Source organism: Populus trichocarpa, chromosome 19 (assembly GCF_000002775.5).
Source record: "Populus trichocarpa isolate Nisqually-1 chromosome 19, P.trichocarpa_v4.1, whole genome shotgun sequence".
Classification (NCBI taxonomy): Eukaryota; Viridiplantae; Streptophyta; class Magnoliopsida; order Malpighiales; family Salicaceae; genus Populus; species Populus trichocarpa.
In genome coordinates this window covers 12786650-12926772 of record NC_037303.2, presented here as the reverse complement: position 1 = coordinate 12926772, position 140123 = coordinate 12786650, and the positions used below count along the sequence as shown (strand labels likewise).

General features: G+C 33.7%; 9 protein-coding genes, 1 long non-coding RNA gene and 3 pseudogenes across 23 annotated transcripts; 6 read left to right on the top strand and 7 right to left on the bottom strand.

Moving 5' to 3' along the window:
* The first annotated feature begins 18581 nt into the window (after window positions 1-18581).
* LOC7467460 (pentatricopeptide repeat-containing protein At3g58590) lies at window positions 18582-26239 on the top strand. 2 transcript variants are annotated; one of them, XM_024590989.2, is made up of 4 exons: window positions 18582-21821; window positions 22967-23140; window positions 23765-23999; window positions 25807-26239. In XM_024590989.2, exon 1 carries the CDS (start codon window positions 18678-18680, stop codon window positions 20889-20891), a length of 2214 nt encoding a protein of 737 aa, XP_024446757.2. In that variant the 5' UTR covers window positions 18582-18677; the 3' UTR covers window positions 20892-21821; window positions 22967-23140; window positions 23765-23999; window positions 25807-26239. The 2 variants fall into 2 exon arrangements, with proteins under 2 accessions (XP_024446757.2, XP_052305275.1); XM_052449315.1 differs by lacking the exon at window positions 23765-23999.
* Window positions 26240-48606: 22367 nt separating this feature from the next.
* Window positions 48607-54009, top strand: LOC7467458 (transcription factor GTE4). 3 transcript variants are annotated; one of them, XM_002325988.4, is made up of 5 exons: window positions 48607-51074; window positions 51165-51210; window positions 51305-51418; window positions 51530-51600; window positions 53595-54009. In XM_002325988.4, exons 1-4 carry the CDS (start codon window positions 49125-49127, stop codon window positions 51577-51579), a joined length of 2160 nt encoding a protein of 719 aa, XP_002326024.3. In that variant the 5' UTR covers window positions 48607-49124; the 3' UTR covers window positions 51580-51600; window positions 53595-54009. The 3 variants fall into 3 exon arrangements, with proteins under 3 accessions (XP_002326024.3, XP_024446917.2, XP_024446918.2); XM_024591149.2 differs by having other exon boundaries at window positions 51530-51603; XM_024591150.2 differs by lacking the exon at window positions 51530-51600.
* A 1021-nt stretch (window positions 54010-55030) lies between these two features.
* Window positions 55031-58397, top strand: LOC7467457 (uncharacterized). Of its 2 annotated transcripts, none has more exons than XM_024591056.2 (7): window positions 55031-55456; window positions 56128-56369; window positions 56446-56542; window positions 57131-57314; window positions 57427-57508; window positions 57694-57763; window positions 57858-58397. In XM_024591056.2, the coding sequence occupies exons 1-7, from the start codon at window positions 55100-55102 to the stop codon at window positions 57927-57929; spliced, it is 1104 nt and encodes a 367-aa protein (XP_024446824.2). In that variant the 5' UTR covers window positions 55031-55099; the 3' UTR covers window positions 57930-58397. The 2 variants fall into 2 exon arrangements, with proteins under 2 accessions (XP_024446824.2, XP_024446823.2); XM_024591055.2 differs by having other exon boundaries at window positions 55033-55504.
* Window positions 58398-60410: 2013 nt separating this feature from the next.
* On the top strand, window positions 60411-61602 carry LOC7494601 (signaling peptide TAXIMIN 1). The gene is made up of 2 exons (XM_002325986.4): window positions 60411-60727; window positions 61286-61602. Exons 1-2 carry the CDS (start codon window positions 60618-60620, stop codon window positions 61407-61409), a joined length of 234 nt encoding a protein of 77 aa, XP_002326022.1. The 5' UTR covers window positions 60411-60617; the 3' UTR covers window positions 61410-61602.
* Window positions 61603-62177: 575 nt separating this feature from the next.
* Window positions 62178-63305, bottom strand: LOC127904759 (anthocyanidin 3-O-glucosyltransferase 7-like; annotated as a pseudogene).
* A 1109-nt stretch (window positions 63306-64414) lies between these two features.
* LOC7494600 (seed biotin-containing protein SBP65) lies at window positions 64415-66679 on the bottom strand. Of its 3 annotated transcripts, none has more exons than XM_024591278.2 (2): window positions 65397-66679; window positions 64415-65057 (listed from the first exon to the last, which is right to left on the bottom strand). In XM_024591278.2, exons 1-2 carry the CDS (start codon window positions 66501-66503, stop codon window positions 64923-64925), a joined length of 1242 nt encoding a protein of 413 aa, XP_024447046.1. In that variant the 5' UTR covers window positions 66504-66679; the 3' UTR covers window positions 64415-64922. The 3 variants fall into 3 exon arrangements, with proteins under 3 accessions (XP_024447046.1, XP_002325582.3, XP_024447045.2); XM_002325546.4 differs by having other exon boundaries at window positions 64415-65109; window positions 65397-66675; XM_024591277.2 differs by having other exon boundaries at window positions 64415-65097; window positions 65397-66675.
* A 1096-nt stretch (window positions 66680-67775) lies between these two features.
* Window positions 67776-71441, bottom strand: LOC7494599 (protein trichome birefringence-like 39). Its single transcript, XM_002325545.4, has 5 exons — window positions 70997-71441; window positions 70735-70906; window positions 68948-69123; window positions 68721-68879; window positions 67776-68386 (listed from the first exon to the last, which is right to left on the bottom strand). Exons 1-5 carry the CDS (start codon window positions 71311-71313, stop codon window positions 68095-68097), a joined length of 1116 nt encoding a protein of 371 aa, XP_002325581.3. The 5' UTR covers window positions 71314-71441; the 3' UTR covers window positions 67776-68094.
* A 13040-nt stretch (window positions 71442-84481) lies between these two features.
* On the bottom strand, window positions 84482-86458 carry LOC18108490 (senescence-specific cysteine protease SAG39-like; annotated as a pseudogene).
* LOC7494598 (protein trichome birefringence-like 42) lies at window positions 86452-88361 on the top strand. The gene is made up of 4 exons (XM_024590832.2): window positions 86452-87032; window positions 87250-87424; window positions 87546-87724; window positions 87813-88361. Exons 1-4 carry the CDS (start codon window positions 86554-86556, stop codon window positions 88312-88314), a joined length of 1335 nt encoding a protein of 444 aa, XP_024446600.1. The 5' UTR covers window positions 86452-86553; the 3' UTR covers window positions 88315-88361.
* Window positions 88362-88940: 579 nt separating this feature from the next.
* Window positions 88941-93474, bottom strand: LOC7494597 (uncharacterized). Of its 8 annotated transcripts, none has more exons than XM_024590935.2 (6): window positions 93307-93474; window positions 92358-92541; window positions 91247-92262; window positions 91057-91161; window positions 89410-89567; window positions 88941-89316 (listed from the first exon to the last, which is right to left on the bottom strand). In XM_024590935.2, exons 3-6 carry the CDS (start codon window positions 91905-91907, stop codon window positions 89122-89124), a joined length of 1119 nt encoding a protein of 372 aa, XP_024446703.1. In that variant the 5' UTR covers window positions 91908-92262; window positions 92358-92541; window positions 93307-93474; the 3' UTR covers window positions 88941-89121. The 8 variants fall into 8 exon arrangements, with proteins under 8 accessions (XP_024446703.1, XP_024446704.1, XP_024446702.1 ...); XM_024590936.2 differs by having other exon boundaries at window positions 91247-91965; XM_024590934.2 differs by having other exon boundaries at window positions 91057-91125; window positions 91247-91934.
* Window positions 93475-95202: 1728 nt separating this feature from the next.
* LOC7494596 (uncharacterized) lies at window positions 95203-107244 on the bottom strand. The gene is made up of 15 exons (XM_002325543.4): window positions 106915-107244; window positions 106600-106712; window positions 106171-106220; window positions 105559-105792; window positions 105267-105419; window positions 104815-104910; window positions 104700-104720; window positions 99244-99345; window positions 97634-97665; window positions 96912-97012; window positions 96750-96822; window positions 96525-96556; window positions 96065-96155; window positions 95783-95894; window positions 95203-95688 (listed from the first exon to the last, which is right to left on the bottom strand). Exons 1-15 carry the CDS (start codon window positions 107175-107177, stop codon window positions 95377-95379), a joined length of 1785 nt encoding a protein of 594 aa, XP_002325579.2. The 5' UTR covers window positions 107178-107244; the 3' UTR covers window positions 95203-95376.
* A 1385-nt stretch (window positions 107245-108629) lies between these two features.
* On the top strand, window positions 108630-110196 carry LOC18108489 (ABC transporter G family member 10-like; annotated as a pseudogene).
* A 27103-nt stretch (window positions 110197-137299) lies between these two features.
* LOC112325270 (uncharacterized) lies at window positions 137300-138892 on the bottom strand. The gene is made up of 2 exons (XR_002979327.2): window positions 138568-138892; window positions 137300-137755 (listed from the first exon to the last, which is right to left on the bottom strand). It is a non-coding gene; the product is annotated as an uncharacterized LOC112325270 (long non-coding RNA).
* Between the last annotated feature and the right edge of the window lie 1231 nt (window positions 138893-140123).

The following is a 140123-nucleotide window of genomic DNA, read 5'->3' as shown; positions in this document are numbered from 1 at the left end:
AGAATTAGTGACATAGGTAGATTGTGAGGCTATACTGTCTGAACATTTTCTGATACAAGTATTAATGATATCTTGAATATAAGGATGAACTTGTACAAGGGAATCAATTGATGATCTGTGTTGTTTGGCATCATTCTACAAAATGGTGATTCTTCTTTTTGCCTTTCTCCTCTTCCCCTTCCAAATGTGATGGTACGTAACTATTGTCTCCCCAACTTGGCAAGTGTTAGAACAACTAGTAGAATCAAAAGAAAAGGGAAAAGAAGGGGATAAAAAATGTTCAGTCAGTAGCTTAATTCTTGCATCTCTAGACGATTGCCAATCATACACCAACATTTACTACTAGTTAATTATGAATATTGAGACCCACTTCATTAATTAATTAAATTTTTTTTTCTTAAATCGAAGCTAGGTCAAGTTTAGTGAAACTAATTAACATTGGGCATAATAATGGATTCTCACGCATATATCTTATAACTTTCTTTTCGTAATGTCATTTTCAAAAATACATTTTACATTAACCCAATTGGCTATAATGTTCATAATTTAGTATATGCGTTGCTATAGGAGTAATAAATTAAAAAGAAAAAAAAAAGGAATGAAATATTGTTTTCATTAATTGCTTTCACTCTTCTAGGAAAAGGTGAGAACCCGTGCACTAGGAGGGAGCCTTTTCCAAAAGGGTTAATGCGATAATAATAACCAAAAATGTTACTAACAAAATGCAAGCATGCAAGAGATCTAGTCGGCACAAAAGGTTGCACATGGTATTAGAAATCGTTAAAGCAAAAGAGAATTATGAGAGAGTGTGTGAAATGATATGATAGTAGCGTTATAGCACTATTCATGGTAGATCATATATAGTAACCCTAGCTAGTTTATGTATTTTGTGAGCTCGATCTCACCACTCGTGAGTCGTGATCTTACCTTACAATGGTGCTTTTGCCATATGCCACTTGTGGCTGGAAGGTGTACAGGTAACACAGGGTTATTGTATCTCCCATTTCGTTGTGTTTTAACCAAATTTACGAAGCCCCATTCCCTCGACACATTGAAGATCTGAAGGAAAGAAAAAGAAAATAGTGGGTCTATGTAGGTAAGTTAATTTACTTGGTAAAAACACTAAAAACAGACAAATTTCTTTTATTAATATTAATTTTTACTGACTTTTATTTCCAATTCTTGATCGTGATGTTGAATATTTCCCATAACATTCAACATGTTTGTTGAATTTCTATTATAAAACCCAACCATCCAGTCTAGTTAAATTGATCTGCACCCTTCGTCCCAATAAACCTTGTGTTCTAAAGCATGCTTGACTGTTCTGACAAAAGAAAATTATTGCAGTCAACTTTTAGATTGGAATTAAAGGTTGTACTTACATGTTTAGTTTGATTTCAAAAGCAATTCAAAAGGGCTACTATCTTATATTAGGTTATTGGTTTAGGCCTAAAACATTACCAAAAAAATTGGATAACACTAATGAAATATTTTGTCGGTAATTGTATTGCTGATAGAAAATCATTGTTGAAAAGTATCTCATTAAGGCTTTCTATTTCGTCAACAATTCCATCGCCATTTAGTCTTTGGATATATTTTTCATCGGCAATTCCATCGAAGATTGCAATTTATTTATTTTTGTTATTATATCTTATGATTCCCAACAATAACAATCACGTTGCCCAAAACCTTGAACAACAATATGGAACCAATTATATTCATGTCCACAAAATAAAATGAAATATAACAACATAATAATAACATGTTAAAAACGAGGTTACACGTTAACTTTATTCATTCTCAACTAAAATTCAAATGGCATCTCTTAGTAGAATTCATTCACAAAGTTAATAATCTTCATCAAATAGATCTATTCAAGATATAAGTACAAATACATGCTTGAAAAATGTTATTGACATAGAGAAAGAAACATAGAAGATGAGAACAAGTTTTGAAAAAAAGTAGAAGAAGCATACCCACATAGTAAGCTGAATTTTAAGACCAATTGTGTCTTCTTCAAATATTAAAAATCTTATTAAACCTGAAAATAAATTTCTACATGAGCAATATATCAAACAATTGGTTAAAATAATAATAATAGAAAAGAAATCACAAAGTGATTGATACCTGATCATGTAGGGGAGATTAAACTTCCATGTCAAATTGATTGGTTCTGCTAAATTGGCCACAATGACAGTGGTGAGTTTTGAATTGTCTATTAGATTTGTTAGAAGGCATGATACATTTAAAATAAATAAATTACGTGTTGTGTTTACCAAACATAAAATCCATTAGAAATAATGTAAAAGCAACTTTGCACGAATTTTATTAATGGTGACATTTATTTTTCAATGAAAAAAATATTAATTACCTATTAAATATTATTTAGTTACGAATTTGATTCTATAAAATGAATAATAATGTTTGATTATTATGAGTTAGAATACTTGATAATTTTTACAATAATTATTATGCATTCAAAACTATTTCAACACAATTATAAAGCTATATATGAAAATATTACTTTTTATAATCATAAATGAAAACAGTATTCATACAAAAATAATGTTTTAAAATATTGAGGTTATAATGTATTAAGTCCTTGTAGAGTGTGGTGACAATCACAATTAATATTATAGTTTTGATACTTGGAACTTGAAACTGATGTATATATTTAATAAAATAAATTGAGAATCACATATATTAATAAATATTAAAAAAACTTAATGACACTAACCAAATTAAGTTGGTAAAATGAGACAAAATGCATGTCAAGATACACGATTACAACACTCATGAGCTCCACAAAGTTATTTTTATTAATTATACACCAATTAAATTGTTTTTTTATGAGAAGTAAAAAGCTAGAATCTCATCCGGAAAAACAATCTATTGATATCTAATGAAATAATATCAAAAATATAATTTCATTCATCAATTATAATTAACTCTAATTAAATTTGATGGGAAAAAAATCACAAATAGCTATAAAAAAGAGTGCCTAATAATATATTAAAAAACAATAATCTCATCTAAAAAACCTAGAGATGAATAGTATTTAATGGAATAATTTCCAAAAAAATAATTTTATTGATTTTATTTAAATAAAGTTTAACAAAAAATAATTAAAAAATCCCTTTAAAAAGTAGTCTAGGAGTATGGACATGATTGGTTGATCCCTAGGCCAAAAAATCACAATCTCATCTGCAAGGGCAGGTCTGCTTGCCTGGTCCATTTAATTGTTTTTTTGGTTAGGTTGACTACATGTCTTCTGCCTAGCTTTTATTTAAAAAATAATTAAACAACACATTGTCTTCTTTACTAAACAATATGTCATCTCTAATCTGACCACTGGCCATCTTAGGTGGCCAGAAAGTCGGGCCTTCAACTTCTTGAAATAAAAACCCATTTTCGAACCATTTGTCTTATCAAAAAACATAAAAAAAACACCTAAATAAATATATTTATGAGCTTAAATTAGCAAAAAACAGTTTCAAAACAAAAACAAATTAATCTAAAACTAAAAAAACTCTTCCTAGACCCATATCTATCATTTTAGGAAAGACGAAGGTCAAATAACACCTTGTCGGAACTCTTTTCATTGAATGAAACTCATTGACACAAAGATCGATTATATTTGTGGCTGAAATCGATGTTAACTAACGATTTTTTTTATCCTCAACTAAATTCTGGAAATTCTCTCTCCTCTCTCTAACTTAGAGACTGAAAATTAAGGGAAATGAAGTATTGGATAAAAAGTGAATTTTTAAAAACTAAAGAGATTGTAAATATTTCAATTGGAAAGTATGAGGACCAAAATTGACATTTCATGCTAACTTTGAAAGCGCCACATATTTTCCCTGCTTTTTTTACTTTCATCCCTTGTCTTTCAATGTTATTTTTTTAATAAATTAGAAGCAATCGGGCACCAATTTTGTAACTTGAGGATTAATCAAAGAGAAATTGTTTTTGATAACCATAAAAAAAAAAAAAAACTCCAATCCATATTGAATTGAATTATGAGAGAGTCCAAGTGTTTTAGCTATGAACCACACGACTTAGTTTCTTCTATGATAATAATAATTAGAGCATGGGTGAAAGGTGTTGTAACTTGTAAGTTGAACTCTTCTCTTCTCTTGCAAAACGTACTAAAAAACACATAGGGTTTCCTCCCTTCTAAGCTGCCACAGGAGATAATTGAATTCACTCTAACGTAAAAAACTTCATAGGGTTAAGTAAGTAGGATAGCTTTGGTAATAGCATTGCTGCTGCTGTGGACTGCAACATCCATCGCTCTCCCTGATGAGAAGCCAAAGTCAGAAGATATTTTGAGGCATGCGAGGAAGGAAGGGGCTAAAGTTTGTTGCAGTCCTGGAAAAGGACAATGGCAGAGAGAGAGAGAGAGAGAGAGAGAGAGAGAGAGAGAGAGAGAGAGAGAGAGAGAGGGGTAGGGGGAGGGATGACAGGTTGATTTGTCAGCTCCTTTAATGTTTTCATCTGTGAAAAACGTGAAAGCCACAAATCAAGGCTCGTGATCCAAGATAATCATTTATTTGTCCTGCTTTCTAAGTATTCTGCAAGTATAGATTAGGTTATTTTTGGTTTTTATCATATTTTTTAAAAAGTATTCGTAAAAAAAAACATAGCTGATAAAAATTAAATAAATCACAAACAATCATTTAAAAATAATAATTTTTTTTAATAATATTAGCATTGTTGTAATTAAAGTTTTAGTATGTCTCTAAAATCTTGATTTTTTTTGTTTTTTTCTTATAGATTTAACATATTTTTTTTTATTGAATATCGCTATTCTAAAAAATAAAAAGTTATAAAAATTATGTTTTTGAATTGCAATATATACTTTGTCAATTTTGTTAATTCTAATATTCCGCCAATATTTTAACTAATTGTCATAATTGTTTTTTTTTTTTAAATCTATTTGAGAGAGAGAGAGACTGAATGACATTGCAATATTGATGGATGATTAATCTTAGACCTTGCAAGAACAGCCCAAGTTGTTATTGCTTTTTATTTTTTTAATTTTATGTCTTATATTTTGCATTTATATTTGACAGCTTGAACCTGTATTTGGCCATTATATTGAATTGCATGCATTGTAATTGTAGGGCACCCAAAATAGCTAGCTATTTCTCTCCCTCTCTTCTTTATCATTGTTGTGTGTGTTTTATGACTGTTCAAGGCACCCCAATCTCTAAAGTTAGGGTCTGTTTGTTTGTCATAAATTGAATTGTTTTCGAAAAGTGAAATAAGAGAAATGAATTACTTTTTTTTTTTATTTTTTATGTTTGTCTATATTTTCTATGTTTTATCATGGAATAACAGATAGCTGAAAATAACATTTTAAGTTATTATTTTTTTTAAATAGTAAAATTCTTTAAATAGTATAATCAAACATTTATGATAAACAACGGATCACGACATAATACAGATATTTTAACTACGACAAGATCATCTCTCTAAGACAATTAGGATCATTTCTCCCTCTTTTTTCATAGTTGTGTGTGTTTTATGATGATTATATTATGTTCGATTTAAAAAATATATATTTAATTATAGAGTTAATAAGATAAAATAAAGTGTTTCTATGATAGTTTGAAAATATATTTATTTATTTTAAAAATTAAAATAACATGATTTTTTTTCTATCCCTATTTTTTTTTTTCCAAAATAATAATATATCTTAAAAACACCTTAATCTCTAGGACTTGAGGTGTGTAACAGGAAAAAAATAAAAAACTCTACACTAGTTTTGACTTACTCGCGGGATAAAAAAAGAATACATGAACAACAGGATATGTAAGATATATATATATATATATATATATATATATATATATATATATATATATATGCGCATAATTGATGAACTTTTCAAATCCACCATGAAGATATTTTTTTTGGAAAACTCATGAAATATATATTATTTTTTTTGGACCGCAAGACCATGTAGCTCATAGGGGCTATCCAACTGCTTAGACATTTACATTCTTTATCCCTAGGACGAGGTTAGGAGTCCCCTTTGGAGACAGGTTGGCTTTCTGAGATCCTTCTTTTCTTCTGAAATTTCAGAGTGCTTTTATGAAATGACCATTAATGCTCGTAATTTCTTCATCAACTGCTTTCAAAACTCCCTCTAGGTGAATCTTGAAGGAAGACTAGTATGAACTGAATACTTGATCCGTCGTGACAAAAGATAAAAAATGATTTTGTAATTTGTTTCGTCGTCTAATTAGCTCAGACTTCAGAATTTGGAAATGGTTTTTGCAAGTATATAATTAAATACATCAGAAATTGAGAACTGCTATAGAGTTTATAGTTTGTAGCATTGAATGTGTTCTTTTCCATCCTTTTTAAAACGACTGATAACTTGAAAATTTAGTTGGAACTAGCTAGTTTATTTATGGAGCTCTCATTGCGGCTTGAATTATTTAATTTAACATAAAAAATAATATCTAAATTGTAAAAAACAAAAATGAAATTGTTATGAAATTCCGTATAATAATTCAAACTTTAAAATACTAACCTGAATTTTTTCTTAACATGGGTTTTAAGTTTTCTTAGGACCTACTAATTATATAGAAATTGTATCGCGTGACTTTGTTCATTTAACAGGTCCAAAAAAAAAATCAATGTTAAAAGATAAAATTAAATAAAAATCTCATATTAAATAATAAAATCAAAAAAAATTAAAAAATAGATAAAAAAAAAACTAAAAATATCTTATTAAAAGATAAAATTGGATAAAAAAATCACTAGACCAAAAACAATTGGTGCAGGAATTTACAAATTTAGATTGGTACATAATATTTTTGGTTCTTTTCCTATGAGCCCCTCATCAATAGTTGTCCATCAATTATGTGGAAGTATGAGGGCCAATCTGATTCTTTCATGGCCCTAGTAGATAAGGCAGCAACAGTACACTCGTCATGTCGTCCTTGCTTTCACCTTGTTACTATGATTCAAGAAAAAGAAGAAACTAGCCCAGGGTTTAAGAGATTCCCCTGCAGATGCACAAGAGGCTTAGAGATTGTATATAATTTCCATGTAGAAGAGAGAGGAAGGTTTGAGATGGAATCCATTTTCTTGAGGTAAGGTCATCAACTTGACAAGCATTTCCTTGTCTTCACTGTGTACTACGTACTTTTGTGTGCAAGTTAAACGAATGACACACAAATTCACACCACTAGTTCAGTCACTGTTGCATTTGTCCTGTATGAATTTAGGGATTGAAAGCCAGTGAAAAGAGAGTGCGTGATTCATGATTTATTTATTTTATGTGTTTTCCCTATCGATCCCCGGCCCTCCTTGTTGCCCTATTTCTTGGTTTAACATATTTGTAGTGACATGGTCAATGATTTTATCTTGATGTAAAGGTCAGAATATTAACAAAACCATGGTTTGCAGGTCTGGCAAATATTTAACACTGAATGCTTTATACAAGATCATTGCAAAAATTCTGTACATATACGGCTGAAGGAAGTCATGAAGGAGGTCAGTGTGATGCATCTTTCATTTCAGGAAGAGAGGTTCTAGATAATGCCCTTTGGGCTAATGAGCATGTGCACAACATGTAAAGGCAATGGATATATACAAAGCTTTGTCCTCATATTTAACTTTCAGCATGATATTGATTTTGTTTTGTAATGAAACTGGGTTTGATTTTGTATGTATACGGTGTTTCAGGAAATATCAATTGTGAAAGTTTTAGTTGTTTTTTTAATGGCAAATTTATAATATTAGTTTGATGGAAAAATAGTTATTTTTATTTTCCATACAGTAACGACAAGCTAAATGTCCCATTTGTTCTAACTTGAAACCATCCTATACATAAAAAAAATTATTTATAGTCCACATTAATGTTGTCTTCATCTAAAATTTATATTTTCTTAAGACATCATATGTCAAAACCCTGACTAACCATAACTAATTCAACTTAACAATCAACAATTGATGACAAACATCCATATTTCTATTTGAACTGCAAGGATCAGGTATGATCACAAATAAGAACATGATTTTTGGCTTTATACACATTCTTAGAGGAAAGTTGTAAATTATTATATAACTGGCCAACAAAAATATATTGCAGTAAAGGATCCAAATGGATCAAATCCATCTATACACAAGTTAAGATGTATGTTCTATGGTTCTATTAAAAACTAAGAATGCACACTATTAAACTGCTTTCAAGTTTTATTGTTGGAAGGGTGTATTATAACTTCATCCATTGTATCATGTGAATGATGTCATGTCATGTGCTCAATAGTCTTTAGAGACATACATAACATTTATAACTTAGAAGTGATTGAAAAGTATCTTAGTTTTTTGTTTGTAATAAGTGTCCTTCATCTACCACTATTGGATTTATACCGAGCATGCTGGTAGGTTTTGCACTCGATAAAATTTATATATTCATTATACTACAATATGCAAAAGTTTGGACATATATCAATTTTTTAGCATCTTAGGTCAAGAGGTTTCATCATAGATTTTGCAGTATAAAAGTTCATTTTCATCTTATTTCTTTTAGGTAACATGCGTTTAGCCCATTCACTGATGCTAACATAACCGGCCTCACTCAACCCATTATATGATTTAATGGTAAACACTCATGCAATAGCCGATAACTTGTTGTGAGTTATGCATGCACTCATCTCATAATAGTTCATCAAAATATTTTAAAAGTATAAAAAGCCTAACTACATCTACATTTGTTTTTTCATCTAAAGAAATGTTACATGAACCTTCATCTAAATAACCAACATTCATTCATATTGCATTCATCATCATACTCCTATAAAGATTACTATAATCATTCATAAACTCATGTATGTGCTAGAACTAGAAATTGAGTCAACCATCATTTTTAACATAGTTTCATGAGGAATATATGGTTCTTCATGAACTAGAAGTTAAGTCAACTATCATTTCTAATATGGTTTCATGAGGAATATATGGTTCTTCATGAATTAGAAGTTAAGCCAACCATCATTTCTAATATGGTTTCATGAGAAACATATAGTTTTCGGTGTGCATACCAATATAAGATTTGTCGATGAACCTTTTTTTAAATAGATGCATCATCTCAATATCTTTATGGTGGGACTTTCATGCATGACATCTAATTTTGCCTCTGCTAATATTCTTTGGTTTAGAGTTAATAAAATCATCAACCCCTTGAAGATAATTTTACATATACAACCCTTTGGGTGAATCTCAATATATCCAATAACGATTTTTTTTATGAAACACATATAGAATAATATTAATTTTATCAATTCAATAAAAATTCAATTTTCCCTAAATTTCCAACTTCACAATAAAATTGAGAAAATATGATTAGTACCTATTAAAATAACCTATTATTTCTTCAATTATAACACAACTAAGTTACAAAATCAAATTTAATTTCATCAAATGACAACAAAATTCAATTTCTCCCAAATCACAAGCAAACCCTAGCATTCAAATCATACATTAATGCAACAAATGTTTCTAGGGAAAAGTTGTAAAACATTTAAATATATAAGCAAACTATAAATACTACAAAATATTTCAATAAATTAACCTAAAACATAAATGGATTATAAAAAAATGGATGGGTTTGCTTATTTTACGCATCAAAGCTTTATAAAAAATTCAATGATGGATGCTAACACTAATCATAGGGATGTAGATCAATGCCAACAAGTCAGGGTGGTTGGATTTGTAAGAAAATAAAGGGTGCTGGTATTTTCTTGGGAGGAGGAGGAAGAAGAAGAACAACAACAACAATGGAGGAAGGAATTGTCAGTTATAACTTATTTACATTTATTAAAGAAGATATTTTGTTTGCAATTCCATTTGTAAATCATAAAGTGTTAGTGATAGAATATTATCCGTTAATGATTCTATTACTATTTGCTAATTTTTTAGTAGTGTAGATGGTGCATTTCTCATAAAGATCTTGTCCTCGAGAAGATGGAATTAATTGTAAATAAAAGATTTCATTCTTATCAAATACTCAATTTATAGCTAAGGATCTCACTCTCGATAAGTTGAGATTTTATTGTTTTCACATGAATATCAAAGGTTCATCTTGAAAATGTGATTTATGCCTTTTTAATATATATCCCTCTGTTGCATGTGTGCGGCGTTGCAGTGAATATTCCACTTCATCAATGTATCTATCTGGCAAATATGAAATATGGGGAGACAAGAAATTCTTGTTTTTTATTTGTGAAAAGCTGGAATGAGAGTCGTCACCTAATATTTTGGTCACTAGGAACTCTAACTGATCTCAGAGATCGGGTACGGGGATTAGTTGTGTAAAGAAAAGGTATTAGCACCCCAAATACGTCTTACCTAAGGTAAGTTGCATTGTTTAATTATCTGATAAAAAAACTAAGGTCTTGTCATGTTTTTTAAATGGTAATCTATCTAAGGTTTTAGAAAAGTTTTTCTCTTGTGATTACAGTTTACAAAACGTAAAATCTTTATCTTGTGCCTCCGAATTATGTATGGCTAGTGAGAAGGGGCGAGCAATTTGCAAGTCGTGATCATATTTATGCTTGAATCGTCCCTTATGCACTGTGGTGCAGGTCAGAGGGTTTAATGTTTGCGGACCAATAATTAATTTAATAAATTCACACAATTTATTTTATAAAAGTGGGATTCATTATAAAATAAAAACTATCTTAACTTAAAAACGTGAGTTGTTACTAATATTACTCAAGCTTAGATATAAGATTTCATAATGATTTTATTTTACATTCTGAATATATATAATTGGATAATTGAGTTTAGATTTTATTGAAAGTTTAAGTTTTGGAGACCTTGTCAAATCCCCTCACCATCTCATAATATACCTGCAGGATTTGCCAGTTGAATGGATTAACGGATCCACACACTTGATGTTTTGGAAATTTGTTTTCTTACGATAACAAAGTATGAAAATAGGGTGCATAATATGAAGCAAAATAATTGGTTGGGAAAAGGTTAGAGATTTGGTTGATCCTCTTCATCAGGGATCAAGTTGAGAACAAAAGAAGTATTGAGCAATGGTGATTGATAATCGACAAGTCACATGTTACGATCATCAGCCGTTGGGTTGCAGCTGCTGCTGCTGCTGCTGCTGTTGTTGTACAATATTAATAATTGATTGCGCATGGCTTCATGACCAATCAGATAGGGACCCCATTAGTGAAAATTGACACTACTCTAATTATTGTACACACAAAATATCTGTTCCAATAACACAAGGGAAAAGGACAACACTCTTTAGTTACGATCATTGGTGTTGCTGCAATTGTAAGGAGCTTAGATTTTAGAACATGGGCACAGGAATACTTAATCAGGAAAGGCATTTGCTATGCTCGCGCATATGAAGTCTAGTTGCTATCATATATATGCATGCACTGGGAGTCAAGGTTTTGAAGATAAAAGATTTTAAGCATCCATATTGTTATAATTCATTAGAATTGAAAATACATTAATTTGAAAGCAGATTTAGAAGGAATTTGGGATTGCTATTGCGGCTGCGGTGTAACCGCACCAAAAAAAAACATGATGATTTTCATGCTTGTGGTTATGACTTGTGGGCACCATGACAGTTCTGATCTGTACGTGGACAGTCTTCAAAGACACGATTCTTGGGTTCCAATCTTGAAACGAGTTGAAAGGGATTTCGAGACTGAGAAAGCCTCTCCTTAAGCTCTCATGAAGCAATACAAAAGTATGCTTTTTATGTGGTAATTTTGTTAAGAATTAGATTACAGAACGAGAGTTGATTAAGCTTCTCTCTTGCCTTATCCCTCCTCTCGTTAGCGTGAGTGGGCTTCAATCCATGCATAATCTCTTCTTAGATTAGTTTTTGTTTGCAACCTAAAGTCTCTCAAAAAAATAGGATCAAATGGTCACTGTATATATCATGTATTAGAGCACTCATGCTGTCCTTAACAATAATCGGGTTGGATGGACAATGGCCCGAACTCTAAAATTCTGTAAGAATTTTTGAAGCTGTGGGATCTGATCAGATCACACACAATTATGCTAATGGTAGGCCCAATACTTTGCACACTGGTGACTATGACTTGAGCAAGTGGAGGAAGAGGGGTTGTCTGCATCAATGCTCTCGACCATGAAATTGGTTGTGTTCTTTTGAGATAAAGCTTTCCAACATTCTCTTGTTCCTTTCAAAGATAACTAAAGTCTATTTTCTACACAAATCTTCTCGTGGGTAAAGCAAAAAAGTCATAGCAAGTTTCCCATGTAAGAAGTTTAGGAACTCTCAAAATCACCCAACATAAGCTATCCAAGGAGGAAAAGTGCAGACTGCCTAGGCAACCAGGCATGTCTAAAGATCTCTGTTAAAAGCAAGCATATAAATCAAGATAACATAATTTTTTGAGGTGTCATACAGCACATGCATATGGATCATGGGCTCACCAAACTTTATGGGAAAGAAGATTATACCATTACACTTTGCAAACCCATGAATTGTTAAAAGAATATTGAATCTGCTTCACTTGCTTATAAGATTACTTTAGATAAAATGTTAGGTGGGCATGTTGATAACTCAAAAGACTTCCAACCGTTCAGTTTTAAACATCTATATACATCAAACCCATCTCTCATCTTCAAGTTTTAAATATTCAGCCAATTCTAGATGCTCCATTGCTGTTTGATACGTACAAAATGTTAATGATATCTTCAGGCTTAATTACCTGTATTAAAACTAAACTCATCTTCTCAATCAATTAAAAAAGAAATTATGATTCTGAGACTATATATGTTCATTAATTAGTAATAATGACCTTCTTCATAGCTGTAAAAAAGATCTAGCTGAGGGTGCTTTTACTAGCTGGAAAATTGCATGAAGTAGCGGGTTTTTGTCCATAAACAAATGAGGTCACTGCTTAGCCAATCCACCTAATCTTTTTTATTTACGTGATCCTTTACGACAGTGAAAGTTGTGTGAGAATCCTGAAAGCAATCCCATGGGAAAGTCATCCCCTTTTTAAATGCCAATGGCATGCCATTCTCTTTCTGTCTCTTTCTATCTTGAGCTGTATCCGTCATTGTGTCAAATAATGGATATATGAGACAGGAAATGAACTAGAATGCATGCTGGCTGGAGCTTTTAGTTCACGCAAGTTGCTCCATATCCTTACCTTGTGCTTCTCCCTCTCTTTTACGACTTCAGTTTTCCTTTTTTTTGGAATCGATTCTTACATTTCCCTCCACACAAGACATCAAAATCTGAGTCAATCACATAGAACAAGTTAATGAAAATCCTCAATCATAACTGGTTTGTCTTAAAAATGATGAATGTTTTAACTGGATAATGTTCCATGATTACTTACAATGGCAACTGTGTGGGTTTTGGTCGGGTTCTTTAGCATTCTCCCAGTATACATGTGTCCCATTTATAGGCCTCTGCCTATGGAATACTTGACTCGAGTGCATAATTTTGGATTGTTTTTATAAAAAAAAAATTAAATTTATTTTGTTTTAAATAATTTTTTTTTACTGTTTTTGAATAAATTTTTTAAAAATAAAAATATTATTTTAATATATTTTTAAATAAAAACACATTTATTCTTACCCATCAAAAACTCATATCTTCAATGGGATCCAAGAGCCCAACAGGGAAACAAAACTATCGTCCCAAAAGGCCGTTGTAGTTGGGCTGAAATTTTGCATTTCCTTGGGTTCCTACGAGGCTGTTTTTCTTGTTTCCAGGATCTTTTAGCTATGAACCCAAGATGATTCAATGGAGCTTAGATCCTCTTAGGGTTCTATAAATTTATTAGCTATGAACCCAAGAAGATTTAACAGAGCTTAGATCCTTTTAGGGTTCTATAAATTTATATCTATGAACGCACGGCGATCCACTAAGTACAGGCCGTAATTTGAATCTAGACGGGAAATCCCATTCCAGAAGCTCACATCTCATTTGCGAGTGGAATTTCATGATACAGTGATTGGAAGTATGGAAAGTAGAGACGGAGGAAAGAATGAAAGAGAGAATTTAATGAAAGCAATATTTACTCATTTTTAAATATGTTTTATCACATAAGTGTATAAATATTTTAATTTTATAAAATATTTTTTAAGAATATAATTATTTTAAAAGTTTGGATTTTATTTATTCCTTCAAATTAATATATTAAAAATAAATTATTTTTCTCAAATTTTAGTATTTCCACTACATGCCCATAGTTTTTTTTTTGTTAACACTGTAATGTATTTCCACTGTATATCCATTGTTATGTAACTTCAATATTTTTTTTATTTTCTTTTGATAATTACATATGTTACGGATCATAATTTAATTAGTTTATTGTATATCTGCCAAGGTTGAGGACACTTTTAGTTTATTAAATTATATAATATACTTTGATTTTCATTTCATCTTTCATTCATTAGTTATTACTGGTACGTATAAATAATTAATTTAGATTTATAAAAAAAATTAACGAACAATTGTTCTCGAGACCGAAAGGACACATTCTATGTATCATGGTGTTTGAATTATTAATGGATCGAGGTCATGCTTATCGAGTAACATTGCATACATAAATCAAATTTATATTTAAAAATATATAGTTCATCACAGGAAGCATATTATAATATCAAATATATTTAAAATAATTTCGAAGTGTCATTGCTTGCAGACTTATCCTCAGTACTCACCAGCCTTCCTTGTAGCTTGTTGATTTGCGTTTAATACTCATAATAATCCAAGAGTCAACGGCACAAGGCTGGTTATCAGAAAATGCCCTGTCCTGTATCTTGATTTTTACAGAGATGACGATAGGGAAAGGCTTTGATTGGGAAGCTCATTTAATTACAGTAAATCTCTTGAATTATGGTGAAAGATATTATCTAACCGTTTTATTTCAATATATTATTTAATAAAAAAAAATCTCTTTGAACAGCATCACATAATTCAATATCGATCTAATCGAATCAATCTAAGAAAAAAGAAGAGAATTCATCAATATTCTAATGATTTTATAATATTCAATGTAATTAAATAAAAATACATAAAAATGTACAGTACAATATATATTGTTTTTTAATATTTTGATTAAAAACCAATATCAAACATATTATCAAAATATTGCCTTAATGGTGTTTTTTTTAGGAAAAAACAATTATCTAAAAACCTCACTAGAATATTCTCCAAATATTGAAATGAATAATGGATTAACAAATCATATTAAAATTTCATACAAATATCAAATGATAAGTGGTCAAATATGGATACTACTACAAATATTGAATGATTAATTGATTCAAAATCTCTCACTTGAGAAACTCAAAATCCATCTGTTTATGTAAATAGGTGCATAAATATCTTGAGTGATTCTATAATATTTTGTTCTTAAAAAAGGTGTTTGTTTTGTATAAAATTGTTAGAGAATAATATAAATTATATCCTGGACCCTCACCGAAAAGCTTAAGTTTTTGGATTGAATTGGTTCTTTAACAAGGTATTAAAGCCTTAATAACTAAGCGGTTACAAGTTCAAATTTTACCATCCTCATTTATTTGATAAAAATCAAGCACAAGGTAACGTTGACATATACAAGTTTTAAGCTCAAAGAGCTTTCACTTGAGAGGGTGTGTTAGAAAATAATATAAATCATATTTTGGAACCTCACCTAAAAACTTAAGCTATTGGGTTGAGATGGTTTTTTGACAAAAATACTTTACAAATCAAAATTGTTGTACATGACAAACATTTTATATAAGTAATTTTATAAAAGTAATGGTGTGAAAAATACAATAATAGTAGAATAATAACAGTTAAACAATTCAAAAAAATAAAAAAAAATGAGACTAAAATTTAATTAATCGATGTTAGCTAATCTTATTTTGTGTATGTTTTTATGCGCATGCGCACGCAGAGTTACTACGAATACATTCAATTTACCAAGTGGCTGTCTTCATCACCAAAGTTCTCCTCTTAAACCTAAAAGAAAAACCTCAACGAAGAAACTGCCATATGTGGGACCTGATTAATAGTGATATATAAGAGATAGAACAAATTACAAGCTTTGACATCGATCATGGTGGAAACTGGAAAGTGCTAGAGACAAATTTTACACACATGCGTGCCCTTTCCAAATTCTATATCCATTGCAAGGCCAAAAGCATTCATGACTAGACAACAACTCATGATGATCAAGGTTCTCAATACCTTAATATCAACAGGCATTTTGGCAGTTTTGATAGAGAGAAACCTTTAATTTCATACAAATATCAAATTAATATTTCTTTCCTCGGGAAATTAGATACTCGTTTGTACTTAATCGGACAAGCTCATATCTCATCAAGCATTGGCTTAAGCTTGAATGAGAATTACTGGCATCATAGAACAAGACAAAGTCAGGTTGATCCTTTAGTGTTCCACTTTGTTTAAATATGGATTGAGAATAAAGGTTATGAGTATATATAAGGAGTTCTCCTGCTCGTTCGAATCAAACGACTAGCTAGAATTTATACTAGTCTCGAGAGCCAAAGAGGAGGAATATTGATATTATGGCCAATTTGAAGCTCTGGGTGTGCCTTCTTTTGCTGTTTCTTACGTTTTCCAAATCAGAAACTAGACTTCTTGATCAGCCTTACCTCGGGAGGAAGAACCCAGCAAGAATGCTGCAAGAACTGAATGAGAAATCAAAACAACTCTTCGAAGACGATTCAGATGTGACCGGAAGCCCTTACGAACCGAAACGAATCAGTCCTGGAGGGCCAGACCCCAAACATCATTAAAATCTCTACGTAGTGCCATGCAAGCTCTTCCATGTTCCGTCAGAGCAAACGACCAAATGCAGAACTAAAGCGAGTTTGGTTTGTTGCTTAATGTACGTTAATGCCAAATGCATGGAATGTAATAAAAAATTATATATATAGGCATCCTGTTCAATGGTTTAATATTGAATTATTATCATGGACAGGGATCAATAAATTTGTAATGAATTCTCTGTTTTCCCCCTTGATTATAATAAATTTTGCGTTCTCCCGCAGTTTTGGCCAACCAAAACTAGTCTATCAAGTTTAGATAAAAGATAGACCATCCATATTATACTTAGATCTCATTCCTGGATCACACTGAGATCTCATTCCAGGGTCACGAGGGTTTTATTTGTTTTTACGTTTTAAAAACGTTTTAAAATAAGTTATTTTTTTTATTTCAAATTAATATTTTTTTAGTATTTTCAAATCATTTTGATGCGCTGATGTCAAACATAATTTTTTTTAAAAATAAAAAAATATTATTTTGATATATTTCTAAATAAAAAGTACTTTGAAAAGCAACCACACTTCCAAACAGGCTCGAGAACGACGACGACAACAACAACAACGCAAATTAAACCATTTACCTGTATGTAGCTAACAATTTAGCATGTAGTATCAGTACTTGTTGCTATGTGGGTGAAAAAGGTGCTTGAAAAATAATATAAATTCGACGACAAAGGCACTTTCTTCGTTAGCATGCATTAGAGCTTTTAGAACTATAAGAATATGAACTTTGATGTACAACAGAAGAATAAAAGATTTGCGCTCTATGAATATAAAATAGTTCTCAGGATTCGAATGTGCAAGATCAGCAGCCTTTTTCTGGGTCCTTGTATGATCATTAGTGGGTCTCAGTGATGTTGAAAATGCTTAATGACCTTAGAAGAAGGCAGTCGATATTCCTCGGATCATGACGCCCCAAGAATCCAAATTTCTGTGTAGGAAAAGTACCGTACGTGAGAGGAATTCTAAGTTGATTTATCCTCTTTTATTCGAATTTTTTTTTTAGTTTGATGTGGTTGTCCGGACCAGCTTGCGCGCGCCTTGACTAATCTCACGGGTCCTGAAGTTAACGACCATGTAAGCTTCCAGTAACCATCATATAAGCAACCACAGGATTCGAAACTTAAGACCACAGAGGGAGCAAATCTCTTGGTCCCAAACTCTTATCACTGGGCCACTACCTAGATGGTTTCTTTTATTCGACTTTATGTGTTCAAGAAGATGCTATTTTTTAATTTTATGAAATAATCTTTTATTATAATATTTGTTTAATCGTTAAGATTTACAAGAACTCCTTTAGTTTATAAATCATAAAGTTAATTGTGAAAAATACCTCTAGTATCTTATAATTTATAATTTAGTTGAAATTACATATATTTAATTATCGAGTTTTGAAAAATTATAATTTGTATTCTAAGTTAAAAAAAATTCAAATTAAAAGAAAAGATTAAACTACCTTCATATATAATATATCACTAACTTAAATAAATGATAAATGAAATTTTTTCTCTAAATATTACTGGAATCTCTTCTTTTTAATTTATTAAAAAACAATTAGTTATATGATACCAAACACGCCTTTAGTTTTTGAAAATGATTCTCTACTGAAAAAAAAAAGGCATTTAAAAAGAACAATATTGAACATTTAAAAACAAAATAACGAGTTGAGACTAATTTATAATTTTCAAAATCAAAAGGATGAATAAATAAATTTGTAAAATACACAAGGTTTAAATTATATATATTACCAAAGATTTAGCCTGCCAAATCTCAAGCCCAAACGAAATCCAATAAAATCATGGGCTAAAACCGAAACCACATAAAACTTCAAAGCCACGTACACTTTCCAAATCTTTCCCTCCTTTATGAGCTTCCATGGAGATTTCCTCAAATACCAATATCGTCTCCTCCAACTTCTCCAATCTTGTTCAAAACTTCGTGCCCTTGACACAACAAAGCCACTCCATGCACTCACCATTACTATCGGCCCAAACCCAGAGCAATCCACCTTTGTTTACAACAATATTATTTCTTTCTATGCATCATTCAACCAAGTACCAATGGCGCACAAAGTGTTCGACAATATGCCTCAAAGAAACAAAGTGTCTTACAATTCAATTATTAGCTGTTTTAGTAAATATGGTTATTTAGAGGAAGCTTGGAGAACGTTTTGTGAGATGATAGATTGTGGGTTCAGGCCGAATAACTTTACCTTGTCTGGTTTGTTATCGTGTGCGTCAATGGATGTCGGTCGTGGGATTATGTTGCAGGCACTGGCAATAAAGAACGGGTTGTTCTGTAGTGATGCTTTTGTGGGCACTGCTTTGTTGGGTTTATTTGGAAGATGTGGGTGGTTAGATGAAGCATTCCATGTTTTTGAAGATATGCCTAATAAAAGCTTGGTGACATGGAATTCGATGATATCATTGTTGGGGCATCATGGTTTTGTGGAAGATTGTGTTGTTTTGTTTCGCAAGCTTGTTAGGAAAGAGGGTTCTTTGTCTAAATGTTCTTTTGAGGGTGTTTTATCGGGGTTGGTGTGTGAAGAAGATTTGGAATTCGGAGGACAAATTCATGGTTTGGTCATTAAAAGCGGGCTTGATTGTGAAGTTTTAGTTTCGAATTCTCTTATCAATATGTATGCGAGACGTTCAAGCATGTCCCAAGTGGAGAAACTGTTTGAGGAAGTAGATGGTAGGGATGTAGTCACGTGGAACACAATAATTAGTGCCTTCTCAAAAAGTAAGAACCCTGGAAAAGCATTAGAAGTCTTTCTGAAAATGTCTGAGGATGGAATAATGCCTAACCAGACCACATTTGTAAGTGTCATTAACTCTTGCACCAGTTTGCTGGTCCCAATGTGTGGAGAATATGTCCATGGTAAAATAGTGAAAACTGCTCTTGAAACAGATGTTTATTTGGGTAGTGCCTTGGTTGATTATTATGCCAAATGTGGTAAACTGGATAATGCCCATTATTGCTTTCGCGAGATACATCAGAAGAATGTGGTCTCTTGGAATTCTTTGATCCTCGGTTATGCAAATAAATGCTCTTTTGCTTCTGTTTCTTTGTTGCTAGAAATGCTCAAGTTAGGCTTCCGACCTAATGAATTTTCATTTTCTGCTGTTCTTAAATCATCCTTGGTTTTAGAGCTAAAGCAGATTCATAGCCTGACTATAAGATTGGGCTATGAGAATAATGAATATGTATTGACCTCCCTTATTACCTCCTATGGCAGGAATGGTCTCATAACTGATGCTCTGATCTTTGTTAAAGCTTCTGAAACACTACTTGCTGTTGTTCCCGCTAACAGCATTGCTGGAATTTATAACAGATCTGGCCAATACTTTGAGACATTAAAGTTTCTTTCTCAGCTTGAAGAACCAGACACTGTGTCTTGGAACATTGTTATTGCAGCTTGTGCACGCAATGGAAATTACAATGAGGTTTTTGAACTTTTTAAACACATGCGTGTTGCTCAAATGCTTCCAGACAATTACACATATACAAGTCTTCTATGTGTGTGTAGTAAGGTCTGTAACCTTGCTCTGGGAAGTTCTATTCATGGTCTCCTCATAAAGACTAATTTCAGTTATTTTGATATTGTTGTCCGCAATGTGTTAATAGACATGTATGGAAAGTGTGGCAACCTTGAAAGTTCAGTAAAGATTTTTGACAGTATGACAGAGAGAAACCTAATTACATGGACAGCTCTAATTTCAGCCCTTGGAATTAATGGCTGTGCTCAGGAAGCATTAGAAAGGTTTAATGATATGGAATTTCTAGGTTCTAGACCTGATAAGGTTGCTTTTATTGCGGTGCTTACGGCATGCAGACATGGTGCTTTAGTCAGAGAAGGGATGCAGTTGTTTGGTAAAATGAATAATTACCATATTGAACCAGATATGGATCATTATCATTGTTTAGTGGACTTATTGGCTAGGAATGGACATCTTGAGGAAGCAGAGAAAGTGATTTCCTGCATGCCTTTCCCACCAGATGCCCAAATATGGCGTAGCTTTCTTGAAGGTTGCAAGAAACGTAGAAATACTGAGGATCATGCAGTGTGCATAAAGTAAAAGTCAGTTCTTGACATTAGTGCATGCATGCAGAGGATTAAGCCTTCAACATGTAAACTTGAAATTATTTTCTCAAAGGTTCCTTTCGAGACGTTGTGTAGCCTTTGCCTCCAGATAAAGAAAGAGAGTTCAGACACTCTGAATTTCCAAGGCCAATTATTTGTTGGTCATGCTGATTAAATGTGCCAGGTGTGGAGGCCAAATTAACAGTTGGAGAATTACTGAAATGACCCTCTCTTCTCTGCTTATCTCAAGTGTCGCATAGGTCTATATTGGTCATGTAATTTTGTAAATTAACCAATCAGGAGTGTGCATCATCATCCATGAAACTCTACCTTTAAACCTGCATTATCAGAGCCAAACATTGCCCTTAACCAACAGAGATGCCAGTTTGAGCACTTTCTCCTCCTTCAGTTTGTGGCTTTGCATGGCCCACCCTAAGGCTTTCCTATGTTCAATGGTAAAGTCTGTCCCTTGTATGTCAAACTAGGATATTGTAAGATTCCTGCATTCTAAAGCAGTTCGTGATTTGTTTTTTGGAACAACTAGACTAATTCATGATAGTGTCACACAATCTTTGGTGACTCACTTGCATTTCATTCAAACGGTTTGGTCCATAAGTTCTTTATGCAACGGCCTATTCTTGAAGGCTTAGGGTAATGACCATCTCTCTCAGTCATTTCTGCCCTTAAGCACCAAGTATTTTCAATGATGATCCAATGAGCATAAGATCAATTAAGAAAAACAGAATGAAATTCATAGTATCTGTTATCAGCTGGGGGATCTGAAACTATGGCAGGCTGCAAAATATTAAAGCCTCAAGAGCCCATATCAGATGTCCCTATTATGTCATGCAGGACTGAAAAGGAACAGTGCGAGGATTTTGATGCTCCCTCATGATGCATATGATGTTAAGTTGGAACTCTTAAGGTACTATCAAGTTTTTGGGGCATTAAAGCTGTCATAAGTGTTACATTTTTGTGTATTTAAACTCTTCATATGTTGGACATGATGACTTTTTGTCCTTGATTTAATTTTTTCACATTAACCTTCAGTCATTCATTTACATCTTACCTGACTTGTTCCTTTCAAATGCTTATATGCATGCATAGTATATGAGGTTGTTTATACATATTTGTAGGGTAATTGCTATAGTTTGATGACTGTATCTTTTATTATATAAGGTTAGAGGAATTAATCTCCCTAATGTGTAGTAACTGATAGGAATTTCTTTTCAGAAAATCTACTGTATATCTTTCTTTGTGTATGTATTTTACTTTTTTTGCTTTAAGAAAACATAGAAGTTTTATTTCAGTCGCTATATATGTTGAGGTATGGAGCATGTGTTCATGAACAGGCAGCCAAAAGTACAAGTAGAGGAAAGGATTACAACAGTGAGGTCTTATGGTCATATCAAAAACATCCTTAAGTTGCTGCTTAGGAAAGAGATATAAGATAGATGTTAAGACAGCATTAGAGAAAGACTTTTGAAATGTAGTGCTATTGAAGTCATTTGCATCATAGCTTATAAGATAACTACAAAATTGAAAGGAAGATCTATAAGACTGACCATATGAACATAACATGCATGTCAAGAATCAAGATGGATAAAAAGTTGCTTGAACAATAAAAAAAAAAAAAAGATTAAGAAATTCTAATCTATCAATACACACATTCACAAAGTGAAGGTGATATCAATTGGACAGCTAAATAACATAATACGAATAAGATTGCTTGGGTATACATAATGTAAACATTTGGTTGTGTGACTGTTGTAATATCATGGTACTGACAAAAAACATTTGTTGGTTTGAAATCAAACAAACTATTGATTTTTTATTACCTTATGATGAAAATGTTTCTTTAAACTAATAGTGGAATAAGAGTATTTATGTGATATTTTTTGATATCTGAGATTAAGATTTAGTTGAAATACAATACATGATCTGATTTAAAGCATGAGGGGGGATTAAAAGGTTCCATAAAGAATTTTTGTACTCTAAACAGGCTTGTTGTTTGAAGACTTAATTTTATTTATTTAAGTCATTTAATAACTAGGAGAAAATGTTCTGCAGGAAGAGAACAACAAAATACGAAGAAGAAGAAGAAGAAATTTGAAAGAAAAATTTCACATGCTTTAGACAACAGAAAAAGTTTTTTCTGCTTAAATGGTAGCTGATATTAACAAAACAGGAAGAGAATGTGGGTTGGCAGGCGGGGAGGTCCTATAAAGATACTCATGAAAAAAGGTTAGAACCTTTAAATTATTTACTTGAGCACTTAGCACTTAAGGTTGATCATTTGACGTGGATATGATTGTAATAGAACTCTATTTTGAGATTCACCTCTGCCTAGTTGTGTCCTGAAATGGATTCTGTCCAGATTCCACACCTTTGGGCATAATTATCATTGAAATGATAATTAGGACAATGGAAATGCTGTCCCCTCACCATTTGGAGAGATACTCTGAAAAATATGTCAGAGTCAAATACATGTGTAAATAGGTATTTCACCCATTCCTATTCCTATCCAACACTGAATTAATAACCTACGCATAAAGTAAAGTCTTTGAATATGAAGAAAACAAAAATTTTATTGACAATTACTTGTTTGGTCAGAAGAGTTCTCCGAATATTCTGGTCTTAGATTAGTGATTAATTTCCATGTTTTGATTTTGGAATCCCGATAATGAATCAAGAACAGAGGATTGGCTCATTCCAAGAAAAAAAAAGGTGGGAATTTTCCTTAAGTAATTGAAATAAATGAAAAATAGAGTGACTACAAAAACAAATATGTTTAATGGGATTTGTTTTCCTCCTACCCTGAATATCGAATTATTGTACCTGACTGAATGTGTTCAAGTGTTATCGTAGGTCAAGCTCTTCAATGCAGAGATGAAATTGTGGATGTGGTCCATCACGTCCAAAATTGTCCATTAAGCTGTTTAAACTTAAAAGTGCATCTATTGGCAAGTTTTGATGCTACCCGTTTTTAGTGGAAGAGGGAAGCAATGGGGAGTCGCTCTTTTGATAGTGGTTTAAGGTGATGGAAGACCACATGCATTGCAAGATTATCTTATTTAAAGAGGAGAGAGCATTTTGCTAAAGGGTATGTTTCTTTTCCAAGGATTTTCCATGATAATCATAAAGTAAAACAAAACAAAATATAGTGAACTTTTTTTTTTTTTTTTAATCTCCACCAGCGTTCACCATTCCTTTCTTAATCCTATAAATAGCAGCTCTTGGGTGGAGCTACAAGCCACCTGTCTTCTGTAAGAGATTCCGCACCCTTCCTAGCCAAACCAAATCCTTAGCTATAAATTTAATAGCTTGCGGGAGTGAAGAAAAAACATAGCATTGTTGCTCTCTGCTTTGCTAGCTATTCTAACAAAATGAACAGTACTCGTGACATATAGCGAGTACTGTAGCGGTCCTCAGTTGTTGATGATTGGTGGCGCGAGAGAGAAAATTGGGCAATGTTGTTCACGGGAAAAAGAAGGCAAAGGAAGTATTGTGGTGCCTAGGACACCAAATGGGGGTGGAGAAGCTAAAGAGGAAGAAGTCTGGGATCTAACTTTGATTATTTTCTGTCTTTTCATTCTCTCAAAACAACCCTCAAAATCGTTTTCAAAAGTGTCGTTCGTCTCTCTTTTTCTCATACCCTCTAATGGTGATTAATTTACTTTTTTTTTATTAACCCTCAAAATCCCTTCATTGTTTGCTCAGTTAGGGTTTTATTGTACTGATTTTGTCACTTGATCTGATCAATTATTTGCTCAATTGGGTTTTTTTTTTAATCTATTAGAATTTTGATTAATTTTTCAAGCTTTACAGCTGTAGGGAAGAATGATTTGTTTTAGTACTAAAGTTGTTGTTCATCTTCTCCTCAACGTTTTCTCGTAATTAACTAAACTCTCCCTCGCAAGTAACTAAAATCTCCCCTACTTTGTTTTCTTCTTCGCTTTTGTCCCTTTGTTTTAATTAAGATTGTCAATTTTATTCTGTTTTGTTTGGAATACCAAAATATTTCATACCAATTTAAAAAACAGAACAAAACAGAATAATTTCATCTCATTTTAAATCTCGATCCGTTCCGGTTTTGAAAATTCATTGAATCAAATTGAACCCGGTTTAATTTAATTAATTAAATCATCCAGGTATAAAAAGCTTTTTTTCATTACTATTTGATATTAATAATAATATTAAAAATTATTATTACTATTTTCATTAACAATGATATTAATTTTTTAAAATTAGATTTATCACTAATATACATGGTTTATATTCATGTTGTTTTTTTCATGTTTATACTTTGTAGGAATTTGAGCAAAACAAGGGATGCTTTAGATCTCATTAGCCTTGATAACATTGACTTAGCTTTATATTTAAAATATTTGTGTTAAAACATTTTACTTTCATAATATTTTGATATTTTGTTTAAGTTGAATTATTTTAAGTTAAAGATCTATTTAATCTTGACTATTTAGAAATATTTTAAATTTTATTTATTTGACATTGTGTTTGTATTGTATAATTTATAATTAATTTATCTTGAATTTGAATTATATTTGTTGAATTATATATATATATATATATATATATATATATATATATATATATATATAAACTAAACAGTACAACCCTGAAACGGCACGCCGTATCACTATGAAACTAAAACATGTCATTTCAATTGAGAAAACAAAACACTTATCAAAATGGAATTGACAACCTTGGTTATAATACATTGGTCAGCTGCGCGGCTCCCATTTTTTTTCTATTTTACTACTTTTGATCATGTATCTTTCAACTCACTGTGTTTTGAAGTAGGTGTTTCTTATTAAATTGAAGGAATTCATTTATGTTAATCTAGAATAATTATTTGTGGGCTTCATTTCTTGGGGTATCTTGAATTTCAGAATGGCCACTGCTGTGTTTCACCAAGCCTTAGGGGCAGCTCAGTCCCATCAACACCTCCAGAACTCTGGCTCTCATTATGAACTTGTCAATGCTTCGGTGAAACTGATAGGTTTTAAGGTTGACAGTGGACTGCCAAGAAGAGGGAGTTGTAGTTCTTGTAAGAGGAAATTTGGTGTTCTTCAAGAATCAAGCCTAAGCTTCTCAAACTTAAGTGGTTCAACCAGTTTCATATCCCCCAAATCACAGCACTGATGAGTTGCGAAAGAAATAAGTGTGCTTGTTTCATTTTGAAAGCTTCTTTTGGGGCTCGAAAGGGTAGGAAAAGAAGCATGTAATGATGAAAGTAACTTCCTTTAATATGTACTTTGTTGTGATTCATATCTTTTTTAACAACACTGAATTAGTGTCATATCTGCTCTAGCACTACGCTCATATTCTCGTGTGGTTTGTGGGCGGAGTGGCACCTCCACTAAGATTACATAGTTTTTTTTTTTATCCTCATTTTAGCATCTAAAATTTCTAATAGCTGGAGGTGATGAAAGAACAAGAATTCCCATCCTTCAGTGGTGTGGAGTTCATAGAAACCCTTCCTGGGGGCAGAGTAGCTTTGTTTTTCCATCAAAATTTTGATCATCATAACTTCTTCAAGTCTTTCATTATATATTTTTGTATCTATTTTGTGCATTGATTTGCATATGTGAGTAGAGAATCTCATAATGGTTAAATGAAGTGTAAGTAAATATATATTAAATAAGCACTTAATTTAAAAATTTTATTTGTTAAATAAGATCTATTTTATTATATTCACTAAATGTGTAAACTCTCTAAGTTGCAAAAGACTAAGGAGAAGGCCTCGAAAATTGTTTGTTGTTAATCTCCCTTCAACAAGCAAACACAGAATTGAGAAATTGGAATGTCTATTACCTTGTAATTAACCGCCACGCGTGCATGGACACATCCAATTTGAAACGGATGTTATAACAATTAGTTTGAATATAAAACTTGGGAACATTTGATTCAACCATAGTTCTGAAACTGGCTTGTCTATGACCTAGCTCAAGGTTGAGTTATATGTTGGGTGGGGGCAATTTATGGGTAAGTGGGTTGACTTGGGTCAATTATTTTTTCATTCAAACAACATTGTTTTCGACAGTTTTTATTTTTAAATAAACTGAAATTATATTATTTTTTAAAAAAAGTGACCTGCCTCACCTTGATTATAGATTGATATGCCATGTTACACGTGTTTGACTAAGTCAACTATATAGATGATTTTGAACAAAACCTAACCTTATCTAGACTCGATGATAGGTTTGTAGATCAACAGGTTAATCTAGTTTTGTAACTATAGATTTAGCAAAAATGTATCAATGACTTTGTGTTTTTAATCAAGGTAATAAATAATTCAACTAATAATGGAATTTGTATACAGTTGCAGTTAACTATTCAATCCACAAAATGATTATCTTCGTGGTAAGTAATTATGGTGGATCTTCACTTCATCTTTGACTAATGAAGCTGATGGATTAAGACTTATTAGTAATTTCAAACATTTTTTTTGTTATGCTTTAGCTTAAATTTAACAGGTTCAAAAAAATCATCCAAGACCTAAAAAACCATTGTCACAAGCTACTTATTTAGGTCCAACTATCTATGGGCTTAGCTCCAAAGCAAAGCCAACTAGAATAGGCTTAACTTAGGTGCAGAGCCTAGTGTTTATGGGTGCAATGCCCAACTCTCTAGTGTGCTTGGATACAGTGCCTATTGTTTATAGGTGCCAACGCGCCCAGCTCCCGTGGACCTAAGCAACACACCTAGGCTTATTTGTGGTTCCTAACGAGCTCAAGACATATGCCTTAGCCCAACACTTCGAGCCTAATTTTTTCGAGGCCCCTCACAGGTCTCATTATGAATTATTTACTAAACCAACACATTTTATATTTTATTCTTCCTACACTTTTAGGTGTATAAAAATTTCTCATGGCCTACCACCTCTTCATCTCATTAATGTTTGTATAAAAAATATTTATTCATTATTAATGCATGTGTAATGAATATTTATTCCTCATTAATGATATAAGGACAAAATTACTCTTCATCCTTTTCACCTGAACAAAAAGATTCATGGGTTATAAATACCTCATGTACCACTCAAGTAAAAGATTCACAACCTCTTAATTCTTCATATATGTGCTTATATATTTTAAAAGCATCTACGTCTAAAATACCATTGCACTCTCTCTCACTACAAATGTACTTATTTAAGCATTTAAGAATTTTTTATCCATCACAGAGGATCTTTTGCAGGTATTTGGCTTTCCATATCAAGCTACTAGCCACCTTGGTTTACCAGGTACTAAGTACCAGTCATCTTGGCCTTCCACATCAAGCTACCAGCTACCTTGACTAGAAAGATTGAATTAAATTGCTAGAACTAAGTGATTAACCTACTATTCAAGACATAAGTCTTATTTCTAAATACATTAAGTTTTTTCGTGCATCATCGTAAGCCTATAAATAATTTAATATATATGTTTTCCAACTACCTAAATGAATATAAGCCTATTGTCTTAAGATATATTCATTTTCCTTTGGTCAATGCTTTTTTAGTTTCTTAATTGATCACAACTACAACATAAATGAAATGAAATGTTAGGTATTACAAGAATAAGCTTTTTTATCATAATTAATTCCTTAAAGGAAGAAAATTGAATGCAAGATTAGGAATTTAAATTTGATTTTGATATTTCCTCTCCATCTTCCTTTTTCTTTTTTATATTTTTATGTTTTAAGGGATATATATATCTTTATACTAGTCATATGTGTATAAAAGCATTTCTCTAATATCTTTTTTAGAAAAAAAAAACCGATTATGTGATGTCTTATATGGAGAGATTGAATAAGATAGGGATGAGCAAAAAACATAAAAACTCAATTAAATCAAGAAAATAAAAAAAAAATTGAAAAAATCAACCGATAAAAAAAAATTCAGAATTTGGTTTTGATTTTAAAAATATAAAAATAATTGAATTAGACCAAACCAAACTGGTTTAATTAACACTTAAACTACTTAAAAAAACAGATATAAATATTAATTTTTCTTCTAACCTAAATCAAGCCCACATTCTCATAAACAGTCCCCTTAAACTTTCTCTTTCTCTGATCGATTTCTATTCTAATCCTAAATCAAAGCAATAAACAACCCCCCAAGTTTTCTCTTTCTCTTATGTCTCTCTACTACTAGTATAGAAGAAGATCTATGAACCTGGAGAATAGTTTTTCTCTTTCTTCTTGACAAAAATAGGTAACAATAGTTTTTATCTTTCTAAGTTCTTCTACATGTTTATTTTTTTGTTCCTAGAGAATTCACCTACCAAGTTTTGTTATCCATCTTTTGTGCTATCAATTTTGAATTTTTTGGTTGTGGGCTTAATTTTATATAATATTTTTGAATTTTCTATGTTGTAAATCATTGATTAATTATTTTGTAAATCAAAATATAAAATTTATCCCATTGGCTACTAAAAAAATGAATTTGTTTTGTGTTGTGTTGTAAGTCATTCATTCATTAATTTTTAAATTATTGATTAATTATTTTATTTGTTTTATTGCTTGTTTGAAAGCATGAGAGGTTTCATTGCTTGAGGTAATTATAGAGAACAATTTTGTGCAAAAAAATTATCCATTTATTTGCATGAATTATTTATGGCCTTAATTCCTGTAAAATATGATAGGGTAAAACTAATTTGTTAGGGACGTTAATGAAATTGTTTGGTTTTGCCATTTTGTTTTTACAAAATAATCTAAACTGAGCATAAGAAAAATTATTTGATTTGAACCCGTTTCAGATTGATTCTGATTCTAAAAAAAATAATTTGAATATTTTTTTAAGTAAAAACTAAACCAAAATAAAAATACCCACCTCGTAAGATAAAAGAAAAGTTACTATACTTATATGTAATAAATAATATTTTTTTAATAGTGGAGACAAGTGGCCTAATTCAGTGTTGCATTTATAGGCTTAGAAGTTATTCAATTGTGCCTCTCCCATCATGTTTTAGATATTAAAAATGGTATTAGAGCTGATCCTAGCTTAATGTGGGCAGTGAATGTTACATGGTACAAATTGATATGCTCAGGGTGGGAGCCACATCTTGAATGTGAGGAGCCACCTCTAGAATTCAACACTTCATAGAGCTCAATCTTATATTATAATTATAATTATGATGTGATGGGTACATCACACTCTTAAACTAGAAAGACACGATATCCCATGTTCAACATCTAAAGATTATGAGAATATTGGATGAGATAAAATGAATGATTAATGGAATTATATGTAATAATGAATACTTCTTTTGGGTAATAAAGATAAGAGGTTCAATTCAATGTTACACTTGTAAACCTAGAAATTACTGAGTTGTGCATCAAGCCATTCTTGTCGAGCTTATGCCATTCAACATATTTGCAAATTTTTTTTTATTTACGTGGGTGTCCGGGTCAGCTTGTGCGCACCACGATTAATCCCACGGCCCACTGAACACCCTGCAAACCCAGTGGGCAGGTAAGGCACCGCGGGGATGACAGACGTGCACATGAGGGCTCGAACCCAGGAGCAGTGGAAAGAGACAAGCTCCTCCCACCGCTAGGCCAAGACCCTCATTGCCATATTTGCAATATTTGCATGCTCTTTAAATGGCCTGTAATAGATAAGTTGGGTTCTTATTTTAGATCAAGAGTACTATTTATGATATAGGGTTTAATGCCTCTTGTTTTAACCTTACATCTTCTTTTGTTAAGAGATTATTAAACCATACAATCAAAACAAACTCTCAAACCAATAATATGATGCTCATAGTTGCCACTTATCCAACATAATCCAGTGGACATATGAATTAAAATCCTAAGCTCCATGTTATTGGTAGTGCACCACTCAAGTGATTTAGGTTATTGGTAATGTACCATTCAAGTTTATTATAAAACTCATGTCGTAATAAGTTTTTCACCTTTTATTTTCTAATATATTTTTAAGATGATAAATAATTAAGAAAAAATAAAAAAAAATAGGGAGGGAAAGAGCAAAAACGACAAACAAGCAAAGAAATAAGAATAAAAATAAATATAAGAGTGTAAGTCCATTTCCAAAACAACTAAAAGATAAGTAGATGAGGAGATAATCGATAAAAAAAGATGGAAAAAAATAAGCAAAGAATGAGCTATATAGACTAGGTACGTAGAACAAGAAGAAGAGGAGAATACACTAAGAAAAAGGAAGCAAAAGAATCACTAGAAACAGTAGAGAGAAGAAAACTAAAGAGACATAAAAAAATTCATGTGAGATAAAAAAAACATGGAAACAAATGAAAAAAAATGCAGAGCGAAAAAGAGAGAGTTTGACAAAAAAAAATGAAAAAATCATAGCTCTCATTTTTTTCTTCCATCTTCTTACTTGGTGTTTGAACTCAAGAAGATATTGTTTAAAAGAAAATCTCTCATTGCTAAACTGAGTATTTAAAAATATCAGTTTAAAAAAGAGATTGTTGAGATATTAGTTTAAATCCTAGTCTAAGTAGAAATCTTTGATTAAAAAAAATTGTGATTAGAATCCTTGTTGGCACATGATAGTTTGAGCTTATAATCTCTCTATATAAGAACAAATATATTCAAAATTTGTGTGAATACATGAGTGTTGAATCAATCAAGAGAGGTTAAATAGTTGTGTGTTTAATTTTTTAACACTCTACAAGTTTGGTGCGGGATATGGTGGCAATTGGGTTTGTTGTGATCCATGTCTGGTTCTTGGCCTGATAGATTGATTTGTTGGTAGATCGAGGCGACATTGGTGGAAATGTCACAGTACTTCTAAAAATATCTATTGTTTTGAAATCAAACAAAATTAATTTTTAATCACCTTATGATGAAAATGTTTATGTAAACTATTAGCAAAACACAAGTATGTATGTGATATTTTGTAATATATGAGATTAAGATTTAGTAGAGATACAATGCATTATCTGATTTAGAGGCTGGAGGGGGGTAAAAAGGTTTCATAAATAATTTTTTAAGTCTCAACAAGCATGTTATTTGAAGTTTTAATTTTATTTTTATTGTTTTGAATGATAGTCATTTATGAACTAGAAAAACATGTTTTTCGTGAAGAGAATAGTGTTGGAAGAAAATTAGTATGGTAGAAGTTTATAAACAACAATGCAATAAGTAAAACTAAAAAAAACAAGAAAAAGATTTGAGAGGAAGGTAATCTCATTAAGTGTTTTTCTTTTGTGTATTATCTCTACATTTATATTAATTATGGTTTTAATTACATGTCCATTTATAGACCTCAAGTTCTAGATAAATAAAAAATTAAATAATTCAAAGAAAATTTTAATTTGAACATGAAATATATTTTATCAATTTAATCGATCAACCATTTACTGAATCAGTTTATCAATTCATTTAATTTAACTAATTGCTCTATTATAACCGGTCATCCGAGTTAATTAATTTTTAGTAAATTTGGTTTACTTTCAACAAACATCGCCTCTTTTGAAAGATAGTAATTTATGAACTAGCGAAAGAAAAATTTCACATGCTTTAGACAGAAAAAGATTATCCTGCTTAAATGGATAAGATTGAAAAAACAAGGAAGAGAATGTGGGCTGGCCGACGGTGAGTTCCTACAGAGATACTCGTAAAAAGAGGATAGATTTAAATTATTCACTTGAGCACTTGGCACATAAGGTTAATCATTTGACGTGGATAAGATTTAATATATAAAAATGTATTTTAAGATTGCCCTCTGCCTAGTTTTGTCCTGGAATGGATTTTGTCCAGATTCTCCACATTCAGGCATAAAAAATATTATCATTGAAATGATAATTAGGATAATGGAAATGTTGTCCCCTCACCATTTGAATAAATACCCTGAAAAATATATGTCAGGGTCAAATTCATATGTGGCGAATCGATCGACTCAGGAAACTAGAGTAACTACAAAACAAATATGCTTAATAGGAATATTTTTCCTCCTGCCTGGGAACGGCCCTTCGAGGGTCTTCTTGGCGTCAAACAGTAGACTCGAAACTGGTAAGAAAAGAATCTAACTATTTAATTAAAAAATAGCATTTTTTTTCCTCCCCTGATTATCAAATCATTGTACTTGACTGAATGTGTTCAGGGCGTTTGTGTAGGTCAAACTCCTCGGTGTAGAGATGAAATTGTGGATAATACTCCCCATATGCTTATGGTCCACCACGTCCAAGATTGCCCATTAAGCTGTTTGAACTCTGAAGTGCTTCTATTGGCTGGTTCTGATCTATCCATTTTCAATGGAAGAGGGAAGCAATGGGGAGTCTTTTTTTCTTTTTTTTGTTAGTGGTTTAAGGTGATGGAATACCGACAAGAATTGCATAATCCTCTTATTTAAAGTGGAGAGAGCCTTCTGCTAAAGGGTATATGTCTTTTCGAGGATTTTCCATGATACATAATAATAAAGTAAAACAAAACAAAATATAGCGACTTTTTTTTTTTAATCTCCACTAGCATTCGCATTACCTTTCTTAATCCTATAAATAGAAGCATTTGGTTGGAGCTACAAGTCATCCTGTCTTCTGTAAGCCCTAGCCAGCTTCCCCTTTCATCTCTCTTTTTTTTCCGATAAAGGATAGGGTTTGAATCCAATATCCTTTTTCTCTAAACTGCCAGTACGTTAAATGGCTAACATTCCAACAGCAACTAGAGTTTTGGTTGTATTATTGGTTGTGTTCATGATGCTCATGAGGTTTGAGGCGGCACCAATCCACACACTAAAGGAGCTCGACAAACGCCTTCTTTTAAGTAAAGTACTAAATGCCAAATCTAGAATGGAGTTTCATGGACGACGGATGTCCATCTCGGAATCAGCTACTGATAGATTGTCACCTGAAGGACCAAATCATGAACATCACTCCCATCCCCCGGGAAACCCTTAACAAAACAGCGCTATACAGAAGCTATCACGTTTTGGTTGCAGATATATGTTTTCTGTTCTATATATATATATATATATATATCAAGGAATATATATACTGAAAATAAGAAAGAGAATAAGTGGTGCTTTCTAGCTGCACCTCTAGACTGCTATGTATGATCCAGCAACCAAGAACTTGCACGAGTTGTGAAAGCTTCTACTGGGGCTCGAAAGGATAGGAAAAGAAACATGTAATGCTGAAAGTTACGTCCTTTAATATGTACTTTGCCTGTGATGATGTTGTGATTTATATCTTTTTTCACAGAAATGAAATAGTGTCATATCTGCTCTAGCACGACGCTCATATTCTCTTGTGTGGTTTGTGGCTGCTGCATGCACCCTGTGGAGTGGCACCCCCACCAAGATTACATGGTTTTTTTTTTTTAATACTCACTTTAGCATCACAAATTTCTAGTAGCTAGAGATGATGAGAGAACACGAATTTTAATCCTTCAGTTGGGTGGAATTCGTCTTATTTTCTTGGAGAACAGCTACATTAATTATGATGAAAGTAAACCAAATTTCAATTATGAAAAATAAAGGAATGAGTTTATTGGTTAAGAATTAGTCGCCAGCTAGAATAAGTTGAATCGGTCGACTGGTTCAGTCAGCAAAATACAATTTCTGATCAGATTAAGATTTTCTTGTATTAGTTTAATTCCTTGATTATTTAGGAACTTATAAAGCTTATAATTCAGCATTATAAAGCAGTACAAAAAGAGAGAGAATAGCTAAGAGAGAAACACTTAATAAAAGTATACATTCCTCTCAATCTTCTTCTTGTTCTTGAATATTTTTACTTTGCATTACTATTTTTTATCTTATACAACACTCATCTTTCTTCCAATAAGCGGTATCAGAGCTTATGTTTGATTATTTAACATGGCCAGTCAAAACTTTTCACTTCAAATCCTAGCTTATAGGAAGATTAACAACAAACAACTTTTGAGGCCTTTCTCCCTAGTCTTTTGCATGAGAGAGAGTTTACATATATGATGTTTAGTGAATATAATTAAACCATGTCTAAATATCTTATTTAATAGTTTAAACTATTTAAATTGAGTGATTGTTTAATACGCGCGCACACACACTAAAACTTCATTAACTATTATAAGATTTTTTTTACTCACATAAGCACCTCAATGCACATAATACATATAAACATGTAGAAATATAATAAAAGACTTAAAGAACTTATGATGATCATAATTTTGATAGAAAAACCAAAGCTTGATTGTCCCGGGAAATGTTCATATAAACTCAAGAGACATGTCAAGTAATTATATATGATCCTTAGTTTTTGAAGTCTCAATAGTTTAGATTTTGCAATTTAAAATCATGGATAAACCTTTTACAGTATTTAATAATTTGAGAACTGTTGATAATGAGAAGCTTATTTACTTTCCTTTCATGAATTCATGTGGGACACTAATTTGTTAAAAAAAAATAGATGTGGTATAAGGTCAAAAACAATAATGTAAAGTAAAAAACTTAAGAACAAGAAGAAAATTGAGAGGAAGATATATTTTTATTAAGTGTTTCTCTCTAAACTCTCTTAGTTATTCTCTCATTTTGTACTGCTTTATAATGCTGATTTACAAACCATTTTATAGGCATAAAGTCTTAGACAATCAATAAATTAAACTAATACAAGGAAATTCTAACATGAACAGGAATTGTATTCTTATGATTGAATCGATTGACCGTTTTTAAACCGGTCAACCGATTCAACTTAATCTAGTTGGTCAACTAGTTCTTAACCGGTAGACCGGTTCCTCTATTTTTCATAACCAAAATATGATTTCCTTTCAACATCCCCCCTTAAATTTAATTTCTTTATAACTCCCAACACATCTCGAATCTTGATAAAAACGTCATATTTGTGTGGCTTTGTGAAGATATCCGCAATTCGGTCTTGTGTTTTCACATACTTGATTTCAACTTTCTTGTTTGCAATGCAATCTCGTGAGTAATGAAATCATGTGTCAATATGCTTACTTCTATCATGAAATATCAGATTCTTTATTAATACAATGGATGATAAGTTGTCCAAATAAATGGTAGCAAGCTTCTCTTGTGGCATTCATAATTCTTTCAATAATCTCTTTAGCTATATGGAATGACAAACACATGATGTAGTAGCTACATACTTAGCTTCACATGTTGATAAAGTGACTATAGATTATTTTTTTAAACTCTATGTGAATGTCGTGTCTCCTAAATAGAAAAAAAACTCGTAATGCTCTTTCTATCATTCATATCTCTAGCCTAATCACTATTATTGTCGCACGTGTGCAGCGTTAACAGGCAATCACAAAATTGACAAGTTGGAATGTCTGATTACATTATAATTAATTTGCACCCACAAACAAACGATCCAATTTGAAATGAATGTTATAACAATTGGTTTGAATATAAAATTTGAGAACATCATATTCCACTATGGTTTTGAGATTTGATCCATAACTTAGTCGAAGGCTAGATCATGGATTAAACAAGTTAGTGGGTTGACTCAAATTAATTATTTTTTTTATTTAAAATGACATCATTTTAAATAAATGTTTTTCAAAAAAATTGAAATGACATTTAAATTTTTTTTTGATTAGGTCTCACCTTGGTTATAAGTTAACTTGTTAGATCATCCGTATTTTGACTAGATCAACTACATAAAAGATTTTAAAAAAAACTTGGCTCAATCCAAACACACATGAGGTCGGTAGGTTAGCAAATATTTTAGGTACTAACCTAGGTTTCATGACAACGAAGTCAACATAAAGTTATATCAATGACTTTGTATTTTAAATCAAGGTAGTAAATAATTCACCTAATAATGAGATTTGTATGCTCTCACAGTTAACTACTCATTCTGCGCAATGATTGCCTTCATGGTAAGTAAATGTGGTGAATTTTCACTTCATCTCTAACTAATGTAAGCCTATAAATAATTTAATATATATGTTTAACAACTACCTAGATGAATATAATCATATTGTTTAAGGATATATTCATCTTCCTTTGGTCAATACTTTTTTAGTTTCTTAATTGATTACAATTTCAACGTTAACGAAATGAAATATCAAATATTTTATGAATAAGCTTTTTAATAATGATTAATCCCTTTAAAAGGAAGAAAATTGAAAGCATGATTAAGATTTTAAATTTGATTTTGGTATTTTTACTCCATCTCGTGGATACAATTAATATCTTTTATATTTCATGAATAAGCTTTTTGATCATGATTAATCCCTTAAAAAGGAAGAAAATTAAAAGCATGATTAGGATTTAATTTAAATTTGATTTTGATATTTTCACTCCATCTCATGGATACAATTAATGTCTTTTTTTTAGATTTTTGATGATATATCTTCCAACTCTCTATCTCTACATATAGAAAAAAAAGAACAACTAATGACTCAGAAAATACAAAAAATTTAATAAGAAAAAAAAGTTGTATATATAAACTTTAAATTCATAATTTTATTCTCTTAAGATAAGTCTAATAATTTTTGCCTCTAGCATGAGAAATTGGAAGTGAATCACCAGGTATAAGTATTAACCTTGTCCAATTGAGCAACATCATGAGTCATATGACCTATTACGCTAATATCTATATACCAGAAGTTAAACTATCATTCAATAGACAAGATGTGAATACTTCCGCTAAATTTATTGATTCTGAGGGACAAGACTATCAATAATGGCATAAGGATACATAATAACCATCAGCACGATATGTTTGGCATCGAATAGGGTGATGTTGATTGTTACAAAAACCTATTCCACGACCACCATAAAAATCTCAGCCATCTCCACAACCAGAGTTTAGACCAGAAGTATTACGAGATGTAGGGGAAGTAGCAAGGAAGCTTGCATAAGAAGATGACTCTAATGAACAAATAAAGATTTCATCATTTTCATCCTTTGGAACAATTTTAGTAAATGATGGAAGAGGTGAAATTGACAGCTGAGTGGTATAAAGTGTAGAGAAATCAGAACCAAGATCACGCAAATACTAATGAAGTTTATCGAGGTCATTAACAGGTCTTCCTATAGCAACCAACTTGATCACATACAACTTTGAATTCTCAGGAAAGCTTTACAACACTACGTGAGTTTTTCTTCATATGTTACAGGTCATCTTTGAGACGTAGCTCATGAGATTTGACATGATGATTGAAAATGGTCTCCAACATAGACCAAACTTCATGAGAGGAAGGTAATCCAACCACAACAGACATGGCTTCCTCAGTTAAGGAAGAAAGTAGAAGACTAGGCACAAGTTCGTCCATTTGTTACCACTCAACAACTTCTTGATTTTCAGAACCAGAAGCATCAATTGCAGGAGGCATAGCAATTAAATCATCAACATATCCAAAGAGATGTTGGGACTACAATAGTGAAAGTACTTAACTACGCCAAAGAAAATAGTTAGAAAAAGATAATTTAATGGCTTGAAGATGTATCATAGTGTTGAAGGACAATGAGTGTTAAAGAATAATATAAATCATATCCTGAGACCTCACCTAACAGGTTAAACTATTGAGTTGAGATGGTTCTTTGACATGGTATCAGAGCCTTGATGACCAAGCGGTCACGAGTTCGAATCTCACCATCCCTATTTATTTGATAAAAATTAAGCACAAGGTAAAATGAGTTTGTGCAAGTTTTAAACCCAAAGGGCTTTCACTTGAGGGGGTGTGTTAAAGAATAATATAAATCATATCCTGGGACATCACCTAACAGCTTAAGTTATTGAGTTGAGATGATTCTTTGACAATAAGGAGAATGATGTATTAGAGGCCATAGAATCAAAGGATGTGAATCCATAAGAGTGCTCTGATACTATGAAAAGATTTTAAAATCACCATGTAACTTTTGTTGTGGTGCTCTAATCTTATAAATTGGAGTTACAGAGTTATAGATATAGCAAAACACATTTAAATAAATACAAATGTAAATATAGCTATCTATGGTTATCTCCATACAAACATAACCTGAAGAGGATTTTGTTGATCCTTCTTTAATAGAGTCTTGTGTAACTCTATTATTTCTTTTAAATCAAATCGTTTGGATATTTATGACCAGAGAAATATCATTTGGATATATCCACTAATTAGACATTCATGCACGCCGAAAGTTTAAATGCCTGCCTAAACTAGGTGTCAAAGCTTTTTCCCCTGGGCAATAGTGGTCGAAAAGTATGTGCTGACCCTTCAAATCAAGGGATGATTTCCTTGTCTGCAGTGCTGCTCGTGTGCGCATGAGTGGAAGACAGAGAGATCAGTATTTAGAATCTTGATGCTTCAATGGTGATAGAGGCCGGGTAATTAAAATACTGTTGTATTCCAATACGGATAGCTGGCTTTTCCAGGTGATTGGTTTCTGAGTTTATCTTTAAATCTCAAAGATTTCTATCCTGAAAGAAAAGTATGTTTTGATTTTATACATGAATTTGTCAACCCTCAAAAATTACCTTCACAAGAAGATACCCAGTTTTGAGGAGATGGAAGAGCACGCACCCAAGGCATGAGGCATACCAGTGGCTCGCTTGGGCTAAAACATTTTCAATTTATCAAACCTTTGCTTCGATCAATGAAAGTCGAAGCCTCACTTTTAACCATAAATTCTGCCCACTAAATATAATTTCTCGATAACATTGCATATATGACAAACAGTTAATTCGACTTTTTTTTTATATTAATTTAATTATTTGAAAATCGAAAGTAAATCTACTATTTTAATGATATTAAATTTTGTCAAAAAATCAATTCAACCCAATAGCTTAAACTGTTAGGTGAGGTCCCAAGATATGATTTATATTATTCTCTAACACACTCCCTCAAGTGAAAGCCCTTTGGATTTGAAACTTGCAAATAAGGATGGTGAGATTCGAACTCGTGATCGCTTGGTCATCAACGCTCTAATATCATGTCAAAGAACCAATTCAACCCAATAATTTAAACGGTTAGATAAAGTCTCAGGATATGGTTTATATTATTCTCTAACAAGTTCCCATATTCGTACATATATGACAACAAGTTAACACAACTTGTGTAATTAAGCCATCCACTACATTGTGCTCCTCTTTTTCTTGTGGTCCTGTATATGATAATTGGTTTTCAAGAAATCACTAATTAAAAAGGTAATGTTTTTCCTTCAAAATCATCACATGAACCTCACTAGCTAGGGCAAATCCATGTAGAGTCACACTACCTTACATGAAGCCACGTACGCCTTTCAGATTATTGAATATGCATGCGGGGGTAAAGTTTATACAAAAATAAAAGGCAATTCATAGCTTGTATTATAATTTGGCGCCGCCAGTGCATGATAACTTTAATTTATTTGTTAATGATCAATTTAGATAAAGAATTGTCAGTGCATCAAAACCTAGTATGGCGATGCCCTATCATATAAGCTTTATGAATGGAGGACTTGTCATTTTCCTGTCATCATGATTTAACCCCAAGAATTATAAGGTATACGATTAGGGCTTGTAGCTATGACTTTTACGATGAGTACAAGGATCAACACTAGAAAATTTGAAAGGCATTGGTGCTTTATGATCTAAAGGGCCAATGTCTATTTGCAGTTGCCAAACGTCTAAACTGCCAAAGAATCCACCGGCCTTGATATAGGATTTCCAATAGGTTTTTCAGAACATGGCTTGTTCGCCTCCTCTGATTGTGTTGTGTCTCACTACAATATTTATTGATGAAAATAATGCAATACTGCAAAAACTATATTGTAGTGGCACATGATTGTATATGGAGTGCATTTTTTATTATTTTTTAATCTAGTGACTATAAAAATCTTACAAGGTTGCTAGTAAAAATTGGCGTAGATGTGAACAAAAAGAATTATTGTTGAATTACATCACTAACATGAAGACAAGAGGAGTTTGGCATATTGAGAGAAGTGGGAATTACTCGGTCAAAGTCATGCAACAATCTTTTGGATAGAATTCGTTATCTATGTGTATCTTCTTTCTCTCCTCTTCTATGGAAAGGTATATTACCACCAAATATTGAAGTATTATCTTTGCTGTTATTGCATGGTAGAGTAAGCATCAAGGATTTCCTTGCAAGAAGGATTTTATTGACAATCTTTCAGCAGGTTGTCCCTTTTTTAATTCAGAAAAAGAAACAATTGAGCATTTTTTCTCTCCACTGTTATGAAACTTGGAAAGTATGGAATCACTTCATTCTCTGGATAGGTTTGCAATGGTGTATGCTAAAATTCTTGGAATCTCTTATGATGCAGTGGAAAATCCAAATAGAGGCAAGTTTCAACAAAAAAAAACCTATCCAGAGAATGATGTCTATGCAATGCTAAAGCTATTTTTTTCTTCTAAAGTAAAAGATAGATGTCTATGCAAATATTTAACCTTAATTTTTCTTTTTAATTTTGTTGTTTTTAACCTATTTTCACTTAAAAACTCTTGAACTAATTTATCAACTCAAAACACTTTTAAATTGTATAGAAAACACAAAATCAAATAAGAAAAAAAATTCTCTCACTTCTGATCTACTAGCTACTGTGATGTAGACAACTGATAATTTTATCTCTTATGTATTGTTTTCTAACTAGTTTCTCTCTTTTCTCTTAAACTCAATAACTAAAAAATAAATAAAATGAGTTTTTGAATCAAAGTCAAAATTCAAAAATGAAATTACTAATGTATTTTCTTAGTTTTTTATATTGTGGTCATTTCTCTTTTAATCTTATTTTTCTACTACAATTTAAAACTTTATCTCATGAAATTAGATGACAAAAGGATTCAAGAAAAAAAATAAGAGGTCTAAAAAAAATTACACAGATTTTAGAGGTGCTTCAAAAAAAAGTGAAAAAACTAAAAACATTATGAGATGATTCATTATTTATATGACCAATAAAATATCTTTCAAATATTTTAGTTTATAGTATAATTATATAATATTTTTCTTATAACACACATGTTTGTTCACTACAAGAAATGAAATGAATATTATAATCTTAATTCATCAAAGTAAGCAGTGAAAAAGTCCCTTTTCTCAAAATTTGTAAATGATTTTTTTTTGTTTTTCCTTGTTTTGCTTTCTATTTTAGGGTATGATCTACTAGTTAATGAAAAATTCCATAATTCAGAAATTAATATGTTGTTTTGTATTTTTCTCAAAGTAAGCAATGAAAAAGTCCTCTTTCTCATAATTTGTTGATGATTTTATTTTTCTTTATTTTGTTTTTTTTCTTCTTTTTAGGGTATGATATGATCTACTAGTTAATGACAAATTTGATAATTCAGAAATTAATAGGTTGTTTGGTATTTTTTTCAAAAAAAAAAAAAACCAATATTGAAAACAAAAACAAGTAATCATAAAACACACAAAAAAAAAAAACAATAATGGTTTGTCAAAAAATCTTAAAACCAAATAAAGTGTTTTTCAAATGGTGAGTTTTTTTCTTAGTCTTTTTAATAAAGAAAAAAACATCAAAACAAACAATTCCTTTAATTTGTTTATATTTTCAAATTAATGAAGGAAAATTGAAAATGATACCAAACGAATCTTAGGTTATAAAACTTAGTAAATCAAAGGAGGAAAATTCCTTGCTCAAAAAGATGATTGTAGGCATAAGTCACTTCTCCATTTGGTAGATCGATCCGGCTAGTATATATCATCATTTGGATCCAAACAACAAAAGAGACTATCCGATTAGGATATCCTTTTTTATGCAAACCATGTGCATTTAGACTCATCCAACATCGATCCCATGTGGCTCTACAGTTTTTTGCAAATGATCAGAAGGATCAGACCACTACTTTGAGAGAAAACAAACCCTTTGGCATCCATGTGTTGACCTTTACATTACTTCTTCCTGTATTATTTGTTATTTTCTTACTTTAAAATCCAACCAAGTGTCCAAGCACAGATGACTAGACCTTCCCCTTATCATTTTCAGAAGGAGATGCTTTGCATAAAGACTATGGAATGGGACATAAACGTTAAGGTGAGATACATAATAAAAAAACAGAAGGCTTTATTCTATGAAGTAGACGACAATCACGCTTTGGATGGACTTTGTCGGTCTCCACATTCTCTCCACTATACATTGTCCCATGTCAATTTCTCAGGTCTTAGATTTTGTCCTATAAATATGAAATTATGTTCCATGGAAGCTACTACTTTCTTCTTTCGAAGCTCAAGCTATTAATACTGGCCAGTACTTAAACAAATCTAGCTTGTTACCCTTCTTCCCAGACTTAGTTATACTCTTAACATATACTAGTACATGGCTAGCAGAGTTGCTTCAACTTCAAGGGCAATGATACTTTTGTTAATGGTTTTATTCTCGGCAATCTTCTTGACTTCAGAGGCACGTATCCTCAAGGGGGGTCAAGCATTGCAAGGAAATGCTAATAATAGCCGCCACCTTTTGCTCGAGTTAGGTTTTGATCTCTCCAAACTTGAGCATTATCGAAGGTTGTCTACTCTTAGTGTTGCCTCTGATAGACTTTCACCAGGAGGACCAGATCCTCATCATCATTAGTGACCAAGTTGTTTTAGGGAGCGCTACCTTCCAAGATGGATTATATCTAATAAAGTTTGTGTTTGTTTGTTTTCATCATTCTACGACAGGCAGTGCTGCTTTTGGTTTATCGTACGGTATTTAGTCAATCACTTTGGTTCGGTGAAAGACAGGCTCTTTGATCCATTTTCTTTTTGTTTATGTTAAATGTATGATCAGCAATGATGTGGAATTGGCTTTGTTAAAAGTACTTTAACGAGAGAAAGCTATGTTGCTTTCTTGAGTATTTTTCAATATATCGGTCATTTTTCTTTTATTGTAATGATCATCGACGATATGACGACCTGTGACTGCTTTTATATAGTTTTTTTTTTTTTTTTTTTTTTTTGTTTAACGTGGGTGTCCGGGCCAGTTTGCGCGCACCTCGACTAATCTCACGGGCCCTGAAGTTAACGACCATGTAAGCCTCCAGTGGCCATCATATGAGCAACCACAGGGCTCGAACCTGAGACCACAGAGGGAGCAAACCTCTTGGTCCCAAATTCTTACCACTGAGCTACCACCTAGATGGTTGCTTTTATATAGCTTCTTCTCTGAAAAAGTTTATGCTTTTTTTCTTACAAGTCAGAAGACTTTATAAGATACAATAAGGGAAAAAAGATTAGACCACTCAAGATGAACGGAGATAATGTAATGGATTATCTCAATATCAAACACCTTTGATTGTTTTCTTTTAATTAACTTATAGGAGAGATGTAATATTAAGTTTTGATTGAGAATAAAAATTAGAGTATTTTTTTTTTTACTATTACTAGGTATGAGATCAACTCAGCGACCATTAGAGATTTATCCTCTTCCTCAGGATGAGGAATCAAAGAGTATAGAGGAAAATCTCCAACCCATCTATCAAACCACACTGAAACCTGCTGACCGTAACCTATTCTCCATTTGTATCCCTCACGCACAAAAGGAATGGCCCTGCAAATAGACTTCCAAATAGTAGAAGCTGAAAGATGAAGGAGATGAGTAAAAATATTATCACTGTGAAGTTATTTTTGCCGCATCAGTTGCGCGCATAATTTATCCGGATTTTCAACGAAATGCCACCCAAGCTTACCGAACATAGCAATATTGTTATCCCTAGCCTGACACAAGCCCAAACCGCCTCGACTTTTAGGAGAACAAACAGCTTCCCAGATTAGAAGATGAATGCCGTTGCCAGAATTCTGAGTACCCTACAAAAATCCTCTAGCAAGTCTATCAATCTCATCACAAACACTAGAAGGAAAGAATCCTTCTCTTACGCCATGTCCGCAGTAAAACTCAAGTGAAATCTCCTACTCAGCTCCTCTTTATGCCGTCTATGAGTGTGAGGAGAAAGGAAGGCCTTAGTTTTATCAGCATTAACAACCATAGCAAAACATGCATAAAATTTAGTCATGGACAACTCCACAGTGCTTAGTGGATGCACTGGAAAAAAGTATAACATCATCTGCTTTTAGCAAATAAGAAATAGATAAACCCCCATGAGATACGGCACAGGATTCCAGGGTCTAGATTCCACTTCGCCTTGATTAGCATGGCCAATTTCTCCATTCACAACACAAATAAGTATGGAGACAAAAGATCTCCCTGACGGAGGCCTCGACGAGGAGTAGAGGGACAAAGTCGAACTTCATTCCAGATTATAGAGAGAGAGGATTGAGAGACACACGACATGATCAAATTCGCATACAAGACCAGAAATCTAAAATCATAGTATGTCTGCTTCAAAGAGCGCCATTTCACTTGATCATATATAATCCTTGGCCAAATCAATTTTTATAGCAACGCTACCCAACTTCTTCTTAGATTTCCGAATGGTATGAAGCAGTTCCTGAGCAAAAGCACTATATTATCTGCAAGAGATAAAGGCACCCTGAAGTGGGGTAATCGACAAATCCAGAAAAGGGAAGAATGCGATTCACTAGGACTTGGTCAGAATCTTGTAGCTAACGTTACACAGACTTATAGGACGGAATTGCTTCATGCTCACTGGATTGGGTCGTTTGGAATGAAAACTAATAGCGTATCTGCTAGCTTGGAAAGACAACAACCAGATTCAAAAGCATCTTTTAACCATATGAAACAAAGAATCACCAATAAGATGCCAGTGCTTCTAATAGAAAAGAAGGTTGGAAGCCATCAGGTCCTGGATGTTGGTAGGAGAAACCACTTATGGTGGCTTAGAAACACTAGAAGGGATAAAACAAGCTCTTTCATTTCCAAAACACAATCTTATATCTATCGAAAAAAACTCTCAAATTCTCACCCTCTCTTTATCTCTAGTGTTTCTCTCTTCATTTTCCACACACAAATTCATGAACACACATACGAAAATCTGAATTTCCAGCCCCACTGCAATTCCATGCAATAAGATTTGGTAACGTTTAGTTATTTAATTAATGCTTCATGATAGAAGAGATAAAGATTGTTGAAAGCTTAAATCACATTATCAAACACCAAACCTGAAATGCGTTGGACCTCATTTATCACTTGATAAATTGCAATAGGGTAATCTTTTTTAGTCTCGTCTTCTCGCAGAGAGAGTGACATTTCTTCCTGAAATCAAGTTTTACTGAAATGTCACCATTGTCTTTACCCATAATTTTTGTTTTTTAGCCACTAGTAACAATTTAACTCATTTTCACCAATATTATAATGCGATATAATACTAAAAATTTATTTTTCTATAATAACTCAAAACATATATTTTAATCATAAACATATGACTTTCCATGAGTTTAGAATTTCACCCCATCATAAGGTATGTTGGAATTTCAGAATTTAAAAATTATTTTTCGAGCATGCTCTAATCATGATTAGCCTCATTGTGGGTTCTTTTTTTAAAAAAAATATATATGTATGTTTTTTTAACGTGTTTTTTATATTAAAAAATTTCAGGTGTAAATTAGACCCTCACCTTATAAATATCAATTCATGAACGAGAAGTATAAAAAAGACACCACAAAACTAGTTAATCTTTGATAAGTCAATTTAGTTCATTAGAGAACCAAATAATGCGAGAAATCATCTCAACACTAAAAAACAATAGTTTAGAAGCAATATTGATCATAAAACTAAATAAAAAAGTGTCTTACAATGAGTTTTTATACTCCAAACAAAAATACCCTAATAGATCTACCCGTAGTGGGCTAATTTGAACTCAAACAAGCATTTGGTTGTAGCTAAAATAATTAAAACCAAACATAAGTTAAGCCTAAACAATGGGTTGTAGCTAAGCCAACTAAACCCATAAAATAACAAACCCAGTGTTTAAACAATTAAACATTTTAAGAGAAAAACCAAGGTCGTGGCTATGGTCAACTCAAAAGAAAAATTAAATCCCAAACAATAAGTTTATATAGGCTGCTGAATTTTAAAGAACTAAAAAAAAGTAAGAACAAGTCAGATCCCCTGCTTAAATAATGTGTAGTAACCATTTTTTATTTTCTTATATCGAATCCAAGAAAATTTGCCGTCTAAATATTATCTTCTTGGAATTGAGAGAAAATCTGCCGCCTTTAATCTCCTTGAATTTGAAGGAGATACAACTCCCCTTCTTTGCCTATAAAGATTGATGTTAACCTCTCTTCCTTAACTACTTTAAATCTTTATTGATCTTGTACTCCTTGTATTTATTTATATATTGTTCATTTTAACATAAATATTCTTGATCAACAATTCTAAATTCTTCATTTTATTGTTCTAAAAAGTTGAAATGATGCATGTACCTCTGGTATCAAAAGAAATAAGGCATGTGTTCATGGTCATTTTCATATTTTCATAAATGCCTTTTGTTAATTCCATATTTGTGGAGAGCTTTTTTGTCTTTTTACATTTAATATATATATATATATATATATATATATATATATATATATATATTTTGATCAACAATTCTAAATTCTTTATTTTATTGTTCTAAAAAATTGAAATGATGCATGTAACTCTAAACAATCCTTTAATAATTAATGAGTCAGTAGAAAAAATTAAATTACCCCTAAATCTAAGGCATGAATTTGTAATTTTATGTGTAATTTCACTGTAACCAAGAATAGCAATGTAATTTCATTGTTGAAGTGAATAATATTTTATGAGTGTGTGCATAATGATTTTTTTATGCGTTTAAGTGTTTTTGTTAACAAGTTTTGATTTAAAAATCATGATTCTAATTAATTAAAACATGTTTTTCTTAAAATAAAAAGAAAAAATACGAATAAGAAAAGAGAGTTTTGATTAAAAAATGTAGTTATTTCTCCTTAATTTAAATAGTTAGATTTCTTATGAATATATATTTTAATTTCCTTAAATTTTTATTCCAAAAACCATATTGCTAATCAAAAAGATATATTTTTGTCATACAAAATAAAATGTACAAAAAAGGGAATTTTGACTAAAAATAATATTTTTTCCTTAAAAAATTATATTGATAGATTTCTTACCAATATTTATTTTAATTACTACAATATTCAATAAAATAATTTAAAAAGTGATGTTGCGGGAAACCAGCTAGTTTCTTCCTAAAATTTTACTGAAATGTCTCCAATATTTCTCTGCCCATAATTTTTGTATTTTTAGCCTCTAATAATAATTTAACTAATTTTCACCATTACTATAATGCGATATGCTAAATTATATATATATGTCAAAACTATTCTCATCCCTTAACATAAGACTTAATCTCTGAGTTTGGAATTTGACCTCAATCATATATAGCATGTTAAAATTTCATAATTATAAAACATTGGATACTCTTTTCAAATAATCCTCAAACATAGAGGACTGATTTGTATATCATCTCTACAACGTTTTCCTGTTGTTTTCAGTTTGAGGAATTGAACAGACACTCCCTTCCTCTGTTGTTGACTTTGAATGGCATAGATGTTGCCACATCAGCCCAATTTTAACTCCTCTAAACCTGCAACCCACTTCTGGCGCGTGTAAATCACTGCCGACCACTATAACCTCTTCCATTCCCACCCAAAACCAGAGGTTACATCTCACGCACTGCTCCCTACGTGAGCGAACCCTTCAAAATTCCAGAATCAAAACTCCGCGCCACTAACCTCTCAAATATTCCCACTCTCGCATCCACACCACGCACACATCTATCCCTATCTTATTGGAGCGTGCATAACACGTATTATATATCTAGTGGGTCTAAGTTTCTAGAAAGTTGCTAGAATACTTACACGAGCACGACATTTAAATACACGAACGCACACGCACCGTACACCTGTAAGATAAAGGATTAGTAAAGTAAGGTGACGAGTTCTAGAGAGAGAAAAGTTTTTTAGAGAGAGAAAGTCTCGTGCTCATTTTTTTTGAAGTTTTAGAGAGAGAAAGCGAAAGGCAAAAGGAATCGAAGATCTCCACAAAATTAGAGCTCGAAACCCTAACCTTCTCTTTCTTTCTCTCTCAAGAAATCTCTATCTTTTACACTGTGTGTGTTTGGCGATGTGTAGATACATGATTCTGTATGTATAGGTTTTTAGATCGTGAAAGATTCGATAAAGGTTCGTGCTTTACCCTAATTTCTTGTGGTTTCTACGCGTTTTTTTTCCCTAATTGAATTTCTATGTTTGTGTTTGGGTTGATTTGGGAGTGAAATTAGGGTTTTTCTCTGGCGTTGTGGTTATATTGGAAACCCTAATTTTTGGGGGTTTAGGGGAATTTTGAGGAAATTAGGGTTTTGAAAACGGGATTGAGAGGAAATTACTGTTTTAAAGGGGAAAGTTAGGGTTTTGAGGTGGTACATGTATGGCTTCTGAGAGTGTAGTAGGAGAAGGAGGAAATGAAGGAGGAGAAGTTAGAGAGAAACAAAGGTATACAGAGAATAAGGTTTATACTCGAAAAGCCTTTAAGGGACCCAAAAAGAACAGCCTCATCAACACCGTTGTCACCACCACCACCACCACTGATAACAACAGTAACACAAATATAACCACCACTACCACAGAAGCCGCTGGCGAAAATAACATCAACACCACAACAACCACTGCAACTGCCACAACTGAAACTGCGACTGCCACAACTGAAACTGCGACTGCTCTAACCACCGCCTCCGCTGTTGCAACTGAAACCGCAACTAAAACCACCTCCACTGCAGCTACTGAAACTGCAACTGGGAATGAAACAAATGACAAGGAGAACTACGAAAAGGACTTGGTTGAAGTGCGAGAATCAGAACCTGTAGCAGTTGAAGACACAAATACTGCCCAGCAAGTGCAACAGCCTGTTTCTCACTCAATTGTAGTTTCAGATGATTCTACCAGACTAAATAGGCAGGAAGTTCAGGAGGTGGTGCCCAGTGTGAGAGAGCAAGTTGTGGAGAGGGAGCTGCATGTGGGGAATGGGGTGCTGCTGAAGGAAGGGATGGATAATAGGGTGAAGGTGGACTTGTTATCGCAGTCGAAGCAGGAGAAGAGGGAGCTCAGAAAGAAGTTGGAGAGTGAGCTTGAATTGGTGAGGAGTTTGGTGAAGAAAATTGAGGCGAAAGAATTGCAGCTCAGTGTTGGTAGGCTGAATCATTCGCGGGTGGTGCTGGTAAATGATGGGGTGGATAGAAGATTGAGGAGGGTTAATTCAGAAGTGGGATCAGTGGGTGTTCCCCGTGTGAGCACAATTCCTATTCTTACTCCTACTCCTAGGCAGTCTAGGCCTTTGAATCAGCTTAGTATATCTGTTCTGGAGAATAGCCAGGGCATGGGTGAGTTTGTGGAGAAAGAGAAGAGGACACCAAAAGCAAATCAGTTCTATAGAAATTCAGAGTTTTTGCTTGCGAAAGACAAGTTTCCACCAGCTGAGAGTAATAAGAAGTCGAAATTGAATGGGAAGAAGCAAGGGGCAGGGGAATCAGGGTTTGGGTTTGGGACAGGCACTAAGATATTCAAGAATTGCAGTGCTTTGCTTGACAAACTGATGAAGCATAAGCATGGTTGGGTGTTTAATACACCTGTTGATGTGAAGGGTCTTGGTTTGCATGATTACTTTATCATCATCAAGCATCCCATGGACTTGGGCACCGTGAAGTCCAGGCTGACCAAGAATTGGTACAAGTCCCCGGAAGAGTTTGCAGAGGATGTGAGACTTACATTTCACAATGCTATGAAGTATAACCCGAAAGGACAAGATGTTCACGTAATGGCAGAGCAGTTATTGGATATATTTGAGACTAAGTGGGCTGTTATAAAGTCGGATTATGATCATGAGATGAGGTTTTCTTCCAGTTATGAGGTGGGCATTCCTACACCTACATCAAGAAAGGCTCCTCCATTTGTACCACCCCCTCTTGATATGTGGAGGATTTTGGATAGATCAGAATCAATGACATATCCTATTATTGATACCAGACCCAAACCCATTACCACTACACCTTCTAGTAGAACCCCTGTTCCAAAGAAGCCCAAGGCAAAGGATCCAAACAAGAGAGACATGACTTATGACGAGAAACAGAAGCTTAGTACAAACCTCCAGAGCCTACCTTCAGAGAAACTGGACAACATTGTACAGATAATAAAGAAGAGGAGTTCAGCACTCTCCCAACATGATGATGAAATTGAAGTGGATATTGACAGTGTTGATGTGGAGACTCTGTGGGAGCTGGATAGGTTCGTCACCAACTATAAGAAGAGTTTAAGCAAGAATAAGAGAAAAGCTGAGCTTGCCATTCAAGCTAGAGCAGATTCTCAGCTGAATGTGCAGCACAAGGTAAAGCCTTTGACCAAATTTCTCAGCATTAAGTGTACTTTTCTAAAAGGAATTTGTGGTTGATAAATTTCTACTGATATTTGGTTGCAGGTCTCAGCACCAGTTGTGGTGGAGGCACCAAAAGAAACAAAAGCAGGTAAAGTTTTCTGATTATGAGTCTTAATTTCGTTTTGGTTACCCTATAGTTTAGTTGTATTGGTTATTTGAAACATTGTTTCTTTTGCTGGTAGATGAAAGGAATGTCTCCACTTTGTCACCTAATCACGTGGAGAAACTGGGAGACAATGGAAGTAGGTCTAGTAGTTCAAGCAGCTCCAGCAGTGATTCTGGATCTTCATCAAGTGGTACTGCTTCACATTTCTAATTTTGCAACTTCTGTCATTGTTATGTCTTATATATTTGGTCTGATGTTTGGTGAACTCATTTATTTTTCTTTATCTGCATGATTATTGCAGATTCTGACAGTGACAGCTCCTCAGCGTCTGGATCTGATGTAGGGAACTAATTGAGTACTCAAGTAGTTCAGGTGGTTGCATATTCTCCTGGGTTTGCATGAAATGTTTATGTGACTTTTATTTGCAGATGATGTTTGTTGAACTTTTATTTGCAGATAAATTGTGCACTTTCCTGTGTTTCTTCCTGTTTGTTGATTATAATATGGTATACTGTGCTGTTCATCAATGTCACCTCATTGTCATATTAGCGCTTGTCTGCTGTCCGGACTGCAAGTGCTACCCGCAATGTAGTAGCAATAGAGATACTAATAGCATGATCATTATTGTTGAGAAGAATTATGTTTGCTTAGGATTTGCAGGATGCTTAGGACAACACTCCTTATTTGCAGGATGCTTTGGTGATTAACCTTTTATTGCTTAAGGTCCTGTCTAGTTATGTGGATGATGTTGGCTTGGTTATTGGTGGGTTGGTTCTGAATTCTGATAGTTACATGTGGGTACCACTCACTGGTATGAATACCTTATAGGCTGGGTATGGATTAGTGAGGGAAAAAGAATATGACTTCGGACTTCAGAGCTTGGGAGCAGAAAATGGGTTCAGAATCTGCTCTAAGATTAGCTGGCTAATGTAATGACCTGGCATTAGAAATTGGTTTCTAAATGGTAGAAAGCCTGCACTGTATAAATTGGCGCACACCATGACAATTTGGGTGGGGGGCGATAGTTAATCATCAATGAATTTAAAATGTTTTATGTGATGGATTGTTGGTTGATTACAGCTATTATGACCTATTTCAAATGGTTTCTGATTCTTGTTACATTTGGATGATATTTGAAATGCATATATATATATATATATATATATATAGAGAGAGAGAGAGAGAGAGAGAGAGAGCATTTTAGGCTTGTTGATCATGTACAAGCCTTTTTTTTGTTTTTTGAACTCCATTTCTGGTGTTAAAATTTATATTTTTCATCTTTCCCAGCCAGTGACATTTTCTTGGACCATCCTCTCTGTCTGAACCACCTATGCACCATTGCCATCTCTGAAAGTTAATTAATCACTATGTTGGTTCTGAAGTTGGATTATATTTATAGGGTCTTCCACTCAATCACTTCTTTTTTGTTTTCCTGTATGCACAACTAATTCCTAAATGATGATTCAATGGAAGAAGACATTTTCTAAAACGTTTAAAAAAGGGCAGTTTGTTTGTTATGGAGTTGGAGGCCTTTTTTTTGTGTTTGTGTTATTTGCACAATAAAGATGTTGAGATGAAATTACATGTTCTCAAAAACCTGTTCTCTTTGACCTTTACAACATGTGCACATGTTATTATAGGAAACTCATGTCGATTTTACCTGTACAATTAATTACCAGCCTCTATTGTTGTTTTCATTTTCTTAACGTGGTGATTTCTTTCACGGATAAAAGTTACCCTCCATGATTCTCGTGTATAGTATCCCATAAGTGCACGTGTTTTGTTCTCAACTGTACAGTATAGTGGGTTGCATGCAATAATAGCTGTGATGTTAACTATGGTGCAGATTAGTTGCAGTCACAGCCACCAGCAAGTCTAGAGTTCAATTGTCTTAGGACTAGTTTCAAGGTCTGTCATGGGAACCTTGCTATACAATACAGCAAAGCATGACTGTCTTAAGAAACATGCTAAATTGTGGGATAGTTGGTGAAGCCTGGTTATTCTTAGAGTTGTTTTCCGGTTGTATTTTGCCATCTGTTTTATTTTTTTCCTATTAAACTTGTGGAAGAAATGCTTATCTGTGCTTTCTGGATTAGTAAAAATGAAACTGTAATTTTAAAGGATGCTTGCATGCAGATAGGCATTAGTTTTTGTGGATTGTCTATTCTTGCATGGGCATGCAAATAAATGTTTTGTAAACAGTTGAAGCGTTGTCTTGCTGTTATGGTTTCATGCAAGATTTTCCTCTCTATTCTGCATTAGCTAGCTGATGAGAAGTATTTCTTAGCTTGTGATTGGCAATGTCTACGTTTGTTAAATACTAGTGGTACTCCTCGCTCATATCACCTTTCCTTTTTCGGTGACAGATCTCAGAAGTTTAGGGTAGATGGCTATCTCCAAAGTTGGTGTACAATGCATTCTGGATTTCGATTCTCATTAGGAATCTGCCTTTGGTGTACAGTGAAGTTCTCGAGGCGACGGATTGTCCTGCCAGTGCAAAGTGTAGTTTGTCTCTCTTGTGGGAACTGGTTTCTTCATGTGGCTTATCTGTCTGCTCTTGCATTTGTATAATACGCCCTAGAATGTGGTTATGATATAGATACAGTGGTTTGTTTTCCTCTAGCATGTGTACATGGCTAACTACTAGTCATTTTAGTTCTAGCTACCTTGCCGTTGATTTTGTGTTAGCAGATTCAGGATTCTTTGGTGCTATAGAATAGATAGTCTGTAATTCAAACTCATGAAGTTATAATTGCTTCTTAAGAAATAATTTTTTCTGGAGATTTCTGGTTTGTGGTCTTGGCAAAGATTATGGGGCTCCATATGAACACTCAAACTATACTGCATACGAGTCCCTACAGCAGCCATATCCATTGAGTTTTACTCGTATAATATTATTTCTTATGAATGTTATTGTTTCCTCACAATATAAGGTTTAATCAATCATGTGCTGATGCAGTCTCTTGGATCCATTGCATGTAAATGGGATATTTTATTTGTTGTAAAATGCCTTGAAAAAACTGAAAAAGTGAAGAAGAAGAAAGAAACCCATGGTTAGGGATGGCAATGTGCTGTTGAGCTTGAGCTGGATTTTTCTCCTTTCATCTCTAACTCAAAATATTTAAATTCATCACCACTATTCATCTATAATCTAGCTGCTTGGATTGGATTGGGTGAAGGGGTTTTTTTTCATTCGTTGAGTGCCCAACCTAATCCAGATTTCTTCTTTTATTTTTTTGAATCGTTTTTAAAAAATAAAATATAAATTATAAAACTATAAAATAGAATTTAAATTTAAACGTTAAAATCATATAAATCATTCATGAATTATAAAATAATGATTTATATATTATATTAAAATATAAAATTACAGTCACATAAAATAAAATAAAAATTCATTGTTATAAAATCTTAGGTTTACTTGAGAATATGGTAAAATTTATTTTTAAAAGTGTATTTTTTGCATGGAAATGTATTAAATTAATAGTTTTTTTTTTATTTTTAAAAACTTATTTTTGATATCAACACAAAATTATAAAAAAATATAAAGAAAAAATAATAATTTAAAGCTAAATAAATTTAATTTTTTAAAAAAATATAATTGAATCTCAATATCAAAAAATATTTTAATTTAGAAAACTAAGATCGCGAAAGCTTCTACTTTTAACCTTTTAAAAAATGCTTTTACCTCGATAAAACATTACATTGATTTATTTTTTATTTTTTATTTTTTAATTTATTTTGAAAAGTTAATATTAAAAATAAAAAATTATTTATAAGTAAAACTTATCTTTAAAAAACATCACCGATACCAAAGACGCACAAAAGCTGAAAACAATGTAGACCAGTCACCAGAAACTAGTTAAGGTAAATGCAAATTCATCCCCTCAAACTCATGCTCTCTCCAACTTTTGCAAGATGCTCATCCAATCTCAAACCTTATTTCCTCAAAACCAAACCTTTCTCTTCTTCTTCTTTAGATTTTTCACCATGGTCTGGTCTGCAATCATGGAGAGAAAGCCCATTGAACAAAAACAGGTTTTGGGGACCAAAAGGCCCACAAACACCTCCCTCTTCAATTGACACCAATGGCACTTCATTGTTGGACTCTGCTTCTTCTCTTGCAGAACTTGGTGCTCTTGTTCTCTCTACTAGCGACCCTCTCTCAAAATCCAAGCTTTCCCATTTGGCTTTCTCTAAGTGGCGCAATGAGAAGCTTCCTGTTGGGGTATATGACCCTCCTTCAAGACCTGCTAGGCCACCTAAACCTGAATTGGTTTGTTTTCTTATTGGTTTTTTACACTTTATTCTTTAATGGGTGTCTCTAAAAGCTTGAATTGCTTATTGAAGTTTGGTTCTTTTGTGTTTGTTGTTATGTTTTGTGTTGTTCGTCGCCAAGGTGATTTATGGATTTTTTTTTTTTGTGCATTATCAATGCCACTGCAATGGACATTTGGTCAAGTGTTTATGAGTTTGTGCTAGTATGGTTTATTTATCGCTTACTTGCAATTGTTCCATTGAACTATTTTCTAGTATCAGGAAGTGGAGATTTTTTATGGTGCCTCAGTGCAGGTATTGCTTTCACAGTATGTAGTTCATGTCAGTGGGATTTGTTGCTTTCAATTTCATTCAGAATTGGACATTTCAGGACCTCACTTTCGTTTATGCTATTTGTGGAATTTGTCCCTTTTACATTTTAGAAATGTCATTAGCTTGTTTTTCTCACAAAAGAAAATGCCATTACCTATGTATGTTCCTAAAGTAATTTGGGTAGGGAGTTGATGATTTAGTGATTTGAATATTATTGGTTGATTGAAATTGCTAACTAATTATTGTTTATAGGAAAATTAATTGCTTCAGTTGTTGAATTGGTCGTTGGATTCATGTGCTCGTTTCCAGGTTTCCCCAAAGGAAATTCCAGCTCCTAAAGATTCAGGCATGCCTCTTAATGCTTACATGCTTCATAATCTTGCACATGTGGAGCTAAATGCAATTGATTTGGCGTGGGATACTGTTGTTCGATTTTCGCCTTTTAGCGAGATTTTGGAGGAAGGATTCTTTGCAGACTTTGCACATGTCGCTGATGATGAGAGTCGTCATTTTGCTTGGTGCTCTCAGAGACTTGACGAGCTGGGTTTCAGGTCAGTTAATTCATTGCTCTGAGTATTATCGCCTCTTTATTGTTGTGCCAAGTAGTATTAATTTCCTTGTCATTAGATATGGAGATATGCCTGCTCATAATTTGCTTTGGAGGGAGTGTGAAAAATCATCCGATGATGTTGCTGCCCGTTTGGCTGTGATCCCTCTAGTCCAGGTAATGTTTTGCTCTGAATACATTATCTAGACCTCATTGATCCAGTGGGTGTTAAAATATGCTTGCACAGTGATTTTTATGGCTCTGCATATGCCATTTTTTCAATTTTCCTTTGGTTTCCCATTCAAGGTTTGCTATCCAAGAAGCTACTAACATGTTCATGACAAGCAAACATGCATACTGGCATGTGATTACTAAGATAATATGTTCTATGAAATAAGAATATGAAATCATTGTGTTTAGATGAATGGTAGAGATTTCTGCAGTCACCTCACTATATATTTCAATTTTCCATATAATATATTTAGATATTTGTTGCCAGATAGGTAAGTTATAGAATTTTTACCCTCAGGCAAGTGGTATGTGTCTTGTGAAGTCCTTGTTATTTCTGCCTGCCATTTCAGTTCACTCAGCGAATTTATGATGTGTGCAAGTGCTGGTTAAAGGATGATTCTTACTTTTGATATGCCCATAGAACTCTTAAACATAATGAAACTTCAATCACAGATAGATTGTACATAACACATTTTTTCATTTCTATTTAAAGAGGATTTTTTTTTCTTTGTTCTTCTAATACCATGGATTTAGGAGGCTAGAGGACTTGATGCTGGGCCAAGGCTAGTGCAAAAACTAGTTGGCTTTGGAGACAATATTACATCTAAAATAGTGGCTAGAATTGCTGATGAGGAAGTTGCTCATGTAGCCGTTGGGGTCTACTGGTTTGTCTCAGTCTGTCAGAAAATGGGTCGTGCCCCTTGCTCCACTTTTAAAGGTTTAGCAGACCTTTTAATGTTTAATCTTAGATAGTCACTTCTTCATATGTCTTTAGTTCCATATATGCCATGCAAGTATTTATTTGCGAATATTTTTGCCACATTGAGTAGATTTGTTAAGGGAGTACAACGTGGAGTTGAAAGGGCCCTTTAATTATTCAGCTAGAGATGAAGCTGGGATTCCCCGTGACTGGTGAGAAAAACTGTATCTCAGTTATTGTTTGCATGGAATTCAAAATGTGATGTATTTTAATAGTTAATGTTTGATCCATTGACCTATCTTCCTTGACAATCTAACAGAAAATCAATCTTCTTTTAACTCTGCACCCAAAGAAAAGCTGTTTTTAATTTGATTCTTGCATTACCTCTGCTGTGCAGGTACGACAAATCATCCACAAATAAACAAGACGAGGTTACAAAACCAAATACCCCCGAGAAGCTTTCTGTGGTATGAGATTTAGTTTCTTTCTCTCCCTCCCCAGGAGAGTTAACATGTGTACAATGTTAGTAGCAAATATACTAAGTGGTGGTTCACATTACAGGTTTACGAAAGACTTGCTTCTATCATTGCCATGGAGACTGAAAATGCAAGTTTGAATAAGCCAGCTGGATAATACCTAGGGCGTAGGCAGCTTAGGTTGAAAATCCTAAAATTCTTAGCAGATGGTTGGGTGACAAATTGATTTGAAGTTTCATTTACGACTCAGCCAGTAGCTATAGTGATATAGCTCAAAGACAGGTCACTCTGAATTAGTAGTTCAGAGTCATCTTGTCTTGCATTTTGCAACTCCGGGTAACTGCCAATGCTGGCCCTTTCTGGAGCTTATAGTTTTAGAAGTGCTCTTTTCATCATATTGTCTGTCTTTCTATCATGTATATATGTGAATTTGTATAGATTAGAACTTCTGTAGTTTCTTTCTTGATCAGTTCTAAGAAAATAACTGTAACAAATGAAATCCCTCTTGATGACATTTGGATTGGGTGGCTGTGGAGCAGAATAGGCTATGATATCAGTCTTTCTGATTCTGCTGGATCCAAGGATGATTTTTATATAATTATATAGATTAAGCTTTCTGAAAGCATCTTTCAGGTTTAGTTAACAAACACTAGTTGTTTTATTATTCATAAAGGATTTTATTTTGGAATCAAGCTGTGGAGACCAATCTAGAAGAGTACAAATGACTAGCCACAAGGCCTGCAACAGGGTGATTCGGCTGTTGTTCCAATTATGCTTATATCATAATCAAAAGAAGGAAAAAAAAGTGTTGATAGTGGCTGGCCGAACATTGGGCATCTCAAAAGAAGTCATTAAGCTTTGTTTTTGTTGTTGGATCACATGCAATCCTCATTCGTTCGTGAAAGGGCTTCAGCTAGTGGGGGACACATTAAAATGGAGCTGATTTTAAAGATGAAAGGCATTAAAGCACTTCGACTGGAATGGCAACGGTATCCACGAGGTAGGTTTTAATTAAATCTATAGAAGACCTATATTCATTTTGATATATATATATATCTTATCTACATCATAGGAGAGAAAATAAACCATTGGAAGGGAGGCCACATATATTTAGTCTTCTTCCTCCAAACTTTCAATTTAATTCCTAAACTTTTAATTTGATTTCTAGAAATTTAAAGGTATAATTGTTGATTGCAAAAACAAGAATTTATGAGGATTTCATAAACCCTAAAATTATAGATTAGTTATACAAAAAAAAAATGATTTAATAAACTTTGAATGTAATAATTATATCTCAACAAGATAAAAAATTGTTTTAAATTGTATGTTAAATTGATGACTAATATTCAAAAATATGATTGACTGGTGGCTATAAGAATATGTGATTTCACTTGAAGGATTGAACGAAGAAACTCTAGAGTTTATGTCATCAAAATCATCAATATCTTGGTATGAAGGAGGATTCTCCTAATTGTAGAGATCAAGGAAGAGGAAGAGGAAGAGGTAGAGCAATGATCTTGATCTTGATAGTCGGTAGAATAAATTAAGCTTTGCCAATTATTGGTATAAGAGACGAGATCACAAAGGTTACGTAAACATTAAATGCCTAGTCAAAGCTTCTAACTTGTAATAAATGTGATCTTTCTTCGAACAACCTTAGTTAAGTTATAAATATCTATTTATCATGTCCTCTTATTATTTACCCACAACTCTACTCCCACCCTCCCCTTCATTTTTTAAGATCTAGCTCAGCCTCTAAACTAAATTATCTTTTTATGAAGTGTCTTACTTACCTGAAGAATTTTGTTTCCACGTTACCCTTGTTAATTCTCTCTCTTTCTCTCATCCATATTATAAGTGATCGGTTCAGTTTTTATTAAAAAAAAATAATCAAACCGAATTAAAAAAAAAACTGAAACCAGTTCAAACCGACCGGATTCGATTCGGTTTTTTAGGACAAAAACCGGTTCAAACCGGTTTGGCTCGGTTTTTCCGGTTTGGCTCGGGTTTTTTCTGGTTTTTTTTTTTTGGATTCGGTTCGATTTTTCAGTTTCATGCTTATAAAACTGAAACCAAATAAATCGATTTTTTTAAAATTTTAAATAATTTTTTTTCACAGTTTATTTCTTTTTTATATTCTCAGTTTAATCAATCTTTTTATTCATCCCTACGCACACTTTAGTTTCTGTTTTCTAGCTCTACTTTTTTTTTTTTTTTTAATCTTTAATGTGCAAAATACGACACTTTGGCCATTAAAAAAAAGAAAAGAAAAAGGGAAAGAAAGGATTGAGAACATGTAAGATTCAGGCACGCACTCATGAGATGTGACGTAGAGCCAGAAAGTAAACGTGAATGATGGCAGCTCCATGCATACCGTAAGTTCATAAATGATGTTCTTTTTTACAGCTACTTTAAGATAAGATTCTGAGCCTCTTCGTCTACTACACCTTTGGAGTTTAGTGATTGGTTGCTTTAGAACTCGATTGGTAAAATTAAATAAAAAAATTATTTAAAAAATAAAAAAATATTATTTTAATTTATTTCTAAATAAAAAATATTTTAATTTTAAAAACCAACAGCTATGACGACACCAAACAGTCAACGGCACCAAACCTGTCTGTCTATCTCTCTCTCTCCCCTCGTTAACACGCAACGTGGACGTGAAGGACGCAAAGAAATCCAAACATTTTTTAAAGAAAAGAAATTATTTATAGTAATTAAAGGATAGTATCAACGTTAACGTAACATAATCTCTGCTTCTCTGTCAGATTCACTCACCGCTCTGACTTTAAGCGAGAGAAGAAAATACAAGAAGATTCAGAGCAAGAGAAGCAAAGCAGAGAATATGTGCTGTGGAGACGGTGACTGTAGGCCTCTTGGCTTTCTTTTAGGCCTTCCCTTTGCCTTTCTTTCTCTAATTATCTCCGCTGTTGGCGTTGTCATTTGGATTGTCGGGTTTGTTCTCTCTTCCTTTATAATAATTCTTGCTGTATCTTAGTTTCTTGATGTCTTTGATTTCTTGATTTTTCACAGTTTTTGCCATTGTATGTAGGAGTCTTAATTGCATTTCAATCTCTGGACGACCTTCTCTGAGATTTCTTGAATCTGTGATAGTCTTTGTCTCCTTTTTGACAAATCTTGGCTGTTCTTTTCTTCTATGTTGGTTTCCGGGCATCATAGTTATGTTATCTGACAGTTTTTTCCCCATTTTGTACAGGGTTTGGCTTATTGCATTTCAAATTTGCAGTATTTGAGAATTTCTTTTTGATAGTTTTTCTTGTACTTTAAATCCTGATGAACATACTTAATTTTAACATTTATTTATGGCTTTAAATTTGTAGTTGCATCTCAATCTCTGTTTATTTGAGATTTCTTGATTCTATTTCAGAATTTGGCAGTTTTGATACAATATGTGATCTGGGTTTGGTCTAAATTATTTTATATAAAGATGTTACATTTGTACTTGAGAATTTATACCTCCTGACTGATTTTCCAATCTTGGGGGTTGTGCAGGTTGTTATTATCCTGTGTTTGTCCTTGTTGTTTATGCGTGACAGTGATAGTAGAACTGGCTCTGGAGTTGATCAAGGCCCCCATTCATGTCATGGAGTGGTTCACTTCTCAGATACCTTGTTGATTTTCATGATTCTACTGAACATACCTTAGTTATGTAGTAGTTTTCTGTTTGTTGATTTGGATTCTTCCTCTTTCTACTTAATATACCTATTTATGTGTTTTCTTGTTTGTTATTGAGGGGAGCGTGAGTAAAATTTTATGGAATGACTTATGAGATGATTCATCTTCAGATATGATTTCTGACCATTTGTGAATTGGGTTCCAAGAATGAGTTTGATGTTACTTTTTTTGGATGTCCCATAATCGTTAGAACTTGTGTTCTTATCATCTGTGGATAACAATTATTGTTATAGAAATGGACTCGGAAACAAAAGGGGTTACAGAGTAGTTTTATTGATAGATTGAAAGCAGAAACTTGGTATGTTCACTGCAAAAGCTATAGGGAGCTAAGAACACCCAACTGTGAGTCTGACTGTCTAACAAGGTCTGTTATTCTAGCAGAGCATCAAGGCATTATTTAAAGCCTGTCTCATGATCATCAAGCCTCCTCCAAGAATCCTCTTTTTCCGTTTTAACCACCCCCCTATGTTCTTCACACCGCCATGAACTATGCATCACATATTCATCCTTCAAAGATTTGTTCGACTTCTCCAACTTCTGAGTTTCCTTGTAGTGGATTTAGGGGGTACAGAATCAGGTAGGTTGCTGAGTTGGACCAAAAGAGTTAATTAAGTGAAAGATGATAAGAGGAAACATTTTTGTTTTCTTTGAAAAAACATAATCGAAGTATTTATTGAACTCGAAGTTACCTCTTGGTTCTGAAGAGTTTCTATATTTTAGTATTGAACACTACATCTGACAAAGCAATAAAATTATCCACAGAGATCCCGTTTGGTCCAATGTCTTTCTTTGCGAGTTGTTGAAGTGCCCTTATGTTCTCCCTCATTTTCTCCCCCGTCTTGTGATAGAACTTTATCCAAGCTATTTAACACTCCATGCTTTGTAAAGACTCCACTCTCAAGCTGGAGACCAATCTCCCACACATTCTCTAACACACGTCCGTTGAGCGTTTGATGGCTAAAAAATGGCCTACCAATCGTAGGCACCCCTCCCGCTATACTCTCAAGCAATGAGTTCCATCCACAATGAGTTGTAAACACCCCAACTGCTGTGTGTGCCAAAACGTCGAACTGAGTCCATGGTATCACAAGTCCCTGTGATGTGGTTCTGTCCAAGAATCCGTTAGGGAAATGTACCTTTGAGTTGTTCCTAAGTGAGCATACAAATGGCGCCTCACTTGTTTCTAAGACCTCAGCTAGTGCTACAAGTTCATGCGGTGGTGTTGCTGTGACGGATCCAAAGCTAACATATGCAACGGAAGCAACTTTTTGCTTGTCAAGCCTTGTTATGCAACCGTATGTGTCTGCCCCAGGTGGTGATGGTAATATCATATTGAAGGGTCCAATGTTGAGAAATTTTTTGAATCTAGAATTCTAGTCCTTTGTTATGCTAGGGTCCAGTCCTTTGAATCAGATTTTTCTCGTAAATTGGCACTCAAAAGAAAAGGTGGTCTCTATATTCATTTGCATGCTTCCACAAAACACAAATAGGATCAGAGGATCTCCCCATTTAATCTTTTTGTCTTTAAAGGATGATCTGTCGAGGATGATCAGCCATGATGTGAAGCTGTGTTTAGGAATATGTAAGGGATTCCATAATAATTTAAACCTCTCCACCCTACCACTTTTGGCCCTTTAAGCTTCCTATGCACTTTTGAAGGAGAACTTCCCATTTGGTGTCAGGTTCCAGGATAAGCTATCCTTTCTCTTCTCATTAGGGAACGGTTTACCACAGAAAGCAGATTGGATGCTCACAAGTTCCTCTGACCTAGCCTTTGGCCAATGCCAATAATTGTTGTTGATGACTGCCACTGCTTTTGCATTTCAAGGAATACCATTTTCGAACATTACCCTACCATTATATTTCTCCATTAAAGGATCATCAGGGGCCTTGAGTCCCATCACAGAAAGGTGATTTTTCCAATCCCCTATAGCATGAATTATCCATTCCCAGATGATAGGCCTGAATCCCAGATATTTTCTCCAAGTTCAGCTACAATTCAGTGATGCCTTTACTGCCCAGAAACTGTTGCCTTTGAGCTGATGCAGGTGGTTTTGATCTCAGCTGTGGATTTGCCACAACTAGGCCTCGTGGATAGTTTTGCAGGAATATTTATGGATCGATGGGTATAGTTAAGTCTAAAAAGAGACACGGATTGCATATAATATCGGTTTGATGAAAGACTCATAATTTTTAATTCAATCATTTAATCACACTCAAATTTGATCAAGAATACAGGTCTAATTCTATAGAGATAAGCTCACTCCCCCTAGCTGAGGTTAGTTTTGTTAAGGTTCGAGAAGCTTCCAAATTAGATCCTGGTGGTGTTATTTTGGTTAATTTTGTTTTTTTTTTATTATTTTCTTTTCGTATGTTTATGACTTTTTTTTTAATTAGAACTTGATTTTTTATTTATTCATAAAATTAAAAAAAATAAGTTATTTATTGAAAAAAATTTACTAATAAAAAAATTTTTATAATGATTTTGTTTATTATAATTGTGTTATGTTTTTGTTATATTAATATGATGCAAACCGCATCCCCTTAAATTTTAAAATTTATTTATTTTATTAAAATTTATTTTATTTTATATTTTTAAATTATTTTGATATATTAGTATTAAAAATAATTTTTAAAAAATATATATATATTATTTTAATACATTTTTTATTTTAAATTATAATTATTAATTTATAAAAAATAAAAAAATATATTATTTTAAAGAGAGAGGTTGTATAATTACCTTATGTTACAAGCTATATCACTCTCTTTTGTCTTTCTCAAGACAAATCCCTCTTCTTACATCCTCATCATCACCTTTCTTAAAAAGGAGCTACCTTTTTTGCTTTACTACTTTGATCACCTTGCTTCAAAAATATATATAAACTCTCTTTAGTTTTTCATTAAAAAATAAATAAATAATTAAAAGGGTTAACATTGTTTCGATAAAAGACAAAAAAAATTAATTATAACTCAATTAACATACGATTAAAAATGGCTCAACGTTTTTGGACCCAACAGTGTCAACCTTGGATGTTCATCTCCAAAATCTGCTGCAACAAACTAGTTTCCTCTGCTTGTAATGTGGAAGAATTTAAATCGAGAAAGGGGGAAAATCCTACCTCAAAAGAGAAAAGCATGGTCATCAAGTCAAGTATATTATTGAAACATGACTGCACTGAATGCAGAGCGATGTTCAAAATTATTCAACACTCCCAATAGCACAAAAACAAACTATAGATTTAGACACAACATCAACCACTCGACAAAAGCCCAGGAGACATCTTCATCTTTCACTCGATTTCAGCGGAGTTAAGAACTTCCTCTTATATTCTTCTTTAATGTTCTTCTTGCTTCCCATACTCCAAATGGCTTGCCTCATAGCCACCCTTCTTCCCAGCTCCAGGTGGGTCTTGCCCAATAACTAGATCTTTGGTTGCTTGAGCAATCTCCACTATAGTTTCGGTAATGGCGCCCAGTAAGCTGCTTCCTTCTTGTCGCTGCTGCCGCCGCCAATATTGTTCTTCTTGTTCGTCGCCTTCTGGGGCGACTTTCTTTGGGACGTTCCCTTCCTCTGCTCCTTGACCTCCTGTTGCATGAACTTGTGATTCTTCCCTGAATTCTCCTCCCTGGAAACTCCTCTAATCATCCTCAATAGGCAACGCAAATTCAATTTCTATTGCAATTAAGTACAAATGCAATCATCTAGTCTACATTTTTCACATGTTCAATTGGAAACACGAGCTTCAATTATGCATCAATCTTTTTTTTTAACCTATAGTGGAATCAGTTCAGTTCAAACCAATGGTGTAGAAACAGGGCATGCATTCAAATTATTCAAACAAGCATTAAATTGCGCACTACGTTATAGTTGAGAGAGCATCATAAACTTAAATAACTTAGACATGCACTATTCTGTGAATTATACCTGTCCTTCTGCAGCTTTTCGAGCCTCAATTTCTCTCTCGGCCTCCTCTTTCTTCCTAGCTGTATACTCCTTGATACTTTCACCAGTAGACGCAGCAGTATCTTTAGCAGCACCCAATGGCTTCCCTGCAAGCTCGGTAGTCTTCTGACCAGCATACTCTACTGCCCTCGCGGCTGCCTTAGTCCCCTCCACAGCTTTTTCAGTTGTGTAATGAGCAGCAGTCCATCCAGCTGCAGCGGCCTTGTCTTTCACATCCACGGCCACTTTCTCTACATAACAAGCGGCCTCTTTGCCACTTTCCACAGTCACATCTTTAGCTGCTACTGCCTTCTCTACTGTATAACCCATGGCCCCTTTGCTCTTCTCTACAACATACTCTGAAGTTTTCTTAGCACCTTCAACAATGGTGTCTTTTGCTTGTGCTCCCTTCTCTGCGATATAATGGGTAGTTTTTTGAGCCCCTTCAACTAGAGTGTCCTTTGCTTGTGCGGCCTTCTGTGCAGTAATGTCCTTTGTCTGTGCGGCCTTCTGTGCAGCAATGTCTCTGACTTGTGCGGCCTTCTCCGCAGCAATGTCTTTAGGTTGTGCAGCCTTCTCAGCAAAAGTGTTTTTTGCTTGAGGAAATTTCTCTTTCACAGTCTTAGTTGCAGAACCCACAACTCGGCTTGCCTTCTCTTTTGCTTTCTCATATCTTTCTTCAGCTGCATTTAAAGCCTCGAACGAATTTTTTTGCGCCGTTTCTCTTAACTTCGTTATTTCATCGAGAGAAAGTTGTTGCTCTTTGTTTCGATCACTACCATTCGCCTCTTGTTTGCCTTCGGTTTCTTTTCCACCCCCTTCCACTTGTTCTTGTTCTTCTTCTCTTCTTTCCCTTTCTTTATCACTAGAAACATCCGTCCCAGCTCCTCTCATTTTGTCAGCAAGAGACTCAAAGTACTGGGCTCCCGTTTCATTGCCACCTTCACCGATGTTTTCTTCGACGACTGATTCTTTTGTTTTCTCTATCAAAGACTCAAAATGGCTAGCCATTTTTGGGACTCTTTCTCTCTCCACATAATTCTCTCTCTCACTTGTAGCGCTCTCTCTCCTGGATTGCTCAGATGCCATTGATGCTAATGTTTCAAGAAGGTACCAAAGTCAACAAGATCTCCTCGTGTTTTCTTTCTTTTCTTTGTGGGTAAGTACGAGAACTGTAAGTATGATTATTTGATTTGGTGTTGGGATAGGAATGAATAGGAGAGGAGAAGATTGGCGTTAAAAAGGGCGAGGCAATGGCCTATGGCGGCTCGAGGAAATGGAGGTGGGGTGTGCATGGAGTTGACATGTGTTGGTGCATGAAGCAACGTGTTGGTAAAGAAGAAGGTGACTCAGCTATACAAAAGATGGATGGCACACGTAAGAGGATACGGCTTAGGTTAGCCATTTGAGGAGATGACACATGGATGCATCTCTCTTTGCCACGTGTGTAAGCAGAGACTATCAAGACCCACTTCGGTCTTACAAGCTTTAGATCAGTTCCCCTCCTATCGCATTTTGGGTTTAAGTTTTGTTTTTCTAATTTTTAAGTTATTTATTAGGTGGTTGAGTAAATTTAATTTCATCTTAAAAAAATACCTTCTGTTTTTTAATAATAAAAACTAAAAAAATAAATTAACATGATCAAATTTTAATCAGAAATGGTTAAATTAATTAAGTCACGAGTTAATTAGTTCATTCATTTAATTCTAGGCCCTTAGATCTTATGATATTAGGACTTTGGACAGTGGGCTTGTCTGTCAGTCTAGACGTTCACAACTCTCCAGAACAGGGCTTTTCCGAATCTTCTATTTAACTAAGCCCAAAAGATAGAAAGAGTGCTTTATTTATATAGTGGGCTTCTCGGCCTGCTACACGTCCTGGCCCTTTACTAGCCTTATATTTCTGCTCCGCTCTAAAGTTTTTTACTCTATGATTCTTAAATATTATTATATATTTTTTAATTATTATGTATTTAATCTAAAAATAATATTATTGATAATAAATTATTTATGAAAATTCAATTAAAATCTATTGTTTATTATTAAAGTACTTCAAATAAATTTTTTGCATAGTTTTATCACATTTATGATAATTTTTAGCTTTTAATCCTACAAAATATAAATATATATAGTATTTTGATATTTTTTGTTAACTTACTTTGAAAATTATAATTTTATTTTAAAAAAATAACAATGCTTCTAGTTAAAAACATTGTAATGATTAAGATAAATAGAAGATAGGGGGGATTTATCCTTGTAAAAAAATATTTCTCAAAACAATTGTATTTTTTAGTTTAATAAGAATATGAAAAAGTTTCTTGAGACCTGAAAGCCTTTTTACGTTTAAAAAACATAGCATGAGTTTTGATCCAACAAAACTTTACAGGACATGGCTATTACTGTTTTCATTCAAGTTACTAAACACTTTTGAAAGATCATCTCCAATCTCAATAATAGGCCTTTTGATTTGGAGCGTATTTCTTTCATTTCATGGCAATCTCATTGCCACAATGATCTAAATTTACATTTGAAGAATCACAGCTCTCATTATTGCCAACAGGCACTAGCTCTAAAAACAAGAATAAACTCCTATACGTACCCCATCATCGAAACAATGATCGATCGTCTAAAAAAATGACTAAATTACAGTACCATGTATAATGAATGCCATTTAAGCACAATCAACCGAAGAGGGCTGCATATAGAAGTTGGTTCCAAGTATCAGGCAATCCTGGTAGACACCAGTGGCTACAATCTGTGCCACCATTGTCGCCGCCGTAATGCGAAGGATGTGCATCTTTTCGGTACTGAGAAAGTGTGGTCACGTCTAATAAGTAGACTGGTTTCTGAATCCTGCTCAAAACCTTGTTAACTACAGCCCAAGCTAACGGTGTTCCTGCTGGGTACCTTGTTCCAAAGAACGGTTGTGTCTCAGCAGCACATGACTTTGATGGCTCATTCCAATCCCCGCCCCTATTTTTGCAACAACAATAAAGTAAGATTATCTGCTGAGGTACTAAAATGCTATAACATTGATGAAAGACACGCTAAAAGGCTCGCGTCAATGAATCTATTAACATGAACATTATCACATCAACATGGTTTCGAGCCTCTCGCATGGTAGTGGTGCTCGCTATGCGTCGTGCCCTCGAGCCACGCTAAGGATTAGTCTCCTGACCCGGAAGGGGCCGGAGGAAACCTTGTTCATAACAAGAAAACATAGTTTCTTCCTGATGACGCGCAGGAACCATGCCATTCACCGTCATGAAAACTAAGAACTAGGAAGGCAGAGGGGAGAAAGGCTTACACATAATGTGTAGGAGAAACGCCCTGGAAGAAGACTTTGGTTTTAGAAGGATCAACATTGTGGTTGACCCATCTAGCCCAGGTGGTTAGTCCCTTGTAAAATGCAATTAGCCGGTTCATATCTTTGTACAATTTACCCCCTTCTTGGATATAATCCCATCTGTAAAACATAGAAATGCATTAGCCATGAAGATCAAAATGAAAACATCACAAACAAGGTTGACCTACGGCTGAGATCTTCCAGTATGGGTCCACCAATGCCAAGTGTTGAAGATCAACATGTCCATGCCTAGCCATGCGTTGCCATTGTTTATCGAATCAAGCTTCAATACTCGTCCTGCCTTGTCATTGACAAGATCTACCAGGTATGTCGTTCGATATAGCAGTATCTTGACTCCGAAGTCCTGCTCAAAAACGCATAGGATCAGCTGGATGTGACCATGCACATGCACGTTTGGTGAAACTAATACTGTTAACTACTTTATTTATTTAATTACTTTTAGAATATGAATTATTGGAAGATGTTGTCTTGTTTTTCCTTTTCGTTTCTTAAGACAGAGAGGTATACATATGATTAGAGCTAGACAAAACAGTGGTTAATAACAATTATTATAAATTAAGAAATGATATTTTAAAGTGGGTTTGGGAAATCTTGGCAGAGTTTGACAGCTGAAATTGAAAGGGATATGAGAATGGGTCGTTCTAATACTCTGCATGTGTATGAAACTTGAAAATCAGTTGATAACCTGATAAAATTACATTGGCGAAGTTATTAAACATCATCTAATTCATGATTTAATTTAAAATTCAAGTTACAAGGTAAATAAATTAATCTAAATTCATTCATATTAATTAAAAAAATTTAAAACATTATTTTAATTTTTAAAATATATTAAAGCTACTATGTATTGATCTGCTAATTCGGCCCATCAAACTAGATTCAATCAAAATTATTTTTAAAAAAACACGGTCTATAAACTGGCCCGGGTCAACCTATAATAATACACCAGGTTTAATAATTGTGGACATGGAGAATCATATGCCTATCACGTGTTTTTATCAATTTAGTTAACAGTGATTTACAATAAAAGAAAAGGTGGTCCAGTATTTGTCACATTGCAGAATTATAACTTGGAAGAAAAGCCATATTAGCAGAGAACAAATATCAAAGTGGTCCTTAAATTGAAAGTGCCAATTAGTAGCTAACACGTATCAAAGTGTACTATACTAACCCTTCTAATTCAGGCCACCATTTAGATTTTAAAATAAGGTCCACATTAATTAATTAGTATGAACTCCAAACGATTTTTCCAGAAGAAAATAACATGTCAAGACAGACGCCCATGCCAGAGATTATGACCGTAATTGTCGCTAATTGAAACATGTTTAGAGTAGATTCGTTGGAGTAATAATTGATTAGTGAGCTTTACTCAACTCAAAAGAAAGATATATAATTGTTGATTAGTTAGGGGATGTTTAGCATGTATTTTGTTTTTATTTTTAAAAAATATTTTTAACTTGAAAAGTATTAAGACAAATAAGACAATGATTCATTGGTAAATCAAGGAATTAAAGGTTACCACAAACGAATTAGAGAAGTTAAAACTCAAGGAGTTTTGTCTCTGTACTTAAATATCATGCAATAGTATTGGCTGGAAAATAATTAAAAAACAAATTACAAAGAAATCTACCAATTATGTTCACCAAAACTTTCCCTCTTTTGATTTTCAGAAAATAAAAAAAAAATAAAAAATTCTTTTGATTGGTTTTTGTTACCATATATACAACTATTCCTGTTACAAGAATCGTTCTAATGCTCAAAACTCCACACACTAACAGCCCAGAACACAAAAGAAAGACAAGAAGAGAGGGAGTCCAAAGCTTAATTAGCAACTAGCACGACAACTTTACCTTCAAAAAAGGTATAGAGAAAAGGACAGGACGTGCATGCAGTGGTTAAATGTAATGATTGTTGAGAATTTAAAGTAGCCAACAACTGGAATTCAAATTCTTACCTCAAATGTAAGAGAAGATAGCACATCTGTCCTAAACAGTGTATACTTTGAATTTGGTACCCATGAATGAATCAAACACGTTAGAGATGTCCACTGGTTCAAACTCAACGAGTCACCTACAAACATAATCTTCTTCCCTCTCCATTTCTCCAAGAAATATAGCCCATTAAACCTGGAAATTGTTGACATGATATATATTTATATATACCAAGAAAAGACAAATACACTTTTTCCTGAACATGAGGGCAAAAAACAAGGGTACCTGGGCAAGTCACATGCAAAAGGTTGCCACCGATACTTGAGATAATAGCTATCAGGTCTGCCATACTTTTGACAATTGAACTGTGGATCTATGAAGGGACAATTTGAGTCGTAGAGAGGATATTTAGGATCAAAAACCCATTTTCCTCTGAACCAGTTGCACTTGCCGGCAAGTTCTCTAGCATTGCTGGTACCATTGCTGAAGGTACTGTTGAAGTTGAGGCTCTGGGCGACTTTTGAAGCTTCTGTTGCTGTATGGTAAGAAGATATCAACAAAAACAGCGAGAGAAACAGGCCGGGTTTGAACAAGATAGCCATCCTGGGTTTTCTTTTGCGATATTTAGAAATTTGTCTAGATAAATAGACGAGGAGTGAAGAAAAAGTTGTCCCAGACAAGTTTTTTTATAATGTAATGAGAAGGCGAGAGAGAGGGGGGGGGGGTTCACATGGAACGTATCACAGTGTACTATAAACTCTTAATTTATTTGGCTTCTGATAAGAAAAATAAGAAATCTTGGATTGATTCTTTTTACGGTAGCATGTGGGGATGATTACAACCCCCTTAGCTTTGAAAAATAGGAATCATCATGAGTTTGGTTCTGAAATAATATGATAAAAGAGCACGTTTGCTTTTGCGGGTGAATTTCAAAAAATTTAATTTTTTTTAAATTTAACAATTATTATACCATCAAATACTATTTAGCTTGAAAAATATTGTTCAATCGATGAGGTTTAGGGTTTGTTCTTTAAATATCACCAGTGACCATTAAAAACTTACATGGTCATTAATTTCAAAATTTTAAAAAATTAATTAAGATATATATAAACTGATCAGAATATTTACAGTTAAAAAAAATTATAATAAGTAATTAAAGTTTCTTTTCTTGGAGGTGACTCAAAGGAACTTTTTCATTGAATCCTCCTTTCTTGTATGCATTTTGAGAGCTGAAGATAGGTATATAATATTTGTACATGTCACATTTCATGGAGGCTGGCCTTGCAGGAATTATAAAGTTGTTCTTTAAATTATAATGTCAGATCTGTCGAGCTTTTGTCCTAATTTAGACATCACTGATGAGCTCACGGTATCCAATACTACTTGTTAGCCAAACGATTTTGTAACTACTACTGGATTTTGTAGTTCTATCTATGATATCTCTGTTCCTCCTGGTAAAAACAAGGAAGTGACCAACTGAAATGACCGCCCTTCAGTCTTGCACACACTCTTGAAACCCGGCCTGTAAAAATGGGTTGACTTATTGGAATGTTCGGTAACGTGGTGTAATTATATTTTAATATTTTTTATTGTTTTAATATTAAAAAAATATCCCTTAATAATTAAGTATTCATAATCATTATGAGTATTCATAATCATCATATTACATATAGTATAAATGTTGCGCCACATGATCTACATTATTGTGTAATTAAACATTGTCTCATGGTAATTCTGAGAGAGGTATGGTTATCTTATGGTAATTCTAAAGGGTATAATTTAAATGGTCAGATTTTAACTTTATTATCTAGAAATCACCAATTTAAATCGCACAAATCTCAGGGTCACTAGAAGTTTACATGGTTGTTAATTTCAGGGCCGTGAGATTAGTTGAGGTGTGCTCAAACTGATCCGGACACTCATGTTAATAATAAAAAAAAAAACATTTGTCCCTTGGTAATTTAAGAATTTTTTAAAAAATAAAATAGGGCAAGAATATACAAAACATTGTGTTAATTTTCAGCAATAATATAAAATCATGGGTAAGAATTGAATTACAAATTGAGTAAACTTCTTTAATCTTTTCGACAAATTTTATAAAAATGTCAACAATTTCGTATAAACATTTCCTTTCCTTTAGTAATCATGACAGGCAAAGATTTTTTTTTTTCCATTCAATTTCACTCCATTAAAAAACTGCCCTTTTCTTTTAGCCCGTTAATTTATTTATTTTAGTGTTTTTTTTATTATTATTTTTTACATTCTAACCTTGGGGCCATTAGAAAAAGGTACGTCTCCACCGTAAAACTAAGCAAAATTATGATGGCGGTGCCTTTAAGTTTGTATTTCATGGCTATGGTCTAAATCTGGTTTGCCAAAAACTTCATGAGCAAAGTAAAAATTGGCGTAACAACTGAATTTAGGCCGAGTTTCAAATTTTTTATTATTTTTCTGAAAGTTTTTACTATACATTATTTATGGTTTCCAATTTTCCAAGTCAAGAAACCCCCACAAAAGCAATTGACCTTATTATCAAGTGGTAAAGAGTTGATTAGAAGAAAGCACGTTCCTTATTCAAATCTTATATTTTTATTTATCAATCCATGTATAAATCTATGATTAATAAAGATTTTTTTTTTATTAACATGAATATTCAAACCAGCTTGAACGCATATTAATTAATTATCATAGATTCTAAATTTAATAACCATGTAAGATTTTAATAATCCTGAGAAAACTCAAATTTATTATTATTAAAAAATAAACTTAAAAACTGAATAGTTAACCTAATTTCATTGACATTGACAGATTCTGCCTCTAATTTTACTTTTAGAAATTATCATCCACATGTGGATAGCAAAGAACGGTAAAAGTTTTTAGCACTGTTCATTGTTGCCTTCGTCAATATACCCTAACAAAGCAGGATAAGGATTGCTTTTCGCAGCTTTTGGAATCTTACTCAAGCTCTCAATAAACTAGCTAGCACTGCCCACTCAAATTTGCCAATCAGTGCATATATCTATATAGCAAGTGGGCAGATGGAAAAGCGGAACCTTTTTTTAGAAACTAAATAGTAAAAATATTGTTTTTTTCATATTTGTATAGGAAGAGCTCATAATTGAGTGGGGAAGGAATTTAAATAAAAGAACACGTACGTGTAAAACGGGGGGAAGGGACCAAATAGCCTTTAATGGACTGCTGACCTGCTGCTCTTGTTTGATTGTTTTTTTTTTTTTTATCGAACCAGTTCGTTTTGGACTCTTTATCCCCACGAGTTTTGAAAAATAGTTTTGTAGGGTCATTGAATGAGTTGTACAGCACGAGTTGCCTTCCTTTATTTTTCTTGAATTATTCCTTATAAAAGCAAGGGTATGCAAGCTTGGATTATTATTGATGTATGGAGATTAAATCCCTCTCTGCTTGGATATTAAAAAAGGTTATTTGAATCAAAGTATTAATTATAATAATTTTTCTAACGTGAAAAATACATCTATTTACTAAGTTAATCCTCTGCCTTCTTCTTATATAAAGTTTTTTTTTTCTTGGAATGAAATGTATAGTTCCACGACTTCTGTCTACTAAGGTATGCATTGAGAACAAAAAATATACAAGTTTCCTAGGTAAAATCACATCAAACCCTCATATTTGAAGAAAAAATTACCACTATAATAAAGTACACTTTGTGCCTAAACATATTCCATGGATTACTAGAAACAAATAATGACAATTAAAAATAAATTGTCTTATGAAGTTTCCGAAACTAGCTAGTTTTTATATTATGAGCTTATGATTTAGGAGTTATGTTTGGTTTGAGACTTGAACAAATAAGTATGTATCCAGTACACGTCAGACTCGTGATGTAAAAGGGCAATCCAATCTCGAGCCCAAGAAACAGACCAGAACCAAGTCAAGTACACTCGGGATCAAGCCAAGATCTAGTCTGGGATATCCATGGATCAAGCTAGAATCTGGTTCAAGATGCTTGGGGTGAAGCCAGGTTTAGGGTGCTTACACAAGCTAGAAACAAGTCTGAGACCTGAAGGTGAAGTCGAGGTCGAGTCCAAGGTGTTTAGTGGTCGGTTGGGGCCACACTTGTGGCATTTAGAGTTTGGACGAGATTTGAAGTGGTCAGGGCGGACCATTTCCAAAGCACTTGAGAATCGAGCAAAGACTTGGTCTGCAACACTCGCCAGTCAAGTAGAGACGACTAGCTAGGTTAATTTAAGGCACTCAGGGCTCGAGCCAGGGGGTCAATTTTGATCTGGGTTTTAGACTACCAAGGACAAGATGACATCTTCAAGGCAAGAGGATCGGGATAAGCTCTGATCCGATTAGGTTTGAGGCTACATATGTGGTGACAATATCAGATTTATAGGACCGAGATTTATAGGACCGAGATTAATGGGATATTTTCTATAACGGTTATTTTTTAAAGTGTTATTTTTAAAAAATATAATAAATTAATATTTTTTAAATTTTATTTTTAATATTAACATATCAGAATAATCTAAAAATTTCAAAAAAAATAATTTGAACCAAAAAAGAAATTTCAATATTTTTCAAAACTCTAGTTGAAAGTTGTCTCAAACAAACATTAAGTCTAGAATATTTAAGGGGAGTTTGTTTTTACAGTTCAATCCGTTTAAAATGTTTTCCGCATAAAATAATATCAATATAATTTTTAGGTGTTTTTTAATTATTTTAATGTATTACTGTCAAAAACCAAAACAAAATTAAAAAAAAATAACACTTTCACATCCTTTCATTAAAAAATATTATCATAGTAACATTTTTTATTATATTATCAAACACGACCTCAATCAGTAATAGACTAGGTTTAAGGTATTTCGGTTGACATCCACGTGGTCGAAGATTAAGTAGAGATTGGATAAGGGATAGGAACATATTCCCCCAACTCTAGAGCACGATCTCTTAATAATTCGAGTATTCTATTGAGTATTTTATAAGAAAAAAAATAATGAAAGAAGATGTCCAATCAAACAAGTTTTTTATCGATAAAAAAATAAAGATGAACAAAATGAGAAAGAAAAAGAAGAAAGACACGAAAAACGAAGATGATAACAATTAACAAACTATCCTGACTAGTTGGTAATTTCTAATTCCAAATTGAACGTGTTTCAAGTACTTGTAGGAGTGTTTTTATTTTTGCCATTAAAATGTATTTTTGATTTTTTTTAATTTTTTTTTTAAATCATTTTAATATCAAAATATCAAAAATAAATTTTAAATAATAAAAACAATTATTTTAATGTATTTTAAAACGAGAAGCATTTTAAAAAATAATTATTACCGCAATCTCAAATACTACCCATCATATATGCTTCAACCATTATTAATGAAGTATTGATTTAACGGTTAAGACACTGTTATATCCCTGTAAGGTTGAGACTCGAGAACATAAGTTCGATCTTTAGGAAATATATTTATTGGGAGGGACAACTACGAACTCCGAACGGGACTAGTCTCATTCTTTAAAAGAATGTGAGGATACACGGGTAAGAATATATATATATATATATATATATGCTTCAACCGTTCAATAGAAGATAAGCTGAATTTAATATCTCAACAAGTATAGGTTTCTTTTTTTAATACAAGACAATAAATGATGACAGAGAACGAATAAGGGAGTAGCTCGCTAACATGGTGTGGTGTCGATAGATCGATTAAGTCCATTTTTAAGACATGGTTAGGTAATTAGGTTGTGTTTTTTAATTATTAACAAAGTCATGATGCCAACTATATTCTATTCATCTGTTTTGGAGTTTAACGGCATGCATATATATGCCTTAGAAAAAGATAGAGACGTACCAGAAAGGGAGAGGGAATTAAATGCAAAAGGCTAAAATATCATGCATGGATCGATCGGGGACAAGCGACAACTCATGAGCCTTTGTGTTCAACAGCTTCCTTTATTTATAATTAGCTGAATATTTATGTTTGAATACATTAGAAAAAGATCAGATAGCCCCACCATTTGATACTCTTTAGTGGACTGCTCACTAATTCGGCTCGATAAGATTAGTCGGGATATAGTAAACTTTCAGATATCGAGATTTAGAAAGAAAAACAAAAGTCCCACCATTTGATATAATAATTAAGATCAATCATGGAGATTTTTAACATTTTTGCTTGAAGACTTCCTTAACATTCAAGCTTTAATCGTTTTCTTGTGGGAGTTGATTAATTATGAATCATGGGTGTGCTAGCTCAAATAAAAATACAACTTTTTAACCTGTTGAAATCAAGTATTAGCGTTTTAATTTCGGGCAATATGCGTTTTTTTTAACTGTTAAAAATAACTTTGAGTTAATTTACCTATTGATTTAGACTATTTTTTTTTCTAAAATTTTTTAAAAATTAATATACAACCTATATCATGTTGATCCATTAACAAAATAATTAAATGATATGGGGTTGGTTTCATTGTTCATATAAATAATGAATCAATTGATTTTATTTTATTTTATTTTATTTCAATTTAACATTTTCATAACCTAATTAAATTAATGGAATTAGGTTTCAGATTATCACAAACATAAAAAATTAAAAGAAAAATAATTGAAAAGTAAATTATAAGAAAATTACATGCCTCATACCAAAAATTCATGATAATTTTTATTTTAAATTAAAATTTTATTTTATTTATTCTTCCGTCCTTAACTTTGAGAAAAGAGATAAAAAAAGTCACTTGTAAAAGGTGAGGAAAGAGAAATCATCAGTTGAATCACTTTTCTACCATGAAACCTATCATTCTTGCTTCTTGGTGTCCACATGTTTATTGAGGGGTCAAATTAGAAAACTTTTCTTATGAAGGCTAAAATTTAGAATAATTTATATTTTTCCAAATCTAAAACCATAGTTTTGAATCTCGGCCCGCCCAACGGGTCGACCTGGGACCTAACCGATCTGAGACTGGAACCGGGCCGGGTTGAAGAAAAAACAGGGGAAGAAAAAACCCGGTGTGACCCAGCGACCTGGTTGGCCCAGCAAGACCCGGTCAAGATCCGGTTGTAAACCCGTTGATTTTTATTTTTTTTTTACTAAAATGATATCATTTTAATTTAAAAAACCGGTCAAAACCTGATAATCCAGTCAAAATTCAGAACCTGAACCTTGGACCAGACCGGGTCTTATATAAATTATTATTAGAGGGATGGAAAAAAGTATTTTGTAGGATCGGCCCTGTTTGTCCTCACTGTGTAGAGTGTAGACTAGGAGAATGTGCACTTCTGTGACCCTCGATCTCCTTGCTATTCACGTGGACATGGCCCATAGTTAATTTGGAGTTTTTTTTTTAATTCCAAAAACACTCTTATATTTTTTTTATTTAACAAATTTTATTATAGTTCCTACGGTTTTAATTGTGTGTACTGATTTCATTGTCAAATTTTAAAAATTATTAGATTTATTGCGCTATGTTTGTTGATATAAATATACTTATATTTTGTTAATATAGTCCTTAACTTAGATTTAGTGCTTTAATGTTTCTAATTTCAGGTTGTAAACTTTTGTTAATATTATTTTTAATGCTTTGATGCTTGTTAATATACTTAGATTAAATAGTTAGAAAATAAAAAGGTATAATTTGGATATATATATAGAAGTTTAAGAGAGTAATACATAAATGTTAAATGTTAAGTATGCTTGAATGAATCTATCTTAACATTTTTTTTATATGGTGACTTGTTGTATTTATTGATATTAAAGACAATATAAGTTTACTCGGTAGAGAAGGAAAAATGATAAGGAATATATACCTTTCTAAAAAGTTAAGTTATTGGCTGGTGTGTTATTTTGTCATTGGTTGATAAGCCGATACTTAAAAATACATTATTGATGAAAAGAGTAATTAAGCTAGAAAAATTAATACAAAATTAAGCTTAGAAAAAACAATTGAGAGAAAGGATGGTTGGGGAGTTGGTGCAAAGTAAAGTTTAGGGATGACTTCTAATGGAAAGATTAGCCTTGAACAGTTTAAAAGAGGTTGTTTATTGGCGAGACAGAGTGGTCTAGGTGTTGGGTTTGGTTGGGTCAAAATCTTCTCTCTTCTCCTTTCTTTCTTACCTTTGGTCGGGTTTAAGTTTAGGGTCAACTAGACCAAAACTATAGTGTGTTAGAATACAGAGATCAAGAAGCCTAGAATAGTATAAAAAAATCTAGTTCATGTAAATTTTTCATACTAGTTCAGAAAATAATTTCTCAAAGCATTCCTTTGGATTGAAATCATTGTAGATCACATTTATTAAACCCCAAGTGGCTGGCCTAGTGGGTCAACATGAGATTGGTTAGGTGAGTCCAATCTCTAGTCATGTTTTAAAAAAATTAATTTAGAGTTGATTTAATTAATATGACAAGTTAATTAACTTATGATACATTCAATTCGATTAAGATCTAGTTTAATTTATTTTTAAAAAATTATTTTAAAACGATATCGTTTTAATAATTAATTGGATTAATTAAGATTAATCCATCCAAATTATAACATGAGTCTTATATCAAATTATATAACAAATCGGTTTAATAATCTTGTTCTGGATGATAGAGTATCTCAATAATTAAATCCATCAGCATCAATTTAGTTTTCAACTATTTCCACGAATCATACGCCACAAATCATATGTTTTAGTCCCCTTCTCACAAGGTGATAGCCACTAGTCACCGGTGCCCCATGAACTCAACCAGCAATATGGATCGCAAATGGTTTTTTCCTATTAACTACAACTAATTTATATAAATTAATTATGATCAATTTATCCACTAGTTCAATTAAGCAGTTCCGAATGCGATAAGGAGGCTAAAGCCATATGGAAATGTAAAGATAGATCCTACTCCTCCATATGTAATAATATAAATTATATTTTTAAATTTTATTTAATAAGTTTAAATTTTTATATTAAATTGATTCTTTAACATGATATCAAAACTTTGATGATGATATCAAGCGTTCACGAGTTCAAATCTCACAATCCCTATTTATTTGATAAAAATTAAGTATAAGATAGTATGTATCTGTCTAAGTTTTAATTTCAAGAAATTTTAACTTGAAAAATTATGTTAAAAAATAATATAAATCATATTTTAAAATTTTATTTAATAATTTAAAATAATTTTTTTAATTAAATTAATTATTTTATACGACAGTCAACATTATGATGATGTTGCCAAATCAACTATCCCCATGTGCTCTCTGTTTCACCACACTCACTCTTTCTTTTCTTTCATGTCTACTAGGCTACTAGCTAGTACACATCAAATTAACTCGAGTTTGAGGTTCAGATCCAAGACGGTCGGGAGTGGACAAGTTGTTGGAACTGAGAGTGACCTGACTTGTGATATTTAGATGTGATCATGTTCTAAAATCCTAAAGATAACTTGAAATATTAATAGGTGCCTGGCCTAGATTTTATGTTATTACACTCACAAGAGGTCACGGTCCGAATTTATTAAATACCTCGTTAAAAAAAAATCAGAGCAACTTTTTATTTTTATAGTAATTATTATTCATTCAGTCTTTATCATAATAATAATAATAATAATAATAATAATACTCTACCCCATAACACCCAACAAGAAAAAAAAAAAAGGAAAAGAAAAGCAACTAGTAATTAGACGGTGTTTATTTCCTGAAAAGTTATTTTTAAAAAATTAGTTTCCAAATTTTTTTGTGTTTGTTTATCATTAAAAAAGTTAGTTAACGAAAAACACTTTCCAATAAAAAAATTAATATGGTTCTATTATTTTTAGATAAATTAATGTTTTTAGATATTTTTTATGAATTTTATATGATGATATTAAAAACACTCTTATAAAAACATAATAAAATACAAGAAGCCTAGAGATAAAATGATTATCCTTTTAGAAAGGATATTCTTCTTTTCCCCCTCTTACAATTCCTTTGAAAAAAATGTCATGTTTGATAATAAAAAGATAATGCCAGTCAAGGTAACATGCAAGCTGGTCTTAATATAAGCTGGTCCGAATGTTTATATTAATAATATAAAAAAAACAATGTTTTAGAGGCTAAATACATTGTTTTGATTTTTTTTTTTTTTAAATCTAGTGGCTAGCAAGGGCACATGTAGGAAAAACATGGAAGCTTCGGTCGGAAGGTATCATCCCCTTTCATATCGTGCTAGAGGTGGGTCATAAGCAGCAAATGGCAGGGCCACTTAGTCGAACTAATTGCTTATAAAATGAGTTTCCTTGTTTTTTTCTTTCCTTTATAAAAGTATGATTTAACCATGAAATTTGTTTTACTGTGTTGTCCTCTTACATACCTTAATAATAGCAGCAGCCCATGTAGTCACTTGTTCTTGCTTCAAATATATTTCTTTAAATATTCAACGGTTTTGGGAGGCCATACCGACTCTTTTTATTTTTTAAATCATTTTAATGTGTTAATATTAAAATAAATTTTAAAAAATAAAAAATAATATTATTTTAATATATTTTTAAATATAAAATAATTTCTGTTACACACTATAATATATATTACTTTTTGTTGCAGGGATCATTTAATTATTGGATTAGTTGGTAACTTGGTGGAGTACTTGGCTTATGATTGCTAAAAACGAAAGCAATAGCTTAAAGATAATTTACTTGCTTCATATAAATAAAAACCTGAATCTGGGGATTGTCTCTCATGCATCACAGCAGAGGGTTCAAGCTGTGTGTTGTACTATTTAAAATACTTAATTAGATGATAATACTACCACTTCAAACATGCATAATTTAACTATTTAAATTATACTATTTAAAATACTATTACCTGATTTAAAGCGCATTGCAAAGAAATTATTAGTTATTATTATATTATAGTACAAAATAAAAGAGATAGTGTTTTTAATGTGCAACACAGTACCTAAAATACTATTCATTTACATATTTTTTTTTTTACTTTTTTTTCTTTCTAAATCTATGTTTTTTTCTCCTAATCTCATGCTTTAATATTTAGTTTCTTAAAAATTAAGTTTCATAATTTATTATGGTTTGCTTTATACATGGTTAACTCGGTTTAATAATCCGTGTCATGGGTTTTACTGGTTGACTTGAGTTTTTTTTAATTGATTTTTTTTCAATTTTATCTTTTAATATTGGGTTGATTGAGAATTAAACTTCATGGTTTATTTTAGTTTTTTTTTATATGATGTTATCTTAGTTTCATGACTCGTGACATGGGTTTGGTAGGCTAACCTAGTTGACTTGAGTTTTTTTTATATATTTTTTTAATTGGAGTTTTTTCAATTTCGTCATTTAGTATTGAGTTGATTATAAATTAGGTTTCATAATTTATTTTGGTTTGCTTTTTATGAGCTTATCTCAGTATTATGACTCAGATCACTTGTTTTACGGGTTAACCAGAGTAGACTCGGGTTGTTTTATTGTGTTCTATTTTTAGATTGATTTTTTTATTATTATTTTCAACCTTTAACAATAGGTTTATTAAAAATTAGGTTTTATAATTTGTTTTAATTTACTTTTTATAGGGTTATCATGGTATCATGACCTTGGTTAAGGGTTTAACAGATTAATCTGGGTTGGCTTAGTTATTTTTTTTTGTTTACTTTTATGAGATTATCCAGATCATGAGTTTGGCAGGTTGACTTAAGTTAATTGTTTTGTTATTTTTTAATTAATTTTTTTTAATTTCTTTTTTAAATATTGGATTGATGAGAATTGAGTTTAATAATTTGTTTTGATTTGTTTTATATGAAATTATCATGGTCTCATGATCTGGATCGTGAATTTGACAAGTTAACCAGGGTTGACTCAGATCGATCTAATATGTTTCTATTTCAATATTATTTTTTTTTAAAAAATATTGTTTTAATTTTTTTTAAATTAAACAATGTTTTTACTGATTATCTTTAGACCTATCAAATTGATTAGATCATATTAAATCAATTTTCATATAATTTAATTTTTTTTTACTAAAAAAATATCAATAATATTTAGATATTTTTTTTATATGTTAAAAAAAAATTAATCTTGCGTGTATCAACGATATAGTAAGAACTAAATTCTTATAGATTTTGTTTTTAATAAAAAGATCGCTATGATTTCATAGCAAACACACCATGACGTCAATGGGCTTGAGCCCACTTTATAATTAGAGGTCAGTTTTTATTTGGATCTTTGTGAAGGAATTTTAAGTTTCAACAACGAAATGATGGTGGCGTGAAAGTCAACAGCTTTATGAGACAAAAAGACAAAGCCCACTGACTCGGCTGGGTTGGAAAAGCAAGTCTGGGTCCAGAAGAAAGAAGATGAACATGCCGTGAAATGTTACGAGACCTGAACCGGGTCTACTCCCGGGTCATGGATAGGGTGTTATCTTTATTTATTTTGGTAAAGAAAAAGATTAGGGTTTCTTGCCACCAGATTGGAGCTAGAGCTCGGATCAATGGTCATTGATCGATTCAAATAAAAAGCACCGTGGCCGGAGCGTGAGTACACGCGCTTCTTCTGGGTTCATTTGAATTAGTGGGCTTGCTTGACCCATTCGCCTTCCAACAGAGAGCGCATAATCATGTTCGGCTGAAGCTCTTTTTATAAGCCCTAAGCTCATGTAGTGTGCTTACATGAATTGCAGAGTCCATCTTTGCTTTGTAATGGGCTGTTTGAAGTGAGGTTGCGGTTAATTTTGAAAGTGTTTTTTATTTGAAAATATATTAAAATAATATTTTTTTTATTTTTAAAAATTATTTTTAATATTAACACATTAAAATGATTTGAAAACATCAAAAAAATATTAATTTGAAGCAAATAAAAAAATAAAAAAATTTTAAATTTTTTAAAAAACGTTTTTAAAACTAAAAAACAAACAGAACAATAATACTGGAAATTGTGCAGTTTATGCTAGTCTTTTTGCCTCTGCAAGCCACTCTCAAGAGAAATTTTTTTTATATATAACTATCGAGGGAATTTTAATTATTTTGATTCTAGAATTAAAATGTATCTCTGAATTCAAAATTCTTCTTCTTAATTATGCATTTTTTTATTTAACAAAGACATGGTTTTTTCTTCATCATTTTTTCTAGAAAAATTAAAGATTAAAATAAAAATTCATAAGAATTTTGATGATTTAAATGCATGAAAAAATGTGTTTTTTTATCCAATTTCCCTTTCATTTAATCATTTATTTCTTTTTTATTTTGATAAAATATATCTTTTTATTATTAAAATCTTGGTTTTCATATAAAAACTATCATGATTTGTACCAAGTCATTCTAAACCAAGAAATAAAAATAATATCTCAATTGAAAGGAAAATTTGCACTAATAAAATTATACTATTGTATATAGTTTTAAAATCAAACCCGATGTGTACATGTGACAAGGTCTCATATCACGAATTGAAAGGATTAACTATAATTAATTTATTTTTTTAAATGAAAAAAAATATTGTTTTGATAAATTATTTTTATTTGTTTAAAAAAAGGTTAAAGACCAGTTCAGGAATCCATCTAAATTTTAAATAAATCATGTCAAATCAATTATTTTTTTATTTTTTCTTCAACCCCGACAGATTTATATCTCAAATCATTCCGTCATCAATAATACAGGTTTTATAAATAGGTTTTTGTGATAATACAAGGACTCTTTAGCATTGTATCAAATGATCACTTAGATGCTTATGCTTCATTATTGAATATTTTTTTTTATTGTTCTTACAACATAAAAGCTTCGTTGCTTGAATTCATAACTACACACGAGATTTTATTGAACATTTTTATCATGGATATATAAATACTTAGGCGGTTGGATAAGAGGAGTCCATGGCTATGCCACAGAGACCATCTTTAATCTCGATGTCTCTCTGCATATTTAGGTCTCCTTCATCACTCCAGCTTGTGCCTCAGGAACTCTTGACAATCCAATATTTGATACCATCACTAGTTGTATCATAACCAACCGCTACAACACCATGTTTCAACTCAGTTCTACGTTGTCCTGTGAAGACACCACTCGAATAGAATTGAAAGTCAGAGCCTCCACCATCAATGGAAACAGAAATTGGCTGGTTGGCCACGGCCTTTAATAATGTTGTCTCGCTGTTAGCAGGAACTCTTCCATAGCCAGTGATTTTGTCTATGTGAGATGTCTTCTTTTTTGAGTTGCAAGTTCCATCAGCTGCTTGGTAAGGGTAGTTAGCTTCAGTTGTGATGCCATGGTTCTTGATTATGAATTCAAATCCATCTTCCATGAGACCACCCTCACAGCCTTGATCCTCCCCTTTAGTGTCACACTCTACAAGCTCTTGCTCCGATAAGGAAACCAATTTACCTCGGTGAAAAAGGCCCAGCAGCTGCCTGATTAATTTTGTCACAAACCAAGCATAATGACATCAATACATACGCGTGTAAGAGATAGTCTGTAGCATAAAAGCAGTGGTAAAGGGGCATTGCTTGGTGCAATGGTAGAACTTACCACACTAGCCTTGATCCTTGATAGGAGTAACAGCACCTTTCTTTCTCCAGTCCATGGTAGCAGGAACAGCAGTAACATTTTCAGTGTTCTAATTTCTTTCAGTCTTCAAATGAAAAATAGCACTGCAGTATCGTTTCTAAACATTCGTGAAAAAATTGTGATGGATTAAAGTTTAAAATACCAGATGGATTGAATGGTTAATTAATAGAATGAACTATGAACAGACTTTTTATGATTGTCAGTGAACCAGAGCAGAATTGGAGGTCTACAAGTCTTACAAACCACTTCTTAGGGATCCTCCAGGGTGGATTTACTGATGTTCAATATCTGAAAACAATTTTGAAACATTATCAGTTAGGAAGGAAGGAAATGAGAAAGTCTTAATATAATTCATTGCAAGAAATAACAGTGTAATGATGTTGGCTTGCTGTCCCAGCAACCATGCAGGACGAAGTAATAAGACAGCAGTGGAAATACTATAGCCTTTCAAGTAGAGATTTACAGTAGCTAGTTCCCTTCGCCACAGCTTGACCAAAAGTTATTGAGTAACTGTGCGTCAAAGGCAAAGAAATCCGATTGAGGAAGCTGGTGGGGTTTACTCACGAGAAATTATTCAGTTTTTATGTGGAAACAACCTGTGCTCATGCGATCCATTAATGAAGGTTTGAAAAAATCGACAGAAATGGAAGTCCAGTGTTGCAGTAGGTCAAGAAGCTCTTGCTTAATCAGCATGTGTTTCCTGTGTTCATCTGCTACACGTTAGATTCTTTTTTTGTATCATCACTTCCTGCTCAACGTTGATACATGCCATAGTGCTGATGTTTTCAGAGCTTCAAAGGAAAAACAACATTAATTAACGAAATTTAATTTTTGAATAAAAAAATAATCAGTGTTTATTATTTAGTGTCATAAATTTAATTGTAATCTTGATATATTTCTTATTTTTTATACGAAAAAAAATCTTATATGTTTTATGCACTGTGATTGATTCCTCAAGATCAGTTTAATCACTAGAGGATGAACAACACATCCAAATGATGAACTCAGACACTAATTAATCTTTTTAATATGGTTTATAACACTGGACTTTAGCAATGAAAACTGATAGACTTTTCTGTATGGTATCTATGTAATAGTCCACTTCATATAATAATATATTTTTTTTAAAAAGTAACTATTAATTCTTGTTACATCTACCCTCCACCAAATTTGGATAAGAGAGTAAGCATGCCTAAACCATTGTTTAGACCTGCTGCTGCTGCTGCATTAATGACCAGTTACCATATCTACTCATGTACGTGCGTGCATTGACAAGGATTCATTAAGCTTTGCACATTATAGAATCATAAACTTAGTTAAGTTGTGGTTGGCCGCCCTTGTGCACAAAACATGGACCTCTCTACAACCTTGAAGAAGCACAAACACACAGAAGGCATGGAAGCTGGTAGTTCCACCATTGGTAAAAATTGGAGGCTTTGCATATTTGCAAGCTTCATGAGTTTCATTGTACTGATGTTTTTTCAAAAACAATGTCAGAACAGCCCGAAACTTTCATCACTTCTAAATGTTGGTGTATCGATGTCAATGTCCAGTCTCACGTCCACGTCTAGTGAACTCTTGGAGTCCACAAACTTGGTCAAGAATGAGAGCACAAACTTGGTCGAGAATGACTTGAACCCTATGAAAGAGGAGGAAGTGAAGTGCAATATATTTGATGGAAAATGGGTTTATGAACCAGAGGGAGGCCCTCAACATACTGCAGCTGAATGTCCGTTTCTTAGTGAACAGGTAAGCTGCCAGAGGAATGGAAGGCCAGACTTTGAATATGAGAAATGGAGCTGGGAAGCCAAAGACTGTGATGTTCCAAGGTAAGATTTCTTACCATAAGTGCATTTTGTTTTGTTTATGCCCATGTTTTGTGGGGGTATTAGCCTATGTCCATGTTTTGTTTTATGGGGGTATTAGCCTATGCCCATGTTTTTTTAGCTTATTGCATTGTAGGTCTTTTAAGCCAAGATTTTAGCTTATAAAAAGAAGAAAAAGGTGCATGTTTTGTGTTCTTCTTAACAAAGATTGGTGTTCAAGGTTTAATGGCATAGACATGTTGGAGAGACTAAGAGGAAAGAGGGTGATAATAGTAGGAGATTCCCTCAACAGAAACCAATGGGAATCTCTAGCTTGCCTTCTATATTCAGCCATACCTTCTTCCCAAGCTCATGTTGATGTTCGTGGCGGCGTCTATAAGGTCTTCAAAGCGAAGGTAAGATTATTCTTTGTTATGCTATTATCGTCCTCCAGTTATTCTTAGTAGTTGATTAGTTGAATTATAACCCTCTAGCAATTTAAAATACCTTGAAACGTAGAGTTTATTCCTCTTACAGGACTATAATTGTTCTGTGGAGTTTTATTGGAGCCCATTTTTGGTGCGACTTAAGCAAGAAAATGGGAGCAGAATTCTAAGGCTTGACAAACTGTCACCCTTAGCCAAGAAGTGGCGTGGAGCTGATGTCATGGTATTCAACACTGCCCATTGGTGGGTTCACAGTGGGAAAGTGAAGTCGTAAGTTTCCTGTTGAGCTATAATGGCAGGTAGTCAACTTGTGGAATTTGAACGAGAAATCATGTTAAAATGGGTGATGACTTTGCAGGTGGGATTTGTTTCAATACAAAGGAAAATTAGTTGAGGAGATGGAGATCGAGTCTGCATTAAGGAAAGGCATGAGGACTTGGGCTCGTTGGATCGATCACCATGTTGATGCATCCAAAACAACTGTCTTTTTCCGCAGCATATCGCCACAACACCAAGGGAAGCAATGGTGTTACAATATAACACAACCCAATATGGATGAATCGTATGTGTCTGCATTTCCTAAACCAATGAAAGAAATTATTGAGATAACAATTCGAAGCATGATGATACCAGTGAGATACCTGAACATTACAAAGCTATCCGGGTATAGAAGAGATGCACATCCAGCTTTGTATGCAAGAAAACAGGAAAAGCTTTTGAAAACTGAGCAGCAACTGCAAGAAGAATCTCATCCTGATTGCAGTCATTGGTGTTTACCAGGGCTACCTGATACATGGAACAGGCTTTTGTATGCATCCTTGGTCTTGGACACTTCAGATTCCAAGCATTTGGTTGTTTGATCATCAGTAAGAGTTGTGCTGTCATAGTTTAGAGTAATTTTACTAAACTCGAGTTGTAACCAAGAAAAAAAACAACTAAAATTGAGTTCTTATGTTTCTTGGTTTAGAATTATCAGATCATTTAACTTGTTTTTCATTTTGTACCAGCTTGTCAGCTGCCAATCATCCTTCACAGAGAGTTGTCATGTGCCTTGGTTTTAGTATTATCTTAGTTGCCAGTCATCAAGAAGTGCTAGATGTGTTTGAGAGTGAAGTTGTTTTTGCTTTTAGGTATTTTTTTAAAATGTTTTTTTAAAAAACAAAAACTTTAAAATAATGTTTTTTTTTAATGTTTTTTATTAGTTTTGATGTATTGATATAAAAAGTCTGAAAAAAATATAAATAATTTTGATACATATTCAAGAAAAATATTTTTTAAAAGCACCTGAATCACAGTGATAAACATACTCTGACGCATTCACACATGTATATAATTGCTGAATGGGGTGATTAAGATGTGCCGGATGTTAATAATGGCAGCTGGGTTTCTCCCAAACCTTATTCCCTTTCTTTGTTCTCTTTTCGTTGACTGTTGAATTTGGGAAACGGCAGAGAAGAAATACTGATAAATATTTCGCCTCCTATAATTATGAAAGTTGTGAATTTATATATAGTTATTTTATGCTGTCCTCAAATTATGGGGACGCAAGTTCTATTTACATGCATGGTCTTTGTGCCTTGAGTTCCAAACTAAACCTCAGAGGGTTGAAGGAATTGTTTCCCTCCATCCTCAAAGTTGCAAATTTACTCCCTAATTACTGCTGTTATCTAGACAAGCTCCCACTCTGATTCTGAAGGATCATGAGATAAGGATCTGTTTGCTTCCTTTATAGAAAGAGTTGGCATTAAACTTGTTATACTCTCTTCTTCTTTGGATTTTGAATCGCTGCTGCACTGTGCAGCAAGCTGCTCATATTCCTTCATCACTGACCTCTTTCTTGAACGAAAAACATCCCGAATCTTCTAAATAAGAATATTCAAAGAAAAAATTAATGGGGAGAGAGGCACAAGAATTTGATGATGGATTAAGTAAACGGAGTCGGTGGGACAGATTACCTTGTAAGGCCTGTTTTTGCCTTCACGGGGAACATGATGAAATTCATCTACATTCACCAAAACACATACTTCCTCAAGCCTAGCCTTGTCCGCTCGAATGATTTCCATACCCTCGTCAATGATTGTACCATCTTCATCCGATTCTATTCCCCATTCATCTGAACTTCCAGCAAAATTAGGCTAACATCAGTGGCTATAAAAAGTAACAACAAGAAAACAGAATATATCACCATATATAGATCATAAACACAGATTGAAAATTTGATGGAGAAAAAGGGCTTTGGAAGATATGGATGCCTAAACAGGACTGAATTGAGAAGCTGTTGTTAGGCTAACTTTCCAATCCCAAGATGCATCTTCCATGCTTGTTTAGAATTTGAGCAAACTTCGTTGTCATAAATTTTGGATTTGCATGTTCATAATAAATTTGATACTTTCAATGAAGCATCAGCATTCACTGCAAATAGTGAAGATAACATGAATATTTTTCTTTCTTATCATTCGTGTTTCCTTGAAACGTCTGGAATTTAATTATAAAGAGAGACAAAATAAAGACAGGAGCAAGCTACTTTTAAAGTTAATCATAAACTGTAGTTTAGCAAAGACATTCAACTCATGCCATTGTGCTTGCAAGCCCAGGACATTACTCTTGAACTAAAGCAATGTAGCTTAACCTATGGAATTAATTTCTCTTAAAACTCACTGCTGTTGGACATAAAAGGTTAAAAAAAATCAATGGTTTAGCAAAGAAAACAAGAGCTTTATGCAGTCTGGGTAGGAAGGAAAAAAGTTCATATATTTTCAGATGTAAGATCATAAAGTTAAAAAACCTTGGACATGATTGGCCAAAGAGCAAGAGAGTTAGAAACAAGCTATATCAGCAATTAAGCTTTGTCAGACAGATATACAATCCATGGAATAACACTCAATCATCCAACACGTGCACACAAATTGCAAGACTAAATTAATCAAAATACAGTTTATATCAATTAATCCATGGAGTTTGAAAATACAAATGATATCATGTGAAGAAACTTTATGCTATGATTGCCATTAAATAATAACCGATGTCCTGTTTAGGGTTATACACAACTTATTCAATGTTAAAAACTACATATAGTGGTCTGTATGTCTAATCCAAAACTTCAGGAAACATAGAACATGATCAACTGCGGATACCAGAAGATTTATGTACCCTTGCCACAGCATTCTGTTTATACAACTCTACTGTAGTAATCAAGGTACAAATTGAAACTATTTTAAATAGTTCTAACAGCTAAGCTGACCAATCCTTCCATGAAAATACAACGGCCATGACTCAAAACCAATAGAGTGGCTTTGGTGCTACAGAAACAAGATACCAGAAAGAAAGCTGAAGAATATACACTATTTATTTAGCAGTCTAGAGAGTGCACAGATTGATAAGTTGATGAAATAAAATTCCAAATTGAACAACATTTTGCCAGACGCCATTTTCTGATATAATGAAATCCTCTCTCTCTCTTTTCTCATCAAGTCAGTTCCTCATTTGACTTTTTTAGCAGTGAATTATATTGCAAAACCAAATGACCACAAATACATGTATTTTTTTTTCCTGATTTCAATATCAAGATGATTTTTAAGTGCATAAATGCAACATATGCATACCTGAATTAGACACAAAATCCTCCTCATAAGCAAATTTGTTAGTCTGCATATTCCCATTTGCAGCAGATTCTATCATAGAAACAAACTCATTGCTTATGCAAACACCTGAAGAAATAGAAGTCAAAATAGAACACTCTAAAAGTACAAAAAAAGAAAAAAATAATCAGAAAGAACTGTGCAAAAAACTCACCATTTGATTCTTCTAATAGGTTTCTGCTGGAAGGTCTACTGTCTGTTCCTTCATGCCTGCCAGTTTCAGTGATATTAACCATATCCAATGATGGTTTATTGAATGAGATCTCTGGCACGTGTTTGCTTGCATTTTTTATCTCATTTTTACTTTCTTCCATGGAGAAATGATCTGTAACTTCAACACACCCTGGAGTTGCAAGTCTTGCTGTCTGATCACAAGATGCTTCCAGATTTTGATCAGACAGTTCAACATTTGATGAAAATTTACTCGAAAGAGTGGTAGTTCCTGATATCTCATTTGGAGACACATTATTGCAGTTAGAGTTTTTATCAGTATCTAGGTTTGATTTATTGGACAGACTTCCTTTACTATGCTGCCTTGAAATTCTTCTCACAGTAATCCTTCTACGCAGTGGGAGACAATCAGAACCAGAATCAGCAGTCATCTTCGGATCCTCAGCCAATTGCTCAGGATCATCAGCCTTTCCACATTTTTCTTCCATACCATCTTCTGGCTTCATATAGATCCCAACATCAGCTCCCGAATCTACAGGAAATTTGGAGACTGCCCCATTTGCAGGATCCTCTGAATCTGGAGAGCACAAATCTTGCATGACATCCGAGTAGAATTTCCTCACATTATTACTAACAGTCTGCATCTGGTTTTCGACATATTTTACTGCTTCCTGTCCGAAACAACAACCACAACAACCAAGCCTAAATCCAAAATCAGAAAAGTAGCCAGGGGCAATTAGCTTTAGACAGTCAATTACTCAAATCCCAATAAAATATCAATCAAGCCATCAATAATTGGATGGGGACCATAAATAGGTAATGCACAGAGTGGAATGCACACCGGATAAGAGCTCAAAGGAGATCATCATGAATCTCTTTCCATGGAAATAATTGAAACAGAAAAATGATAAAGGCCAATCTCATAAAAAAGCCACAACAGTACATTTGCAACTTGGGAGGAAACTGCACTGCTCTTGCAGGCCATTCGAATTCAGCTGCCTACAAATTTGGGCAGCAGAGAGATACAGCCCTTAGACTGGCCTTTTGAGATATATAGGTATTGGTTTCAGGTGACATTACAAAAAAGGACGTACCTCACGCATAATTTCTTCCACTTCCAGCAACCTAGCTTCAAATTTCAGATAAATGTCACCAACCCATGTTATACCTTTCAGGTCCATAATAGTCATAAATGAGCCTCACAGCAACAGGTGATAAACTTCTTCCACTTTGTAATTTAATAGTTAGTGTGACAGCAATCCTCGCAGCTTCAATTCTCTACAGGAATTTAAACCAACATTCAGTAAATGAAAAATAATTACAATTTCTCCATGCTCTTTTGCTGGACTATATCCTTCAGATAACCTTAATTTTCATGTATAAAGGAAACAGAAACATAAAAAGAAACCACAGAAACAAATATCACCAGCAAATATAAAACTGTAGGAGCAACTTTACATCAATAATTTAAGATTCTTTTTTTATTAATTTAAGCTCAAAATCAAAACTTTACATCAATAATTCACTGGACCAACATAAAAATTATATTAAATTATACCCACTTGAATAAACATTATACATAAACCACAACTAAAAGTCTATAAATTTAAAATTCAGTAAAAAACTTTCAGGCAATTCATTGCATAGGAAGACAACTCAAGACATGAAGTATCAATTTAAGACTTATCCTTGAGAGGTTCAAATTTTCCTAAGAAGAAAGGTAGTAAATTTAGAAAAAGAACCACCAAAATCCTGTCAATTCTAATTTTCTTTTAGCTATCTCTGCGTACTGTAAATTGGTGATCGATAAAAAAAAAATCACAGTGCATAATACGTACCTCAAAAACCAGGCTTCAAAATCATGCAAAAGAGAGAAAGAACTAAACTTTACAGCAAAAACAGAGATTGATAAAAGCTGATGATCAAAGAAAAAGAAAACCCTTCTGAAGAATAGCTTTTTTTGAACAACCCTTTGGACAAACGGCAAGGAGAAGCAGATAAAGACTGTAAATTCTGGAAATTAAAGCTATAGAGAGAACTTACGTGGTGTAAAGGGCAAGTTAGTGGTGCCCAAAATCTCGATCATCCAAAGAAATACTTGAATAAATAGAACTCCATATCGACACAGACTTTAGAGTTCAGACTTCAACAGAATTTCATGTGGACCCATATAAAATTATTTTTTCTTTCTTTTTTATCTGCAAAAGATAAACAAAAAAAACAACTATAATTCTTGTTTGAAACCTATTACGAGATTTTAAAAAACAAATACCGAAATTTTGAGGCAAAAAAAAAGAAAGAAAAGAAAATGGGTCCCACAGTAGCTTCGTGGTTTGGTGGGTCCCATAATAATGCCAGCAACATGTAACTTTGTCCAACAAGATAAGAGTTGGTTGGTACTTTGAATCCAGTTTGGGCGGGTAGAAAATCTTCTGTCAAGCCCACTTCAATATTAACAAACGATAACAATAAAAAATCAATTGAGTTATTAATTTCATTGAGAAGTCATAAGATTTTTTGTTGTTATTATTTTTGTATGTATGTGAAACAATATATTATAATATTACATTAAGTTTATTAATGTATTTAAAAAATAAATTTATTATAATACTAATCTTGATATTTAAATTAAAAAAAAGGAATAATTATAAAAATTCCCATTTTGATTCCTTTTATTTATTTATTTAAAATTTGAGAAATTATAGTTTCTCTTCATGGCCAACAAGACAAATCAAATTAGATAAAAATATTTTTTTATTCTTATATACGATAAATATAAATCTATACAATATTATGCAAAACTTTTTTTTTTCTCAAACAATATTTCTCTATTCAATCTCTTTCTTTCTAATAACACAATATACTGGTTCAGAAACACTAAACCTAAAGCAAGATCTTTGTTTTTTATATTTAGTGCGTGTTTGATATCGTGATGTAAATTTTTTTCACTTGAAAATGCATCAAAATGATTTTTTTTCAGATTTATTTTTGATATTAACGCATCAAAATCATGGAAAAACACTAAAAAAAACATTTCTTTCAATGCGAACATAATTTTTTTAAAAACACCTAAAAACAAAAGCTACCGTAATCTCTAACAAGTTCTTAATCTCTTTGCACTATCCTAGTTGGGGCACAATTTAAAAATAAATGGGTAAGGAAAGGGGAAAAAAATATGTTTGAAAGTGAAGATGTTGATGCTAGGCTAGAGCATGAAGTATTATTTGATTGTGCAAGTAAATGATGAGATTTTTATGGGTTTTTTTAGGATATTAAGTATTAGCACTTGTATAAAATTCAGGGAAAAAACTATAATTTCTCAAACCTAAAAATAAAAAATGATGAGATTTTTTGTAATTATCCCTTCAAGGAATTAAGAGAGAGAACACACCTTCTTGACCATCAAATTAATCTTTTTCCTTGAAGTTATGTAATTAATTATATAAATATGAAGAATGGAGTTGTAAGGAATTTGGAATATCAGAGCCTAAAATCTTAAAGAAGTCTTGTTAAATCTTGGTGGAATGAAATTCTTTTTGCGCCTGGTAAGGAGCAATATGTTCGTTCTGAAAATGAATTGCAATAGACACTACGGAGACATTAGCTAGAACAATTAAGTGTTTTGTAATATCAATTATTTTTTAAAATATTTTTATTTAAAGATATATTAAAATAATATTTTTTTATTTTTTAAAAAATATTTTTAATATTAATATATCAAAACAACCCAAGAATATAAAAAAAAATTTTAAAAATCAAAATTTTAAAAAACATGATTTTGAAAGCGTTCCCAAACTGCCCAAGAACTACATAGAACTGGGGGGGTTAACTTTAAGAAATGAAGTACATTGCAATTGGAGCAGTTGTTTGATTGCACATTAGCCTCTTGTAATTAGACATCGTGCTGGCGAAAAAGGTAAATCAATCTCAGCAGCGTAATGCGGTCGGAAGGGTAAATCCACTTTTCGTAATATTTACTGAATATTTCACAGAAAACGGTGATCAAAATCTCATAGTTGGATCTCTATCTAAACCCTTGAGAACTCCAATCCCACAAAAGCAAGAAAGGACGCTGAGGAATTTGATTATAAATATGTCAATTTCTAGTCCTCATCACCCAGCTGCTTGAAAATCTCCGAAATCATCATCTTGTATATCTTGTGAGCTTTCATTGTCAGGAAAATGCTGCTGTTCAGCTTCATCCTTGGCCAAGTTGGGGGATTTTTCAGTAGAATTTCCATCAAGAGTAATTTTTGGTGGCAAGTTTGATGGAGAAATCTGTACACTTGTAGCGGGTGAAGGCGGTGCTGGGGGAGGCGGAGGTCTGATACTAAGCAAGGGTTCTTTTCCATCGCTCTTCCCCTCCAATGACAGATTGTTCAGACCCTGCTCGAAAAACTTGGACTTCACACTACCTCTAGGTTTCTGTCATACAAGAAGAGCAAATTTCAATAGATATTAGGATGCTTAACGTATCCATATATACATAGTTGGCAAATGTAGATGCACATGAGCTTACGTTTTTCATTTGGAGTACAAGAGTTTCCCCTTCTTTTAAACTGTAATCAACCGAGGAAGTTTCCTGAAAATGCTGTTCCATCTCTTCCGCAGTTTTCTTCTTGTCCAGATATCTTTAATAGACAACATGAGAGAATGCCTATATTAATCAACTTTTTGCTAGTGGGAATTTTATCTCTATATGAGAACCCATATAAAATATCAACTACACAATACAAAGGATACGTGGAGTATGAACTATGTAAAGAAAAGGTAAATGATACATTTATGGGTTTGAACATACTTCATGTGATCATGCAGCGCCGCCTGGAAATCATAAGCTTCTGTTCTTTCTCTAAATCCTATGCCAATAAATGCATGCCTAAGGCGACCACCTGCATAATTCCAGACAGCTGATTTAGTAACGAAATTGAAAATAAATCTAAGGGAAAGGGGATAAAAAAATGCGAGCAGATCATTCAAAGGGGTTTAATAGTTTTCATAGAGGCAGTCACATTCGGGAAAAAAAAAGCTGGAATGATATCCAAGCAATATGAAACTGCATCGGCAGGATAGAGATTGAAGATCAAAGGGATTATGCATCATTAAAAAATTCTAAATAAGTTATAATCTGAAAAATTAACTGCAATAATATAGGATGGAATTTGGTAATCCATTCCGATAAAGCTAAGAGTAATTCAGTTGAATATAGAAGTAAAATCTTCTGTTGAATAATGAACTTGGAGGCAGGCATGGTAGCTCACCTATATTTTCCTCTATCCGCAGAACAAAATATCTGCAAAAGAAAAGATGTTTGTTTATATACCCTCAAGTCAACACACTATTTTATGGGCATTCAGTTGGAACCAACCTCCAGTTAAGCTTAATGTATTAACTTTATGCCTATAGGGCATATATCATTACTCTTATCAATAAAACAAATGGTACAACAAAGATAAGCTTAAGATTCAGTGAGAAATAGGCTTAACCTGCTGCTATCAATTACAGGTTCCACTGGATGTAGCTCCCCCTTTCTCAAAAATGCCCGCGCATATAATTCACCTATACAAATTAAATCAAAGCATGCAACGTCCATCAGAGAAACACACTACACCATTTTCTGCATCATAACAATCCAAAGATAATATAACCTGTGGTTTTATCTTCAAGTCTGATAATGCACTCTTCACCCTTGCTAATGACTTTCAAAGTCCCTTCCCAGGCCCATTTGTTGACATCCCATTCATCAGCCCTGAAATACCCTTCTAGAGATATAAATATCCATATCCATTAGGTGAAAACAAGTTTAAGCAGTAAATATAGTCCATAGATTCAAATATTCAATGGCATTATATGCCTGGCTGCATTTGATTGCAGGAAAAAAAAAACAAAGAAAGGGTATGGAGAGACTGGATTTCATAACAGGTTGTATTTAAGAAAGTAAATTTAGATTTTAAGTTTCTTTTAGAAATCAAACTGGTTATTTGAATATAATTTTCCAAACGTATAATTCCCAAGCATATTGTAAAAAAAAATACAAGATTACTTCTGGTATTTTGAGATGCCTTATTGTTCTTCTGTCTATCTCCTGATTCGCAAATGAAGGAAAAAACCTTTTGTCAACAATTCCTATTACAAAAGCTCCTTGTGCATCTACATCCTTATTAGGTCATGAATGTCAATTAAAGTCCAACTTCTAATTAGATTGATGAACCCTATTTCCATAATCAAGAGAATCTGAGCAACACTACAAATTGAATGAATCAACTTCTGCATATTTCAAAATGACAACCATATTGTATGAAAGACATCATTTAGAAAATGTCTCATCAATATCACTAATCAGGCATTAGATGACAAGTTGAGCAAGAACCTGTAAGAAGCAGCACTTTTCCTCGGTGGTATCTGCAGAAAGAATAAATGAATTAGCTTTGCAACTATTATCTTGTTTGAACTGTCTTAATCAGCAAAAAACTACCTTGTGCATTTAGACAACAAAGAAAATAAGAGGAAAATTATGAGATGCAGCTGGTATGTAAGAAGCATATAATCATTTGCCAAAATGGCATAAATCTGTACTCTGGGTGGTTTTTGATACAGCATAATTTGTTTAAAAAAAAAAATCAAATTTTGATGGATTTGCCGCTAACTAGCTATGTAAACAGGTGAGAGCAGAAAGTTAAGCATAAATGTTAACCTATAAGATATTCAAGTTTAATGAAAAGCCTAAAAGATATCAAACAGCTTAGACTTGCATAGACATATCTGAACATGTAAGCTTTCAAATATCTGCAACGGATACACAGACCATAAACAGATATGTAGAAGAGTTTGATGTCAAGGTAACAGTTTAAGATTTATATTAACGAGAAATAGGGAAAACAAATATCAATAACATAAAGGCAAACATGAAAAAACGAACTTTTTACTAGCAGAAAAAAGACTGAAGACATACACCTGTGCTTTTAGAGGATAAAATGATCGAAAACTTTCAGATTGAAACAAATTAAGGGAAAAAAAGTAATTACCGTCGGTTAGTATGGCTATATATGGACCTGAAGTGACCATAATTAATGCATGTCTATCAAAATTGCTTTTAGAGCATTGCCTTCCATTATTACAAAAATGCGACCAACAGGGAAAGGACGGCAGTCAATAGCAAAGGCAGTACACTGGAAATGGGAGAAAACAGCTCTTTCCTTGGCCCTTAATTTGACATAATCCACAAACTTATTATAAAACTAGAAATGGAAGTGTTTGAGGTGCCCACATAAAACTGAATTCTTTCCAAAAAATTAAAATTTCCTATGCCAAAATCTCTCGGAATCAGCCTTGTTTCTTTAAGTAGCAGCCAGTAATCACTTCTCGATGCACGATCAGCAGTTTCTGACTTTTAAATACCGCATCTTGTTTGACCATGATGAGATCTCTCAAGGTAATATAACTACTTCTATTACAATCTTTAATTTCAAACATCAATGTCAATTGTAAGTTGGTCCCTTCATCAATTTTACCCAATCGATGATTAACACCATCAGTACTCAGTCCACAAGTACAAAAAAACAAGAACCCTTAATCAATGATGTTTCTTTTAGAACAATAAAGCAACACCTAAAACCCACCTCAGAACTTCTAAAACACAATTCACATACATTTTTATTATATTTTCATTTCCTTAGAACTAATCAAAAGAAAAAGGAGGGAACAGTGCTGATTGCCACTTTTTCTGATGTCCAATTCAGTTAACTACAACAATTCAAATCTAAGTTCTGTTCTCCAATCCATACAACTGAAAATCCAATTTTCTTTTAGACTTTTTTTTTTGGAAAAGGAACATATTTTCAAAGCTGGTTAGATACAAAAAACTCAAATGATCATTGATCACTACAAATCCCAAAAACCCAATTGCAAAATCACAAGAAACATCCACAAAACATAAATTTAAAGACAGTACAATACACAGATAAAGAGAGAGAAAGTTACCACATAAACATAGCATTCAGAGACTTGATAGAGGATAAGCTCAATGGCTTCAGTTTCTTCACTCTCTGGATCGTTTGGTGCCTTCTCTACTTTCTCCATGATCTCTAGAGAGAGAAAGATTAAATCTTGACACGGAAATTTGGATCAGAGAGCAATGGAAGTGTGAATTTACAGAGAGAAAGTTTGGGACTTAATGGGAATTTAGGGGCAAAAAAACAAGTGGGTTTTTAAGAAACAGGGACATAGAGTTTGCAGAGGGAATTGTCTCTGTCTCATTGTTTTCCTTTGCTTATACGAACACGAAATACAACGAGTTAGATGGATTAACTGAACTAACTAGTTCCTTGTAAACTTTTCACAAATTATTATAGATTCAAACAATGATTTTTCACTTTTTTTCTATTTTAATCCCCAAACTTATTGTCTTTGATTAATTCCTTTTTTTGGCAAAATTGATGTTGAATTGCTTCTAAATTGTTAACAAAAGGCAAGATTAAAAGACAAATAATCGAAGTTAAAAGATGAGAAAATAAGTGGTTGTTTCAAAATTAAAGCAAAAGCATCTTTGGTCCTCGTACTTTCTAAATAGTCACTTTTCGATCCCCTTAGTTTTTTAAAAATTAATTTTGATTCAAGAATTCATTTTTTTTATATTTTAGTCTCTGATTTAAGAGATAAGAAAAAAAATCATCAATTTTAAGTGGTAAAAAGTGAAAATATCAGTTGGCACTGAGCATGTCCAAAAAAAAATTGATTTTGGTGTTAATATGTTACATTCGATGAAATGAGTTTTATTGAGGTGTTCTTTGGCTTTTCCATTACCTAAAAGAGTATATCTTATTTTGAGAAGTTTTTTGAATTAGAGTTGGTTTTGAGTTTTTGAATAAGTTTTGGGGTAATTTGAGGTCATAAACAGAATTATCAAGGTTTCTATAATATTTTCTAGATTTTTTGAAATTAAAAATGAATTTTAAAGCAAAAAATGCCCATACCTTGCTTTTCTACCGACTCTCTAGTAGTTGGATTATAGAAATACAAATGACACGTTGTCTACTTCAAGTTGTTATTTTTTTTAAAACAAAATGGATGATACGTTGTTTAGGCGCATGGGTAGGTCATGGTATATGGCATGATTGTTACTTTTTTTATTTAATGTATTCTCAACCCTTAAGTTTTTTTAAAAAAGGTATTTTTTTGTTATTTGACATAAAAAAACTCATTTTGCTACCAAACTTTTATTTAAAAAAAAATAGATTGTCTTTTTTGTTCTACACGCTTGTTTTTTTTTTTTTAATTGATACAAAAGAACTTCCACACATTTAGTTATTGTGCGCTTAAATAAAAAATGATTTAAGAGAATTTTTTTTTCAAATCTAGTAGAATGTATAACTAGATTGCGGATTTAGCAGGTTGATCTAAATTTACTCATGTTTTTTTTTATTATCTTTTTTAATTAAATATTTTTATTTTTTAACATCAAATTGATTAGTAATTAGACATCATTGTTTTTTATTGAGTTATCACAATTTTATAATTCAAGTCGTGAATTGGCTAGTTAACATAGGTTGATTTAGATTAATATAATATATTTTCATTTTAATACTTTTAAAAAAAATTCAATATGTCATTCATGATTACTTTTTTTTTTAGAGAACACAATATTAATGTATAAATATTTTTTCTATTAAAAAAATAACCCACAATGCTAGCAATCTATTTACTTCGATGCAATGTGGTGTTCTCATGAAATGGGCACTTATTTTAATTTATTTTTTGTCTTTACAGTTTTGCTCAAACTCATACTTTGCCACTGGATAAGAAATTATAGTATATTACAAATATCAATGATAATGGATATCACGTATCATATTTATAGTATATTCACAACCTTATCTATATTGAAAAAAAATTATATTTTATTAATTATTTATTGAATAAAAAATTTAAATATTTATACCATATTTATTATATATAATATTAATATTAGTGTAAGTACTTTGTGGTTTGCGCTTCCCCGTGTACTCAACAAAAAAAATTTCAACGTAAAAAAATGTCAAGAAAATAAATTCAAGACATGAATCATTGGTTCAATTGATAATTTAAATAATATGATTTAAAAAATACAATAATAAAAAATAAATTGATAACAAAAAAAGATAAAAAGAACTCTCTCTAAGCCTACTTGGATTATGAAACAACTAAATATTGAAAAGTGAAACAAAAAACAATTAAAAGAAAAACTAGTTAAATCAAATTAACCCACAAACTTCACGACCATGAATATAGGATTGGGATAATCTTATAAAAAAAATGCAGGAAAGAAAAAAAAATTCAAAAACCAATTCTTAATAAATCAAATGAGAATATGATAATTCCATAAAAAAAAAATGAATCTCAATCTCTAGCAAATACGCGTTGTCTAAACAATACGAGGGTTATCCATACGCAAGCGTGTGCTACGCACACCCCATCATTTTTTCAATAATATTTAATATATATCAATTATAATAATGCCTTTAAATAACCTTCAAATTTACAATAAAACTAATGTAAAATAACAAAATAAAACCTTTATGAAAAAGTTATATTGATTTTTTTTAAGGACATGAAAATAATTATACTATTTAAAAAAAACTTAGAAGATCAAAATGCCTCAATTATATGCATTAATTTTTTTTATTTTAAGATTAAATTAATAATTTTACTGTGCAATAACAAAACAAATAACTAATCTAACCCTATATAATTTGTAAAAAATAATTATATCATAATAAAAAAATCACTTCATCTACAATCCCTAGTTCAAAAGTTTAATGGCTCAAGAGCAATTTTATCATAGTATCATTACAGTGAATAATGTTTTGTCTTAGGCTGCAATAATTTCAAATAATGTTTTGTATCCTGCAGTGCAATGATTTCCCTCCCCCTCTAGTTATTTTTTTTAATGTTATATTTAAAAACTATAAATATTTCACATAAATATGTATACAATATTAACATATATATTTTGAGTTTGGATTAAGATTAATAATATTTATATTCTATCTATTATTTATTAGATAAGAATTTTAGATATTCACTAGATGATTCCCGTGCTATGCTACGGTAAAAATAAAATTTTTTAACATATAAAAAAAATAATAGATTAAGAGAAATTTTGTAACAATGTCATTAAATCCAACCCAACAGGTCGAATCTAAAACCTCTCAACTATATTCTTTGTTTAAATTGAGTTTCAAATTAAACTGGATAGAAATTGTCCCAACATGACCCGGTTGACTTGACAGGTTAGAGGAAACTCAGGCGACTGGTAAAATTTTTACCCGGACCGGCCCGGTGGGTCGACCCGGGCCTAAAACCGGTCCGAGTCTAAGTAAAAACCCGTTTAGAAGTTGGCCCGGCGAAACCCGGTCGACCCGGCGGGTCGACCCGGAACCCGGGCAAACCCAGCTGAGACCCAACTACCTTCCTTTTTTTGTCTTTTATCGATTCAAGCAGCTGTCGGTCGAAATAGAAAAGACCATCTCAAAACAAAAGAGAAGGGATACAAAAGACATCATCTCCTTCGTTTTTAATGACTGGGGCAAGCAAATGCCACCAGATTTTTGGGAAAAAGAAAAGATATTCAGTTAACTTACCAAAACAAGAAGACAACCCTCCTTTAACAGTTAGATATCTCCAACCTACTTCAATATCTCAACAAAAATCTTGCAAAAGTTTTCAAATATTCTCCAAAATCCTCCAGCAGAAACTTCTCAAAAGCTTCAAGTATGCAATATATATCCAGCTTTAACCCCAGCTGCTTACAACGACTTGAATAAAGGAAAGACAGGAGCTAGCTTGTCCCATTCAAATCTTCCAGGAGCTGCCTTCTTATATTGATTATTAGAAGAAAAAATCTATATCTAGAAGTCTTCCTATGCAACGTGTCATTTTATAGTCCATGAAATCCAAAAAAGGAAGATTACCCACACACCTCTAGAATTTCAAATTTATTAACCAAGTTCTCCCAGTAACATTAAAGTATGATATTTTTTTTTGGGTTGACCCGGATCAATCTATCTGACCCGTGACCTGATCATTAGATCGGGTCTATCACCGGGTTGGGTTTCAAAACTATGGGTAAAAATATAGTTTATCTTTAAAAATATTTTCAAGATGACATATTTTTTAAAAAAATATTGAGACGACAACATATTGAATCAATTCGGGTCAATTTTGATTAATTTGTCAAACCCACGACCTAAGTCATGAACTCCATTGAGTTTAATAACCTTTTTCTAAAACTATTTTTATTTAATAATATAATAAAAAAAATAGATGCTAAAAAAATTAAGCATTAACCCAATGCCAACGTGTTTTTTTAAGATCGTTCTATAAAAAATAAATCAAAATAAATTATTAAGTCTAATTCATAATAATTATATTTTTTTCAAAATTATTTTTTATTTAATAATGTAATAGAAAAAAGTAAATATTTATAAAATGGAGTATAAATCCAATACTAACACGTTTTTTGAAGACCTAGTAATCTTGTATAAAAAAAACTGAAATAAATAACAAAATTTAATTTGCAATGTTTAAATATAAAAATGAAAAAAAAGAAGTTATTGTTCCAATAAACATTAATATGTGAGGAGAGGCCCTCCTCAACTAATTCTTTTTAATTAATGTTAATATCCACTCCAAAATAATAATTATCCAAAAAAAATCCACTGTGCTCTTTCAGGTCGATTTAGGTGAGCATACATGGACTAGGATTAAATTCTCATCCCTCTATACCATCATGAATTTAATACCATGAAGTTGCTTGATCGCATCATAACAGCACTCGTGAAGTTTTATACATTCCAATCAAAACAAGCAGTCACAAAATTTCTGTAAAGTTTATTGACAATTGGCATCAAAGAAACAAATATATTTCATGTCTCCAATGAGCTGGTTAGAAGCATATAGAGCAACAAGATGACCGACTTTCTACTGATCTATCCATTCAGAGAAGTGCTTGGAGCTAATGCAGTGATCAGTTTAGTTAGTATACATGTTAACAAGGCACGGTTGCAGTCAAGGTCCTGTGTCTTGGATCTGTGAGACCTGTTTGTACTTTTATGAAGCCAGCTTCCTCCATTCTTCCTTCTAGGTCAGTCAGATGGTATTCGTCTAGAAATGGTTCGGTGCTCTTCAATAATGTAAACAGAACTGGAGACATTTCCTACAACGCATGAACAGGCAAGGGCTTCAATTTGCTTATAGCATGTTTGTGAAAATTCATGTACAATTTTATATGTGCAAAACCCTGACAGAAAGAAATCTCAGATTCCTGCCAGTTCTCACCATATGTCCAAACCAAATCGGTTTTCTCAAATTTTTTATTTACGACTGATATATCCATAACATTATGCAACACAATTACACAGATAAATTTATGGTGTGTTATGGTAGAATTGGAACCATACCTGTAGGATCTTTGACTTTGGCTGCATAAGAGAGCAGAAATATCACATTAATAATGATACAGCAGTAGGAGAATTACTGTGTTTTTTTCATAGTTATAAAGGCATGGATGCTTACTGATTGATCCGACACAACAATTGTGCCTCCAGGACGAAGTAGCCCGAATGCTTCCTTCAGTATATTAACTATTGCTCTTTCAGGACATTCATGAAACTGCATATATTTCAGGGGGTTGAAAGCATAAGTATCTGAAATTATCACACACCAGAAGCTTTCAAAACACAATTTATTCATACTTGAATCTTGGTCAATGCTTGAATTATCACACCGATCTCTCTGACGGTTAAACATGATGTGGGGCTTCTTTTTTTTAATAAATTACCAAATCTTATACTTCAACAGTTCTATTTGCTTCTTTCTAAAGCTAATTGTAATCCTGCTACTATGTTAGGGAAGTGAACTCTCTGTACTAATATTAGAAATGGATGGCCGCTAAAGAAAAGGCATCATGTTTAATCAAAACATTCCAGAATATCAAGAAGCATACTGCTTTAGAGAATAGCACATACCACATATGAAACTGAAACAAGATCGAATGATTGGGGTGGAAAGCCTGTGTCTTCTGCATTAGCATGCATCCATTTAATAGGATTCTTTCTAGGACCTATCTTCTTTTCCTTGAATTGAGCTACGGAAAGAAAGTGAGGTGACAGATCTAGCCCCTGCAGGTTGGGATCCGCATATGGAAAAAAATAAACAAGTTTCAGCCATTAAAACTTGTGAGAAAATTATTTTCATTGCATTGTATCATCTGTAAAGGACTGTTGAAATGATCTCACAAAATTTGAGGATCGGACTTACAGTGACATTAGCAGAAGGAAACTTGTCAGCCAGAAATCTTGTGCTAACACCTACAGAACATCCAATATCTAGAATGTCTCTAATCATGGTAGTCCCAGAGTACTGTAGATGATGCTGTTCAATTGCCTGAAGCCAATTTCCACGCACTACTTGATTTGCTTCATCTACTGTAGAAGCATTAGGTATTGCTCGCCTCACCATTGACATGGTTGCAGCTTCAGCTTCAGCTGCAGCCTGACATTAAACATATGGCTACCATAGGATCATCCTCTCTTTCATGTCATTGTACTTAGGAAACTAACAAGACTATAACATTTAACTTCATCCTGTACGTATGCTTTATAGCATGTGATTCAAGCTTGATAAATACGAGTAGGAAGACAACCAGAATCTACAAGCACTACTTGAGCTTGCAGAACAGAAAAGAATATAGGCTGTATTTTTTGCTCATTTGGGGGCAAGAATTTGACATTCAAAATAAAAACATTAAATAGTAAGCACTAAATAAAGTAATCAAGAATACTTTCAGCAGAACTGTTAAATCACAGAAAGGAGATACATCCAATGATGCATACAAAACCATGTCACTGAGACCGAGTAATAAATACTTACCAGCCATGAAAGATTTCCCTCGTCGTAAGCATGGAAAGGATTTAGGTAATCTGAAAATAGAACCAGCTTGTTTTAATTAGATTACTTGATCACTGAAGTATGAAGAGCATAATAAAGTGAGAAAATAGCAAGTAGTAACCCACGAAGAAAAGGGACAGACCTCCAAAATTTTAAAATCTAACCTCATTAGTTCAATTTAAATTTCTTGAAACATGCAAGTGTTCCAATAGAGATTGCAAGCAACTATAGATCAAGATAGGGATGTTAGCAGCGAAGATTAAACTTAAATGTCATAAAAAGGTTTAGGCCAAATTGAAATATGAACAAATCTAACCAGTCAAACATAATTACAAGCAAAAAGAAAACTGACTACAGAGTGTGAGGAAGAGAATCATTATGTAAAGGAATTCAATAGGTTAAGATACCCACAATCTGGATAAACAAGTGAGGGATTTTGAATGCCCTCCAGCTCCTTATACACATCTGATTCAAGAATCTCCTTTGTCATTTCTCTCCATGGAATGTTCCCCTTCTCTGCTGTTCTGTTCCACACATTCAGAATTCCATATTCAAGTCAATGAGAAAGCCATTCAATTAGAAAAATTAGAAATTATGCATAACCAATGCCAACCTGCTAATTTCAACACCAGCAGTATCGAGCAGCACAAAAAATTAACGTATGTAAACAAAGGGAAATGCATGCACATTTAGTCTTGTAAAGAAAGGGGAATTAAGTAATGGGACCTGATAAGGACTTGTCTGGCACCAAGTTTGAGAACAGAGGAGAGAGGCTTAAAAGCAATAAGAGCTCCAACAAGACGAGAGAGAGGCGTCTGTCCTGACCACTTAGGCCTTTCTAGCTTTCCCTCTTCAAAGGCAGCTGCCATATCTGATGTTGATGCTGCCATCTTAACAACCATTCTTGCTCTCCTTCTTCCATTTCCATTCTCTATAGTTTTGCTTACTGAGAGAACAGAGAAGTTGTGGGTATGTGAAGACAATTCCATTGAAGCAGAGAAAGAGGGGGGGGGGGGGGGGGGGGGGGGAGGGATCCCGTGCAGTGTAGAAACTGGAAAGACAATAACTTGGCTGCAGGAGCCAGGATTTATGGTGTCCCTCTCGCCATGTCAGAAGCTCCGAATCTACATTCTTGAATGATGTTCATACACGTGGAAGTAGGGTGGAGTTTATCTTCTTATGCTTGCTTTCCTTTTTCTTTTCTTTTTAATAATTCTTCTTGAGAAATTTGAATTTTAATAACCACTAAGATGTTATGATTTTTTTAAAATTAATTTAAATTATTTCTAAAAAAATTAATTCATAAAAAAATGGTAAGTTAGAAATAACTTTTAACTTAAATGAAAATTTGTTATAAAATTCAGTCAAATGTTTAATTAATTAAAAGTTAAGATTTTAAACTTTAAATTTATAAATACTAACTTATGTTATATATATATTTTTTAAAATGATTTAAATTATTTTATCAAAATAGTACTAACTTAAATTTATTTTTACCACAAATTATTTATAAAAAAATAAATTATGATTCAAAATCAATATTCAGTTTTCATAAACTATGCTAAACAAATTCAATGAAAAAAATGGACCCTACGAAAAGCCTAATGTGCTTGCCGCCTTGCCCATTGCCAAGCCCACTCCATATTTAAAGTATTAAAGCACACTATAAAAAGGTGATGATGATAAGAAGGCGACTGGTAGCTTGTGCTTCTGACTTTCAGATGCTTTTTAAATGTATTTTTGAGTTGAAAAAAAATAAATGGATGGTTTTTTTAGTATTTTTAAATAATTTTAACATATTGATATATAAAAAATAATTAAAAAAAAAATTTATTTTAATACATTTTTTAAAAATTAATATTTTAAAAAGCATCATATACTATAATTTCAAACACCTTTGCGATGCTATACTATTTTTATTTCAAGTGTGTTGCGAGTCAAATAATATTTTTTTAAACTTAATAAAAATATAGATGAAGTCAAAAATTTGATGCATAATAGATAATGTTTTTTTTAATGCATAGTAGATAATGTTTTTTTTTTTTAAATATTGATATATTGTTTTTTTATTTTAATATTAAGATGTTGGCACATTGGATTAACTCGGGCCAACTATGGTTAAACTGCGAAGCCCTATGAGGTTTGTGAACATAATAACTCCACATAACCTATACCAAACAAACCATAAAGGTCAATCATAATGAATCAAATATTAAAGGTGAAAAATAAAAAAAAAATACTAAATCTAAAAAAACAACCCAAAAAACCCGTACGCCTTGATCTATTAGATTTGGGTTTGTTACGGTCTCTAGGCTTAGAGCTCTTGGATCTGGTATTATTATCAGATACGGAAGTCTCTTTTAAAAATATTTTTAAAAATATAAAATATTTTTTTAATATTTTTTTTAAAAATTATTATTTACCCGCCAATACACTAGAATATGACTATAAGGCAAGGTAAAACAATCGTGTTAACCATCCATCAACCTGGTTTCCAAATTCTTGAACTGTTCGATCAGATTCTGTTGGTATCAAATGGAACTGTTATGCATCATGGTTCCTTGCATCTCCTTGTTCAGCGGATTAGATTCGCTGGTCATTCCATTCATAGGCATGTTAATGTGCTTGAGTTTGCTATCGAAATGACAGAAGCTCTGGCCATGGAAGATACTGAAGAAGGTGAAATAGAAGACAGTGATACAGCACAAGATTATAAGCATATCAGAAGGAATGCGAACCAATACAGCAATCCTGAAGAACCTATTTACCCCAACAGTCTGTTCAAGGAGGTTTTAATACTGGGCCAGAGATTCTCCAACATCATTTGCAGAAGCAATCAGCTCTTCGCAGCAAGAATACTCCAAGCACTACTTGCTTGAGTTGTGCTTGGAAATATATTCATGAATGCAACAAATGGTCCTAAGAGACATAAACTTCAGACTCAAATTGGGTTCTTTGCCTTCAGCCTCACCTTCTTGTTGTCATCCACAGCAGAAGGCCAGCCCATTTTCTTGCAAGAAAGAAGAATTTTAAAGAGAAAAACCTCAAAAGGAGCTTATAGAGTTCTTCTTATGTTGTATCAAACACTCTGGTTTTCCTTCCATTCCTTTTAGTTTTGCACTCCTCTACAGCACCCCAGTATACTGGCTAGTTGGATTGAGAAGGGAAATGGGTCGGTTTCTCTACTTCTCAGTGGTTGTATGGATGGTGGTTTTGATGGCGAGTTCTTTTGTTGCATGTTTCAGTGTTCTTGTGCCAAATTTCATCATGGGGACATCTTTGATTGCTGGTCTAATGGGCTCCTTTTTCCTTTACTCTGGGTATTTCATAGCAAAGGATGGGATACCCAAGTATTGGATTTTCATGCATTGCTTGAGCTTGTTTAAGTACCCATTTGAGTGTTTTATGATAAACGAATACGGAGGAGAGAAGGGAAAGAGGAAATGCTTGGAGATCATAGAAGGAAACTGCTATCTGTATGGAGAGGGGTTTCTGAAGCAACAAGGTGTGGAAGAATCAAATAAATGGAGTAATTTAGCAGTAATGATGGGTTTCATCTTGGATACAGACTTCTTTGCTTTTTGATTCAGTGGTACAGATCACACAGAACCAGAATTTAAAATATTTTCAGCAGTCATATAAGAAATACATTAAAATGATATACAGATAAAGTATGCTTGTGTCTGCTCTTCTTTCTTCACCATCATCAAACTGGGCTGCAGCTATTAATTAGAACCTGATAGGGTGAATGTTCGATCGATCGTGGATGTTTTGGTTCACCTCTGCCCTTGAACATTTCCGAGCTCATATTTATTGCTCAGTTTCTTCTAACACATTAGATGGGGACTTCAACTTGCTGTGTCAGGAACCAGAATAAAACTGTAGTGCAGCCTACCCTGCACCACAATCCCAAATACTTGTACAGGTGATAAAACTATAGTTATCTACTATATCTTGGTTTCTACTTTCATGCCTTTAACTTGATTTATTTTCAATATTTTAATTCTAAATAGCTCTCTTAAAGTTCATGATTCAGATTTGAACTTATAAGCTACTTCTCCGTCTTTTTTTATAATGAAAAGATGCAGAAACTAATCTATTTTTCCTTTCTGCTAGAGAGGTATCCGTCCTTTCAATCATCCTTTATTCATTGAAGAAACCTGCTCTCTTCTGCACTACTATCTTCATCTATTATTTCCCTCACTTACAAATCAGGTCTGTTGCCATTTGTATTTCAGTTCCCTGAACTCGAGTAATTTTAGTCAACATTTTATGATAAGCAACATGCAACCAATCAAGATAGAAGTAGTTTAAGCACACACATTCACCAACAACCAGCAGTTTATACCCTTCAATGTATACTTCAATTAATTCAGATCTGATTATCAATCTCTTTTAGTCCAAGAAAAAATGGTGAGATTGGAAAGAGATGACCATTTTCCAGAACATGAATATATACATGTATTCGAAACGAAAGAAGCTCTTAAATGCAAACCTGAAAAGGAGAATCAAACATGGAGCACTCATAGATCACTCCCAAAGGAAACAAGGAAAAGATAGCTTCTTTGCCCTCTCTTTTGACTCGTTCTTTGTACACTGGCTTTCTCTTTTGCGCTTTTTAACTCACTCCAAGTATTCTTCTTTTCACTCACTTCCTCCAAAAACAATGGTGTTTTTCTTGAAAATCTGTCGAGAAGCATTTCCGCCATCAGCTCCCTTGGTCTTGGGGACTAGCACTATCAGGAAGAGGGGGGGTCTTGCTCGAGAATAGAAGTGAAGCTTTCAGTTAAGTCAACAGAGGAAATGACAATTCGTCATTCAATTCCAAACCAAACTACTAAGGAACCTGACTCTCAATACGAATACTAGTGTGCAGAAGCTGAATCTAAGGCAGATTTAACAGCAAAACTAGACTCTTAATGCAGACAAAATAACTTGTTAAATAACACTGCACTACAGTTAAATATGAAAAACTCTATACAAACATCCATAAAAATCTCACTAATTGATGTGGCAAGTGATTATCGGGGTTATACAATCGATTTACTTTCCATATAAATGATCTATAAAATCATTGCATTAAATGTTACTAGTGTTTAGTACAATTTTTCAGTTTGTATACTATTAATCTTAAATGACATTATGTACTGAAGCAAAAAAAGTAATAAAGCCAACTTCCATTAATTATTAAAAGGTTATGAGAAAGACAGCAGAACACAAATTCCCAGAAGGATTTGTGTGGAGATAATTAGCATTCGTCAGAAAAGTATTCTTCACCTTCACATCGAGAATACTGCCCATCAATTCTGCGATGCCAAGCTGACATTCCCATTCGTCAACCCAATCTGAGCCAAGCTGTGACCAAGTCTTCTTTTGGTTCCAGTTTGTACCCCATAGGTCAAACCAAACATTGAGTCCCACCCAAAGCTATCGAGATCAATGCCATCAATCTCGTCTGGCCAAAGACAATGCCGTAACACTCAAGTGTCACCTACTGTCATGTCTTCCCAAAATCATGTGCAACTCCCCCAAGTCACACCCAAACTGTCCACATTTCGTTAGCAATCCCACATGCCAACACATCCACTCGCAAGCCTGTTTTCACAAAGTTCAGATGCCACACATAGCATCCAAGGAATCCATCCCTTTCTTCACAAAATACAGCCATACAAAACCCCCATCAAGAACCATATGAACTCCCATACGAACACACAATTCCTCAACTGTTATATATGCAAAACCTGCAAGCATCAAATGAGACAACACAATTCGGTGATCAACAACTCTTTTGCGTCGAAGTTCTTTCAGCAAGCCAATCATCAAACCTGCCTAAGCCCACACACAAATAGCATCCCAGCATCAAATCCATCTGACCTGGTTCCCCCATACGCTACTGTAGTGTCCAAGACCCTTCATCACCCACACAAGATTTTGCTGATGCAAAACAGCCCCTACTGTGCCTTCCAAGGTCCAATTCCTAGGCTCCTTGTGATCAGATGGAAAGCTTCAGAAGCTTGTCTTAAATCAGACAGCATTCCAGGCTAGCAATCACAACATATAGAAGCCTTGATTAAATAGGGGGCACCATGCAAACTGCACTCTTATGCTCAAATCTTCATCAACATCCAATGGCATGAAAAGACCTTCACTACCTTCCGCAGCCTTCTTCCTGAGCTCCTTCAAGTGGTTTATATCTCCAGCAAGCAATGATGCCTTGCGCCTGAAAGTTCAAATTAATAATTCAGGAACCCAAGTTAACATATAAAATCCAGCTCTTAACATATAAAAGCATAAGCTGGAAACTTGACAACAACTATAACATCCAGCTCTTACAAAACCAGTCAAATCCATATAAAATTCAGGATTTTGTTTATCAAATAGTCCATAAATAACATCACTTGCACTTGATTTATGATTAATTGCAATCAAGAAGAAGTCATGTCATCAACCACAAGAAATCACAGCACACATATCTATGTTTTGGGTGATGTCTATGTTAAGAAAAACCACAGAACGAAGTAATAACCATGCGAACTATAGCAGCATAGCTTAATCAATCATCCTTGTATAAATAACTCAAGTAAACTCACAAACAAAAGCAGCACAATAAGCTACAGCAAACCAATTGGTTCTTATTAAGTTTAATTTTGAACTGTTTAAATTCAACTTTTATCCCCAAACTTTAAGAAACAATCTTTTTTAAATGATTCGAGAACTGTTTAAATTCAAAATTCAACATAATCAATCCAGCAACAAAAACCTTATCAGTAGATTCAGTACAAGGTACTAGGATCCCAAGTGTATCAAGATGTGCATTAATCCTGGCTCTATTGTTTCATCTCTGCCTAGGTATGATTTCTGAAAGCAGTAATGCTGCTTTCTCCACTCTAACAGAAGCCTCCACAAGCTCTCCTCTTTCATTACCCAAAACCAAAGAGGAAGTTTAACAAGATCATTTTCTGGTTTTTGCTTGTAACCCAGAACTCAGCATAAACCCATCATTTAATCTCTCAAAATCAGAGCCTTACACACTTGTTCAGTCAGAAGAACAAAGTCTCATATTCAGTATGGTCACAACCATCACAAAGAAATCATACGGTCATCATAGCTTGAAAATAAGGAGAAGAGAAACATTATATATAAAAGGCACAACCATCACAAAGAAATCATACCCTCATCATGGCTTTCTCCTGAATAAAGATGACAAGGAAGGATCCCGATAGCCTGATGGACAGAGCCTGCAGATGGTCCGAGGAGATCTTCACTGCAAACCATCCAAACCATCATAAAAACATTCTTCATCCAGGCTTGCTATCGCTATATCCAAACATCCATCCTCCCGTAAGTCAACTCTTCACTTCATCAACATCACAGGGTCCGAGGAGATCCTCACTGCCCTCTACCAGCCTCTTCTTCAGCTCCTTCAAATCAGCAACCCACCTCAATAGGCCCTTTAGCAAATAACAAATGCTAATAAAAGTCAACCTCTAATTAAATAATCAACCCAAGAATTACCTAATAACAAATTAACATAGTTTATTAGCCAATCATCGCCCAAATTTTCTTGACTCTCTTAACGTATAAAGAGATTAGAGATTTGCAGTGGTATTTTATTGAGAAAAATTCAATGCTACTCCATCTTTGTTTCTCTTTCGTCAATGTTACAAATATTATTACAGTTCAAGTGTTGTAAAATTTATTTTTATTTTCTTGTGATAAAATAAATTATACCCCGAAGGGAAAGCCCTTCGGGTATAACTTATTTGAATGACTAACTTGCCCTCCACAAATGAAAACCCCGAAGGGGAAGCCCTAGCCTAAGGATCCACTAATTAATCACACAAAATATTAAAATGACTACATTGTCCTCCACCTCGTTACGCCACGTCAAAGCCGATAAATTTCATGTCTGGTGACACTTGTCGGGTCCATAGATTTTCGGAACTAGTTATTGAGGGTATCCAGGTCGGGATTCGTGCGTTCGCCTTCGTAAGATATCCTTTTGTTTCGGACATATTACATGTAAACCAATGAGTTGGTGTCGCCCTTCCTTTTGTAGCCACAGGCAACCCCAAAAACACACTCCCACTGTCCATTTCCCGTAAAACTCCGGCATCGTCTCCGCCACCTCCGAAACCAAAATGGCTGCTACTTACTGCTTTTATGCTCTACACAGTCCAAAACCACCACCGCCAAAATCTCTACGTAACACCTTTTCACGTAATGGTCTATCTCTCGAAAGAGGCAAACCCAAGCTGTCAGGCTCAACAGTAGGGTGTAGAATGCCGTTGAAACCGTTGTCAGCTTCTCTTCATTTCGGGACCTTCTACAGCAAGAAGAAGAAAGTCTCTCTTGATGGTGTTCAGGAAGAGGAGTTACAATTTGAAACTCATTTTGATGCCTCTGTCCCTCTCCCTCCACTCACCATTCCTCCAAAACCATCAAAATCCGTCCATTATCCGCAAGAGTTTCTATCACGTGTCATGGCCATGGCAGCTGCTGTCTTGAAAATAAGTGAGCTGCTTAAAACTAGTAATGGTAGTGGAGGAGGAGGCGGCGGAGAAAAGGACGTGGACGGTGACGGCTCAGCTGATGCGGACTCGCCACCACCGCGTGCTGCAAGTCTTGTTTTTTCCACCCGCTTTGCAAGCAGGGAGAAGATCTCCCTATCTGGTTATGTAAAAGATACACAATTTGAATTGCATTGCAACGTCTCTGCTTTTCTTTTCGGTGCAAAATTTTCAAAATTCCTTAAATGGGTCTTCTTCAATCCTGTGGTTGTGCAAGCGATCATAGCTACTATTACTAAAATTCGTGGAGGTGACGGTAGTGTCCATGGCGGAAGGGGCTCACTTGGTGCTGCTGAAAGGGTCATGCATCCAAGGGTAAAGCTTCGGACCTCTCTTGATTTTCAGACCTTCGTTTTTAAGAAGGAGAAGATCATGCTCGCTGGCCATGACAAGGTATGATTTTTAAAATTTTATTTTTTCCATTTCCTTCACTAAATTTAGAGCTCCATTTTGTAAATTTTATAATCAAATATTAGAAACTTTAATTTAGTGTTTCATAATGGAAGATAACTATTAGGTTTCTGTCTAATAGATTGTTTCCCCCTCCAAGTTTTACTCCTTTCTGTCTGTAACTATTGGTTATTGATGATGCTTTGTTCCTATTGCATTGCAGTACATTGTGAGAGGAGGCAAGGATGTGTTTCTCTTGCTCCCAGATGCATTCCAGGGCATTAAACAGATTGGTGTCGTTGGTTGGGTTTCCCAGGTGAATACTATCAATTTTGTGCTTAGAATATGTACAATTGCCTTTAAATTTGTAGTACCTTATTAGTATGTCTTGGTTCTGCTTGAGGACTAAAACTTGTTAGTATCAAAAGCCGTCTTTTCCATTCTACAAAATCTTTTGGAGTGTGTCTGTGGAAACTGGAAACAGAGTCTATGAATGTGTGCATTTACATCGATAGCTCAATCTGTGTATCGATAGCTTCATTTTATCACAAATCTTTCCTTTAATGCTATTTTTATCATGACTCTGTGTGGATTGCTGACAAGCCCCCATTCATTACCAGGGTTCTGTTCAAGCTTGGAATTTAAGGGATGCACTCGCTGAAGCCAAGTGTGATATAAAAGTCAAGGCAAATAATTATTTACACCTCACTCTTATATACAGAACTTTTACCTGTTTAGGAAGTTACATGGTTACTCTGTATGATATAGGTCGGTCTCGAGAAGGATTCTTGCTCTTTTGCTGATGCTCGTGCTGCTGGTTTTACTGAAGAGAGCGACACTTTAGGAGTTATCTGGGAAACTATTTCAGGCAGTGATCTTGTGCTTCTTTTGATTTCCAATGCTGCACAGGTTTGTTTGTTAATTAATCCTTCAGTGTGAATTCTGAGTTTGTTTCTCTATGTGTTGTTTCTGTATTTTTCTTTCAGTTTGTGTCTGCTGAGATTTAGGCCAAAAAAAAGATTCTTTAGGATTCTTAACTCGAGTTCGCGAACGTTGTGTGGGGTGAAAAACAAAAGAAAATACAAAGTTCTGGCATGGAATACAAATGGTGTTGTTCTGCTACTTGTCTTCAATTTGTTTCCTGTGACGTTCTTCAGGGGTTACTTTTCTGTGTGTACTGTTTCAATACCGATTTGCTTCCTCAAGGTTCTTCTATATGGTCTCAACTTTTAAAAAAGACATTTCTGCGAAGTGCTAAGTGTATGTTATTTCTTAGTGACTACACATTTATGATACGTCTGTCTGCAGATGTGTTTGTGCTTGCTTAGTTTTCTTCTGTGAAGCCGCGAGGTTGATTTTGGTTCTATCAAATTAGAATAGGAGAGGAAAATGTTTCTGATTTTCTAGCACATCTCCAGTTCATCTGTTTTCAATTCATTTTTTCCCCATAATCCATTAAGCAGAGGTAAAAGTTTTGTGGTGCATTCTGTATGATCCAGTTCTTAATAGGTCATCTAATAAATTCCATGTGTTTGGTGTTGATGAATGCCTGTTTTGGTCACAGTCTAAACCGTGCAACTTTAATATCATGATGCATCAGGCTGGTGTTTATGAGAGAGTTTTCTCTCACATGAAGCCAAACAGCATCCTTGGGCTGTCCCATGGATTTCTTATCGAGCATTTGCAGTCAAAGGGGCTTGATTTCCCAAAGCACATCAGTGTGATTGCTGTGTGTCCTGATGCAGAGGCCCATTCTGTAAGGAGAGACTATGTTCATGGCCAGAAGATCAATGGAGCCGGAATTAATTCCAGCATTGCAGTCCACCAGGTTCTCTCTCTATCTTTCTCTGGACTCTCTCAAGGCATGCTCACTCATTAGTCACTAAACCTGAGCATGCGCATGAGGACATTTATCATCTCAATTACTCTTAACACATGTTGATTGCTGTTTATACACAGGATATTGATGGCAGAAGCACAGATGTTGCCTTGGGATGGTCAGTTGCCATTGGCTCAGCTTTTACATTTGCAACTACAATGTAGCATGAATGCAAAGCTTGTGCAATCTGAGCTTTATGTCAATGTATCTATCTCGAGGGAGAATGTTTTATAGGTTATATTTGTATTTTTTGTCCCACGTCCAATACCATATCAACACTAAAACGTTAAATTCATAATAAGCCATCTGTCTTAAGGCTGAACTATTCTGATACAATTCCAAACTAAGCTATCATGTTTGATATGCTATATTGCGGTCCTTCGAAGTTCCAACTATGTCGTAATTTCATTTGGGAGTAGGGCTGGGAGTTGATATCCGAATTCACGGTGATCATTAAAAGATCAATTCATGAAAACAAAATAGAATTTTTGGCATTTTATTTTTAAAATAAATTTTTTATTTAAAAAGTTGTTGCCTAGTATTATAGTTAGTATTACATAAAAAAAAAAGATATTATCACTTTTAAATGTTCTATCTAAAATTCACTAATTTTTTTAGAATTTTTTAATATTTAAAAAATAAAATAAAATAAAATAAATTGAGTTGGCTTAGCCCTAGTTTTTTTTTGTTTTTTAATTTTTAGAGGCTATGTTATCTAAGCCCGAGATGGACCCAACCAACTCAGCTTCGTCACTGGTCTAAACCAGTGACCCAGCTGGTTACTGTTGCTCGCATGCGTCAATTATTCTCGCTTGCAACAGTAACAAGGTAATTATGTTGCCGTTTGAAGACGATGGCTTGAGTTGGTGCGAAGACGAAGGCTTTCCTCTCTTCGTTTCTGTTTTTCCTTCGTTTCTCCTCTGATATTCTCTCTCTCTGGTCTCTCTTTTTTATTCTTGTTTCCCTGTTTTCTCTCTGTCTCTCTGTCTCTCTCTGCGTCTGGCTCTCTCTCTATGTATCTTCGTCCTCCTGGTTTCTCTTTTTTTCGCGTCCTTTTGTGTTGTTCTCGGGTTTCCTCTGGTCTTCCTTCCCCGGTTCTCTAGGTTTTCTCTCAGTCCCCTGGTTCTCTCGGTTTTCTCTCAATTTCTGTTCTTTCGTTCCCTTTTTCTGTTCGCGTCCCCCACTGCTCGTTCTCCTCCGTTCGTTCATTTTTTCCTTTTCTTTCATCCTCCTGTTGTGTTCATTTCTTCATTGTTCTGAGCATACTTTGACCTCTTGTTTCTCTATTCCACGCCTCCCAACTCAACCCAAGAAATACATTAATCTCCACCTTCATACTTTTGGCCAATACATATAATGGATAGCATCCATTATTGGACTATTAATGGCGCATCGTTGGGGAAAGATGTCACAACGTTCTCTGTCGTTTCCGCTCAATCGGGATGAAGGAGATAAACAGTTTCTATGAAACAGTACCGTTTTGGGATGGGAATATCCATTTCAATCGGGTCACTAAAGTTCTGAAATTCTGTAATCAAGCCCCTGAGTAAATTGTAATTAGACCCTTGCATTGTATTGCCATTTACAAATGGTCCTTGAACTTGAATTTCTTGTGATTTGAACCCAAATCAGTCTCAAACTTTGATATTTTTCTAATTAAATCTCTGATTTTACTAAGTATTCAAACTTATCAATTCTATAATTAGCTCTTGATTTGATTAATTAAACTAATTTAAAGTTTAATTAAATAATTAAACTTAAAAGTTATGTTTTCTTGACTCAAATTTCAATTTATTCTTCATTCATTTTATTATTATTTTTTATTTTTTTAAAAAAATCAAAAATTAAATTATAACAGTAGCAGTCTTATAGGCGCGGGTACTTGTAGGGAAACATTGCAGGCGTGATGGAATGCAGATGGATATGCATCAAGGCAGTAAGGTCTTGTTAGTTCGGCAGCCTCCTGACAAGGGCCGGGTTAAGCTTAATGCCGATGATACTAGTAAGGAGATGCACGTTTCAAGTGTTTTAGTATGGGCAACAGGGTTTCAAATCTCAAGTGGGTTCGCGCAGTGCAGCAAAGGCAGGATTATGGGCTGAGCTTTTGAGATTGGATCAGGTATGGAATGTCCAGTTGCAGTGAGAATTGGCAGCCATCATTCGGTAGCTAGGTTCTAAGACAATACTAATTTTTTTTTTACTCAGAGTGCGATTACACTGAATTGGCAGCCATCCTTGATCAAGTTCCTGAGAGTTTGTATTAATCAGAGGGGCTGATAGATTTTTCTTGCTAACTCTGTTATCCACAGTCGAGGGATTTCAAGCGCTATCACATCCTCCTGATGCTATTTTTAGTTAGCTGTACAAGGATAGGACGTTGCAGTGGATGCCATGACTCCATTGTTTGCTTTGGGTCTTGGAGCACTTTATAGAAAAACAAACAAAAAGATAGGCTCTATCAGTACTTGTGCTGCCTCTTTTCTTTGTTTTTTTTTTTATTCTACTTCTAAGCATAGATTGTTTAGGGTGCATTGCGAGAGGAGAAATTTTTTATTTATTTCCAATCCTGGCCTTATTAATGCGTTCAAGTTTTGCAATCATGTGAGAAAAACCCAGGTCACAGGTGTTGAAGAAGATCAACAGGGGATTGCAGCAAGCAATGATGCTGGTTCCTTGTAAAGCAAATTATAACACAGAGAGATATAACAGAGTTCTTCTAACAGAAATTTTCCACACTTTATTATTGTTGTTGAGCATTAAATTTATACACAATGTATGCTGAATTTAAGGAATTACAAAGGAATTACAGTAAGTTAAATATAGAATGATTTGCAATTGTTTTCCTAGAATGTTGCTGCACTATCTGTCTGCATTAATATACATGATTCTTGGCTAGGAGTCTAGTGGATCTGGTTTTCCATTAGCTGTCCTAATACACCCCCTCAAAATTGAGCTGCTATCAGCAAGAGCAATTTTGCTTCTCAAATGCTCTGTGCGTTGCTTGGAGAGAGGCTTTGTCAACAAATCGGCAAGTTGATCTTGAGTGTGGACATGTCGGACGTGAATAGCCCTGCGGTGAACCAGATCGCGAACAAAGTGAAGATCAATTTGGATATGTTTCATCCTGGAGTGATGTACCAGATTGTGACTAAGATGTGTGGCTCCAAGATTGTCGCATAGTAGTGATGGAGTGATGTTGAGTTTGAATCCAAGTTCATGAAGGAGAGAGTGTATCCAAATAGTTTCTGAAGCTGCATTTGTAAGAGCCTTGTATTTGGCCTCTGTTGAAGATCGAGCTACAGCACGTTGTTTCTTCGAGCTTCATGGGACAGGATTGGAGCCAAGAAAGATAATATATGCGGATGTGGATGTGCGATCGTTAAGGTTGCCTACCCAATCTGCGTCTGAAAAAGTGGTGAGGGATGGATGGGTATGATTGATCAGTTGAATACCATGAAAGATGGTTTGCTTCAAGTAGCGCAGGAGTCGCTTGGTTGCTGCCCAATGAGTCTGAGTAGGCTTGTGCATGAATTGAGACAAGTTGTTTACAACAAATGAGATATCTGGTCTGGTGAGAGATAAGTACTAGAGGCTGCCAATTATTCTCTATATTCGGTGCTGTCAAAAGCAGTGCCATCATTGAGTTTTAGAGGTGTGCTTGTGGAGAGAGGGCTACACACTTCCTTTGCCCCAAGCATGTTTGTGTTGGAGAGCAAATCACGAATATACTTGTGCTAGGAAAGGAAAAGACCACCTGAAGTGGGTATGACTTCCATTCCTAAGAAATAATGCAAGGACCCCATATCCTTCAATGAAAATTTGCAGCCAAGTTGTTTAACAATAGAATTCATAAAGTCTGAATTATTTCCAGTAATCACTAAGTCATCCACATATACCAGAAAATAGCAGATAATTGACTTATGCTGAAAAATGAATAATGAAGAATCTGCCTGGGAGTTCTTAAAACCAAACTGAAGTATGACATTTTTCAAGGTAGAATACCATGCCTAAGGAGCCTGTTTGAGACCATAAATGGCCTTTCGAAGTCGACAGACATGACCAGGCTTGCTTAAATCTTTAAAACCTGGGGGTTGCAATATATAAACAGTTTCACTGAGCGCCCCATGTAAGAAAACATTATTAATGTCCAGTTGGCGTAAGACCCAACCATTCATCACAGTAATGGAAAGTATGATTCTAATTGTAGCAGGCTTAACTACGAGACTGAATGTCTCCGTATAGTCCACTCTTGGACGTTGATGATACCCTTTAGCCACTAAACAGGCTTTAAATCTATCCATTTTCCCATCAGATTTACGTTTTACTCTAAAAACCCATTTACAACCGACTGGATTGTAGTGTTTTGGAGGAGGTACCAGTTCCCATGTCCCATGTCGCATGAGAGCGGTTAGTTCATGAGACATGGCCTCACTCTAGTGAGGTTCAGAAACGGCTTGACTGACACATGTGGGTTCAATGTGGTATCAGGTATGGGGTGGTGTTTGGTAGCACTGTTCAGTTGTTTGGGTTTAAAAATTTTGTTCATAGACCAAGTGGTCATCTGATGGGGTCGAGAGATTGATGGTTATGGGTGGTGGGAAGTGATTTTTGGTTCAGTTGCAGGTTGAGTATTGGGTCTAGGTCATGGGGTATGATCGACACGGTGAATGGAAGGTGGAAGGTTAGGGTTTGTAGGTGTGAAGACAAAACCAATTGAGAAGATAAATTAGAGGAAGTAGAGACTGAAGGGTTACCTGGAGGTGCAATGACCATGGCGGGAGCATTAACCGAAGACACCGGTGGTGATCAATGAAACCACATGTATTTGGTGTAGTGATAAACGAAAAATGAGGTAATACCACATGTATTTGGTGGTGATCAATGAAATCACATGTATTTGGTGTAGTGATCAATGAAAATTAAGACACCTCAGATTTTGTTTCCATAGAATAAAACCACATGTATTTGGTGTAGTGATCAATGAAAAATGAGGTAATACCACATGTATTTGGTGGTGATCAATGAAATCACATGTATTTGGTGTAGTGATCAATGAAAAATAAGACACCTCAGATTTTGTTTCCATAGAATAAAACCACATGTATTTGGTGTGGTGATCAATGAAAATGAGGTAATACCGAAAGCCATCTAAACCAACACAGTGAGCAGGACCCCAAACATCAGTATAAATAAGATTAAGAGGTGCAGTGCTTGATATACTAGTAGATCGAAAAGGTTGTTGATGTGCTTTATCAATAGAACATGAAGGACATAGAGATGACTTTTGAGTGGTTGTGAATGGAAGTGAAAACTGACGAACAACATTGTGAACAATTTTGGAGGAAGGATGACCAAGCCGTTTATGCCACCCGTCAAAAGAGGTTTTTTCATGCACATTGGTGACCATGGGGAAGAGAGTTGCCGCTAGTGTATTCGGTAAGATGTAAACACTATTTTCACATACACTTTTTGCCAGGATCACCCCTGAGTTCGTGTCCTTCACAAGAAAATAAGATGGGTGAAATTGAATAAAGACATTATTTTGAGCAGTAAAATGGTGCACAAATATAAGGTTTTTGGAGATATCTGGAACACAAAGTGTGTCTTTGAGAATGAAATTTTTGTGTTTTGATTTTAAGATCCTATATGTGAAACAATCAAACTTGAACCATTACCGAGCACGACTTCATCAGTGCCATTATATTCTGAGTGAATTGATAGGTTGTTGAGATCACCAGTAACATTATGGGATGCAGCAGAGTCCATGAGTCATTTATTGTTTGTGGCATTTGAGGTAGAAATGTATTTTGCTGTGACTGTATGAGAATTCAAGCGAGGGCATGTTTTGGCCGTGTGACCAATTTGGTCACAAAATTGGCATTTGGGCTGGTACCTTTTTTGTGTTGCATTGGGCTGGCCGAATGGCTTATTATTCTACCGGTTTTCTCTGTGAGGACCCTGGTTTCATGAGAAACCACTGGGTTTTTGATTCTTCTGGAAAGAGTTTCCAAAAGAGTTCTTGCGATTTGTGTAATTCACTGATGCCACAAGTTGATGGGTAGCCGATTCCAGTCGCCGAAGGTAGCTGTCATGACCAACCAGCAAATCAAGAAGTTCAAAATTCAAGGATTTCTCCCTCGCATGAATTGGTGCAGCAATTTCCCTGAAATCAGAACCCAAACCATAAAGAATATAAAGAGTTAGATCATCATTAAAGATGGGATGATCGATTAGAGCAATTTCATCAGCCAACGCTTTTACTGCGTGGAGATACTCCTGAATTGATCGATTTCCTTTTTGAATCAAGGTAAGGTCCTCCTTGAGTTGCATAGCTCTCATTTGAGATTGACTAGCATATATGTGATTTAGTTTTTTCCATGCCTCATGAGATGTTTTAGTGGTGGCGATGAGGGGAGTAATTGAGGTGGAGGTGGAAACAAGGATTGCACTGAGAATTAATTTGTCCTGCCAAACCCAATGGGTTATTTTCAAGGTAGATTGGGAAGTGCCATCAGATGAAGGGCACAATGAGAGACCAATGACATAGTCCAGTAGATCATACCCAATTAGGTTGAGTAATCTGGTTTTCCATTAGCTATCCTAATACCTTGTCCATCCGAGTTCAAACTACTAATCTGAAAGCCCAACTCAACATACCACTAAGCCAGAAACTTGACAGTGATTCACAAACTGAATTAGTTCATCTAAATATCAAGAATTTGTTAATCAAACAATCCATAAATAGCATCAAGAAGTAATTAATGACAACAATTACCTGAAAATTTAACTGCTATGAAAAGCTATCAGAACTAACTGACAACCAAGCGAATCATAGCAGCGCAGCTCAGTCATTCTTATTCTTGACAACTCAAAAAAGTAGCACAATAAATTTTCAGGATACTTTTCATTATCTCTGCTAATGCATCCTCGTGCAGCAATAACATCAACCAGAAAAACAAAAATGAATGGAACATTTTCTTGAAATTTAACTTCAATTGTCATATAATTTATGATTCTTGAAGAGCATCATAAATTCAAAAGTTCGAACAAACCTAATGAGCAATTATCAAACACTCAACAACAAAATTAAACACCTCATGTTGTCAGCAACAATTTTACTTTCAATTGCATTACCTAATGGTTTACCAAAATTTTATTCTCAAGCTTTAAGAAACAAAATTCGTAGAAAAAAAAAGAGGCTTCAAGAACTGTGATTAAACTCAAACCTCAACCTAATCAATCCTGACAAAAAACAGCTAACCTATGAGTACCGGGTACTCGCGTTTCAAGATGCTCATTAATCTTGGCTCTAGGTTTCCTCTTTGCCTAACTAACATTCCTCGGAGCACTAATGTTTCTCTCTGCAGAGACTGTTTTTCTATCCACTCTAGCAGTAACCTCCACAAGCTATAGTTGAGTTCCAAAATAGTAATAACTTTGATGCCACCAGGGAAACTTGTTTACACATTGTGCGATTTTTGACTTATAAAGCCAAACTCCCATCAAGTATCATAATATTCTGCCAATAGGGACTAAAACCCAAACCCCCATCAATTATCAAACAACTGCCAGAAAAATTTACTTCAATATAATAAACATCAATTATGCTATCATTAATGTACATTCCAGGAAATTCATTATATTCAGCCATCTATTATGCTGGAACATTAAATATCAAGAATTTATTTATCAAACAGTTCATAAATAACATCACCTGCTCTTGATTTATCATCGATCTCAATCAACAAGTAATGACAACAATTACTTGAAAATTGTAAACGTAACATAAATAGTTTCCTAAAAATTTTATTCTCATGCTTTAAGAAACAAAATTCATAAAAAAATAGGAGGTTTCAAGAACTGTGATTAAACTCAAATCTCAACCTGATCAATCCTGAAAAAAACAACTAACTTATGAGTACCGGGTACTCGGTTCTTAAGTGTATCAAGATGTTTATTAATCTTGGCTCTAGGTTTCCTCTCTGCCTCACTAACATTCATCAGAGCAGTAATGTTTCTCTCTGCAGAGACTGTTTTTTTATCCACTCTAGCGGTAACCTCCACAAGCTCTCCTCTTTCATTACACACAACCAAAGAGGAAGTTGAACATGATCTATTATATTCAGCCATTTATGATGCTGGAACATTAAAGCATTTTTTATCCTATCAACTCTCAATTCCTCTACTTACAAATCTGGTCTATTGCAATTTGTTTTTTAGTTCCCTTAACTAGAGGAATTTTAGTCAACATTTTATGATAAGCAACATGCAACCAATCAAGATGGAAGTAGTTTAAGCACACACATTCACCGAACCAGCAGTTTATACCCTTCAATCACAAACATTTTGTGAGTTGTTTCTATCAGTTCTCATCCACAGTGCAGCTATCATAAGTTTTATCAAGATGCTTAGAAATACCATTAATAGTAATAATAGTGGTGGTGGTGGTGGAGGCAACATTGGTGGAAGAGGCGGTGAACACTCTCTTAAAATAGAGTCGCCAACGTGTGCTGTAAGTCTTGATCTTCGTATCCGCTCTGTAACCAAAAAAAAAATGGAATTTTCATTTCGTTGCGTTGTCTCTGTGTTTTTGTTCAATCACTCGATATTATCGAATTTCCTGAAAATATGGGCTGGTTTTCCATCTAGAATCCTCTCCAATTTAATACCTTGGATCTTCTCTGTTCCTACAGTATGGTCCGGTATTAGTAAAATTGGTGGTGAAAGTGATGGTGGTGTGGGTGGCAGTAGCGGTGGCGATGGCATCGAGGGCTTAATTGGTGCTGTAGAAACGATTTTGGCACCAAGTTCAAAGCCTCTGGATCTGAGTATGGATTTGCTGCCTGTTGGATGGAGCCTGCAAGAAACTGGTTTACTCCAGTGTTAGAAGCAATACATTGTTCCTCACGCAAGAGTTCTCCTAAGCATGCCTCCAAAGTCGGAACAAGATCTCTATTTACTAGAGAGGCACAAATAGCTTTAAAATCAAGCCTCAATTTCATTAGAAATTAATCTTTTTAGTTGGTTGTGTACTGGTTGTATTGTTGCCAATCCTGCCTCCAATCCTTCTATAGAGACAGTGGTTGCAACAAGATCAGAATAGTTATTCCACAAAATCAGAAAACCAGAGTAGTAGTCTTGGACTGAAAGATCCTCTCGCGTATAGTTCGCAATGGCTAACTCAAGTTGGAAGTGTCTGACATTGTTGTCTTGCTTATAGACTTGTTTTAGATAATTCCATAGACGCAGAGGAAGAATCAGATGTGACTCCATAGAATCAAGAATCCAGGACATGATTTGATTATCTTTGGCCTCCCAAGCTGCCTTGTTAGCCACAGAATCTTCTGCATTAGATCTCCCTTTGCTCCTGCCATCTATATGTCCTCACAGCTCTTTACCTTTGAGAAAAGTCTCTAATTGAAACTTTCAAGCAGCATAATTTTTGCCAGTGAATCTTATACAAACATTATTTGACTTCTCCATGAGTACTAAGACTATGATTGAGAAAGAAAAAACAAAGGGTTCTTAGAAAACTATGACTGAGGGCTTTGATACCATGACAAAATTCAGAAATCAGAATTCAGAATACCTTTATTTTCAGCATATCACCATTACATATAGGTCATGCTACTTGGTTATACATGGAAACTAGTTATACAAGGAAACCATAAATGATGACTGGTGTGATCTTAGGAAGCTATACATTGTAAGCTAAATCTCCTTTCATAATTATGAGAGTATATACACCTTATATTATTAACAAGACATAGCCTATATGGTAAGCTATTTATGGCTTTCTATTGACATTCACCAGCAAAAAAAGTACAATAACCTACAATAAATTATCCAATTTTTATGGAATTTATATCCATTTTCAGGATACTTTTCATTATCTCTGCTAATGCGTCCTCGTGCAGCAATAACATCAACCAGAAAAACAAAAATGAATGGTTCACTTTCTAAACATTTTCTTGAAATTTAACTTCAATTGTCATATAAGATTCTTGAAGAGCATCATAAATTTAAAAGTTCGTACAACCCTAACAAGCAATTATCAAGCACTCAACAACAAAATTAACCAACTCATGTTGTCAGCAGCAATTTTACTTTCAATTATAAGAACATTTTGGTAAAAGGGACTAAAACCCAAACCCCCATCAATTATCAAACAACTGCCAGAAAAAAATTACTTCAATATAATAAACGTCAATTATGCTATAAGTAATGCACATTCCAGGAAATTCATTATATTCAGCCGTCTATTATGCTGGAACATTAAAGCATTTGTGATCTAATCAACTCTCAATTCCTCATAGAACAAGACAATTAAATATGCTATAAATCAACTGCATCACCACCTCCAGTGCACAGTGAGGAGAAAAGTTATATCTAAGAAATCATGTGCTCAACAGAGATCCTGAAAAAAAAAAAAAAGACAAGGAGGAATCGAAAGGGAAACCCTTCTCCACTAGCTTGAAAGTTTGGAGTAACTCTTGTGAAACAGAAAACTTAATTTGTCAAGTGTGGATCTGATAGCCCGGTCGACAGAGCCCGCAAGAAAGTGGCCTCCTTATGCTCTTCTTTGCAGCTGTTCATCAACATCTAAGAAGAAAGATCTCGACATCTGCCCTTGGTATTATCAGATGAAGGTCATCAAATACCTGTAAAGTCAACCTCTGAAATAATCAACCCAGCAATTAATACCAACAAAAAGGCATTTTTTTGATCTCCCGAGATTGGAAAATTATGATTATTGAAAAGAGCCATAAATTCCAAAATCAGCAAACATTCAACCAAACATAAAAAACTAAGCAGCCCATATAATCAGAAACACTCAATCCAGCTAATTTTCAAGTTTCTAAATTTTATTCTCACCACAATATTTATTAAGGGGCAAGAAAAAGGTCAAACTTTAAAAAATATAGCCAACAATGAAACATCAATATTAATAGTTCTATAAAAACCTTAACATTTAGTTTTAAAGAATAGAAAATGAACAGGGGGGTTTACCAGGAAGAGGAAGACAAGAGAAGCAAACCATGCTTGTCTCTGCACGGAGAGAATTTGTAGTAATACAATGTAATTTTCAGACAATATTATTTTATTAAAAAATAAAGCACAAGACTAAAAAGTAAAAACCCAACTTGCCCCTTCAAGCAACTGCTAATTACAGAACATACACTTAAAAATGTAATGCGCAAACACCTTAAAATTAACTGACTATCTAATGATTGAGGAATTTATTAGCCTCCTTCTTTGTGCCCACCAATAAAAGAAAAAAAAACAAAGGATGATTAAATCTGAGTCCATTAGATCTTCTCGAGTTAATAGATTCTCTCGCCCCCCTATGATGGACTTACGTTATCTACCTGACGCTAGTGTTAGAAACAGACAAGCAACGCCTTTCTTCTATAAATACTAACCGCTTGTTTCCAAAACCCTCAAACCAGAAACCCAGTCAAGACAGAAATGGCGGCCTTGCACTTCTCTTCTACTCTATCCTGTCCAGAACCCTTAAAATCACCAGCGAAATCGTTAATCAAACCCCATTTAGCTTGTTTATCTCTCCCAAGATCCAAGCAGATTAACGTTGTTGGGAGAAGCTCAGCTTTCCGTCCTAAAATGTTGTCGACGCCTGGCCCTGGTTTTGATATCAAACCGTTGCGAATCTCTCTGGGTTTCGGAGCTTCTATCAGCAAGATGGAGAAATTCTCCCCTGCTGGTGGTCAAGAAAAGGAAACACAATTTGAGATTCATTCTGACATTTCCACTCTTCTCCTCGCTGCTCCAAAACAATCGAACTCCCTTCAATCGCAAACATTTTGTGAGCTGTTTCCATCAGTTCTCATCCACAGTGCAGCTATCATAAGTTTTATCAAGCTGCTTAGAAATACCATTAATAGTAATAATAGTAGTGGTGGTGATGGAGGCAACATTGGTGGGAGAGGCGGCGAACACTCTATTAAAACGGAGTCGCCAACGTGTGCTGTAAGTCTTGATCTTCGTATCCGCTCTGTAAGTAGTGGGAAGATATCCTCGGCGGGCAACGAAAAAAAAACAGAATTTTCATTTCGTTGCGTTGTCTCTGTATTTTTGTTCAATCACGCGATATTATCGAATTTCCTGAAACTATGGGCTAGTTTTCCATCTAGAATCCTCTCCAATTTAATACCTTGGATCTTCTCTGTTCCTACGGTATGGTCCGGTATTAGTAAAATTGGTGGTGGAAGTGATGGTGGTGTGGGTGGCAGTAGCGGTGGCGATGGCATCGAGGGCTCAATCGGTGCTGTAGAAACGGTTTTGGCACCAAGTGCAAAGCCTCTGGATCCTCTTGATTTTGAAACCTCAGGTTTCAAGGAGAAGATTATTCCTGGCCACGATGAGGTATTGCATTTCCTACCTCATTGTCGTTTGTTCCAAATTTATTTTCTTTATTATTTCCTGCTCTAATGTAAAGTTCAGTTTTGTGAAAGCAAAATCAAATGGAAACCTTAATTTAGTATTTGATAACCAAAGGTAGTGATTTAGGATTTTTAACTCGTTATAGTGTGCATTTTGTTGCTTGTCTTTCCCCTGTTTGTTTTTTTTTAATATAAATTATATTTATAAACAACAATATTTTTTGACAAATAAATCCATGTGTGCATGATGCTTGAAAATCAGCATGCATGTTTGATACCTGTTAGCTTCATTATTTTCACTGTTTTTCCATTAATGTGATAATTTCGGAGTTGTTCATTGAAGTTGTCTCTTCCCTGCTTGGGAAATTCCTTTGACTTGGGTGATTAATTCCTCGAACTTGACTACATAATATCCCATGGCTCCTTTGTATGATAAAGGAAGGATTTGTGCTCTTTTGCTGAAACCCGTGCTACCACTATAAGATTTAGGCCAAACAGTTGAATAGGTTGCTTTAACTTGATGCCTTTTGCATGTCCTTCAAACTGTGTACTTCTGTTACTTTTATGACATTCTACGTCGTAAGAAAGGAGCTTGGTACCATGCCATTTCTCGGTGACCGCTCAATGCACATTTATGATGTACGTGCATGTCTGTGTTCACATACAAGCTTCTGCTCGTTTAAGTTTCTTTTTGTGTTCACATACTCTGTGCCCAGTAACTTCCTTTCATGGACAGCCAGTATCAGTGCTATGAAGATGAACCCTGCAGTAAATAGAAGTAAGGAATTGATGATGTTCTTGCAGGGGCATTGGTTTTATGTAGCCAACATTCTAATATGTGATGAGAATTTTTCTTGTTCCTTAAGATTCATTTGCCATCATCTCACATATGATCACCCAGCAGGCACTGGAAGCAGCGGATAATGGTGCTCCTACCAGCCACGACCTCCTTGGAACTTCCTATCGGACCCAGTTCAAGGAGCCATCGAAGTCTGTGCTCAAATGAAACCTACCGCCAGCATTTCAGCTCCACCAGATGCTAGCCTGGTGTGACCTAAACGATGACAGTCTAGCGATTGATACCTGAAAACTGCTTGTTTGATGTTGTGTTGGAAACTTCTGCTGTCCTATTTTCCTTGTCTTCTTGTCATTCTGAAACTTTTGTTCCACAAACAAAAATGATATTTGTATTTTCTGGACTATTTGGACCCCACACTTGCCAACACAATTTCTTAATCTATGTTCCACGATGTAAAGTGATGGGAGTGACATCCAATGTTCTGTTTTCCTCCCATCATGACATGATTCTTCCACAGGAAAAAACATGCGATAAACAAGCACTTTAGCTCTCCATGACATCCAAAACAAAAGAAGCTGAAAGTGACCCATTTCTCCAAAATCCCAGAGCTCAATCTCTGCAAAAAAAAACCCATCATTTGCCCACAATTCACCACCTTGTTTCGGGGTTTTGATTGCTTGTTTTGCTAGAAATGCTGTGTTTTTCCTTATTTTTGAACGATGGTATTCCTTTTTTGTTGGGGGGGATTATCTTGGAATCACGTAGAATATAAACAATGAAATCCTACGGAAGAGAAAAATTATGTACTGAAGATTTAATATCCAAAATACCCGTGAAATTATTATTTTTAGATGGCACAACTCAATTTAGACGGATCTTTTATTTGCTTTTTTTTGTAAAAAATAAAAAAATAACTGCGGTAATTTTATATTTCAGGATATCATTTGGATTCCAGATTCATCTGTTTTTCAATATAAAAAAATTTATTCAGTGATTTTGATTTAAATATGTATTTGAAATTATGATGCAAATTTATTTTAAAATAACATTTTACTTAAAGATATATTAAAATAAATTTATTTAAGATTTTTTTATTTTTAATATTAGTACATTAAAATCACTAAAAAATATCAATTTAATATTTTTTAAAAATAAAAATACTTTTAAAAATATTCAAAAACAAATCTCAGACCGAACATGCATCCGAATGGTAATCAAAGTTTGGAAATAAGATTTTTTTTTCTCTTTGTACATAAAAAAAAAGATAAAAAAAAAGGTGACGCTGGCACAAACGTGGAGCTCAAAAGCACAGATGTGAAATATGGAACCGAAAACCCAAATTACCCTTCACCCATCCGACTGGCCAACTCGGGCCCCAAACAAAGATAAAACCTTAGAAGATTCTGGAGATCTACAAGTACTTTGACTTGTCAATGTGATAACGTGTTGGCGCTATGGCAAGTGTCTTGCCCGTGATATTCTTACAAGTCGGCGCTATGACAAGTTTCTTACACGTGATATTTTTACAAGCTGGAGGTAAACCATACCTTAATCCCTAGGAGTTTATCAAAACTAATTAACTATCTTTCCTTTTTTAAAAAAAAAAAAAAACTAATTCAATCATTTTTTTCACTTTAAAGTTTTTATCTAATCTATTTAAAAAATATAAAAAGATAAAAACTAATTTAATAATATCGAAACATTGATGAGAGAGAGGAGGTTTTTTGAAACTAAATAGCAATAAATTATGCATAGTCAATTTTGGTCAGAGCACTTTATAATTATTTTTTTAATATTATAATAATTAATTTATATATTTACCCTGATAAATTACAAGAATTGACTTATAATTAACTCTTATAAATCTGGTCCTTTACCCTCATGGTCCATAATGGGTTTCTAGTGTCAATCTTGCTTTTGTTGTTTCCTTTCAAAAGAAGGATCGGGAACTGTCATTGTTTTGGCAAAAGACATGCATGCATGCATGCATGGGGGAAAGCTTTTTGCAATTTGATTATTTCTTTTACATGTTTCCTATGTAAGACATGCATGCTTCGTTGTTCAGTATAGCGTTTCAACATGCGTTGGAGTATATTTTAGTAGCGTGTTTAACATGAAAAATTATCAAATTAATTTTTTTTAAAAGTGTTTTTCAATATTTTTGATGTATTTATATTAAAATAAAAATAAAAATATTTTAATATTTTTCTAATGAAAAATACCATAACACCACAATACCAAACACACAATAATCAAACATAGCTTATGATTAGGGTTTCTATTTTCCCATTTATTAAAAATATTTATTTAAGAAAAAGCTAAAACGCGAGATTAATTCACTATAGCAATAGACACGGTTTACTGTGGATTGCTATAGTGAATTTACCTTTGTGCCCCTCGATGGAAAAGTTTGAAGGTTATGAAATGGGGGTATTTTAGTCTTTTTATGGTGACTCGATGGCCATTAAAAGATTGAACATGGGTATTATTGTCTTTGCAAATTATTTTGCACAATAAAAATACACTTCTGCCCCCAAGGTCAACAAAATTTAAACCCGCTGACTAAGGGTGTTTTTGACTTTATACAAACTTGAAAATCAACAAAATACATCTTTGCCCGTATATAAGACAAAATAGCTTCTATGCATGCAGAGGTGTTTTGATACTTTCACATTGGTTTTTCTATTTATTTACAGGGTTATGAAGGGGCTTTTTAGTAATTTAACATTATTTTTAATATTAAATTTTAAAAAGTTGTTGGCACGTGGAAAACACGCACCAACGCATTTGGGGATTTTTCTTATTCTGGTACCTATTCTTCCAGTCCTACGCTTGACTAGGAAATCAAAGTCAAATAAGTTTCAGTTAGGATTGGATCACCCAAAATAAAACTTAGATAACCAAATTGAATTATTTGGATCACCCAAAATAAGTTTTGGGTGTGTGGATAGTGCAGCTCAAAAGCAACAAAAAAAAAACATTTAGATTTTACTTGGTTTTCCATTGTTTTTGTTTTCTTTTTTTTTTTTGCTCAAATTGGTGTTTTGTTCAATCCTCACACAATCTTCGAGCTTATACACGCTTTGACGATAATTTTTTAAAAAGCTTTAAGTTCCAACCACATTATATTCCAAAAACAAGAGGCATATGTTCATGTCTCACAAGACAGAATATTTACCAGATTATTTTTGCTATATTGAATTGGACAATTGTTGACATATAAGAATTGTATAATTTGTGTTTATTTACAAGTTTGAGGACCATAATGTAACTTTCCCTAAACTTCTAACACATTATTGATAAGTGCAAAATATACACGTGTTTATTCCTTTTACACTATGATTGTTATATATTTTGAACTTATTTGAGTTGAATGGAAGTTATTTTTATGAGTTTAGCACGTGGAAGAGACTTCGTGAATTAATCGTTAAAAGATAAGAAATTCTGCATTTTATGTTTTTGACCTAGCTTTTTGTGACAGGTTTTTTGCCAAGTCAGAGTTCCAAAATGAGAAGGTGGGCTTAATCTAAGTTGAAGTATACATGTCAAGCTTTCCAGAAAGGTATTATGGGTAAAATTCTGATCTCATTTGGACCTCGAATCAGACTTGCAAACTCGAGCCAAAATCCTTTTCGCAGCAGGATTCTCTGCTTTCACACTAGAGATTCAAACGGGAATATCTTGACCTTCTGATATCGAAATCAGGCGATTCAAAAACCTAAATTCATTGACACATACAGGACTACAAATTTCATGAAGGAATCAAAATCAGATAAAATTGTTTTGAAGGACAGAATCCGGACGCAATCTGGTTGGTCGAAATGGGTCCCTGATCTGATTTAGAAACTAACGGTGTCGAGCATCTCAATACGGCTGAGAATCTGACATAAAAACGGTGGGTCTTAGGACCCAATAAAGGTGCAGATCAAGCCTTTAACATGTCATGAATGAAAGAATATAGCTGGGATGGTCGGATATTGCAAGAAACCAAGTCAGAATCAAAATCCAAATTGCAACAGAGTTGGTATTACAATAGAATTGTGACAGCAGTAGAAGCAGATTTCAACACAAATTCTGAGAGATTTATCCAACCTTAAAGAATAGATAAAGAAGGAACGAATTTAGCATCATGAAGACTCCTAGTTAGCCTAAGAATCCTGAAGATTTCAGTAGCAAAGGGGGAGGATAAATAGAGCTGAAACAGGATCCGAAAAACATTCCTTTCTTCTCTGCTTTTGTCAATTTTCCAGCAACCATGAACTAAACTCCTGAATTCGGTTCAAGAGGGACACACACCATCTTCATTAGCACGTTGTGAGAAGTAATGTTATTATTGTAATTCTTTCATATTCAAGTATTTATTTTTTCATTGTTCATAATTATGCTATTGATTGTTATTCAAGCTTATTGAATTGTTTTGAGATGGCATGTATGCTTTTTAGTTTCTTTCTATCCGTAATTGTTGTTAAGGACTACAATAAGAAGCAAAAGAATTAATTTGATTGCTGCAACTCTCATCTTGATTTATTAGAAAATAATAAACTAAGTTAAAATTCTCAAGCTTTTGAATGTTTGCTTAGAATAAATATACAGATTTTATTCCTAAGACTACTGCCGAGTGAATGAAAATTGCTTTCAATATTACATTCGCTTGATGGTAAGAAATTAATTAGAGAGCTTTTCTTAATTAATATATTCGTAATCTCATCGATTTCCCTCAGCTTTAAGGGATATCGAATTTATTTGCTTAACGTGAAAGAATATTTATTTTACTTCGATGACCAATAGATTTATAAGAATGGATGTGCGGACCCTTGAACTGATTTAACAACATATCAATTTATTATTTTCAGAATTATTGTTTCTTGAATTTTTCATTCAAATCCCTTGTTCTTTCTCATTTCATTATATTGTAGGAAAATTAAACGAAATTTCCCTTGGATTTGACTTGGTTTTCACGATCATACTATAAATTTATTTTGTTTGTGATAGTTAAGTCAGAATTATATTTTAGTGGTTCTGACGACCGACCAACCAATCTTTGAGCTTATACACGCTTTGACGATAATTTTTTAAAAAGTTTTAGGTTCCAACCACATTATATTCCAAAAACAAGAGGCATACCGGATTATTTTTGCTATATTGAATTGGACAATTAATTGTTGATGTACAAGAATTGTATAATTTGTGTTTATTTAAAAGTTTGAAGAGCATAGTGAAACTTTCCCTAAACTTCTAACATATTATCCATGTTTGGGGCTTTTCATTAAGAATTGCACAGTATGTGCACAATTGTTTTTTAGTGTGTGGGTATTGCAGGTCAAGGGCAAAAAAACCAATGCCTTTTAGAATTTTGCTTGATTTTCATAGTTTTGATATTTTGCCTCAATTTCATGTTTTTGTTTTGTCCTCACACAATCTTCAGTCTACAATTAACACCTCACATCTTATACATAATTTCACTACAGTTTTTAAATAATCTTTCAATTCACTTAGCTTTTTTTTGTTGAGGTTGTTGTCATTGCTTTTGCCGGTGTTTAGATTCAAACTCCATTCTTATTGAGGGACTCCATCATGACAGGTCGTCGACAGCGTCTTCGACCAGGTCATGCCATGGAAACATATTGTTATCCTACAGGCACTGTTGGTGATGAGCTTTGTTCCCTTGACAATGAACTTTTCTCTAACATCCCTGCCTCTCCAAACACACAAAATATTCCTCAGCATGCTCTTGAATCCAATCCATGTATCCACTCACACCGTGAAGATGATGTTAGAACCATTTCTTCATCGTCTTGCTTGGATTTGCAAGATCAAATAGTTCACCTCTGCCCTTGAACATTTCCTAGCTCATATTTATTGCTCAGTTTCTTCTAACACATTAGATGGGGACTTCAACTTGCAGTGTCAGGAACCAGAATACAGATAAAACTGTAGCCCTGCACCACAATCCCAAATACTTGTACAGGTGATAAAACTATGGCTATCTACTATATCTTGTTTTCTACTTTCATGCCTTTAACTTGATTTATTTTCAATATTTTAATTCTAAATAGCTCTCTTAAAGTTCATGATTTAGATTTGAACTTATAAGCTACTTCTCCGTCTTTTTTTTTTTAATGACAAGCATGCAGAAACTAATCTATTTTTCCTTTCTGTTAGAGTGGTATCCAATCCTTTCAATCATCCTTTATTCATTGAAGAAACCTGCTCTCTTCTGCACTGCTATCTTCTTCTATTATTTCCCTCTACTTACAAATCAGGTCTGTTGCAATTTGTATTTTAGTTCCCTTAACTCGAGGAATTTTATTGAACATTTTATGATAAGCAACATGCAACCAATCAAGATGGAAGTAGTTTAAGCACACACATTCACAAACAACCAGCAGTTTATACCCTTCAATGTATACTTCAATTAATTCAGATCTGATTATCAATCTCTTTTAGTCCAAGAAAAAATGGTGAGATTGGAAAGAGATGACCATTTTCCAGAACATGCATATACACAAGTATTCAAAACGAAAGAAGCTCTTAAATGCAAACCTGAAAAGGAGAATCAAACATGGAGCACTCATAGATCACTCCCAAAGGAAACAAGGAAAAGATAGCTTCTTTACCCTCTCTTTTGACTCGTTCTTTGTACACTGGCTTTCTCTATTGCGCTTTTTAACTCACTCCAAGTAATCTTCTTTTCACTCGCTTCCTCCAAAAACAATGGTGTTTTTCTTGAAAATCTGTCGACAAGCATTTCCTCCATCAGTTCCCTTGGTCTTGGGGACTAGCCCTATCAGTAAGAGGGTCTTGCTCGAGAATAGAAGTGAAGCTTTCAGTTAAGTCAACAGAGGAAATGACGATTCGTCATTCAATTCCAAACCAAACTGTTAAGGAACCTCTGACTCTCAATACGAATACTAGTGTGCAGAAGCTGAATCTAAGGCAGATTTAACAGCAAAACTAGAGACAAGTGACAAAATAACTTGTTAAATAACACTGCACTACAATTAAATATGCAGAATTCTATACAAACATCCATAAAAATCACACTAACTGAAGTGGCAAGTGATTATCGGGGTTATATAATCGATTTACTTTCCATATAAACGATCTATAAAATCATTGCATTAAATGTTACCCTGCTTACATTCAGGTTGAATGGGACAAACAGAGATGATATAACTCTGTTTCTTGTAGTAGTTACAGAACTTCTTGGAACAATATGACCAAAAGCTTTACAACTAAAGCACTGGATAAAACACATGTCTCTACCTTTATTCCTCCCCTGTGTTACATAAATCACAGAAACAGATGCGCTAACATTAGCCTGATGTTCCATGACAGCCTGAGTTACAATACACTGCTCCTCATGAAGAAATTCACTCAATCAGGTATCCAGAGATAATACAAGATAATGATTCATCAGATGAGAACGTGCAGTTTCAAAATCAAAACGGAGCTTTATCAAGAATTGATCTCTCTTGCTTGTTTAATGCACTTCTTTGTGTGAATGAGAATCCACAAAGAAGCTCTCCTGAGAAAGAAAAAAATTCGTGAAAGACAGACAATCTAGCAGCCTGCTATTGATACCATGTCAATATACTATGCAAAACCAAGAGAAACCTAAAACAGAGAGCTTTGTTTCTCCAAGAACACACCCCTTGTCAGTTCCTCTCTTTCCTTATATATTAATTCCATCTATACATGGAAGTATAACTGATTTCTAATAATTAGCTTTTATACATGGAAAGATAATCTTATAGCTAATATTAGTAGTGTCCTAAATTTTATAGTTTCCTAAAATTATTTACGGAAACAAAAATAACTTGTTAAATAACACTGCACTACAGTTAAGCATGCAAAACTCTATACGAACATCCATAAAAATCTCATTAACTGAAGTCGCAAGTAATTATCAGGGTAATATAATCGATTTACTTTCCATATAAATGATCTATAAAATCATTGCATTAAATGTTACTAGTGTTTTGTACAATTTTTCAGTTTGTATTCTATTACTCTCAAATGACATTATGTACTGAAGCAAAAAAAGTATTAAAGCCAACTTCCATTAATTATTAAGAGGTTATGAGAAAGACATCAGAAAACAAATTCCCAGAAGAAATTGTGTGGAGATAATTAGCATTTATTATTGCATTATGTTATCAGTAATTATCATTACAAAAAGTGCAGTTCATGTCTGTAACTGTATCTCTCTCATTTTCATACAGAACGAGATAAAATATCCTCTAAATCAACTGCATGACATGACCACCCTCTATGATGAGAGAGGAGATAATGAACCTTATGAAAGCATCAACCATCACTAAAAAATGATAGGCTCACCAGATATGTCCTGAGATGACGGGGATGGTTTAAATAAAGCTACCCTTCTCCTCTTATTCGAAATGTGGATTTTAATGAGAAATCTTGTGAGGCGGAAAATTTGTCGAGTATGGATTTGCTGCCTGTTGGATGGAGCCTGCAAGAAACTGGTTTACTCCAGTATCATCACAGTGCCCTTCTTTGCAGCTGTTCGTCAGAAAAAAGTGTTCTTCACCCTGCCTTCCAAGGTACAACATATAGAAGCCTTGATTAAATAGGGGGCACCATGCAAACCGTACTCTTATGCTCAACTCTTCATCAACATCCAATGGCAGGAAAAGACCTTCACTACCTTCTGCAGCCTTCTTCCTGAGCTCTCTTCAAGTGGTTTATATCTCCAGCAAGCAATGATGCTTTGCGCCTGAAAGTTCAAATTAATAATTCAGGAACCCAAGTTAACAAAAGCATAAGCTGGAAACTTGACGACAACTATAACATCCAGCTCTTACAAAACCAGTCAAATCCATATAAAATTCAGGATTTTGCTTATCAAATAGTCCATAAATAACATCACTTGCACTTGATTTAAGATTAATTGCAATAAAGAAGTATTCATGTCATCAACCACCAGAAATCACAACACACATGTATATGTTTTGGGTGATGTCTATGATGAGAAAAACCAAAGAGGAGGTTTAACAAGACCATTTTCTGGTTTTTGCTTGTAACCCAGAACTCAGCATAAACCCATCAATATTTAATCTCTCGAAACCAGAGCCTTACACACTTGTTCAGTCAGAAGAACAAAGTCTCATATTCAGTATGGTCACAACCATCACAAAGAAATCATACGGTCATCATAGCTTGAAAATAAGGAGAAGAGAAACATTATATATAAAAGTCACAACCATCACAAAGAAACCATACCCTCACCATGGCTTTCTCCTGAATAAAGAAGACAAGGAAGGGTCATCACAAAAGCATTCTTCATCCAGGCTTGCAACCGCTACATCCAAACCATCCTCTCGTAAGTCAACTCTTCACTTCATCAACATCACAAGGTCCGCGCGAGGAGATCTTCACTGCCCTCTTCTTCAGCTCCTTCAAATCAACAACCCACCTCAATAGGCCCTATAGCAAATAACAAAAACTAATAAAAGTCAACCTCTAATTAAATAATCAACCCATCAATTACCTATAACAAATTAGCATACTTTATTAGCCAATCATCGCCCAAATTTTCTTGACTCTCTTATTGTATAAAGAGATAAGAGATTTGCAGAGGTGTTTTATTGAGAAAAATTCTATGCTACTCCATCTTTGTTTCTCTTTCGTCAATGTTACAAATATTATTTGTAATCACAGTTCAAGTGTTATAAAATTTATTTCTATTTTCTTGTGATAAAATAAATTATACCTCGCTGATTAATTACTTTTGAATGACTAACTTGCCCTCCACACTCGAGAACCCCGAAGGGAAAGCCCTAGCCTCAAGGTACCGCTAATTAATCACACGAAGTATTAAAATGACTGCATTGGTACCACCAACTCGTTACGCCATGCCAAAGCCGACAAAT

What these genes read in the sequence shown, in the direction of transcription:
- LOC7467460 (XM_052449315.1), top strand. Translation starts at nt 18,678, where the DNA reads ATGAGCTTCCATGGAGATTTCCTCAAATACCAATATCGTCTCCTCCAA.
- LOC7467458 (XM_002325988.4), top strand. Translation starts at nt 49,125, where the DNA reads ATGGCTTCTGAGAGTGTAGTAGGAGAAGGAGGAAATGAAGGAGGAGAA. An exon ending in ACCAAAAGAAACAAAAGCAG is followed by an intron (nt 51,211 to 51,304) that starts GTAAAGTTTTCT and finishes TTTTGCTGGTAG; the next exon opens with ATGAAAGGAATGTCTCCACT. An exon ending in TTCTGGATCTTCATCAAGTG is followed by an intron (nt 51,419 to 51,529) that starts GTACTGCTTCAC and finishes TGATTATTGCAG; the next exon opens with ATTCTGACAGTGACAGCTCC.
- LOC7467457 (XM_024591055.2), top strand. Translation starts at nt 55,100, where the DNA reads ATGCAAATTCATCCCCTCAAACTCATGCTCTCTCCAACTTTTGCAAGA. An exon ending in CTGTGATCCCTCTAGTCCAG is followed by an intron (nt 56,543 to 57,130) that starts GTAATGTTTTGC and finishes CCATGGATTTAG; the next exon opens with GAGGCTAGAGGACTTGATGC. An exon ending in CCCTTGCTCCACTTTTAAAG is followed by an intron (nt 57,315 to 57,426) that starts GTTTAGCAGACC and finishes CACATTGAGTAG; the next exon opens with ATTTGTTAAGGGAGTACAAC.
- LOC7494601 (XM_002325986.4), top strand. Translation starts at nt 60,618, where the DNA reads ATGTGCTGTGGAGACGGTGACTGTAGGCCTCTTGGCTTTCTTTTAGGC. An exon ending in GTTGTCATTTGGATTGTCGG is followed by an intron (nt 60,728 to 61,285) that starts GTTTGTTCTCTC and finishes GGGGTTGTGCAG; the next exon opens with GTTGTTATTATCCTGTGTTT.
- LOC7494600 (XM_002325546.4), bottom strand. Translation starts at nt 66,503, where the DNA reads ATGGCATCTGAGCAATCCAGGAGAGAGAGCGCTACAAGTGAGAGAGAG. An exon ending in GAAAAGCTGCAGAAGGACAG is followed by an intron (nt 65,110 to 65,396) that starts GTATAATTCACA and finishes GAGGATGATTAG; the next exon opens with AGGAGTTTCCAGGGAGGAGA.
- LOC7494599 (XM_002325545.4), bottom strand. Translation starts at nt 71,313, where the DNA reads ATGGCTATCTTGTTCAAACCCGGCCTGTTTCTCTCGCTGTTTTTGTTG. An exon ending in TTTGCATGTGACTTGCCCAG is followed by an intron (nt 70,907 to 70,996) that starts GTACCCTTGTTT and finishes AACAATTTCCAG; the next exon opens with GTTTAATGGGCTATATTTCT. An exon ending in TATCTTCTCTTACATTTGAG is followed by an intron (nt 69,124 to 70,734) that starts GTAAGAATTTGA and finishes GTTTTTGAGCAG; the next exon opens with GACTTCGGAGTCAAGATACT.
- LOC7494598 (XM_024590832.2), top strand. Translation starts at nt 86,554, where the DNA reads ATGGACCTCTCTACAACCTTGAAGAAGCACAAACACACAGAAGGCATG. An exon ending in ATAAGGTCTTCAAAGCGAAG is followed by an intron (nt 87,425 to 87,545) that starts GTAAGATTATTC and finishes TTCCTCTTACAG; the next exon opens with GACTATAATTGTTCTGTGGA. An exon ending in CACAGTGGGAAAGTGAAGTC is followed by an intron (nt 87,725 to 87,812) that starts GTAAGTTTCCTG and finishes ATGACTTTGCAG; the next exon opens with GTGGGATTTGTTTCAATACA.
- LOC7494597 (XM_024590930.2), bottom strand. Translation starts at nt 92,453, where the DNA reads ATGACTATTATGGACCTGAAAGGTATAACATGGGTTGGTGACATTTAT. An exon ending in CCTATTAGAAGAATCAAATG is followed by an intron (nt 91,162 to 91,246) that starts GTGAGTTTTTTG and finishes CTATTTCTTCAG; the next exon opens with GTGTTTGCATAAGCAATGAG. An exon ending in GGATTTTGTGTCTAATTCAG is followed by an intron (nt 89,568 to 91,056) that starts GTATGCATATGT and finishes CTGGAAGTTCAG; the next exon opens with ATGAATGGGGAATAGAATCG.
- LOC7494596 (XM_002325543.4), bottom strand. Translation starts at nt 107,177, where the DNA reads ATGGAATTGTCTTCACATACCCACAACTTCTCTGTTCTCTCAGTAAGC. An exon ending in CTCACTTGTTTATCCAGATT is followed by an intron (nt 106,221 to 106,599) that starts GTGGGTATCTTA and finishes TTCTATTTTCAG; the next exon opens with ATTACCTAAATCCTTTCCAT. An exon ending in CAAAGTCAAAGATCCTACAG is followed by an intron (nt 99,346 to 104,699) that starts GTATGGTTCCAA and finishes CTCTCTCTAGAG; the next exon opens with ATCATGGAGAAAGTAGAGAA.